The sequence below is a fragment of the Suillus plorans genome (genome assembly GCF_016647745.1).
Source record: "Suillus plorans strain S12 chromosome Unknown HD556scaffold_1, whole genome shotgun sequence".
NCBI classification, from domain to species: domain Eukaryota; kingdom Fungi; phylum Basidiomycota; class Agaricomycetes; order Boletales; family Suillaceae; genus Suillus; species Suillus plorans.
Genome location: NW_024537385.1, coordinates 1,850,831 through 1,979,557, shown reverse-complemented (window position 1 = coordinate 1,979,557; position 128,727 = coordinate 1,850,831). Strand labels below are relative to the sequence as shown.

The window sequence follows — 128,727 nt, the reverse complement described above, 5'->3', positions numbered from 1 at the left end:
TGTACTGGCTTCCGTAGTTTAGAGTTTACCCAATCTCGGGACGTTTCCTTTTTGACGGCTTTCTCCTGTTTGAAGAGTGGAGGAAGGGATCTTCTTCGTCGTCTCCTGTCGATGTTCTTTTCTATAGCCAACGATCTTTTTGTTGACGGAAGTGACACTGTTTTGGTTTCCCAATCGATCTGGGGTTTTAGTGCAGAGAGCCAAGGGAATCCCAGAAGGATTTTGTCTTGTTTGGCAAGTTTTGCTACATTGAATTTTCCGATCATAGTCCGCTGATCGATTTTGACCGTGAGTACGCAATAGCGGGAAATGAGTCCTCCTTGAGCGTCTGATCTGTCTGCAGTGATGACAGGGAAAGGTCGAGAGAGTTTATGAGTTTTTATTTTATGCCTTTTGCAAAAGGCATCGCTAATAAAGGTTCCGGATGCTCCGGAATCGATGATCATGGATGTTTCGACAGTTTGTACGCGTTTATCGGAAAAAATGGATGCAGGAATCCTTAATTCATTTCTGGTTCCGATAGAACATATTAGTCGTACATGAGTGGGATTTACTGACGTCGAGGCAGTGTCCCTTTCTAAAAATCCATCTCCATGAAGCAGCGTTCTACTTCGGTGAAGTCGCTGTCTTCTTCTTCCTCGATTTCTTTCGCTTTCTCTTTCATAGTTTTCCTTCTGATCGGTGTTTTCCTTTTCGGGGTTTCTTCTTCGTTCTTCTCCTTCTTTCTTCTAATAGGAGTTTTGGAGGAGGAGGCGTGACTTTCGACTTCGTCGTCGCTGCTGCTTTCTTCCTCTTTGTTTCTCCGGATCTGGTCCCTTTCTCTAGGGTGGAAGGAGGTATCGTTGGCGCGATGTCCTACTTGGTGACATTTGAAGCATCTCCCTTCTTTGAGATGTTTCTTCAACTCTGCGTCTGACAGACGGCTTATGCGATCAACTTCCATATCGTCGCTCCTTCTGGGAACATAATGCTTGTTCCCGAAGTTCTTCTTCTTCTGCTGGTTGGGTCTTTCCTTTCTTTTGATAGCTTTCAATCTTTGAAAAGCGTTATCGAGGTTGATGCAGGTGTTGACTACGGTGTCAAAGTCGTCGAGACTTTCACCGGTACGGTGCATGCTGTCTTGGAGCCTGTAATCTAGACCTTGTCTGAAGAACTCGATAAGGGGGGCTTGTTCGGTCATCCCCGCCCTGTGTGCGAGGAGTTTGTAGTTGGAGATGTAGGTATGGAGGTCTCCTCTCATTTCTAACCCTCGGATTTTCATCATGGCGGTTCCGGCGGGGTCCATGGGTTTAAAGGCTTCGTCGAAGTCCTTCTTGAAGGTGACCCAAGTTCCGTAACCGATCATTTGGCCAGAGGTGTCTTTCCTCTTAGGGTCTAGGGCTGCTTCCATGAAGTCTTCTGCCCATATCGCCGCGTTTCCCTTTGTCATATAAGACAATACTAGGATGATCTTCTTCTTGTCCTCGTTGTATACCTGATCGTTGATATCAAGGTACGCGTGACATTTCATCATGAATCTCTTAGATTCTTCTCGGTCTCCATCGAATTCAGGAGGGGAGCCGATCTTGAGTTCTATATCTTTGGCTTTGGTCGTCATGGTGTTCAAAGGAGGGATATTTGGTAAGGCTCCTAGGTTCAAAGCTCCGATCAAGGGAGTTAACGAAGTCGTGGTGTCGGTTTCGTTGCAGATGGCAATGGTTCAGTTGATGAGACTTTAATCTTTTGTTACGACTGGGATGAGTCGAGCTATCCTTGTCTGAGTAGACAATCGGTAAGATACCGGATAGACGTGAGTCTGCTCTCGAATGAGAGATCAAAGGTTCTGGCTAAGGCGAGTGTCGCTGACTCCCTTAGAATAGTGGTTCTTAGACAGTAAGGTTGGAGACCTTACTGAAGGACAATGTTCCAGGTAAAACCCAGTAGATTAAAGTAAAGAATACAACCGTAGGTAGCTAGGTTTATATACAAGTGTTCAAGCGGAGCTTGTAAATGTGTTATCAAGATAGAAGCGTGATAAGAGAAAGATAAGGCGGACAGCCCGCTTGGCGCAGATAGTGAAGATAAGAGATAAGCATGGTACGGACGGCCCGTTTCGTAATTGAGACAAAAGAAATGAGTATAGGGGTTAAATGTTACTGTAACAGGGACGGCTCGGCCGCTGATGCAACCCTTTGGAATGATGCGTGCTCTCATGGCCTGCATATGCCTCCACACAAGTACCTCCTCGCTGATGTGGTGTAGAAACAACAATACTGTGAGGAACAAATGATGCTCCAGACTGTATCTGTAAATGTTGTAAGGTCGTGCGTTGCCTAGTCTGCTATACCTGAGACGACAAGTGCATTCGACCCTAAAGGGGAAGCGAGTGCAGCAAGGATCTGGTAGTAGGCGCTGAAGGTGCTACTGATCGGCCAATGCGAAGCGCAGGAAAGCGAAGGTACGCGCGAGGCGCGGGAAGCGCACGCGCGTGAGCGGAAACAAGTGAGAGTAAGAGTGAGTTTGCTTAAGTGGTGATATGATGAATAACAAGAGATGTGAGTGCGAGGTGCCAAGGAATAGATTGCAACTATATTCTGCTAGGTAGTAGATGGGTAAGTGGGAGGTCCAGTAAAGTGAAAAAGTAAGTGGAAAGTTAGAAAAGTAAGTCCTCATAGTATGTAATGCTGGCGCTTAAGTATGGCGCCTAAGCGCTGTCATGCGGAGCCGAAGCACTACCGAGTGAGGTATGTAAAGATATATGTAAGTAAGGGTTCATGATAAAAATAGAGATGGAACGATATGTAAATAAGAGAAATAGAAATATACGCACTAGAGAGCTTGGTGGACAGTGGATGGATGCTTCCGGATGGCTGGCGCTATAGGGTGCTCAAGTGCGGGAAAGCGCGCTGTAGGACACAAGCTGGCGCTGGGCTCGTATCGAGCTATTTCACAGTACACGTCAAATACCCGTCACATGCTAATCACTTCCCGATGTTATCCGACGCTAACCCGACAACCCGACGTTTAGGCCGCATCGGACCCGATGATTTCCCGCGCACTTGTCCTATCCGTGTCCCGTCCTGTCTTGCTAGCCCCACTAGGTGTGTAGTTCATTATTTCGCACATTACTCACGTCGTAGCCAGCGCTATTACATGTTTTCCCATAGTCCGCAGCGCCTCATGTTTATTTACATGTACTTCGGATCCGAAATACTCCGCCGCTACTTTCGCCTACGGGTTCCGCATTTCTACGTACTTACATATATATTGGACTGACCTCGAGCATTATTCATTATCCAAGTAGAGGGGAGCAGTTCCCCGACGCTTAGTGGTCAAACCCGATATTTCGTAGTTCTTAGTTGATATTGCGAATATCATCGCTCTTTCATTATCCGTATCAGTCATTGTTATTATTGCGCACACCGCTCGCTCTTCCGACGCTCGCTATAGCGTTACTATTAGTTTCCGACACCCCGAACCCGAACCCGATAACCCGAAACCCCGAAAACATCGGACCCGACGCTTTTGCATCGGACATCGTAATTATACCTTTGGACATTGTTTCCCGCGCTCGGACTATTGACCCCACATTACTCACTTACCCCCAAGACTATTCCCAGATTGCAGACCCCTGGGTCGAACGCACTTGTCAGGCAAGTATAGCAAACTAGGCAGTGCAAAGACCACAACACAAATATATCAGTTTGGAGCCATCTTTGTATAGCCCCACTCAGTATTGTTGTTTCTACAGCGCGCGCATATACATCGTGAAGTGCGGGAAGTGTGCGCGCATGGCGTGCGTTGCGTGGGGAAGCTGCGCCTCATATAGGGATAGCTGCAGATAGCACACAGAATGGTGCTGCAAGTTCATGCAATGAACTCCCTAGTGAAAAGTGCCATATCACACCATGAGAGGCATGAGTCTCTACAGCGGGCTTTGGTACTTGTGATGCACTTCTAGTACCTTATTGGGGGGTGCGATATCACTTGAAAGAATGGCGCCAAGCGAACCTTGCGTAAGTTGATTTGTTTTACGTCTGTTTTGCTATTAAATAATTGTATAGGCCACAGGACTCGAAAGAACTATTTAATCTACGACACGCGGCACTACGCAACATCATCGAACATATATTTGGTGTCTTGAAGCGGCAATGGCGTGTTTTGACCATTGCGCCCGAATACAACATGGATATACAGGCCCGGATTCCAGCAGCGCTATGCGCTATTCACAATTTCATGCGAAGGTATAATCCCGAAAGTTTTGATCTCGCTCTTGACCATGAATATGATTTCGCAGAGGATGACGCTGTAGGATACGGGACATTTTCTGAAGGACCTGCAGATACTCATGAGCAGAGACGAGCGGATGCTCGTCGGGAGGCAATAGCACTAGCGATGTGGACTGACTATCTCAGGGAATGTGAACGAAGGGGACTCCCATTGCCATAGTTGTAGATATTGTACAAATTTTGTAACAAAATATGATCAGCGCGCTACACAATCATATGGTCCTGTGAATGAACTGCCGCCCATGGTGCACCACCACAAAGCACTCGTTTCTCTTCCAACCACTCGAGCCTCGTCACCTCATCCAATGAATAAAAAATAATTGCTTGGTTTTCATGTTCGGCTAAAAAGTTTGCAATGGCTAAGCGCTCTTTACTGATTAGGTCTGTGTACTTATTGAGTAAAGAAATAGCACTCCCAACGTGCGTGGAAGGCTGTGATTGCACTGGCAGCTGTGGTGGCGCTAACATGAGGTTCTTCTGCATCTCACGCATGACTTCAACAAGGCTTTTCATCATTTCAGTACCCTCCTGCTGCACCAACAACGTGGCAGATGGTGGACGACTGCGCTTCTGGGAACTCGCAATTGATGAAGGAGAAACCACGCTGAATTTGTGCTTTCCATGGCTAATACTTGTCCATACCGAGTCGGTAGAACCTTTGGTGGAGGGAGAGAGAAATGTAGAGGGAGCAGGTACTTCGAGGGAGTCAGGATCTACCAATGATGGTGGCCCTTGAAGGGCATTATCTATTGTGGTGGGGATCAAAGGTGACGTAGAGGTGGTAGAATCTTGAGGAGTTGCATTGCTCGTGGCAGTGGGTCGGAAGACATGCGACCCTTTGGCCTTGCTTGGTACCAATTGTTCCATGGTCTCGAAGTGATCGAAGCGCTTCGTCATGAAGGGCTTTGCATGAGGGTGTGTCTGAAAACAATGTCATAAAAGGGTGGCATGCAATCTATGATGATGCGTACCTTGGTAAAGCGTGCCCATACATCATCTTTTCAATCCATAATACCCGCCCCATGCTTGTTACTCCACGTAAAACCCGATGTGCATTTTATTTCGACAACAGTGTGATACGCTTTCTTGAGCTATCAAAACATGAGATGACATTGCTGACTGAAACATTCAATAGAAACATACCGCCGTGAATTTATTCTTGCACACCACACCGGTCTTCTCTCCACCCCTTTGATGTGGGTACTTGAGTTTGAGATCGACAGATGCTTGATTGAAAGTCGCCATCTTGAAGCCTCCATCACCTGATGAAGGCAGGGCGAGCAGAAGGAAGTCGAGGAAGGTACTCTCCTCCGCCTTTGACCAGACTGCGGGAGCCTTGTGTGTTGTTCCAGAGCCAGCAGCCAAGGCCACATCAATGGCGCCTCGAGATCGTAGGGAATGTGAAGAGCTGATACTAGATTTATCAGACATATCGGCAAGGTGATGGTGATGGTACAGATGTGGTCGGCTGATCCCACTCATGTGTGAGCATCATGTGCAGTTTTGAACTGTGAATTCTGAATCCAGACTCGCTGTCCAGACTACACCTTAGGGTCTGCAAATATCTAGACATCTATTGGTCACCATAGCTTCAACAGATCAACCATGCAAATGACTACGAGTCTTTAGAAAACAGCTTAGCCCCAGGAGACATAGCAGAAGACTAACTTACAGCACTATGACTTACACAGTACTGCTATCTGCTTGATAAGGTGCCATGTGACTTCCAAAGTGAACTCAAGGCCATTCATATAATAATACAACTTGCTTGATAAGGAAATGAACACTAGCCACTGTGCCAGAAGTACGACAGCTTGGGGAGTCAGGACTCACATGACCATCCTCATTGTGTCAAATTCTGTGATTGCACCATTGCCACTGCTGTGACAATATTTTACCTACCAAGACACTGTATTTGTCTTTCATCCCACTCTGTGGTTGACAAGTGCCAAATTCATATGTTCCTCCAATGGTTACGTGAACATTGCGGAACGGCAATGTTGGGTCATCCTGTGAGAGCTGGAGGCACCATAGCACTTGCTATTATGGGAATGGCACCAGATCTCATTCAGGTAGCAGGTCAGTGGTCTTTCGATGAATTCAAAAAGTACATGCACCAACATGCGTTCTTATTAAATGCTCTACTGCATGTCTCACTGATCTCGGCTCACAGGACTCATTTTCTCTGAACAACTCTCACCCTACTTTATTCGCATTGTTGAATTTTGCTTACCACCATGAGACCTCGGCATCAAATTGATTCCCTTGCTTCATGCGAGACTGATACTGACGACTCCTGTTTACCACCAGCATCCTAACTTCAACTACCTTCGTGTGATTGATGGTGATATCTTCCACATGGTCACCTTCATTTCAGGCTTCAGTGCTATCCTAGCAATGCACATGGGCCACTGAAACCATATACATGGATTTGAGTGGGATGACATATACATCACCCAAGGCTGAGTGATGTATATAGTGGAGGGGGTAAAACTACAGGCTATATGTAGACTATATGCAAAATCAAAAGCATTTCCTTGCAGCACTTTGACTTCATTAATGTCCTGAACTTTTTCAGGCTTCTTCAACTCTTCGAGAGGTGCAAAATTCAACGGCAATGATGTCGCCAGATGAGACCAACAAGAAGGTGATCTGCATCACGAGGCTCGGTCGAGAGCAGAGGTGCCCATGTGAAGGATGCTTCAAGACCCTGTGCAGGCTCAACAGCAATGTTAGCTTCTTCATGAGTGTACACATGAGCATGTCGATGACGAGTGCTGCAGCTTTTATGGCGCTGTGGTGTGGAAAGTTTGCACAAATTTTGCCCACTTGTGTCAACTGAGAGATTACACCATCACGTGGATTGTGTCAGACCACTAGATGTATAGTGTTATGTTGGATAACTCCCTCAGAAAATCAGCTGTCATCTGAATTGTTATGAAAGAGACGTCGGCACTCTCCGCATCATAGCCATCACTAATGCCCAACCCAAAGAACTTGAAGATGAGTGTTTTAAGGTCCGGTCCAGTCCGGTTTTTTGACCCTATTTGGAGGCAACTGGACCAGGACAAATATTTTCAGTCTTTTGTGGTCCTGCAACTGGTCCTAGACCGGTCCATAAGCGGACCGGTCTGCAACCAGTCCAGACCCAAAGACCACATCAATATGAACATTCTGAGCCTCTCATCTTGTCAAACGGGTAAGATTTGAGCAAGTTATGAGCATTACAGACAGGCTCGTATGACTTTTACGAGCAATTATTGAAATGCTCATAACTTTCCCAAATCTTGACCATTGTAGAAACAACAATTCTGAGTGGGGCTATACGAAGACGGCTCCAAACTGATATATTTGTGTTGTGGTCTTTGCACTGCCTAGTCTGCTATACTTGCCTGACAAGTGCGTTCGACCCAGGGGTCTGCGGTCTGGGAATAGTCTTGGGGGTAAGTGAGTAATGTGGGGTCAATAGTCCGAGCGCGGGAAACAATGTCCAAAGGTATAATTACGATGTCCGATGCAAAAGCGTCGGGTCCGATGTTTTCGGGGTTTCGGGTTATCGGGTTCAGGTTCGGGTCTTTCGGAAACTAATAGTAACGCTATAGCGAGCGTCGGAAGAGCGAGCGGTGTGCGCAATAATAACTATGACTGATACGGGCGGTGAAGGAACGATGATATTCGCAATGTCAACTAAGAACTACAAAATATTGGGTTTGACCACTAAGCGTCGGGGAACTGCTCCCCTCTACTTGGATAATGAATAATGCTCGAGGTCAGTCCAATATATATGTAAGTACGTAGAAATGCGGAACCCGTAGGCGAAAGTAGCGGCGGAGTATTTCGGATCCGAAGTACATGTAAATAAACATGAGGCGCTGCGGACTATGGGAAAACATGTAATAGCGCTGGCTACGACGTGAGTAATGTGCGAAATAATGAACTACACACCTAGTGGGGCTAGCAAGACAGGACGGGACACGGATAGGACAAGTGCGCGGGAAAACATCGGGTCCGATGCGGCCTAAACGTCGGGTTGGCGGGTTAGCGTCGGATAACATCGGGAAGTGATTAGCATGTGACGGGTATTTGACGTGTACTGTAAAATAGCTCGATACGAGCCCAGCGCCAGCTCGTGTCCTACAACGTGCATGTACTTTCCTGCGCTTGAGCGCCCTATAGCACCAGCCATCCAGACGCATCCACTGACTGTCCACCAAGCTCTCTAGTGCGTATGTTCCCATTTGCCCTTACTTGCATATCGTTCCACCTTTATTTTTATCATGGACCCTTACTTACATACATATATCTTTACATACCTTACTCGGTAGCAATTTGGCTCTGCATGACAGCGCTTAGGCGCCATATAAGCGCCAGCATTACATACTATTAGGGATATTTTCCACTTTCTGGACTTTTTCTGACTTACCACCCACCTACTACCTAGCAGAGCAGAGTGGAATTCTATTCTTTGGCACTTTGTCTCTGAGCTTGCACCTCACACCTCTTGTCTAGTGTCCTATCATCACTTACGTAAACTCACTCTTACTCTCACTCATTTCTGCATACACCCGCACACTTTCCCACACTTTGCACAGTATGCGCGCGCGTTCACGCGCCTTCTCACCTCGCACGCACCTGTGCTTTCTCATGCTTCGCATTGGCTGACCAGTAGTGCCTCGCAATGTTTTCCCTCAGCTGAACAGATGAATTGAATACAGACTGCAATACAACACTTTCAAGAAGCGAGAAGAGAGCAGGTCTCAAATACAGTGCACCTCAACCTTATACATAAGCGAATAGTGGCCAGATGGTTCTTTTGAATCTTTGCCTTGAATCTCAGCCTTGACAGATATGTATTCTTCCTCATCATTAGGATCAAACTTGAAAGTTTGATGTGTAATCTGCTCTTCTTCTTCTTCAACCAAGTCAAGACCTTTGAAGAAATCTGTCTGTGTTCATGATTGGCCCGAGGACTGTGTTGAGATGCACATTCAGTTTTGGTCAGCACTACGATCACACCGCTGGCATCACTTTCCTGACCCTCTTAAGCAGTGAGTGCTTTTGGACAGCATGAAGTTTTCTCAGAGGGCATCAACAAAGCCTCGTAGATCAAAGATAGAAAACACATTTGTACTGCATGGCAGCAGGATGAAAGCTATACAACCTCAAAGCATGATTTGAGGCATTTGTGCTCAGGATGCGGAGCCCAGAGATGTTCTTGGACACAGACAAGTGCATCCACAAACACCATATAAAGCAGATGTTTGGGAGCGCGAGCCACAATGTCAAAATACACATGGGTCAATGTCAAGGTATGTTCTAACAGGAAAAAGAAAAAGAAAGAAACCATATATCATTCATGAGGAAATATCAAGGTGTGATTTCATAAAATAAAATGTTATCACTGGTAGGTTTCAAACCTGCGCAGTCCAAGAGAAACAGATTTTGACTCTGATGATCACTTGATAATTTCATCTTTAGCAGGTTTTGAACCCATGCAGACAGATTTAGATTCTGTTGTATCAACTGCTTGGCTAAGACCAGTTAGATGTGCTCCAAATGAACCCATTCAGAAGTGAATCCTCAAGGTACATTTATCTGCATTTTGTCAGTTCCAACACTAATTTTCAACATCCTTCTTGAGTCCAATCATATGTGATCCTTCCATTGTCGGTTGTCACTCATGACCCAGTAGTTAATACCAAGACATCACAAACATCATGGGCCCACCATGGTGGTCTGCCATCAGCACTTTTTCATGACAATTGCTAGATAAACAGGTCTTGAAGTCAAGAGCTCCAGAAGAAGTCTGATGTCTTTTGCAATAAGAGTAGAATAAAAGAATCAATCATGGTGACCATACTATTGAAAGAACTGCCTTGAGAATTCACTTCTGAATGAATTTATTGGAAGTGCATCTCACTGGTCTTAGTCAAGCAGTTGATACAACAGAATCTAAATCTGTCTGTGTGGGTTCAAAACCTGCCTAAAGATGAAATGGTCAAGTGATCGCCAGAGTCAAAATCTGTTTCTCTTGGAATGTGCAGGTTTGAAACCTGCCAATGATAATTTTTTTTATTTTCTATGAAAACATATCTTGACATTGTCTCATGAATGGTTTTCTCAATAACTCAACTCGACTGATGTTAGCCATGTCATTGCTGCAATAGATTCAAAATCTGTTTCCATTGAAGTCTGCAGGTTTGAAACCTGTCGAGTGATACATTTTTTTCTATCAGAACATGTCTTGAATATCTGCTCATAGACAGCATCTCAAATATTGATCTTCATGAGTCTTAGTCGAGTTGTCACCAGAGTCAAAATCTGTTTCTCTCAAACTGTAACTGTGTAGCTTTGAAACCTACCAATGATAACATTTGTCTTTTTATTGTATGAAATCACACCTTCATATTTCCACACAAATGTATAGCAAGCAAATCTTGAAGGTTCACTTATAGACAATGTTTCAAAGACTTGTCTTTAATAGCTTTGGCCAAGTGATCACCAGAGTCAAATCTGTTTCTATTGCATCATGCAGATTTACAACCTGCTAATTGTGACATTTGTTTTCTATGAAAACACGCTCCAGCATTTGCTTATCTAAACTGAATTTAGCTCAGGTGTAGCCATCAGCAGTTCTCATGACAGAGTCAAAATCTGTTGCAACACACTCGCCCTCATCCAACAACTCAGCCTTGTCAACAAATCTGTCTTCATTATATTCCTCGTCCATCATCCCTGGATCCTCTTCCACCTCCATGCTGAGTTCTTCCACCTCCATGCTGAGTTCTTCCAGCTCCATCTCAGTACTATCTATCCACTTGGTTGGCTCCTTGTTTCTTCATATTGAACTCGTTGATCAACAATTTCACTACTAGGTTCATTATGTGAAGGAAGCACCAGGTGCGCCTCTCAGACATCCAGCACATGATTTTGGTCCTGAAGGCAGATGCTTTCTCAGATTCCTAAGACACTGATGAGACTTTGTTCATACCTCATTTCTGCGTGTTGTAAAGAGTTGATTCTGTGTGGCCACTTTGAGAGTGATCACTATAGAACTCAAGAGTGCAAGTATAATACATCCCAAAGAGACTTGCATTCTCCTCTTCCTTGGTACACTGTAGAGACTTGTGCCTCTCATTGTGTGATATGGCAGTTTTCACTAGGAAGTACATGGCATGAACTTGTAGCATCACTCTGTATGCTATCTGCAGCTATTCCTATATGAGGTGCAGCTTTCCCGTGCAATGCGCAATATGCGCGTGCACATTCCCGCACTTCATGATGTATATGCACGCGCACTTTCCCACGCTTGAGCACCCTATAGCGCCAGCCATCCAGAAGCATCCATCCCCACTGTCCACCAAGCTCTCTAGTGCGTATATTTCCATTTCTCTTATTTGCATATCATTCCACCTTTATTTTTATCATGGACCCTTACTTACATATATCTTTACATACCTTACTCGGTAGCGCTTTGGCTCTGCATGACAGCGCTTAGGCACCATATATAAGTGCCAGCAGTACATAATATTACTTACTGACTGAACCACAGCAATACCCATTTACTACCTAGCAGAGCATAGTTGAAATCTATTCCTTGGCACCTCGCATAAAACGTCTCTCAGCTTGCATCTCTTCCCTCTTGTCGAGTGTCTAATCATCACTTAAGCAAACTCACTCTTACTCTCTCTTGTTTCTGCATACATGCATGCGCATTCCCGCACCTCATGCGTACCTGCACTTTCCTGTGCTTCGCATCAGCCAACTAGTAACGCCTTCAGCGCCTACTACTAGATCTTTGCTACACTTGCTTCCCCTTTAGGGTCGAACGCACTTGTTGTCTCAAGTATAGCAGACTAGGCAATGCACGACCTTACAACATTTATAGATACAGTCAGGAGCCTCATTTGTGCCTCGCTGTATCGTTGAACCTTCAATGCACAACAACCTGCTGACTCAAAACCAACTCTGGACATGGAGACAATGGTGCTGTGATAGGCCTATTTTTGTCAACTGGCTCGTCTTCATCCATAGATCCTGCACTATTGGTGGGAGTATTACCAGGCAGTAGGGGTTTTTTTGGCCTTCTTCAGGTTCATGTTCCCACTATCTCCACTGCTGTTGTTTTTCTGCTTCTTCAACAAAGTTCTGACAGTCTGATCTGTAAGGTTGAGTCTGAGTTTGGCAGGGAATTGTGAATGAAATGGGGTAGATATGAGATGTGTTAGTAGGGAACACAAAGAGAGATACGACAAGGACTAGAGACAAGAACTTTTGGAGGAGCTTTTGATCATTCTTGGAGCAGGGATCTCACTGTAAGATTTGCTGTAGGTATGGGTGTACATGAGCAGTATATATACATTTTTGAATATTTGACTAGGCTGAAACAAGAATGAAGAGCATATGCCAAGGTGAAAATACTTTGGTGAAGCAAGGGTATTGTGAAGTTTGAGCACAGGGTGAGATGACAAAAGAGAGAGCAGCATGGCTTAGATATCCAGGGATAAGGGACCTGATAGTGGCTAAAAAGTGCGCACCACAAGGGACTACTTCAAAAGTAAACCTATAGGGAGAGGTATACAGTACGAGGGAAGTAATATAGTAGTAGTCCCATGTATAGTCAACTTATACTGTCTAGAATCTCACTTGGAGTAGGAAAGGATAGGAAAGGTAGTAAATATGTAAGGACATGTAATAAGGCTGCAACACATTTTACAAGCCTCGAGGTAAGGACATTCACATACCAATGGGGAGTTTGGATAGACTATGGATGGACAAGGGACCTTTCTAATGTGTTTCCAAGGTATCTGAAGTGCAGGAAAGCACGTCTGATGCAGCCAATGCATGGGAAAGTGCGGGTTCAGGTTCGCACAGAAGTTAATTGTTGGACAAATGATGAACAAGGATAGGGAAACTGAGAGTGCCCTATACTCCTTGATGCATATATAAACATAGGCTCATTCCTGCCCAGTGCGGTTCTGAGCATCACAGCAAGATGATGGTGGTTAATTGTCAAGAGAGAAAAACATACATGAACTATGTAAGTAATATTAAGCGCTAAAGTGAACTGAGAAGCGAATGTGTGCGCATAGCACAAGCAATACTGTCAGAATTCACAGAAATAGAATAGAAATATGCACTGATGAACTGAATGGACATGGAATGGATGGGCAAAGGATGAGCATGACTCTGTTATGACAGTCACATGGCTAAACACAACTTTGATAAGCTTGCAAGCAAACCAACCATGAGCAAATGTCAAGGTGTGTTTTCATAGAAAAAAAATGAATTTTATCATTGGCAGGTTTCAAACCTGCATAGTCTAAGAGAAACAGATTTTGACTCTGGCAATCACTTGACAATTTTATCTTTAGCAGGTTTTGAACCCGCACAGACAGATTTAGATTCTGTTGTATTAACTGCTTCGCTAAGACTAGTGGAATGTACTTCCAATGAAACCATTCAAACGTGAATCCTCAAGGCACAATCTCAGTCTTGATAAATACAGATTTGGATTATTCCTCATTCCCCAAGTCACTAGGATCAAACTTGAAAGTTTGATGTGTAATCTGCTCTTTTTCTTCAACAAGACCATGAGAAAGAATTAGATTGTTCCTATACTTATCCTTCTGAGTTTGCATTGAGACTTTGGTCATATATTTAACTCTGTGTCAAAAATACTTGCATTCATTCACCTCTAGTAAGTTTTTTTAGCAAAAAAGGATGCATGAAACCAACAGCAATGTGAATCAAGCTTGAGATCATCAGTGCTTGTTTGCTATACATTTGTGTGGAAATATGAAGGTGTGATTTCATACAATAAAAAGACAAATGTTATCATTGGTAGGTTTCAAAGCTACACAGTTACAGTTTGAGAGAAACAGATTTTGACTCTGGTGACAACTCGACTAAGACTCATGAAGATCAATATTTGAGATGCTGTCTATGAGCAGATATTCAAGACATGTTCTGATAGAAAAAAATGTATCACTCGACAGGTTTCAAACCTGCAGACTTCAATGGAAACAGATTTTGAATCTATTGCAGCAATGACATGGCTAACATCAGTCGAGTTGAGTTATTGAGAAAACCATTCATGAGACAATGTCAAGATATGTTTTCATAGAAAATAAAAAAAATTATCATTGGCAGGTTTCAAACCTGCACATTCCAAGAGAAACAGATTTTGACTCTGGCGATCACTTGACCATTTCATCTTTAGGCAGGTTTTGAACCCACACAGACAGATTTAGATTCTGTTGTATCAACTGCTTGACTAAGACCAGTGAGATGCACTTCCAATAAATTCATTCAGAAGTGAATTCTCAAGGCAGTTCTTTCAATAGTATGGTCACCATGATTGATTCTTTTATTCTACTCTTATTGCAAAAGACATCAGACTTCTTCTGGAGCTCTTGACTTCAAGACCTGTTTATCTAGCAATTGTCATGAAAAAGTGCTGATGGCAGACCACCATGGTGGGCCCATGATGTTTGTGATGTCTTGGTATTAACTACTGGGTCATGAGTGACAACCGACAATGGAAGGATCACATATGATTGGACTCAAGAAGGATGTTGAAAATTAGTGTTGGAACTGACAAAATGCAGATAAATGTACCTTGAGGATTCACTTCTGAATGGGTTCATTTGGAGCACATCTAACTGGTCTTAGCCAAGCAGTTGATACAACAGAATCTAAATCTGTCTGCATGGGTTCAAAACCTGCTAAAGATGAAATTATCAAGTGATCATCAGAGTCAAAATCTGTTTCTCTTGGACTGCGCAGGTTTGAAACCTACCAGTGATAACATTTTATTTTATGAAATCACACCTTGATATTTCCTCATGAATGATATATGGTTTCTTTCTTTTTCTTTTTCCTGTTAGAACATACCTTGACATTGACCCATGTGTATTTTGACATTGTGGCTCGCGCTCCCAAACATCTGCTTTATATGGTGTTTGTGGATGCACTTGTCTGTGTCCAAGAACATCTCTGGGCTCCGCATCCTGAGCACAAATGCCTCAAATCATGCTTTGAGGTTGTATAGCTTTCATCCTGCTGCCATGCAGTACAAATGTGTTTTCTATCTTTGATCTACGAGGCTTTGTTGATGCCCTCTGAGAAAACTTCATGCTGTCCAAAAGCACTCACTGCTTAAGAGGGTCAGGAAAGTGATGCCAGCGGTGTGATCGTAGTGCTGACCAAAACTGAATGTGCATCTCAACACAGTCCTCGGGCCAATCATGAACACAGACAGATTTCTTCAAAGGTCTTGACTTGGTTGAAGAAGAAGAAGAGCAGATTACACATCAAACTTTCAAGTTTGATCCTAATGATGAGGAAGAATACATATCTGTCAAGGCTGAGATTCAAGGCAAAGATTCAAAAGAACCATCTGGCCACTATTCGCTTATGTATAAGGTTGAGGTGCACTGTATTTGAGACCTGCTCTCTTCTCGCTTCTTGAAAGTGTTGTATTGCAGTCTGTATTCAATTCATCTGTTCAGCTGAGGGAAAACATTGCGAGTGACAGGGAACGGTACACCTGCCTTGCAGATTCACTTTTGAATGTTTCCTTTAAGCATGCATTCAAATGGTATTAGTCAAGCAGTTGCTACAACAGAATCCAAATCTGTTTCAAATCTGCATGTGTGGGCTCAAAACCCGCTAAAGATGAAATTCCCAGTGATTATCAGAGTCAAAATCTGTTTCTCTCGGACCATGCAGGTTTCAAACCTGCCAATGATAAAATTCATTTTTTTTCTATGAAAACACACCTTGACATATGCTCATGGTCTGTTTGCTTACAAGCTCATCAGAGTTGTGTTTAGCCAAGTGGTCGTCCTGACAGAATAAAAATCTGTTTCTATTGGAGTGCAACAGGTTTGAAACCTGTCGAATGTTGCAGCAAGCAAATAGGGACAGTTAGACATTTTGGAGTATTCATGAAAGTGATGTTATTCGTGTCAGTTTTGTCTTTTTCAATGCAACCCAGGTGTGACTGCTTTGTACTAGTTTTGCAGCAGAATGTAGCGAGAATGCTTCTGTTGCATCTATACATTGTGGTCTGTAGCTGGGAGTATCCTTCAGCATGACATATAAATAAAATGATGAAAATATACCAGCAGTATTGGATTGGACAACAGATGGACATGTAATGTAGGGCGTGCACAGAAATGCAGTGCTTGGTATGGGACAGGGTGTGATTTCATAAAATAAAAATGTCATCATTGGCAGGTTTCAAACCTGCGCAGTCCAAGAGAAACAGATTTTGACTCTGATGATCACTTGCAATTTCATCTTTGACAGGTTTTGAACCTGTTGCAGACAGATTTGGATTCTGTCATATCAACTGCTTGGCTAAGACCAGTTAGATGCACTCTCATTGAATCCATTCAGAAGTAAACCCTCAAGGTACAAATGATTTATCCTGCATTTTGTCAGTTCTAACATTAATTTCTAACATCACCCTTGAGCTCAACCATATGCGATCCTTCCATTGTCAGTTGTCACTCATGACCCAGTTGCTAATCCCAAGACATCACAAACATCATTGGCCCAGGAGAAGTCTGATGTCTTTTGCGATAAGAGTAGAATAAAAGAATCAATCGCGGTGACCATATTATTGAAAGAACTGACAAAATGCAGATAAATATGCCTTGAGGATTCACTTGTGCTTGGGTCCATTGGAGGTGCATCTAACTGTTCTTAGCCAAGCAGTTAATATGACAGAATCTAAATCTGTCTGCGTGGGTTCAAAACCCGCCAAAGATGAAATTATCAAGTGATTGCCAGAGTTAAAATCTGTTTCTCTTGGACCGTGCAGGTTTGAAACCTGCCAGTTGCAACATTTGTTTTCTATAAAAACACACCTTGAAATATGCTCATGGTCGGTTCGCTTGCAAGATGATCAAAGTTGTCTTTAGCCAAGTGGTTGTTGCAACAGAATCAAAATCTGTTTCTATTGGAATGCAACAGGTTTAAAACCTGTTGAATGTCACATTTTTTCTATGAGAACATGCCTTGAATGTTGGCTCATAGACGGTATCTCAGACATTGATCTTCATTGGTCTTAGTCAAGTTGTCGCCAGAGTTAAAATCTGTGTCTCTTGAACTTTGCAGATTTGAAACCTGCCGATGATGATATTTTTATTCTATGAAATTAAACCCTGATATTTCCTCGTGAATAGTTTTCTTCAAAACCCATCATAAATGCTCTTTTCCACATCATTGCCACAATAGATTCAAAATATGTTTCAATCAAAGCCTACATGTTTGCAATCAGTCAAATGATGCATTTCTCAGATTTTGAATCTGTTATGGCAATAACATGACTAAGACCATTTAAGATGAGTTTTTGAGAAAACTCTATGTCAAGGTGTGATTTCATAGGATAAAAATATTATCATTAGCAGGTTTCAAACCTGCATAGTTCAAAGAGAAACAGATTTTGACTCTGGCGACGACTCAGCTAAGACTGATGAAGATAAGTGTCTGAGATACTGTCTATCATTCAATATTCAAGGCATTTTTTTATAGAAAAAAAAGTGATGTTTCACTGGTTTCGAACCTGTTGCACTCCAATAGAAACAGATTTTGATTCTGTTATGACAACCACTTGGCTAAACACTAGTCTCAGCGGCTTTAAAGCAAACCAACCATGAGCATATGTCAAGGTGTGTTTTCATAGAAAATGGATTTTATCATTGGCAGGTTTGAAACCTGCATGGTCCAAGAGAAACAGATTTTAACTCTGGTGATCATGAACCCATTCAGAAGTGAGTCCTCAAGGCACATTTATCTGCATTTTGTCAGTTCTTTCAATAGCATGGTCACCGTTGATTCTTGTATACTGCTTTTATTGCACAAGACACAGACTTCTGCTGGGGCTCTTAACTTCAAGACCTGTTTACCTAACAATTTCCTTGAAAAAGTGCTGATGGCAGACCATCACGGTGGGCTCATGAGTGAAAACTGACAATACAAAGATCGCACAGTTAAATCCAAGGTGGATGTTAGAAATTGATGTCTGCGCCTAAGCAAATGTTGCAATTGGCAGGTTTGAGCAGGATAAAATAAATAAATGATGATCATGCTATTGACAGAACTGACAAAATGCAGATAAATGTGCCTTGAGGATTTGCTTCTGAATGTATTTATTGGGAGTGCATCTAACTGGTCTCAGCCAAGCGGTTAATACAGCAGAATCTAAATCTGTCTATGTGGGTTCAAAACCTGCTGAAGGTGAATTTGCCAAGTGATCACCAGAGTCAAAATCTGTTTCTCTTAGACTGCGCAGGTTTGAAACCTGCCAGTGATACAATCATTTTCTATGAAAGCACACCTTGTAATCTGCTCATGGTCGGTTTGCTTGCAAGCTGATCACAGTTGTGTTTAGCCAAGCAGCTGTTATCGCAGAATAAAAATCTGTTTCCATTGGAGTGCAACAAGTTTGAAACTTGTGGGATGTCACATTTTTTCTATAAGAACATGTCTTGAATATTTGCTCATACACAGCATCTCAGACATCAATTTTCATTGGTCTTGGTCAAGTTGTTGCCAGATTCAAAATCTGTTTCTCTTGAACTGCGCAGGTTTCAAACCTGCCATCAAGAACATTTTTGTTCTATGAAATCATAACTCAACATTCCCTCATAGATATATTTCTCACAAACTAATCTTCATTGGTCTTGGTTGTGTTACTCCCAAAATGGATTCAAAATCTGATTCTCCTGGATTGAGCAGATTCAAAACATCACTCTCTGATCCAAAGCATGATCCTAGCCTTTAACATTAGATGGATCTGCTTCCAGAGCAGGAAAAGGAAGGATCCATAGCACAAGAGGGAGGACCTGAGATCAGACTCACATTTCACTTCACTTCCCATGCTATGAGTCATAGTTAGTAGAGTCGCTTTTGCATGGTTGTACTGTGTGCAATTGATCCTTCTTGTTCATTTGGAATGATTGTTTGGCTTGAGGCTTGACCACTGCCATTTATTCTACTTTTATTGTAAAAGACATCTTGGGATTAACAACCGGGTCACGAGTGACAACTGACAATGGAAGGATCGCATATGGTTGAGCTCAAGGGTGATGTTAGAAATTAATGTTAGAACTGACAAAATGCAGGATAAATTATTTGTACCTTGAGGATTCACTTCTGAATGGATTCAATGAGAGTGCATCTAACTGGTCTTAGCCAAGCAGTTGATATGACAGAATCCAAATCTGTCTGCAACAGGTTCAAAACCTGTCAAAGATGAAATTGCAAGTGATCATCAGAGTCAAAATCTGTTTCTCTTGGACTGCGCAGGTTTGAAACCTGCCAATGATAACACTTTTATTTTATGAAATCACATCCTGTCCCATACCAAGCACTGCATTTCTGTGCACGCCCTACATTATATGTCCATCTGAGCAGTCACACCTGGGTTGCATTGAAAAAGATAAAACAGTTTGACATGAATGACATCACTTTGATGAATACTCCAAAATGTCTAACTGTCCCTATGTGCTTGCACTTGGGACTTGGATCTCTGAGAATCTATATCTATACACTGCAAAATATTTTGCAAGCAGGTTTTGAACCTGCATGGTTTAAAAGAAACAGATGATGTTGACTCTGTTGCAACATCTACTTGGCTAAGACCAGTGATATGAAGCTCTCAGGAAAGTACACATGGGTCGATGTCAAGGTGTGTTCTGATAGGGAAAAAAACAAACATATATCAATCATGAGGAAATGTCAAGGTGCGATTTCATGGAATAAAAATGTTATCATTGGCAGGTTTTAAACCCGCACATTCCAGTAGAAACAGATTTTGACTCTGGTGATCACTTGACAATTTGATCTTTGGTAGGTTTTGAACCCACGCAGACAGATTTAGATTCTGTCATATCGACTGCTTGGCTAAGACCAGTGAGATGCACTTCCAATAAACTCATTCAGACGTGAATCCTCAAGGCACGTTCATCTGCATTTTGTCAGTTCTTTCGATAGCATGGTCACTGTTGATTCTTTTATCCTTGATGCAAAGTTCAATATATGACCAAAGTCTTGATGCAAACTCGGAATGATGAGTACAAGAGCAATTTAATTCTCTCCAAAGGTCTTGACTTTGTTGAAGAAGAAGAGCAGATTACACATCAAACTTTCAAGTTTGATCCTAATGACCTGGGGAATGAGGAAGAATACACATCTGTCAAGGCTGAGATTCAAGGCAAAGATTTAAAAGAGCCATCTGGCCACTATTTGCTTATGTGTAAGGTTGAGGTGCACTGTATTTGAGACCTGCTCTTCTCTCGCTTTTTGAAAGTGTTGTATTGCAGTCTGTTTTCAATTCATCTGTTCAGCTGAGGGAATACATTGCGAGTGACTGAACCAGATGCTTAGTCAAGCCTGGTTAGGCGCGCGATGATGTGCAGAGTGCGGTTAAGTGGAAGTGCCACTATGCGTTAGCGCGCGCTAAGCAGATGTGAGGCGCGCATGCAGGTGGTTGGAGCACAGCGACTCTAGATGAGTTGAATGGGGACCTAATAGGGGCTAAAAAGTGTGTACCACAAGGGACTACTTCAAAGGTAAACCTATAGGGAGAGGTATACAGTATGAGGGAAGTAATGTAGTAGTAGTTCCAAGTATAGTCAACTCATACTGTCTAGTGCGCAGGAAAGTGCGTGTTCAGGTTTGCACAGAAGTTGATTGTTGGACAAATGATGAACAAGGATAGGGAAACTGATAGTGCTCTATACTCCTTGATGCATATATCAAAATAGGCTCATTCCTGCCCAGTGCGGTTCTGAGTGTCACAGCAAGATGATGGTGGTTAATTTGTCAAGAGAGAAAAACATACATGAACTATGTAAGTAATGTTAAGCGCTAAAGCGAACTGAGAAGCAAAGCGAGTGCGTGATAATATGTAATATAAGTGTCCATGACATAGCATCATGGATTGTGTGCACATGGCACCAGCAATACTGTCAGAATTCACAGAAATAGAATAGAAATATGCACTGATGAACTGAATGGACATGGAATGGATGGACAAAGGACGAGCATGACTCTTTTATGACAGTCACATGGCTAAACACAACTTTGATCAGCTTGCAAGCAAAGCGACCATGAGCAAATTTCAAGGTGTGTTTTCATAGAAAAAAAAATGAATTTTATCATTGGCAGGTTTCAAACCTGCGCAGTCTAAGAGAAACAGATTTTGACTCTGGTGATCACTTGACAATTTAATCTTTAGCAGGTTTTGAACCCACACGCACAGATTTAGATTCTGTTGTATTAACTGCTTGGCTAAGACTAGTTGAATGCACTTCCAATGAACTCATTCAAAAGTGAATCCTCAAGGCACAATCTCAGCCTTGATATATTTGTATTTTTCCTCATTCCTCAGGTCATTAGGATGAAACTTGCAAGTTTGATGTGTAATCTACTCTTCTTCTTCTTCTTCAACAGAGTCAAGACCTTTAGAAAGAATTAAATTGTTCTTATGCTTATCCTTCTGAGTTTGCATCGAGATTTTGGTCATATATTGAACTCTGTGTCAAAAATACTCGCATTCACCTAGCAAAAAAGGATGCATGACACCAACAGCAATGTCAATCAAGCTTGAGATCATCAGTGTTTGCTTGCTATACATTCGTGTGGAGATGTGAAGGTGTGATTTCATTATTCATACAATAAAAATAAAAATGTTATTGTCAAGGTGTGTTTTTATGGAAAATAAAATTCATCGTCGGCAGGTTTCAAACCTGCCCATTGCAAGAGAAACAGATTTTGACTCTGGTGATCACTTGACAATTTGATCTTTAGCAGGTTTTGAACCCACACAGACAGATTTAGATTCTGTTGTATCGACTGCTTGGCTAAGACCAGTGAGATTCACTTCCAATAAACTCATTCTTTACAACTGGGTCATGAGTGACAACCAACAATGGAAGGATCACATATGATTGGACTTGAGGAGGATGTTGGAAATTAATATCAGAACTGACAAAATGCAGATAAATGTACCTTGAGTATTCACTTCTGAATGGGCACATTTGGAGTGCATCTAACTGGTCTTAGCCAAGCAGTTGATACGACAGAATCCAAATCTGTCTGCATGGGTTCAAAACCTGCTAAAGATGAAATTGCAAGTGATTATCAGAGTCAAAATCTGTTTCTCTTGGACTGTGCAGGTTTGAAACCCGCCAATGATAAGATTCTTTTTTTTTTATGAAACCACACCTTGACATATGCTCATGGTCGGTGTAAAGAGTTGATTCTGTGTAGGCGCTACAAATGTTGTTGACTTAGAACTCAATGTGCAAGTGTGATGTTTGTCCCAAATAGACTGCCTATAGAATTATCTCTTGATATAAAATGCAAGGGATATCTTGTTAAGATCAAAGATGAAAGAAGGAAAAGTCACCCAAGGTGCATTCAAAGTTCCCAAGATGTGTCTGAAGTAACAAAGCACTTGTCTGATGCGAGCGAAGGTGGTCCAAAGTCAAGAAACAAAGGTCCAAGGTTGCATGAAGTGTCCAAAGAGCTTCCAATGAAACAGCAAGGTTTCCAAGAGAGAATACGGTGGGTGTGTCAAAGTATGTCAAAGTATAAGACTTGCAGAAGTACTGAAGTACAACTAAGCAAAGCCTATTGAAAGAACTAAGAAATAGCGAGATGCGAAATGGCAGTGGTCAAGCCAAACAATCGTTCCGAATGAACAAAAGATTGATCACGCAAAGTATGACTATCCGAAGTGACTCTACTAACTATGACTCGTAGCAAGGGAAGTGAAGTGAAGTGAAGTGCGAGTAGCTAGCGAGCCAGATTATATCCTACAGCGTGAAAGTCTGGAACCTGTGTAGGCAAAAGTAGTAGCTGTTAAGACCGTGCACAAAGGGTAGGACTGATTCCAAGGGGCTTGGCTTCAGCTCGTGCGCTGCGCCCCTTACCCGAGTATGTGCCCTTAACTTCAGAATGAAGTCCGGAGAAAGTCCAGTGAAGTCCGAAGGACTTCCGGAGAAGCGTGGGAAACTTTGGAAGGACTTTCCGGACGAGTGCGAGAAACTTCCGGATGAGTGCGGGAAAGTTCCGGAGGAACTTCCGGAAATTACGATGGAGTTTCGTCCTGACGGGGATATGTATAATGGCTACTCAGGACTCGTCCTGAGTAGAAGGAAACAGAGGAAAGGCTGCAAGGACAAAGTCCGAAGCAGAATAGGTCCGGAGGACCGCGGGAAAGTTCCGGAGGAACTTCCGGAAACTCGGAGGAATGGAGGATCGGATGAGTGGATGAGTGGATGAGTGGAGGATCGGAGGAGCGGAGGAGCGGAGGAGCGGAGGAGCGGAGCTCCGGCCTAGGGAATTCCTCCCTAGGCCTGAGATGGATGATTACTAAGTCGGAGGAATAGAACTGTTACGAGGACTTAGTGTGAAGACTAGTGCGAGGACTAATATGTGTATGATATTCAGACTGAGGAAATACAGGAGTATCTACTGGGGTTTATATACTAGAGGCAAGTCTGTGCAGATCAGTAAGCAGAGGGGTAAGGCTATGTACGAGCATGTGGAAATGTATTAGAAAATAAGACGGATCATAGGAAATGAACTCGGAGATGAAATGAGGTACGGAAAATGAGGAAGTCTAACTCAAGAAGGAACATACAAAGGGATAAGGCACGGAAGATAGACGCGGGTCGGATCCGGATGTCCGGAGATGAATGCGTGATAGGTCTGGGTCCGGAACGCAAGGAAGATAGACGTGGGTCGGATCCGGATGTTCGGAAGTCCGGAGACAGGTGATTACCATAAGGGGATGGGCGCTGATTTAAGGTTTGGGTTCGGACATGACAGATAGGTCGGATCCGGAGATCCGGAGATGTGGATATCAGATCTGGTGTCCGGATATCAGATGCAGGAGTACAGGGATCCGGACGGATAGAGGATTGGGTCTGGAGACATGGACAGGAGGTCCGGAGGTCCGGATGAGGCGTGGGAACGTCGTCAGATGTTGGTCCGGAATGCGGGATATGACAGTATCCCCCCTTTAAGGCCGAGCCCTCGAGGCTGAAGACTCAGGAAGTTCGGAACGGAGATTGCTGGTATATGGCAGAGGACAATGATGGATGGATTCCGGAGGATTGGTTCCTATGAGCTGAAAATCTCCGGAGGTTTCGGAAATGTTCCTGACACACACATGGTTCATTATGATGCCTAGTACTTCATCTGGAAACTGGACGTCATAGACGGTGGTGAAGAATGGTGATGTGATGTGAGGACAAATAGGTTTCCGGAGTGGAAGTCTGGAACACTTTGAGGATAATTCCGAAGGTGACTGGAAGTCCGGAAAATGCGTGGGAAAATCGGAGGAAGCTTTCAGAGCGGAGGAGGTTGTATCAGGACAGTGGAAATGCAGCGAGTGCAGGACAAGAGGGCAAGAGTGGATGCGATGCAGGCCTCTTTCTGATGTGACGGAGGAGTCCTGTGAGACATATCTTTCTCCATGAAGCAGAGCTTGTACTGAGGTACAGCTAAGGATAAGTGCATCATCGGAAATCCGGAAATTAGCCCCTATGACCGGAAAATGATCGGAGATGTAATCGCATGATGACTGATGAACTTCCGGAGTGCAGGAAGTGAGAAAGGAGTGCTATGAGGCATGATTTCCTTTGTACGGAGGTCTGAGGTTGAATGGATTTCGATCTGCAATGTGTGCTATCACTCGAGCCGGAAGTGCGTCAGAGGAATCTGCTGGATATGACTGTGAGCTTCCGGAAATTAGCCCCTAAGACCGGAAATGTTCCGGAGCTTTGGTTGCACACTGCGAGAGGTCATGGGCGGAGTTTCCAGGTGCACTGAAAGTTAATGCAAATAGCAGGATTTTGCACACGGTGTGAGGCTTTTTGATAAACACGCATGGTGGATGGAAATCCTGATGATGGGGCGGATGGATCCGAATGGTTCGGAGTAGGGCTATGGCGTGGGAACCAACAGGAGTCGGACGGAAGGATGATGATAGCAGAGGAATGGGTCGGAAACACGGAGATCAGAAACACAAAGGGTCAAAAACGCGGAGGGTCGGAAATGCAGAGGAAGGATGGGAGTGCAGAGAGGATGTCTTTCCGGAATATTCGATATCCATTGGTACAGCTGCTAGAGCAAAAGGATAGCTAGTGTATAGGCTCATAAAGGACGGAGCAAGCTGTTTGATGGGCCGGAGATTGCGTGGATTGACAACATCTGCAAAGACGCGATTTTCCGATGGAACTCCGGAAATGCTTTCCAGGAGGTTTCGGAAGGGATGCAACAGACCGGAAATCAATGGTCCGGAGGTCAACACTGGTCAGGTGGAGGTGGATACTGAAATGGGCCGGCTCCTTCTAGCTCGCAAGTCCTGCAACAGGCGACTGCGTTAACTAGGGATATATAGTCGGTTTTATCGGTGGAGGTGACACAGTGGACTTGGAAGTGGGTTTGTCAGATTAGGGTCGGATGTGGTCGGAAAACATGATAGGAGGTCCGGACGTAAGTGTTTGGCAATGCCAGGGTCTATGGTGAAATATCCGATGGGAGTCAGAACGGATATTGAGTCGGAAAAGCGGAGGAAGAGAACAGATCATCGGAGGAGATGTATGTGATATGACAGAGGTGTTTGCAAGTGGTTCGGAATTCCGGAGTTCCGGATGATAGGGGCTATGGCGTGGAAACCCATAGGAGGTGGATCGGAACATAGAGGAAGTGAGGTGGAAGTGCAGTCAAACACGATGGAACACTAGGCAGTGAAGTCAAATGCATCGGATGACTATCAATGGCCTAGAAAGATCATGGATGAATAGTTCCGGATGTTTTCGAATGATATGCAATGTAATGTGCGCTTTTCCCGCGGTTTTCCGGAGCTGATCCGGCCGGAAATACAACTGAATGGTCCGGATAGGTTATGGGTCGGATAGGAAAGCTGCACATGCATGAATGACTGTGCAAGACAGTGGAAATTGTTCTTTTATGGGACGGAGCAAGTAAATTCCGGATGGAATACAAGCTGAAGAGGGTGAAGTGAATACTCAAGCGGAGTCCCTATCCCCCCTTTTGGAAGATGTTTCCAAACATCAATGGAGGAAAAATGGGCACAGGGTTCCGGCAGGAGCTTCGGATTTTCGGAGGAAACTGGACGTGAGTCACAAGAGTGAACAGAATGGAACGGAAGATACAATGCAACGCAGGAACTGTAGTGCTAAAAACTCCGGAGGTATCACCAGTGCTTTTCTGGATCCGAAACAGATTCCAGAGAAGACACTATTGAATGGTGAGGGACTTTAAGACAGGAGCGGAAGCGGGTCCGAAGCAACTACAAGCTATTGCAAAGTATATCCATTCCAAATGGAGGCGGTCCAGAGACAAGGGGTGCATCGGAGGTAGGAGTAGGAGCCTTCATGAAGAAAGCCACCGGAAATCCGGAGTATTGAGCTCCGGAAATAGGGGTAAAGGTCGGACATTGGTATCCGGAGAAAAAAAGGACGGGAGGACAGATGGAAGGATTGCAGAGTGGAAAAGTGAGGACGGAGGATGGACAATTGTATAAAACATGTCCGGGCTATGGCATGGAATACCCATAGGAGTGTTTCGGATCCGGAGCAGGTGTAACTTGTCCTGGAGCGGAGGAGTGAACAGATCTTTCGGAAACATGGAGATTTGACAATGGAATGGACGGATGAGCTATAATGCGAAGAAATACTTTGGTACTGAAAAGTCCGGACGTCCGAAGATATCCAAAGATATCCGGAGCTTATCCGAAGCTATCTGAAGCTATCCGGAGCCATAACATGAAGGAATACTTTGATACTGAAAAGTCCGGACGTCCGAAGATATCCGAAGCTATCCGGAGCTTATCCGAAGCTATCCGAATCTTATCCGAAGCTATCTGGAGCTATCTTCAACAATTTCCTGGACCCGGAGGAAAATGGGCAGGAACTGGAGTGGACGTGGTATCAGTAACAGTAAAGAACAATCGCAAAGCATGTTTATTCTGATCCGGAAAAGTTCAGAGATGACAAGGAGCAAACCGGAGTTATAGATCGGAGGGGCGGAGACCTTCATCAAGAAAGCCAATAGAGATCCGGAGTTACAAAACTTCCGGAAAATAGGGGTAAAACGCGGAGGGGTTTGGAAAGTTGTTGATTTCGGACGGGAAGTCGGATGTAAGACTGACAGGCTTCTGGAGAGGAACAGATGGTTTTCCAGGACCTACTCCCGGAGAATGAATCGGAGGAGCTCCGGAGTTTTGGTTCGAAGGTCCGGAGGTGGATAATGAAGCCAGGAAATGGTCAGGAATTTGCATAGGATGTAACGGAAGCAAAATTCCTATCCTCCCTTTCGGGAGACATTCCCAATGTCGGAGGAGAATCAACAAAGAACTTCTGGACGATGGAAGGGAAAATAGGGGCTAGAGCGGAGGAAAGAGTACCATCCGGAAATGGAGGCAGGAACCCGAGCGGGCCATTGTCAGAGGAATCAAAACCCGAACACTTGGCAGGAAAACCATCATGAAAGACGGAGTTCCCCTACAAGGAGGGTAATGGATACCAATACAAGGTGAATGCTAAATGGGTGGCGGATATGAATGGTGGATAGGGGTCCGGACTTTGACCGGAGGAGGTGCCATCCAACATGGAGGCGGACTGGAAATCAACCAGTGGAGGGAAAACATGGCTAGTCCGAAGATAGGGGTTCCGCAAAAAAGCGGATTTGACGTCGGAGGTCTAAGGCATTTCCTGTAGTACCAATCGGAAAGGAGGTCTGCAAAATACCCTATTGATCAACGGATCATGGTGGGTGAGCAAGTATATTCTAGGTGGTACGAGGAGAATCCAAATGAGTTGAATGTTTGAGACATTCCGGAGTTGACTTTGCCAGTTCAGGAAATAGTTCGGAAATGGAAAACGTCGGAGTTACAGGGAACTGTGGGGCGTCGGAAAGATAGGATCGGATCAGGGAATTACAGGACATCAAGTCCGAAAACCTATTTGTTCTGCCACGGAGGTGGCAATCCTGTTTGGCTTCAGGACCGGAGTTTCATGATAATGAGGTGGAAACGACAGCAGAGCATGAAGGGTGGAAATTGAGCATTCCGGCGGAAGTGTTACAGATGTAGGGAACGGAGAAATGAGCTCCGGAAAATCCGGAGGTTTCATCGGAAATAGGAAACAGGGAAATGGAGGATTCAGAGGAGGAATACACAGTTTCCAAGGGACGGTGTCGGATCCGATTTCAGGTATGATCTAAGGATTCAGTATACTCGGTAAGGTGTGAGTCTGAATATACTGTTAAGACCGTGCACAAAGGGTAGGACTGATTCCAAGGGGCTTGGCTTCAGCTCGTGCGCTGCGCCCCTTACCCGAGTATGTGCCCTTAACTTCAGAATGAAGTCCGGAGAAAGTCCAGTGAAGTCCGAAGGACTTCCGGAGAAGCGTGGGAAACTTTGGAAGGACTTTCCGGACGAGTGCGAGAAACTTCCGGATGAGTGCGGGAAAGTTCCGGAGGAACTTCCGGAAATTACGATGGAGTTTCGTCCTGACGGGGATATGTATAATGGCTACTCAGGACTCGTCCTGAGTAGAAGGAAACAGAGGAAAGGCTGCAAGGACAAAGTCCGAAGCAGAATAGGTCCGGAGGACCGCGGGAAAGTTCCGGAGGAACTTCCGGAAACTCGGAGGAATGGAGGATCGGATGAGTGGATGAGTGGATGAGTGGAGGATCGGAGGAGCGGAGGAGCGGAGGAGCGGAGGAGCGGAGCTCCGGCCTAGGGAATTCCTCCCTAGGCCTGAGATGGATGATTACTAAGTCGGAGGAATAGAACTGTTACGAGGACTTAGTGTGAAGACTAGTGCGAGGACTAATATGTGTATGATATTCAGACTGAGGAAATACAGGAGTATCTACTGGGGTTTATATACTAGAGGCAAGTCTGTGCAGATCAGTAAGCAGAGGGGTAAGGCTATGTACGAGCATGTGGAAATGTATTAGAAAATAAGACGGATCATAGGAAATGAACTCGGAGATGAAATGAGGTACGGAAAATGAGGAAGTCTAACTCAAGAAGGAACATACAAAGGGATAAGGCACGGAAGATAGACGCGGGTCGGATCCGGATGTCCGGAGATGAATGCGTGATAGGTCTGGGTCCGGAACGCAAGGAAGATAGACGTGGGTCGGATCCGGATGTTCGGAAGTCCGGAGACAGGTGATTACCATAAGGGGATGGGCGCTGATTTAAGGTTTGGGTTCGGACATGACAGATAGGTCGGATCCGGAGATCCGGAGATGTGGATATCAGATCTGGTGTCCGGATATCAGATGCAGGAGTACAGGGATCCGGACGGATAGAGGATTGGGTCTGGAGACATGGACAGGAGGTCCGGAGGTCCGGATGAGGCGTGGGAACGTCGTCAGATGTTGGTCCGGAATGCGGGATATGACAGTAGCGAGATAAGCTATCCAAAATGTAATAAGACTCGAGGCAAGCCGCTGCAGAGATATGCATGTAATAGTGCATGAGGCGCGCAGCTATACATATTAATCAAGCTTTTCAATGGGCCGACGACATATGTGTTTAGCCAAGTGGTCATTTTATGAACTTCAATGTCTGAGATGCTGTCTATGAGCAAATGTTCAAGACATATTCTTGTAAGGCTGATGTTTGAGTTTGAAGGGGAAAGTGAACAAAGATGAGTTTTTGGATAAAAAAAATGAGCACAAATATTACGACAAGGATGAGCCATTTTGAGACTGATACGTTTGAGACTGTCTGGCATTCTTGGAGCGGGGTTCTGGGTATATGATTCGCTGCTAATACAAAAGTACATGAGCTGTATATCAGTGCGCAATGGCAAGGGTCTTTGGTTAGTTTCACTAAAACGATTAGGATGCAACAGATGCAGAAGGGAGTGGCATTAAGCCTATGATGTTTGTGATGCCTTGATATTAATGACTGGGCCCATGAGTGACAATTAACAGTGGAAGGATCATATGGATCAGCCTAAGTGGAATTTCATGGCTAGGCTAAAGATGGTGATGTACAAATGTAAGTATCAGGCCCAGACATCAAATTCTAACTCATCCAACTAGGCCTGATCCTTGCATTTGTACATCACCACCTTTGGCTCAGCCATGAGATTCCACCTCATCGCACTAGGCAAGTAAATCAATTTCTGACATCACACTTAGGCCCAACCATGTAATCATGCATGGTTCAGCAAGTACAACCCTATAACATGGAATATGAAGCTATGATCTTATTTCCAATAGACAGCATCTCAGACATTGAAGTTCAAAAAACGACCACTTGGCTAAACACAACTCTGATGAGCTTGTAAGCAAACCGACCATGAGCATATGTCAAGGTGTGGTTTCATAAAAAAAAAAGAATCTTATCATTGGCGGGTTTCAAACCTGCACAGTCCAAGAGAAACAGATTTTGACTCTGATAATCACTAGCAATTTCATCTTTAGCAGGTTTTGAACCCACACAGACAGATTTGAAACAGATTTGGATTCTGTTGTAGCAACTGTTTGACTAACACCAGTTAGATGCATGTTTAAAGAAAACATTCAAGAGTGAATCTGCAAGGCAAGTGTACCATTCCCTGTCACTCGCAATGTTTTCCCTCAGCTGAACAGATGAATTGAGTACAGAGTGCAATACAACATTTTCAAAAAGCGAGAGAAGAGCAACATGATGATGAAAGGTCTTGAATACAGTACACTTCAACCTTATACATAAGTGAATGGTGGCCAGATGGTTCTTTTGAATCTTTGCCTTGAATCCCAACCTTGACACATGTGTATTCTTCTTCATTCCCCAGGTCATTAGGATCAAACTTGAAAGTTTGATGTGTAATCTGCTCTTCTTCTTCAACAAAGTCAAGACCTTTGATGAAATCTGTCTGTGTTTATGATTGGCCCAAGGACTGTGTTCAGATGCATATTTAGTTTTGGTCAGCACTACAATCACACCGCTGACATCACTTTCCTGACTCTATACAACCCCAAAGCATGATTTGAGGCATTTGTGCTTAGGATGTGGAGCCATGTCACATGGAGCCCAGAGATGTTCTTGGACACAGAAAAGTGCATCCACAAACACCATATAAAGCAGATGTTTGAGAGTGCAAGCTACGGCATAAAAGTACACATGAGTCAATGTCAAGGTGTGTTCTAACAGAAAGAAGAAGAAAGACATACATCATTCATGAGGAAATGTCGAGGTGTGAATTCGTAAAATAACAATGTTAACACTGGCAGGTTTCAAACCTGCGCAGTCCAAGAGAAACAGATTTTGACTCTGATGATCACTTGTTAATTTCAGCTTTAGCAGGTTTTGAACCCACACAGACAGATTTGGATTCTGTTGTGTCAACTGTTGGCTAAGACCAGTTAGATGCACTCCTAATGAATCCATTCAGAAGTGAATCCTCAATGTGCATTTGTCTGCATTTTGTCAGTTCTAACGATAATTTCTAACATCTCCCTTGAGTCAAATAATATGTGAATCCTCCATGCTATTGAAAGAACTGCCTTTAGGATTCACTTGTGAACAGGTCTATTGGAAGTGCATCTCACTGGTCTTAGCCAAGCAGTTGATATGACAGAATCTAAATCTGTCTGCATGGGTTCAAAACCTACTAAGATGAAATTATCAAGTGATCACCAGAGTCAAAATCTGTTTCTCTTGGACTGCACGGGTTTGAAACCTGCCAATAATGACATTTATTTTCTATGCAAACACATCTTGATATTGTCTCATGAATGATTTTCTCAAAAACTCATCTCAACTGATGTTAGCCATGTCATTGCTAAAATAGATTCAAAATCTATTTCCATTGAAGTCTGCAGGTTTGAAACCTATTGAGTGACACATTTTTTGTATTAGAGCATGTCTCGGATATCTGCTCATAGACAGCATTTCAAATGTTGATCTTCATTGGTCTTAGTCAAGTTATCACCAGAGTCAAAATCTGTTTCTCTTGAACTGTGCAGGTTTGAAACCTACCAACAATAACATTTTCATTTTTATTCTATGAAATCACACCTTCGCACTTCCACATGAATCTTAAAATGAATTGGAAGGCCTCAATTTTCTGGCGGCATCATGACTTTCCTGGAAGAGAAACCAAAAAAATTCAAAGCAGGCGTATGGAACCACGTTCCACTGCTAGCCTTGCAGTGGCTTGTTTTATGATCCATGTCAACTGTCGAACATTGTCCGAGTCACTCTCTATCATATCCAACTCAATATGCATCAAACCTGAAAATATCAAACATCAGACATCAGGTTTCACATCGGCCAATCAGATATCACACACACTCATGCTACCTATGTCTCATCCCATCCTGCTAGTCCTGCTAGGTGCGCAGTTCATTATTTCTCACATTACTCACATCATACACGGTGTATTACATGTTTTCCCATAGTTCAGAGTCAAAAGATATACGGTGCTATGTGTCATATCCCGTATTCCGGACCTACATCCGACAATATTCCCACACCTCATCCGGACCTTCGGACGCCCTATCCATGTCTCCAGTCCTCTATCCATCTGGATCCCTGCACCTCTGCACATCCACATCCACATCCACATCCCTTTACCTCCATACCTCAGCTAGCCTGCATCAGTCATCCTTTGTCCCATCACCCTAATGTCATATCCCATATATCCACGTGTCTCATCCGGACGTCCAGTCCGATCTGGTCCGGTCCGATCCGATCCGATATATGATAAGCTTCCTAATTCAATTCCTGTGCATATAACGTTAACACAGCCTATTCCTCTATTCGGTATTCCTTGTCCTCAGTATCTCAGTTATACTTACTACCGGTATGCTTACTGATCCGTTAACCTATGCTTCATTTCCGACTCGCGCTTGATAACTTTGCTTATGCTTCATACATAGCCTCGGACGCTTGCTTACTGATCTTTCCGTTATTTCCTTAGTATATAAACTCTTGTATATGTCCTGTAGTTCCTCAGTCTGAATATCATATTAGTCCTCGCACCAGATCTCACTCTAAATCCTCATATCAGTTCTAGTCTATCAACTTAGTCAATATCCATCTCGGGCCTAGGGAGAAATTCCCTAGGCCAGAGCTCCGCTTATCCGCTCATCCGCTTATCCGCTTATCCGATCCTCCGAAGTTTCCGGACGTTCATCCGAAACTTTCCCGCGGTCCTCCGGACCTATTCTGCTTCGGACTTTGTCCTTGCAGCCTTTCCTCTGTTTGCTTCTACTTAGGACTTGTCCTAAGTAGCCATTACACGTATCCGTATCAGGACGAAACCTCATCGTAATTTCCGGAAGTTCATCCAGAACTTTCCCACACTCGTCCGGAAGTTACTTGCACTCGTCCGGAAAGTCCTTCCGAACTTTCCCGCACTTCGGACGTCCTTTGGATGTCCTTGGACTTTCTTTGGACATCATTCTGAAATTAAGGGCACATACTCGGGTAAGGGGCGCAGCGCACGAGCTGAAGCCAAGCCCCTCGGAATCAGTCCTACCCTTTGTGCACAGTCTTAACACTATGTAAGTAATTCTAAGTGTGTTCTAACATCTCCCTTGAGTCAAATAATATGTGAATCCTCCATGCTATTGAAAGAACTGCCTTTAGGATTCACTTGTGAACAGGTCTATTGGAAGTGCATCTCACTGGTCTTAGCCAAGCAGTCGATACAACAGAATCTAAATCTGCCTGCGTGGGTTCAAAACCCACTAAAGATGAATTTGCCGAGTGATCATTAAAGTCAAAATCTGTTTCTCTTGGACTGTGCAGGTTTGAAACCTGCCAGTGATAAAATTTATTTTCTGTGAAAACACACCTTGAAATTTGCTCATGGTTGATTTGCTTGCAAGCTGATCACAGTTGTGCTCGGCTAAGTGGCTGTCATAACAGAATCAAAATCTGTTTCCATCAGAGTGCAATAAGTTTGAAACTTATCGAATGTCGCATTTTTTCTCTAAGAATGTGTCTTGAATATTTGCCCATAGACAGCATCTCAGACATTGATCTTCATTGGTCTTGGTCAAGTTGTCACCAGATTTAAAATCTGTTTTTCTTCAACTGTGCAGGTTTAAAAGCTGCCAATACCAACATTTTTATTCTATGAAATCCAAAATGGTGGAATGTGATGAATCACAAGTTAATGCAAAAGACATATCATTATACAGATTACAAACCTGCTTAGTTCAAGAGAAATGTATTTTGACTCTGATAATCACTTGAATAAATACAATAAAGAATCTCAGCCTTAATAGATTTGTATTGTTCCAGATTCAAAAGAACCATCTGGCCACCATTCACTTATGTATAAGGTTGAAGTGTACTGTATTCAAGACCTTTCATCATCATGTTGCTCTTCTGTTAAGACCGTGCACAAAGGGTAGGACTGATTCCAAGGGGCTTGGCTTCAGCTCGTGCGCTGCGCCCCTTACCCGAGTATGTGCCCTTAACTTCAGAATGAAGTCCGGAGAAAGTCCAGTGAAGTCCGAAGGACCTCCGGAGAAGCGTGGGAAACTTCGGAAGGACTTTCCGGACGAGTGCGAGAAACTTCCGGATGAGTGCGGGAAAGTTCCGGAGGAACTTCCGGAAATTATGATGGAGTTTCGTCCTGACGGGGATATGTATAATGGCTACTCAGGACGAGTCCTGAGTAGAAGGAAACAGAGGAAAGGCTGCAAGGACAAAGTCCGAAGCAGAATAGGTCCGGAGGACCGCGGGAAAGTTCCGGAGGAACTTCCGGAAACTCGGAGGAATGGAGGATCGGATGAGTGGATGAGTGGATGAGTGGATGAGTGGAGGATCGGAGGAGCGGAGGATCGGAGGAGCGGAGGAGCGGAGGAGCGGAGGAGCGGAGCTCCGGCCTAGGGAATTCCTCCCTAGGCCTGAGATGGATGATTACTGAGTCGGAGGAATAGAACTGTTACGAGGACTCAGTGTGAAGACTAGTGCGAGGACTAATATGTGTATGATATTCAGACTGAGGAAATACAGGAGTATCTACTGGGGTTTATATACTAGAGGCAAGTCTGTGCAGATCAGTAAGCAGAGGGGTAAGGCTATGTACGAGCATGTGGAAATGTATTAGAAAATAAGACGGATCATAGGAAATGAACTCGGAGATGAAATGAGGTACGGAAAATGAGGAAGTCTAACTCAAGAAGGAACATACAAAGGGATAAGGCACGGAAGATAGACGCGGGTCGGATCCGGATGTCCGGAGATGAATGCGTGATAGGTCTGGGTCCGGAACGCAAGGAAGATAGACGTGGGTCGGATCCGGATGTTCGGAAGTCCGGAGACAGGTGATTACCATAAGGGGATGGGCGCTGATTTAAGGTTTGGGTTAGGACATGACAGATAGGTCGGATCCGGAGATCCGGAGATGTGGATATCAGATCTGGCATCCGGATATCAGATGCAGGAGTACAGGGATCTGGACGGATAGAGGATTGGGTCTGGAGACATGGACAGGAGGTCCGGAGGTCCGGATGAGGCGTGGGAACGTCGTCAGATGTTGGTCCGGAATGCGGGATATGACAGTATCCCCCCTTTAAGGCCGAGCCCTCGAGGCTGAAGACTCAGGATGTCTGGAACGGAGATTGCTGGTATATGGCAGAGGACAATGATGGATGGATTCCGGAGGATTGGTTCCTATGAGCTGAAAATCTCCGGAGGTTTCGGAAATGTTCCTGACACACACATGGTTCATTATGATGCCTAGTACTTCATCTGGAAACTGGACATCATAGACGGTGGTGAAGAATGGTGATGTGATGTGAGGACAAATAGGTTTCCGGAGTGGAAGTCTGGAACACTTTGAGGATAATTCCGAAGGTGACTGGAAGTCCGGAAAATGCGTGGGAAAATCGGAGGAAGCTTTCAGAGCGGAGGAGGTTGTATCAGGGCAGTGGAAATGCAGCGAGTGCAGGACAAGAGGGCAAGAGTGGATGCGATGCAGGCCTCTTTCTGATGTGACGGAGGAGTCCTGTGAGACATATCTTTCTCCATGAAGCAGAGCTTGTACTGAGGTACAGCTAAGGATAAGTGCATCATCAGAAATCCGGAAATTAGCCCCTATGACCGGAAATGTTCCAGAGCTTTGGTTGCACACAGCGAGAGGTCATGGGCGGAGTTTCCAGGTGCACTGAAAGTTAATGCAAATAGCAGGATTTTGCACCCGGTGCGAGGCTTTTTGATAAACACGCATGGTGGATGGAAATCCTGATGATGGGGCGGATGGATCCGAATGGTCCGGAGTAGGGCTATGGCGTGGGAATCAACAGGAGTCGGACGGAAGGATGATGATAGCGGAGGAATGGGTCGGAAACATGGAGATCAGAAACACAAAGGGTCAAAAACGCGGAGGGTCGGAAATGCAGAGGAAGGATGGGAGTACAGAGAGGATGTCTTTCCGGAATATTCGATATCCATTGGTACAGCTGCTAGAGCAAAAGGATAGCTAGTGTATAGGCTCATAAAGGACGGAGCAAGCTGTTTGATGGGCCGGAGATTGCGTGGATTGACAACATCTGCAAAGACACGATTTTCCGATGGAACTCCGGAAATGCTTTCCAGGAGGTTTCGGAAGGGATGCAACAGACTGGAAATCAATGGTCCGGAGGTCAACACTGGTCAGGTGGAGGTGGATATTGAAATGGACCGGCTCCTTCTAGCTCGCAAGTCCTGCAACAGGCGACTGCGTTAACTAGGGATATATAGTCGGTTTTATCGGTGGAGGTGACACAGTGGACTTGGAAGTGGGTTTGTCAGATTAGGGTCGGATGTGGTCGGAAAACATGATAGGAGGTCCGGACGTAAGTGTTTGGCAATGCCAGGGTCTATGGTGAAATATCCGATGGGAGTCAGAACGGATATTGAGTCGGAAAAGCGGATCATCGGACAAGACATATGCGATAGGACAGAGGTGTTTGCAAGTGGTTCGGAATTCCGGAGTTCCGGATGATAGGGGCTATGGCGTGGAAACCCATAGGAGGTGGATCGGAACATAGAGGAAGTGAGGTGGAAGTGCAGTCAAACACGATGGAACACTAGGCAGTGAAGTCAAATGCATCGGATGACTATCAATGGCCTAGAAAGATCATGGATGAATAGTTCCGGATGTTTTCGAATGATATGCAATGTAATGTGCGCTTTTCCCGCGGTTTTCCGGAGCTGATCCGGCCGGAAATACAACTGAATGGTCCGGATAGGTTATGGGTCGGATAGGAAAGCTGCACATGCATGAATGACTGTGCAGGACAGTGGAAATTGTTCTTTTATGGGACGGAGCAAGTAAATTCCGGATGGAATACAAGCTGAAGAGGGTGAAGTGAATACTCAAGCGGAGTCCCTATCCCCCCTTTTGGAAGATGTTTCCAAACATCAATGGAGGAAAAATGGGCACAGGGTTCCGGCAGGAGCTTCGGATTTTCGGAGGAAACTGGACGTGAGTCACAAGAGTGAACAGAATGGAACGGAAGATACAATGCAATGCAGGACTGTAGTGCTAAAAACTTCGGAGGTATCACCAGTGCTTTTCCGGATCCGAAACAGATTCCAGAGAAGACACTATTGAATGGTGAGGGATTTTAAGACAGGAGCGGAAGCGGGTCCGAAGCAACTCCAAGCTATTGCAAAGTATATCCATTCCAAATGGAGGCGGTCCAGAGACAAGGGGTGCATTGGAGGTAGGAGTAGGAGCTTCCATGAAGAAAGCCACCGGAAATCCGGAGTATTGAGCTCCGGAAATAGGGGTAAAGGTCGGACATTGGTATCCGGAGAAAAAAGGACGGGAGGACGGATGGAAGGATTGCAGAGTGGAAAAGTGAGGACGGAGGATGGACAATTGTATAAAACATGTCCGGGCTATGGCATGGAATACCCATAGGAGTGTTTCGGATCCGGAGCAGGTGTAACTTGTCCTGGAGTGGAGGAGTGAACAGATCTTTCGGAAACATGGAGATTTGACAACAGAATGGACGGATGAGCTATAATGTGAAGAAATACTTTGGTACTGAAAGGTCCGGATGTCCGAAGCTATCCGAAGCTATTCGAAGCTATCCGGAGCTATAACACGAAGGAATTCTTTGGTACTGAAGAAGTCTGGACGTCCAAAGCTATCCGAAGTTATCCGAAGCTATCCAGAGCTATAATGCAAAAGAATACTTTGGTACTGAAAAGTCTGGACATCCGAAGATATCCGAAGATATCCGGAGCTTATCCGAAGCTATCTGGAGCTATCTTCAACAATTTCCTGGACCCGGAGGAAAATGGGCAGGAACTGGAGTGGACGTGGTACCAGTAACAGTAAAGATCAATCGCAAAGCATGTTCATTCTGATCCGGAAAAGTTCAGAGATGACAAGGAGGAAACCAGAGGTATGGATCCGAGGGGTGGGGACCTTCACCAAGAAAGCCAATAGAAATCCGGAGTTACAAACTCCGGAAAATAGGGGTAAAACGCGGAGATGTTCGGAAAGTTGTTGATTCGGACGGGATGTTGGATGTAAAAACTGACAGGCTTCTGGAGAGGAACAGATGGTTTTCCAGGACCTACTTCCGGAGAATGAATCGGAGGAGCTCCGGAGTTTTGGTTCGAAGGTCCGGAGGTGGATAATGAAGCCAGGAAATGGTCAGGAATTTGCATAGGATGTAACGGAAGCAAAATTCCTATTTTCCCTTTCAGGAGACATTCCCAATGTCGGAGGAGAATCAACAAAGAATTTCCGGGCGGTGGAAGGGAAAATAGGGGCTAGAGCGGAGGAAAGAGTGCCATCCGGATTCGGAGGCAGGAACCTGAGCGGGCCTTTGTCAGAGGAATCAAAACCCGAACACTTGGCAGGAAAATCATCATGAAAGACGGAGTTCCTCTACAAGGAGGGTAGTGGAGACCAATACAAGGTGAATGCTAATCAGGTTGCGGATAGGAATGGTAGATAGGGGTCCGGACTTTGACCGGAGGAGGTGCCATCCAACATGGAGGCGGACTGGAAATCAACCAGTGGAAGGAAAACATGGCTAGTCCGAAGATAGGGGTTCCGCAAAAAAGCGGATTTGACGTCGGAGGTCTAAGGCATTTCCTGTAGTACCAATCGGAAAGGAGGTCTGCAAAATACCCTATTGATCAACGGATCATGGTGGGTGAGCAAGTATATTCTAGGTGGTACGAGGAGAATCCAAATGAGTTGAATGTTTGGGACATTCCGGAGTTGACTTTGCCAGTTCAGGAAATAGTTCGGAAACGGAAAACATCGGAGTTACAGGGAACTGTGGGGCGTCGGAAAGATAGGATTGGATCAGGGAATTACAGGACATCAAGTCCGAAAGCCTATTTGTTCTGCCACGGAGGTGACAATCCTGTTTGGTTTCAGGACCGGAGTGTCATGATACTGAAGTGGAAATGACAGCAGAGCATGAAGGGTGGAAATTGAGCATTCCGGCGGATGTTTACAGATGCAGGGAATGGAGAATGAGCTCCGGAAAATCCGGAGTTTGGGTCGGAAATAGGAGGCAGGGAATGGAAGGTTCGGAGGAGGAATACACAGTTTCCAATGGACGGAGTCGGATCCGATTTCAGGTATGATCTAAGGATTCAGTATACTCGGTAAGGTGTGAGTCTGAATATACTGTTAAGACCGTGCACAAAGGGTAGGACTGATTCCAAGGGGCTTGGCTTCAGCTCGTGCGCTGCGCCCCTTACCCGAGTATGTGCCCTTAACTTCAGAATGAAGTCCGGAGAAAGTCCAGTGAAGTCCGAAGGACCTCCGGAGAAGCGTGGGAAACTTCGGAAGGACTTTCCGGACGAGTGCGAGAAACTTCCGGATGAGTGCGGGAAAGTTCCGGAGGAACTTCCGGAAATTATGATGGAGTTTCGTCCTGACGGGGATATGTATAATGGCTACTCAGGACGAGTCCTGAGTAGAAGGAAACAGAGGAAAGGCTGCAAGGACAAAGTCCGAAGCAGAATAGGTCCGGAGGACCGCGGGAAAGTTCCGGAGGAACTTCCGGAAACTCGGAGGAATGGAGGATCGGATGAGTGGATGAGTGGATGAGTGGATGAGTGGAGGATCGGAGGAGCGGAGGATCGGAGGAGCGGAGGAGCGGAGGAGCGGAGGAGCGGAGGAGCGGAGCTCCGGCCTAGGGAATTCCTCCCTAGGCCTGAGATGGATGATTACTGAGTCGGAGGAATAGAACTGTTACGAGGACTCAGTGTGAAGACTAGTGCGAGGACTAATATGTGTATGATATTCAGACTGAGGAAATACAGGAGTATCTACTGGGGTTTATATACTAGAGGCAAGTCTGTGCAGATCAGTAAGCAGAGGGGTAAGGCTATGTACGAGCATGTGGAAATGTATTAGAAAATAAGACGGATCATAGGAAATGAACTCGGAGATGAAATGAGGTACGGAAAATGAGGAAGTCTAACTCAAGAAGGAACATACAAAGGGATAAGGCACGGAAGATAGACGCGGGTCGGATCCGGATGTCCGGAGATGAATGCGTGATAGGTCTGGGTCCGGAACGCAAGGAAGATAGACGTGGGTCGGATCCGGATGTTCGGAAGTCCGGAGACAGGTGATTACCATAAGGGGATGGGCGCTGATTTAAGGTTTGGGTTCGGACATGACAGATAGGTCGGATCCGGAGATCCGGAGATGTGGATATCAGATCTGGCATCCGGATATCAGATGCAGGAGTACAGGGATCTGGACGGATAGAGGATTGGGTCTGGAGACATGGACAGGAGGTCCGGAGGTCCGGATGAGGCGTGGGAACGTCGTCAGATGTTGGTCCGGAATGCGGGATATGACATCTTCTCTCGCTTTTTGAAAATGTTGTATTGCACTCTGTACTCAATTCATCTGTTCAGCTGAGGGAAAACATTGCGAGTGACAGGGAATGGTACACTTGCCTTGCAGATTCACTCTTGAATGTTTTCTTTAAACATGCATCTAACTGGTGTTAGTCAAACAGTTGCTACAACAGAATCCAAATCTGTTTCAAATCTGTCTGTGTGGGTTCAAAACCTGCTAAAGATGAAATTGCTAGTGATTATCAGAGTCAAAATCTGTTTCTCTTGGACTGTGCAGGTTTGAAACCCGCCAATGATAAGATTCTTTTTTTTTATGAAACCACACCTTGACATATGCTCATGGTCGGTTTGCTTACAAGCTCATCAGAGTTGTGTTTAGCCAAGTGGTCGTTTTTTGAACTTCAATGTCTGAGATGCTGTCTATTGGAAATAAGATCATAGCTTCATATTCCATGTTATAGGGTTGTACTTGCTGAACCATGCATGATTACATGGTTGGGCCTAAGTGTGATGTCAGAAATTGATTTACTTGCCTAGTGCGATGAGGTGGAATCTCATGGCTGAGCCAAAGGTGGTGATGTACAAATGCAAGGATCAGGCCTAGTTGGATGAGTTAGAATTTGATGTCTGGGCCTGATACTTACATTTGTACATCACCATCTTTAGCCTAGCCATGAAATTCCACTTAGGCTGATCCATATGATCCTTCCACTGTTAATTGTCACTCATGGGCCCAGTCATTAATATCAAGGCATCACAAACATCATAGGCTTAATGCCACTCCCTTCTGCATCTGTTGCATCCTAATCGTTTTAGTGAAACTAACCAAAGACCCTTGCCATTGCGCACTGATATACAGCTCATGTACTTTTGTATTAGCAGCGAATCATATACCCAGAACCCCGCTCCAAGAATGCCAGACAGTCTCAAACGTATCAGTCTCAAAATGGCTCATCCTTGTCGTAATATTTGTGCTCATTTTTTTTATCCAAAAACTCATCTTTGTTCACTTTCCCCTTCAAACTCAAACATCAGCCTTACAAGAATATGTCTTGAACATTTGCTCATAGACAGCATCTCAGACATTGAAGTTCATAAAATGACCACTTGGCTAAACACATATGTCGTCGGCCCATTGAAAAGCTTGATTAATATGTATAGCTGCGCGCCTCATGCACTATTACATGCATATCTCTGCAGCGGCTTGCCTCGAGTCTTATTACATTTTGGATAGCTTATCTCGCTACTACTTTTGCCTACACAGGTTCCAGACTTTCACGCTGTAGGATATAATCTGGCTCGCTAGCTACTCGCACTTCACTTCACTTCACTTCCCTTGCTACGAGTCATAGTTAGTAGAGTCACTTCGGATAGTCATACTTTGCATGATCAATCTTTTGTTCATTCGGAACGATTGTTTGGCTTGACCACTGCCATTTCGCATCTCGCTATTTCTTAGTTCTTTCAATAGGCTTTGCTTAGTTGTACTTCAGTACTTCTGCAAGTCTTATACTTTGACATACTTTGACACACCCACCGTATTCTCTCTTGGAAACCTTGCTGTTTCATTGGAAGCTCTTTGGACACTTCATGCAACCTTGGACCTTTGTTTCTTGACTTTGGACCACCTTCGCTCGCATCAGACAAGTGCTTTGTTACTTCAGACACATCTTGGGAACTTTGAATGCACCTTGGGTGACTTTTCCTTCTTTCATCTTTGATCTTAACAAGATATCCCTTGCATTTTATATCAAGAGATAATTCTATAGGCAGTCTATTTGGGACAAACATCACACTTGCACATTGAGTTCTAAGTCAACAACATTTGTAGCGCCTACACAGAATCAACTCTTTACACCGACCATGAGCATATGTCAAGGTGTGGTTTCATAAAAAAAAAAGAATCTTATCATTGGCGGGTTTCAAACCTGCACAGTCCAAGAGAAACAGATTTTGACTCTGATAATCACTTGCAATTTCATCTTTAGCAGGTTTTGAACCCATGCAGACAGATTTGGATTCTGTCGTATCAACTGCTTGGCTAAGACCAGTTAGATGCACTCCAAATGTGCCCATTCAGAAGTGAATACTCAAGGTACATTTATCTGCATTTTGTCAGTTCTGATATTAATTTCCAACATCCTCCTCAAGTCCAATCATATGTGATCCTTCCATTGTTGGTTGTCACTCATGACCCAGTTGTAAAGAATGAGTTTATTGGAAGTGAATCTCACTGGTCTTAGCCAAGCAGTCGATACAACAGAATCTAAATCTGTCTGTGTGGGTTCAAAACCTGCTAAAGATCAAATTGTCAAGTGATCACCAGAGTCAAAATCTGTTTCTCTTGCAATGGGCAGGTTTGAAACCTGCCGACGATGAATTTTATTTTCCATAAAAACACACCTTGACAATAACATTTTTATTTTTATTGTATGAATAATGAAATCACACCTTCACATCTCCACACGAATGTATAGCAAGCAAACACTGATGATCTCAAGCTTGATTGACATTGCTGTTGGTGTCATGCATCCTTTTTTGCTAGGTGAATGCGAGTATTTTTGACACAGAGTTCAATATATGACCAAAATCTCGATGCAAACTCAGAAGGATAAGCATAAGAACAATTTAATTCTTTCTAAAGGTCTTGACTCTGTTGAAGAAGAAGAAGAAGAGTAGATTACACATCAAACTTGCAAGTTTCATCCTAATGACCTGAGGAATGAGGAAAAATACAAATATATCAAGGCTGAGATTGTGCCTTGAGGATTCACTTTTGAATGAGTTCATTGGAAGTGCATTCAACTAGTCTTAGCCAAGCAGTTAATACAACAGAATCTAAATCTGTGCGTGTGGGTTCAAAACCTGCTAAAGATTAAATTGTCAAGTGATCACCAGAGTCAAAATCTGTTTCTCTTAGACTGCGCAGGTTTGAAACCTGCCAATGATAAAATTCATTTTTTTTTCTATGAAAACACACCTTGAAATTTGCTCATGGTCGCTTTGCTTGCAAGCTGATCAAAGTTGTGTTTAGCCATGTGACTGTCATAAAAGAGTCATGCTCGTCCTTTGTCCATCCATTCCATGTCCATTCAGTTCATCAGTGCATATTTCTATTCTATTTCTGTGAATTCTGACAGTATTGCTGGTGCCATGTGCACACAATCCATGATGCTATGTCATGGACACTTATATTACATATTATCACGCACTCGCTTTGCTTCTCAGTTCGCTTTAGCGCTTAACATTACTTACATAGTTCATGTATGTTTTTCTCTCTTGACAAATTAACCACCATCATCTTGCTGTGACACTCAGAACCGCACTGGGCAGGAATGAGCCTATTTTGATATATGCATCAAGGAGTATAGAGCACTATCAGTTTCCCTATCCTTGTTCATCATTTGTCCAACAATCAACTTCTGTGCAAACCTGAACACGCACTTTCCTGCGCACTAGACAGTATGAGTTGACTATACTTGGAACTACTACTACATTACTTCCCTCATACTGTATACCTCTCCCTATAGGTTTACCTTTGAAGTAGTCCCTTGTGGTACACACTTTTTAGCCCCTATTAGGTCCCCATTCAACTCATCTAGAGTCGCTGTGCTCCAACCACCTGCATGCGCGCCTCACATCTGCTTAGCGCGCGCTAACGCATAGTGGCACTTCCACTTAACCGCACTCTGCACATCATCGCGCGCCTAACCAGGCTTGACTAAGCATCTGGTTCAGTCACTCGCAATGTATTCCCTCAGCTGAACAGATGAATTGAAAACAGACTGCAATACAACACTTTCAAAAAGCGAGAGAAGAGCAGGTCTCAAATACAGTGCACCTCAACCTTACACATAAGCAAATAGTGGCCAGATGGCTCTTTTAAATCTTTGCCTTGAATCTCAGCCTTGACAGATGTGTATTCTTCCTCATTCCCCAGGTCATTAGGATCAAACTTGAAAGTTTGATGTGTAATCTGCTCTTCTTCTTCAACAAAGTCAAGACCTTTGGAGAGAATTAAATTGCTCTTGTACTCATCATTCCGAGTTTGCATCAAGACTTTGGTCATATATTGAACTTTGCATCAAGGATAAAAGAATCAACAGTGACCATGCTATCGAAAGAACTGACAAAATGCAGATGAACGTGCCTTGAGGATTCACGTCTGAATGAGTTTATTGGAAGTGCATCTCACTGGTCTTAGCCAAGCAGTCGATATGACAGAATCTAAATCTGTCTGCGTGGGTTCAAAACCTACCAAAGATCAAATTGTCAAGTGATCACCAGAGTCAAAATCTGTTTCTACTGGAATGTGCGGGTTTAAAACCTGCCAATGATAACATTTTTATTCCATGAAATCGCACCTTGACATTTCCTCATGATTGATATATGTTTGTTTTTTTCCCTATCAGAACACACCTTGACATCGACCCATGTGTACTTTCCTGAGAGCTTCATATCACTGGTCTTAGCCAAGTAGATGTTGCAACAGAGTCAACATCATCTGTTTCTTTTAAACCATGCAGGTTCAAAACCTGCTTGCAAAATATTTTGCAGTGTATAGATATAGATTCTCAGAGATCCAAGTCCCAAGTGCAAGCACATAGGGACAGTTAGACATTTTGGAGTATTCATCAAAGTGATGTCATTCATGTCAAACTGTTTTATCTTTTTCAATGCAACCCAGGTGTGACTGCTCAGATGGACATATAATGTAGGGCGTGCACAGAAATGCAGTGCTTGGTATGGGACAGGATGTGATTTCATAAAATAAAAGTGTTATCATTGGCAGGTTTCAAACCTGCGCAGTCCAAGAGAAACAGATTTTGACTCTGATGATCACTTGCAATTTCATCTTTGACAGGTTTTGAACCTGTTGCAGACAGATTTGGATTCTGTCATATCAACTGCTTGGCTAAGACCAGTTAGATGCACTCTCATTGAATCCATTCAGAAGTGAATCCTCAAGGTACAAATAATTTATCCTGCATTTTGTCAGTTCTAACATTAATTTCTAACATCACCCTTGAGCTCAACCATATGCGATCCTTCCATTGTCAGTTGTCACTCGTGACCCGGTTGTTAATCCCAAGATGTCTTTTACAATAAAAGTAGAATAAATGGCAGTGGTCAAGCCTCAAGCCAAACAATCATTCCAAATGAACAAGAAGGATCAATTGCACACAGTACAACCATGCAAAAGCGACTCTACTAACTATGACTCATAGCATGGGAAGTGAAGTGAAATGTGAGTCTGATCTCAGGTCCTCCCTCTTGTGCTATGGATCCTTCCTTTTCCTGCTCTGGAAGCAGATCCATCTAATGTTAAAGGCTAGGATCATGCTTTGGATCAGAGAGTGATGTTTTGAATCTGCTCAATCCAGGAGAATCAGATTTTGAATCCATTTTGGGAGTAACACAACCAAGACCAATGAAGATTAGTTTGTGAGAAATATATCTATGAGGGAATGTTGAGTTATGATTTCATAGAACAAAAATGTTCTTGATGGCAGGTTTGAAACCTGCGCAGTTCAAGAGAAACAGATTTTGAATCTGGCAACAACTTGACCAAGACCAATGAAAATTGATGTCTGAGATGCTGTGTATGAGCAAATATTCAAGACATGTTCTTATAGAAAAAATGTGACATCCCACAAGTTTCAAACTTGTTGCACTCCAATGGAAACAGATTTTTATTCTGCGATAACAGCTGCTTGGCTAAACACAACTGTGATCAGCTTGCAAGCAAACCGACCATGAGCAGATTACAAGGTGTGCTTTCATAGAAAATGATTGTATCACTGGCAGGTTTCAAACCTGCGCAGTCTAAGAGAAACAGATTTTGACTCTGGTGATCACTTGGCAAATTCACCTTCAGCAGGTTTTGAACCCACATAGACAGATTTAGATTCTGCTGTATTAACCGCTTGGCTGAGACCAGTTAGATGCACTCCCAATAAATACATTCAGAAGCAAATCCTCAAGGCACATTTATCTGCATTTTGTCAGTTCTGTCAATAGCATGATCATCATTTATTTATTTTATCCTGCTCAAACCTGCCAATTGCAACATTTGCTTAGGCGCAGACATCAATTTCTAACATCCACCTTGGATTTAACTGTGCGATCTTTGTATTGTCAGTTTTCACTCATGAGCCCACCGTGATGGTCTGCCATCAGCACTTTTTCAAGGAAATTGTTAGGTAAACAGGTCTTGAAGTTAAGAGCCCCAGCAGAAGTCTGTGTCTTGTGCAATAAAAGCAGTATACAAGAATCAACGGTGACCATGCTATTGAAAGAACTGACAAAATGCAGATAAATGTGCCTTGAGGACTCACTTCTGAATGGGTTCATGATCACCAGAGTTAAAATCTGTTTCTCTTGGACCATGCAGGTTTCAAACCTGCCAATGATAAAATCCATTTTCTATGAAAACACACCTTGACATATGCTCATGGTTGGTTTGCTTTAAAGCCGCTGAGACTAGTGTTTAGCCAAGTGGTTGTCATAACAGAATCAAAATCTGTTTCTATTGGAGTGCAACAGGTTCGAAACCAGTGAAACATCACTTTTTTTTCTATAAAAAAATGCCTTGAATATTGAATGATAGACAGTATCTCAGACACTTATCTTCATCAGTCTTAGCTGAGTCGTCGCCAGAGTCAAAATCTGTTTCTCTTTGAACTATGCAGGTTTGAAACCTGCTAATGATAATATTTTTATCCTATGAAATCACACCTTGACATAGAGTTTTCTCAAAAACTCATCTTAAATGGTCTTAGTCATGTTATTGCCATAACAGATTCAAAATCTGAGAAATGCATCATTTGACTGATTGCAAACATGTAGGCTTTGATTGAAACATATTTTGAATCTATTGTGGCAATGATGTGGAAAAGAGCATTTATGATGGGTTTTGAAGAAAACTATTCACGAGGAAATATCAGGGTTTAATTTCATAGAATAAAAATATCATCATCGGCAGGTTTCAAATCTGCAAAGTTCAAGAGACACAGATTTTAACTCTGGCGACAACTTGACTAAGACCAATGAAGATCAATGTCTGAGATACCGTCTATGAGCCAACATTCAAGGCATGTTCTCATAGAAAAAATGTGACATTCAACAGGTTTTAAACCTGTTGCATTCCAATAGAAACAGATTTTGATTCTGTTGCAACAACCACTTGGCTAAAGACAACTTTGATCATCTTGCAAGCGAACCGACCATGAGCATATTTCAAGGTGTGTTTTTATAGAAAACAAATGTTGCAACTGGCAGGTTTCAAACCTGCACGGTCCAAGAGAAACAGATTTTAACTCTGGCAATCACTTGATAATTTCATCTTTGGCGGGTTTTGAACCCACGCAGACAGATTTAGATTCTGTCATATTAACTGCTTGGCTAAGAACAGTTAGATGCACCTCCAATGGACCCAAGCACAAGTGAATCCTCAAGGCATATTTATCTGCATTTTGTCAGTTCTTTCAATAATATGGTCACCGCGATTGATTCTTTTATTCTACTCTTATCGCAAAAGACATCAGACTTCTCCTGGGCCAATGATGTTTGTGATGTCTTGGGATTAGCAACTGGGTCATGAGTGACAACTGACAATGGAAGGATCGCATATGGTTGAGCTCAAGGGTGATGTTAGAAATTAATGTTAGAACTGACAAAATGCAGGATAAATCATTTGTACCTTGAGGGTTTACTTCTGAATGGATTCAATGAGAGTGCATCTAACTGGTCTTAGCCAAGCAGTTGATATGACAGAATCCAAATCTGTCTGCAACAGGTTCAAAACCTGTCAAAGATGAAATTGCAAGTGATCATCAGAGTCAAAATCTGTTTCTCTTGGACTGCGCAGGTTTGAAACCTGCCAATGATGACATTTTTATTTTATGAAATCACACCCTGTCCCATACCAAGCACTGCATTTCTGTGCACGCCCTACATTACATGTCCATCTGTTGTCCAATCCAATACTGCTGGTATATTTTCATCATTTTATTTATATGTCATGCTGAAGGATACTCCCAGCTACAGACCACAATGTATAGATGCAACAGAAGCATTCTCGCTACATTCTGCTGCAAAACTAGTACAAAGCAGTCACACCTGGGTTGCATTGAAAAAGACAAAACTGACACGAATAACATCACTTTCATGAATACTCCAAAATGTCTAACTGTCCCTATTTGCTTGCTGCAACATTCGACAGGTTTCAAACCTGTTGCACTCCAATAGAAACAGATTTTTATTCTGTCAGGACGACCACTTGGCTAAACACAACTCTGATGAGCTTGTAAGCAAACAGACCATGAGCATATGTCAAGGTGTGTTTTCATAGAAAAAAATGAATTTTATCATTGGCAGGTTTGAAACCTGCATGGTCCGAGAGAAACAGATTTTGACTCTGATAATCACTGGGAATTTCATCTTTAGCGGGTTTTGAGCCCACACATGCAGATTTGAAACAGATTTGGATTCTGTTGTAGCAACTGCTTGACTAATACCATTTGAATGCATGCTTAAAGGAAACATTCAAAAGTGAATCTGCAAGGCAGGTGTACCGTTCCCTGTCACTCGCAATGTTTTCCCTCAGCTGAACAGATGAATTGAATACAGACTGCAATACAACACTTTCAAGAAGCGAGAAGAGAGCAGGTCTCAAATACAGTGCACCTCAACCTTATACATAAGCGAATAGTGGCCAGATGGTTCTTTTGAATCTTTGCCTTGAATCTCAGCCTTGACAGATATGTATTCTTCCTCATCATTAGGATCAAACTTGAAAGTTTGATGTGTAATCTGCTCTTCTTCTTCTTCAACCAAGTCAAGACCTTTGAAGAAATCTGTCTGTGTTCATGATTGGCCCGAGGACTGTGTTGAGATGCACATTCAGTTTTGGTCAGCACTACGATCACACCGCTGGCATCACTTTCCTGACCCTCTTAAGCAGTGAGTGCTTTTGGACAGCATGAAGTTTTCTCAGAGGGCATCAACAAAGCCTCGTAGATCAAAGATAGAAAACACATTTGTACTGCATGGCAGCAGGATGAAAGCTATACAACCTCAAAGCATGATTTGAGGCATTTGTGCTCAGGATGCGGAGCCCAGAGATGTTCTTGGACACAGACAAGTGCATCCACAAACACCATATAAAGCAGATGTTTGGGAGCGCGAGCCACAATGTCAAAATACACATGGGTCAATGTCAAGGTATGTTCTAACAGGAAAAAGAAAAAGAAAGAAACCATATATCATTCATGAGGAAATATCAAGGTGTGATTTCATAAAATAAAATGTTATCACTGGTAGGTTTCAAACCTGCGCAGTCCAAGAGAAACAGATTTTGACTCTGATGATCACTTGATAATTTCATCTTTAGCAGGTTTTGAACCCATGCAGACAGATTTAGATTCTGTTGTATCAACTGCTTGGCTAAGACCAGTTAGATGTGCTCCAAATGAACCCATTCAGAAGTGAATCCTCAAGGTACATTTATCTGCATTTTGTCAGTTCCAACACTAATTTTCAACATCCTTCTTGAGTCCAATCATATGTGATCCTTCCATTGTCGGTTGTCACTCATGACCCAGTAGTTAATACCAAGACATCACAAACATCATGGGCCCACCATGGTGGTCTGCCATCAGCACTTTTTCATGACAATTGCTAGATAAACAGGTCTTGAAGTCAAGAGCTCCAGAAGAAGTCTGATGTCTTTTGCAATAAGAGTAGAATAAAAGAATCAATCATGGTGACCATACTATTGAAAGAACTGCCTTGAGAATTCACTTCTGAATGAATTTATTGGAAGTGCATCTCACTGGTCTTAGTCAAGCAGTTGATACAACAGAATCTAAATCTGTCTGTGTGGGTTCAAAACCTGCCTAAAGATGAAATGGTCAAGTGATCGCCAGAGTCAAAATCTGTTTCTCTTGGAATGTGCAGGTTTGAAACCTGCCAATGATAATTTTTTTTATTTTCTATGAAAACATATCTTGACATTGTCTCATGAATGGTTTTCTCAATAACTCAACTCGACTGATGTTAGCCATGTCATTGCTGCAATAGATTCAAAATCTGTTTCCATTGAAGTCTGCAGGTTTGAAACCTGTCGAGTGATACATTTTTTTCTATCAGAACATGTCTTGAATATCTGCTCATAGACAGCATCTCAAATATTGATCTTCATTAGTCTTAGTCGAGTTGTCACCAGAGTCAAAATCTGTTTCTCTCAAACCATAACTGTGTAGGTTTGAAACCTACCAATGATAATATTTTTATTTGTATTGTATTGTATGAAATCACACCTTCACATTTCCACATGAATGTATAGCAAGCAAACACCAATGATCTCAAGCTTGATTAACATTGCTGTTGGTTTCATGCATCCTTTTTTGCTAAACAAAACTCACCAGAGGTGAATGTGAGTATTTTTTGACAGAGTTCAATATATGACCAAAGTCTCAATGCAAAATCAGAAGGATATGTATAAGAACAATCTAATTCTTTCTAAAGGCCTTGACTTGGTTGAAGAAGAAGAAGAAGAGCAGATTACACATCAAACTTTCAAGTTTGATCCTAGTGACCTAGGGAATGAGGAAAAATACAAATCTATCAAGGCTAAAATTATACCTTGAGGATTCACATTTGAATGGATTCATCGGAAGTGCATTCAACTAGTCTTAGCTAAGCAGTCAATATGACAGAATCTAAATCTGTCTGTGTGGGTTCAAAACCTGCTAAAGATGAAATTATTAAGTGATCACCAGAGTCAAAATCTGTTTCTCTTGGACTGTGCAGGTTTGAAATCTGCTGATGATATTATTTTATTCTATGAATTCATACCCTGACATTTCTTCATGAATCATTTTCTCCAAAAAATGTCTTAGCCATGTTATTGCCGCAATAGATTCAAAATCTGATCCTAGACTAAGCAGGTTTGAAACCTATATAATTACATTTTTTTGTCATTGAAATATACCTTGAACATTTGCTCATGGATGATTGTCTCAAACACTCATCATAACCAATCTTAACCAAGTGGTTGTTACAATGGAGTTAAAGACTGTTTCTTTTGGACTGTGCATGCTTGAAATATGCTGAGTGATACATGTTTTTGACCTGCTCAGTCCTGGAGAATCAGATTTTGACTTTGATAACCCCTGAACTAGAAATAAGGAAGATCAAAGTCTGAGAAACCATCCATGAGCATGTTGCAACATGAAAAAGAAATGTGTCATTTTATTGAGCTCAGGGGGGATGTTAGAACTGACAAAATGCAGATAAATGTACCTTGAGGATTCACTTCTGAATGGATTCATTGGTCATTTTTAATCAAAGATTGGTCTTTTTATGTAACACTGTCTGATTCAGTTGGATCAAACACAATAGCAATAACTCTCAGATTTTTTGAATAACTTCAAATTCTCATCTTTTTATCAGGGGGTAAAATAACTGAGCTAGACCTGCTGAAACTTGAATTTGGCTAATTTAGACATAATTATGGAGCATTAGTGCTAATTAGTTCTAATTTCTTCTAATTCACTTAGGAGGTTTTTCCTGATGATCGGGATGTGTCTCTTGGCACTTTAGTTCCCTGCCTTCTATCTTATCTGTTATATCACTACAAAACTATCCATTTCCTTCTGGAGCTTCGCCAGAATTATCTGGTCTAGCTCAAGGTGTTGCTGACATTAGATCAAATGCACTTGCAACCACAAAATCACCCTTGGAGTGGTACTAGGCTTTGACTTTGGAAAAACGGGGTTTTCACCACCATGCGACATCTAGTCTAGTCTAACACAATATCGTGTCTACAGACTCTACACAATGGCTTAACTGCTATAATAATCACAATCATATGCATGAGAGACCGAAAGGCGAGAGCTACCATGCGCTGACACCTTGATCTTGACCACCATCGTTTGATGATAGTATCTTCACCACGATTGTCGCGGAGAATTATTTCAATGCAAAGCAGAGTCCGAGGATCCGGACGAGCTAGTTGAATCTTCCTGGATTGGAGGTCCTCTATAGTAAAACTGACCGTCTGAATCACATTAATCCCATGAAGTTCCCGAACAACAAGCAAACAACGTACTGATCATATACCACGCTGCACTGATCACCCCGAACCCCCCAAACACTACCGAAGCATAATCTACCCGCACACATTCAGTGCCTCAACCCATCCATGTGAGCAAAAACCACTCACTCATCGACCACCTCGTTACTGGGATGACAGCAGGCATCGAGAATAGCACGGTGACAAACATGATCCACAGCACTGCGACTGCATTGATGATAGTACCGAAGCCACCAAGGTTGAATGGGGCATCATGCATGTCTCGCCGGGCGTCCATCAGCGAGATGGCAATGGGCATCGCGTAAGATGCTCCATGACACATGACAGCGACTCCTGCAAAAGCGTTGAATGCAGCTGAGGAACCGAGGTAGACGAGTCCAAGGAGAACTTGGATCGCAGTGGAGAGTGCATACGCGTTCACAGGGACATCTCCAAGGGAAGGGTCGATTTTGGAGAACCGCCGATGAAATGGAATGGCTTTGTCACGTGCGAACGCCCAAGTTGCACGAGAACCGGCACACGACGTGGACATTGAACAAAACATACCGATACCGAATACTTTGGAAGGTGGTATGAGAAAGCTAGGCTAATCAGTAGCGGAGACCAATTGTAACGTACTGATGAACCACTGGATACCCCGCCAAATCAGAGATGCAGCGCGCCGCACGAAAGGCCACGATGGAAACTCACCAGCCCGAAACCACCAGCCCTGGAGCCCATGATCAAAGTAAACATGACACCAATCGGTTGACCGGAAGAAACTAGATGGCATATCACATGAGAAGCACGAGTTACCTCGGCATGAAACTAACCTTGAAGCAATGTGTTGACATCTGGGAGTGTGAAAAGGATTGGCAGAAGGAATAATACGCCAGTCAATGAGCCAATGGGTACCGACCAGGTGATGGCCTTCGGGAGTATTTCAGAAGGGTTATAAACCTCTTCGGCCATATTTGTGACTGATTTTTGAATATCAGCCGAGTGAATATGGGCAACACCGCTGTTAGAGACGTACTCATTCCTATACTGGAGAATGTGTATGCTGAGACATGATTCAGCTCCTGATCCCACTGTGATAGATAACGTCAACATCTTACCAGGCTGTTTTGGTATATTGTGGTAATATTGAGTACGAGTTGTGATAAGTAATGGCAATCGTACCGGCAATGTACCGATGAAGAACGACCACCCAGGCGTCCATCCTGAAAACGAGGGATCGAAGTTCCCGAGCGCGAAAGAGGCTGGATGGCGGCCTACTGCAGCCTTGGCTAACAAGCATGTCGAGATAACTTCAAACATCCAAATTTAGGAGGATAACAGACAAAGGACAGTCATGGTAAACGTACCGATGATGCCTAAACCCGTCCAGCAAGCACAAATAATCTGGCAGGCTATGGGTATCTTGGCAACAATAAACAGGTAAGGACCTACATCGATGGTTGGTAGGAGCCTGTTAAAGAATATGCAGAATATGCCAGCAATAGCAGTCACGCCGAGGAAAATCATGTCTACATCGGGGAATTAAGGGGTCAGCAAGCGCAAATATTGCTACACAGATGGATCCTTACATGTTTGCAATGCTGTCGCGTCCCATTCAGAATAATATATTCCAGCTCCGGCAACAACAAGTTGAGCAGTTGCTGGGAAAATGCGTTACTGATATAGGTAATCGGAAGTGACAAAGCATAGGGACAAATACCGAATTTGACACTCAAATCAACCGTCCAACCACCAACGACTGTCAACCAGCCATTGATCCAGGAGGAAAGGAGTCGCGTGCGGGGGGACGCAAGTCGATAACACCAGTAGTATGTCCCTGCTGATGTGGGATATTTAGAGCATATCTCCGCCAGTGAAAGAGCAAGGGTTTGGGTCAGGACTGAAACCAGGATCCAACTACAATATGTCAAATTGTGTTCTAGATAAGGTGGAAAGTGTATATTTACCCCCATATCATTACTGCTGGACCACCTCCAATGAGCGACGTCGCTATAGGTGATGTAAGACCGAATGCTACCAGAGAGTAAGTCGTGGCGTTGAGCAAAATCGCTGCTCAGACATACGGACTGCCATGATTGCTAACCAAATCATTGAGTCAACAGTTCAATGGGCAGTTTCGCTCAAGCCGATAGACTGACCTAACGTCACTTGTTTGGAAGCATTCAATTTTTGTGACGCAGTGAAAGGAACGCTCTACTCACTGAACAATATTTGTACTAGTCCTCGAGACTAGCAACGACCGCGAACATCACATATTTATCGAACAGGAACAAGCACAAGCACAAACCCGTGTCATCTCCTGCTTGTAGCCTAGCTTCTCCAGACTATCCCGGGCGACAGCGTCCACATTGACTTGATCTTTGAAGTTCATCTTGAGGGCACAATGGGAGAAAGAGGCAGTAGACCCATATGCGAAGGAGAAATTTATGTACCAGGTGCTAACAAAAATGCGACGTGGCACCTGGGCTTTTGGACGGGGAACTGTTTATCATATTCATGCACTCCACGGGTGCCTCCGCCGTGGGACGCTCATTGAGAAGTGGTACAACCTATTCAATAGAAATACGTCAATATCGTAGCAAGTGCAACAGAAGACAATTCTTGTTCCCACACCTTGCAAATGGTGGAAGTGTATGGGTTATTTGGGTTTATCATACCGCAGTCAAGCAAACGTGCGCAGAGAAAAAAACGAACGATAGTGAGGAGGCAATGGTAAGACGCCTATTGGGGATCTGCAAACATATAGCCACATAGGAAACTCGAGCCTCGTTCGTGGTTATCGAAAGCAGGTAGTATACTGAACTGCGCCAGCGCCCGACATTCGAAACTGAGCGGTGTTAACCGTACCCGTGCTCCAGAGATGTAACGGTGTCTCTTGGATCCGAGACCTGAAGGTCTCGTTCTACGGAGTACGATACATATTTTTTTGCCATGATTGACGGACTTGCCCGTCATTTGGCCACTGCAGATATATATCACAAGGGTGCGAAATGACAGTGGGCTCAATGTATCGGAAAGTCATTGGCTACATCAACGTGTGTCAGCCAACAAAAGTTAAACCCCACAATCCAACGTGCTGAACTCACCCCCATTTGAAGACCAAACCCTGATTATAGCCGAACTACATTATTATTCTCTTGAGCCTGACTCATATTGCCGAAATGCGCCACGAAGAATATTGCCTTTAGGATCTGCTAGAGTTATCAGTGCAACGTCACAAGACCACGATGGCGTACCGTAATGGGCGTACATGCGGCTCTGAGTGTTTCTAACCCCATTAATTGTATCTTCAGAGCATTCAGGTCCCAGGATTCGAAAAAGCCGCGAGACGGTGACAGTGAGAGTAGTAGGAAGATGCGGGAAGGTAGCCTTGCAGTAATCGTAATATATACAGTCGAAAATTTGAAGTGGATTTGTTACATTGTAGTCTAATTCAAAGCCGGGTTCGCCGAATTCGGACTTGGTGATGCCATCGTGATGGTACTCAAGTACGTACTCACATGCACATTTAGCGTCCAAATATCTATTGATCGACAATATATTAGTTACCGTAGCTTCAACAGATCAACTATGCAAATGACGTTCCGAGTCTTTAGGAAACAGCTCAGCGCCAGGAGACATAGCAGAAGACTAACTTACAGCACGATGACTTATTTGGTACTGCTATCTGCTTGATAAGGTGCCACGTACGCGTAAGTTCTGACAAAGCGAGCTCGAGGCCATAGCATGATGTCAATAATAAGACTTGCTTGATAAGGAAAACAGTCACGATTCAAATATTCAACGTCCATTACAGGTACTCCGAGTCCAGCTCAACCAAAGCGCAGAACTTCATGTCTGCACAGCACTACGGACGATGCCCTCACCATCACTGCAGTCTGCTAACTCCATCTCCTACACCCTGCCTGACCAGAAGAGCGACAACTTGGGGACTCACACGACCATCCTCATCGTGTCAAATTCGGTGATTGCATTTGATCCATTGCCACTACTGCCAGCCTGCAATGGTATTTCACCTGCCGAGACACCGCATTTGTCTTCCGTCCCGCTCTGTGGTTGATGAGTGCCAAATTCATACGTTACTCTGACGGTTACGTCACTGAACATCGCGGCACGGCAATGTCCGAGTCAGGTCATTCTGTGAGAGCTGGAGGCGCCATAGCACTCGCTATTACGGGAATGACACCATGACACCAGATCTTATTCAGGTAGCAGGTCAGTGGTCTTTCGATGAAGTCAAAAAGTACATGCACTAACATGCGTTCTTACTAAACGCTCTGCTATCCTAGCAATGCACACGGGCCACTGAAACCATATATATGGATTCGAGCGGGACGACATATACATCACCCAAGGCTGAGGGATGTATATAGTGGAAGGGGTAAAACTATAGGCTATCTGTGAACTATGCAAAATCAAAAGCATTTTCTTCCAGCAATTTGACTTCATTAATGTCCCGAGCTTTTTCAGGCTTCTTCGACTCCTCGAGAGCTACAAAATTCAGCAGCAATGTCATCAGGCGAGATTCTCTCTGGACCAGCAAAAGATGATCTGCATCACGAGGCTCAGTCGAGAGCGGAGGTGCCCATGCGAAAGATGCTTCAAGATCCTGTGCAGTCTCGACAGCGATGTTAACTTCTTCACGAGTGTACACGTGAGCATGTCGACGGCGAGCGCTGTGGTGTGGAAGGTTTGCAAGAATTTTGCCCACTTGTCTCAACTGAGAGATTACACCGTCGCGTGGATTGTGTCAGACCACTACTAGATGTATAATGTCATGTTGGATAACATCTGAAATTTCCACTGCTACGCAAGTCGAGTTGACGTATTGCAAGACAGGTCCCTTGATTTAGTTGTAGCACCTTGTAGGGTTGGAGGAAAATAAAACTGGTCTTTGGGACTGTGCGGTGCGTCGGCGTCGTGTTATGTATGTTTGCAACCTGACTTTAACATGTTCCACGCCGAGCGGACCCAGCACAGCAAGCAAGTCTGCACAGTGGCTTTATTACGAGAGAGCTGTGATTGACGGTGATAGGGAAACACTATAGAAGTACTAGGTGGAGCAATTAGATCGTTGCGGATTCGTTAGTATCCCAGTGTTTCAAATGTCTCAACTGAGAGATTACACCGTCGCGCGGCCGTACGCTACGCAAATAAACATGTTAAGGTTCGCAAGCTGAGTTCAATATGTTCCAGAGCGGACTCAGCAACAATTCTGGATTCCGGTGGCTCCATGATGATGAGAGATCTGCGATAGGGAAACACTACAAAGGCGAGTGAAACAATCAGATCGTTGCAGATTCATTAGTAACTTGTCATCCAAGGATATTATCCCCCGAAAGCAAGTGGAAAGGGACTCGAATACATACCTGCAGGGAAGCGTTATCTATGTCATTTATGTACTATTTGGGAGTAACAAAGGAGTGCTTACCGACATATGCCTATCAGCAAGATGTCAGGGCATAAAAAGTCGGTGTGCGAAGTTTGTTTCTTCCATTAAGTATGTTCTGTATCCCTGCTTGGCTCCACCGATCCGAACATCAACGTTCAACCCCATCATGTACATTCGCTCGTTTGTCGCCGATCAGAATTCAGAATCCAGAAAGGCATTTTGCAAATGGGATTTAAGGAGCAAATGGAACACCGTGATTCAAATATTCACCTGTCACGCGCATGGTCATGAAAGAGTCGATCTGTGAAGCTAGGCGAACCGTACGTACATGGCTGTATCGGAATTTGGCCGGGTATGGATTTGCGAGCGCCAGTGCAGTATGTAGTATGCTGTGTACTAGTAGCAGTGGTTGTACAATATGAGCTATTTTGGACGTCAACGGAGGAAGGGTGGAAGAGAACGCTGAAAGCAGATGTGTACATTGCAGTGTACAAAATGGAATCGCTGTTCAGAACGTTCAGTGGGCGTCTGGAGGTCCATGTGCGGTAGCTGCTAACGTTTTTGTTTCAGACGAGTAAGTTAAGTTCAATTGCCAAGGCCGTGCACGTGGTATCCACATGTCGCCACACTGCAGGGCGAGGTCGGGTTCGATGACAACATTGTGTGTAGCTCATCATCTTGTCACTTGATGAAACTTGTGAAAGTGATCAGGCGCTGTGGCGTTTTACGTATATCATCCATTTTGGGTAGGCTGATAGGAAAATGATCCATTCCTCGCTTTGACTGCCTTCACAGGCCATCTGATATTTCGTCCACCCAACTATCCTGACACCATCCAAAAGTCTGTCGAGTCGGACTGTGCGAGGTATGCCCTACGTTGAACGATAACGTGAATTCCGGGAACTGATGTACTATCTCGTTGATTCTAGCCTTTAGTTTCAACAGCCCGGCAATCATCGTGAACGTAAATCCAGCGGCCTATCACGATGCTAGCACCAACCACTCGGAAGCTAGATTCAGTGGCTACAACGTAATGTGACTCAACCTTCCCTAGCGTGTTTACCACTGCCCCTTCCGAAGACGACATTTTGTCAAGTTTGAGGCGCAGTGTTGAACACCCGGCCCGCATTCCATGGGCTTCTTCTTTGACGAATCTCGGAAGCATGAGAAGCCTAGCTATTCGCACCGCACGCGTGTAGCTGTCCTTTGCGGATTTCTTTAATTTCAAACGCCAGCATGGTAACCCTAGCTATGTGGGTGCGCGTTTGTGCGAGCACACGCATATAAGAGGGGCGTGAGTAGTTGATCAAACCCACAGCTTTCAGTGACGATTCCACGATGACTCTCATGAAACTTCTCTTCCTTGTGCCATCTGTCCTTGTATTCAATAATGCGTATATTTCTCCGAACCCAGCACCCAATGACGATGAAACAATTAGCGGCGGTCCACTCTACGAGCGTATATGCCCGGCCATTTTCCCGATATTACAACGGGTATGTCAATTTTCAATGTCTAGACACATTAACGAATATCATATAACAGTTGTCGGGCTTGATACCCTGTGTTGCAGAGATAGCCGTCATACTCGCGGCTTATTTTCCATCGCCTGTCTCATCTGGAATCCTCTCTATTCTAGTTCACAGCGGACAGCTTCCGGATATGGTACCAAACACGTACTTCATACTCGGAACAATCCTCGTCCTCTTGGGTTGCATGGGACGCCTATGGTGTTTTCATGTCATGGGACGCCATTTCACTCACCAGCTCAGCTTGCGCAAGGACCACTCCCTCGTCACCGCCGGTCCATACAACATCGTGCGCCACCCTAGCTATGTAGCCAGCTGGATCGCCTCATTCGGGATCTCACTCATCTATGCGAGCCCCGGATCGTTCATGCGATCATCAGGGTGGCTCTCCACTTACATCGGGCGTACCATATTTGGAATATGGGCACTCCAACTCATACTGACCGGCGTGCTAAGCTGCGCACGGGCTATCAGCGAAGATGCGATGCTTCGCAAGCGTTTTGGGGCGGAATGGGTCCGGTGGTCTCAGAGGGTGCGCTACAGACTCATTCCGGGTGTATTCTAGTGATCTTTTTTATATCTTTGTTATGATTCAGACTCTAGCCTTGACGCGATGTCATATTTGTAGTTTTTTGATGTTTCAGCTTTCCGACCAGTACGATAATGATGTGTATTTCATGACCTTTTATTCATACTTTTATAAATCTCGATTGTGTGGAAAGGACTGGTATGTGCAACTGGATCACACGATGAAAACCAATGCTTTTACTAACAAGCGCCATGTAAAGCAAGTCAGTGCACCTGCCTGGCGCTCAGGCACGTGTTACGGGTGTTTGACTACATACTTACGGATCCCACTCTTGCTTTTCAGACTCGTGGACTCTATTACTAAACGTTTTGAACGGTATGAGACATTCTTATGTTATAATCGCTGCTAACCAGAATGCAACATTGTCGCGCACACGCATCTAGGGTCAACCGGTCATATGCGGTAGTTCAGATCCAGAAGCCAGGCTGCGATATATGACGCACCAGCCGATCGTATCTTGATTGCCTTTTCCGAACACGTGTAGTTCCTGGCCGGCATACTCCTTGGTAAGTACGTAGACGCCGCGATCGCCGGCGTTAACTTTGGTTGAACGACCTATGGCGTTGATGTTATGGCCATGCGCCAAAGCTTGCTATTTGATAGAACCGGAATGACTGCTCTTGTTTCTGTTGGGAGACGGTGGTCATCATCGATGCACGGGGAACATATCGGATTCTACTAGAGGCGTTGATCGGTCTACTTATTGTGATTCGGCAAATGTTGTCTGATGGTAGATTGCCGCAAAGTCTCAGATCTCATGCACGCGCGCGATCACTCAGTGCATCGATCGACAATGTCAGCGCCGGCGGAGCGGCAAGACGATGAACTTTGGATTCTTGGCGAGTGAGAGCTTCTGATGTCCATCTTCGTTCCATTCAATAGTATTTTTTTTTGCTTGCACTCAGTACACGATCACACTCGGTTCGTCTACTCTCTGACAACTTGACATTATCAATTTTCTTCGCTTGTCGTTCAAACAGCGAATAGACTGGCGAAACGAACTGTTATTGAGTACGGTTTCCAAAGGTCAATCATTTACACCTCACATAACCATCAAACATGAGAAGACTCGTCAGAGCGATAAGCGGATCTATGATCAAAGGCGTCACTATGTCCATAAAGAAATACAACATTTGTTTTGTATGGTAAGACCTCAAACTACCGGTATTCACATTCCCTTTAGTTGACCCCGTCCTTCTTGGCAGCATATACAAGCAAGTCACACACACGCTTCGAGTAGCCCCACTCGTTGTCGTACCATGAGATCAACTTCACGAACTGCGAGTTGAGCATGATACCAGCACTGGCATCGAAGATGCTCGATGCGGGGTGACCGAGGAAGTCCGTCGAGACGACGCTGTCGTCGGTGTAGGCGAGCACGCCATTCAGAGGGCCGTCAGCGGCGGCCTTCACTGCCTTCTTGATGTCATCATAGGTGACAGGCTTCTTGAGGCGCACGACGAGGTCGACGACAGATACATCCAAAGTCGGGACACGGAATGCAAGACCACTACAAGAAGGTGCTTAGCATGTTGATGTTATGGGTAAACTTCGATATCACATACGTGAGCTTGCCGTTCAGGGAAGGAATGACCTTGCCGACTGCCTTGGCAGCACCCGTGGAGGACGGGATAATGTTGTTGTTGACAGCACGGCCACCGCGCCAGTCCTTGTTGGAAGGACCGTCGACAGTCTTCTGAGTGGCTGTCGTCGCGTGGATGGTTGACATGAGACCCTCCTCGATGCCGAAGTTGTCGTCGATCACCTTGGCGAGGGGTGCAAGACAGTTGGTTGTGCAAGATGCGTTAGAGATCACGGTGTACTTGGAGTCGTAAGCGTCGAGGTTGACACCGCAGACAAACATAGGTGCGTCAGCTGAAGGGGCGGAGATGATGACCTTCTTTGCGCCACCCTTCAAGTGAGCAGAGGCCCTGGGAGTAATCTCATCAAAAGCACTCGATCCCTAATCAGGAATCCTTACTTGTCGATAGTGGTGAAGACACCCTGGTCACGTAGTTCCAATCAGCTTTCAACTCGAGGGCAGCATTGATTGAGAAACTCACAGTGGACTCGACGACGTAATCAGCGCCGACCGAACCCCACTTGATGTTGCTCGGATCCCGCTCACCGAAAACGTGGATAGGCTTGTTGTTGATGTAGAGCTTTCCGTCCGCGGTGTGGACGTCGCCCTTGAAGCGACCGTGGACGGTGTCGTACTTGAACATGTAAACCTACATTTCCCACCGATTAGATCGAACTCGGTACATGTCGATAGCTCATCTACTGACCATGTAGTCCAATTCAATGAAAGGACTATAAATGTATATCAGATATAATTTTGGAAAATAGGAGGTGAACCCACTCATTGATGGCGACGACCTCGATGTCCTGGTTTTCGAGGGCATTACGCATGACGATGCGGCCAATACGACCTAAACGTGAGATATCGTGTCAGATGCATTCGCTTGTACAGAATCAAGAGCATATACTCACCGAAACTATACAGCAACAAAAGAGACAAGCATCCGATTAACGATGAGCGCCTCGACCGATAATGAAAACATACCCATTGATGCCGACTCTGACCTGCGTGCGATGTCATTAGCGACCGACCGTGTGCTTGTTGGATGAAGATGTACTCACCATGTTGGTTGAGAGAATATTGTAGTGATGGGGTGAAGTGGAGAAATGCGGATATGGGAGGTGAGATGAACCTTTTATACTAGAATCAATATTTGGGTGGGTCGATCTAATCAGTACTGATGCGATAACGTCAACTGGCGGCGAACCCCCGAAGACCACTCCGTTTCTTGCGATTGCTAATCACTGTTCGCACAGCAAGTACTAGTGTAGGTATGTTAGTAAGTATCTCCGTCCTTCTCTCAGCACCGTTGCCAGCCAAGGACAGCAAAATTAAGCAACGTGCTCTGGTTTGGACAAAATGAGTGGGGCTCTCAAATCGATTATAGGTCAGTGACCACCCAAATTGTTTATCGGACATCGTTCGGCTCGGATTTGTGAACTAGCAGTATCGTACCATCAGCATCGCACCATCAGCATCTGTCCAGCCTTTTTCTTCAAGAGGTCTAGTTCGTTCTCGCTCTCGTTCTCGCTTTCCTAATAATTTCTCGATGCTTCTAGGCAGTTTTTGATTCAAGGCACATGCGCAGTATCCGGTGTGTTCATCCGATCTCCCTGGTGAGGTTCTGGGCGCAGACAAACGCTATCACGATCACCTCCGAGCTGCCTGATCAATCAGGCGTCACTCACCTATCGAGTAATACTCGCCCATAACGCTCCCTGGTCTACGTCATACTCGGCTCATCAAAGTATTGCCGTCATCATCACTGATGTAGTCCACAGGCAGTGTCAAACGTGCACGAGAACCTGACTCGCTCTGTCACTCGTGGTGTCAGTTTGGCGGAGTCTGCCTGTAACATATACGTTTCTCACAACATCTCCATCACTACAGGTCATATAGGCTCCCCCTCACACTAGTATGTTTGGAATTAGAATCCATTTTCGTTAACTCGGGTGGATCACACACGGGCGAATGGACTTAGTAATACTCTAAGTCTACAGCTGTACAGACTAGAATAATGCACCACTGGAAACTGCAACAGGTGGAATCAATAAACCAGGTGTTTGTGCCTGGAGTGTATGGGACCAGACAGTCGGACGTGACATGACGGCACGGAAGCGCAGTCATTCCTGATGCATTTACACACCAGCTAACCAAATATAGGGTGAAATGTCGATGCTTCAAGGGTAGATGAGTCGTACTCGCTGCATGTTAGCTAGGGTCATACCGAATCAAGAAGTGTCATTGTGAATAGTATGTCCTGCATCTGACATTCCTCACATTCGCCGATTGAAGATCAAGGGCTACGCGGCGCGGTGGACACAGGTTATAATTGCATCGTAGCTGGGCATCACACCATCATGGAATACGTCCACCTGCAATTTAAATTAAGCAGTCAGTTTTCCCCTGTCATACCAGCATCCCACACCGTCCAGCGGTTTTCCTGTAAAGTAATTTCCTGGCCATGCTGCCAAGGGGATCCTTTCCAATTATCAACCCCCGAGAGCGCAGATTCTAACAATGGGAGGAGAGCGTCTGCGTCTTGCTTGAATAGAACTTCGGGCGACGATGAAGTCGAGATGCGCATGCGCACCGCTTGAAATTCGGTGTCATTCGGAGAGTGGTTCTGGCGCATTGCAAGCGCATGATCTCCCAGGATAGCGATAAACCCGGTCGAATCACTTGGTTCGCGTGAGGAAGTGAGGAATGCGAATGATGTGCGTGGTGGAACTGGTTGGTCACTATCGCGCAGAAATCATGAAACTGATCAACTATCCAGGGTGATGGTTATGAGCTTACATCCAGCGTTCTTCATACTGCTCCTGTTCTCCCGTCTCGGGGTTTATCCCAATTCCAGTTTCCACTTCTTCTCCATCACATGAAGTCATGGTGCCTTCATCAGGGGAGCCATCTCGTCCCTGGGAATCAATATAATGATTCCATCGGAAACGCAGAGGAGTAGAGGAGAGTGTGACACGGATGCCAGCAAAGCCCCATTTAATGGTGCTCTCTGGCAGTAAAGGCTTCGAGAGACGTAAGTCGAGGTATAGTTGCGTGGAATCTTTGGAGTGCGTGGACCGGGAGGAAAGCACGAGAACATCAGAGTCTTCGAATGGTTGTCCACCATTCCTAGATATATTCTTTCTGATTGTTATCGAGGGGGTGCCATATAATAAAGGCTCGGGCTGCTCCAGCACACAGTCGTTCATCGTTGTGAGTAGTCAGAGACAGTAAAATTGGAAGCGACCGTCCGGACCGTTCGATCTGGGACCTGGACTCCTTACCGTCCGAACCTAATTTAGCAATCCGGATTCCGGAACGCCTGCCAGGCTCCTGATCATATACATACCGCAGCCGGAGAGGTCAAGGCGGTCTGCTATAACCGAGTACAAACTACTAGTTACCAACAGTTCGTGCATTCCCTCTATATCTGCACATGGAACATATTTTGCTTGTGTTTTGACTTACTATCATATCATGATGCAATTTTGTTATGTAATCGTTCTGGGCCGTACCTGGACCGTCCGAGCCTAATTTAGCAACCCGGCACTTCCAGGCACCTCCGCAGCTGGACTCCGAGCCGGTCTGTACAATGCAATTTTGTTAAATGTCACGCTAGGTCATATGACGAACCCGATTTACGACCAGTACGAGTGAGATTTATCTTACAATTTCAAGTACTCATGCGTTCACTGATGCTTATTGGATGACCTAGGCTACGGTATCATACTCATACGTGTTAATGTGCGATCATACAACCATTTCGTACGGTTCAAACTCCTGAAACTACCTCGAGAAACCTTTCGAGCAACCTGCATTCAGAGGCAAGACACCTCAGCTCCACTCCGAACCGGAACATTATGTTGCATCGCCCAACATTAAGGTCTTACTGAATACAAGTATATCAGTGGGATGGCTGCCAAATATGACAGTGAAACATACGCAGGCGATGATCTAAAGTGATTTGAATAACAGCCTTTATTAACTCCTTCTTCGCCCGAGAGCCCGAAGATTCTTTCTCCTTCTTCTTGGAGAGTTCAACGGATTCTTTCTCCTCCTTCGCCCGAGAGCACGAAGATTCTTTCTCCTTCTTCGCCCGATAGCACGAAGCTTCTTTCTCCTCTTTCTTAGAGCGTTCGAAAGCTTCTTTCTCCTCCTTCTTAGAGCGTTCGAAAGCTTCTTTCTCCTCCTTAGAGCGTTCAAAAGCTGCTTTTGCCTTCCTCTTCAAGGGTTCAAACGGTAACTTTGCCGTCCAAGCAGGCAAATTTCCTTGAGATGGATAGACAGCAGTCCTCACAGCTTCTTCATATGCGCGGGAAGCAGTAGCCACAGCGTCTTCACATGCGCGGGAAGCGGTAGCCACGGCGTCTTCATATGCACGGGAAGCGGCAGCCACGGCGTCTTCATATGTGCGGGAAGCAGCAGCCATGGCGTCTTCATATGCGCGGGGAGCAGTAGCCACAGTTTCTTGATACGCCTGGACGGCAGTGCTCACAGCTGCCTTTACAGCAGCTGCATGCGGAGATGCGATGTACTGCTCGAGAACGACATAAAAAGAGGGATCATACGTTTGCTCGTCTTGAAGATGGCGCCGCCTGTCGTAAACGTAGAAAGAGTGTTCGAAGATAATCACAACAGCTAAATGATCAATAATAAGCAGATTCATCGCAGCGTGACCTTAAAATTCACCAGATCCGAGCTGAACAATGTTCTCCAAGGGTGTTGAACCAGAGGCCTGGCACATTCACAACATGAGAAATGTGTGTACAATCTGTGACCAATTGCACATACCACGGAGAGCAACCTAGACTGTATCTCAAGACAGCGATTCTCATCAAGCACGTCCTATTGATGCATCAGCAATGTCGCTCGCGAGCAAGGCTCTAGACTCACTCTCTATTTTGAAGGATTTGCGATTTTAGTGGTGAGTAAATCTCGAACTCGACGGAGGATCAGCACACTGACTGTCTGTCAGTAAATGGGCAATGCCGTCGGTGAGCAAAGCTAGAACTCGAACTCGAATGAGGTCGGAGAGACTCACTCGCTGTCAACAGATCAGTGATGTCGTCGGTGAGCAACATTCGAGCTCAATGGCAGATGAACACACTCACGCGCTGTCAGCAGGGATTAGCAATTTGATTGGTCAGTGATGCTCGAATTCGCCTGCGGATCATTACGCTTACGCTCTGTAAATGGGCGAACGATGTTTTCAGTCAGTATGGCTCAAGTGCAATGGTGGATCGACCGACTCACGATCTGTGGATGGAGGGGAAATGTGTTCAGTCAGTGAGGGCGACATAGAAGAAACACACCCACATCCTAACAATGAATTCATGATCACATCGGTGAGGAGGGCAGGACATCGACAGAGCATGATGACACTCACAAGCTGTCAACGGATGGACGATGTCTTCGATCAGCATGGCTCGAGGTCGAAGCAGGATCGACAGACTCACATCCTGCGAACGGCGGGAAACGACTTGGATCAGCATGGCTCGAGGTCGAAGCAGGATCGACAGACTCACATCCTGCGAACGGCGGGAAACGACTTGGATCAGCATGGCTCGAGGTCGAAGCAGGATCGACAGACTCACAAGCTGCGAACGGCGGGAAACGACTTGGATCAGCATGGCTCGAGGTCGAAGCAGGATCGACAGACTCACACCCTGCGAACGGCGGGAAACGACTTGGATCAGCATGGCTCGAGGTCGAAGCAGGATCGACAGACTCACAAGCTGCGAACGGCGGGAAACGACTTGGATCAGCATGGGTCGAGGTCGAAGCAGGATCGACAGACTCACACCCTGCGAACGGCGGGAAACGACTTGGATCAGCATGGCTCGAGGTCGAAGCAGGATCGACAGACTCACATACTGCGAACGGCGGGAAACGACTTGGATCAGCATGGCTCGAGGTCGAAGCAGGATCGACAGACTCACACCCTGCGAACGGCGGGAAACGACTTGGATCAGCATGGCTCGAGGTCGAAGCAGGATCGACAGACTCACAAGCTGCGAACGGCGGGAAACGACTTGGATCAGCATGGCTCGAGGTCGAAGCAGGATCGACAGGCTCACTTCCTGCGAACGGCGGGAAACGACTTGGATCAGCATGGCTCGAGGTCGAAGCAGGATCGACAGACTCACATCCTGCGAACGGCGGGAAACGACTTGGATCAGCATGGCTCGAGGTCGAAGCAGGATCGACAGACTCACAAGCTGCGAACGGCGGGAAACGACTTGGATCAGCATGGGTCGAGGTCGAAGCAGGATCGACAGGCTCACTTCCTGCGAACGGCGGGAAACGACTTGGATCAGCATGGCTCGAGGTCGAAGCAGGATCGACAGGCTCACTTCCTGCGAACGGCGGGAAACGACTTGGATCAGCATGGCTCGAGGTCGAAGCAGGATCGACAGACTCACAGACTGCGAACGGCGGGAAACGACTTGGATCAGCATGGCTCGAGGTCGAAGCAGGATCGACAGACTCACAGGCTGCGAACGGCGGGAAACGACTTGGATCAGCATGGCTTGAGCTTGAAGCAGGACCAAAAGACGTACTATCTGCAAGTAGATGCTCAATGTAAATGATAGCAAACTTTGAAGTTCCTGATTGGCTTACCGAAATATGTGGAAACCATTTGCCCAATATCCCTATCATTACCTGGTGACCCTGAGATGTTGTTGTCTTTGCATATCTTTGGAGTGTTCTGAACAATATTAGTCCCTAATGCTTGCACCAAGCAAACCAGAACATGGGCAGTTACCTCTGAATTGCATATTTCATGCAGAGCTCCAGATTGGTCTGCTGGGTTGAGACGAACAATTGCTCCAGTACTTCATTATCCAGAGTTTCAGCCGTCCGTTCGATCAGTGGACTACAATCTGCACCATCCTTGTTCATGTCTAATGGATCAACGGTCATCTTGTATCGCAACTCGACCATCAACCGACTTACCAGGAAGGCATACGTGACATTTGGGAGGCGGTGGGAGGTCTTTGAGACGCTTCAGTTGGGGCCCATTAGCAAATGACTCTTCGGCGTGTTTTGGGGCCCGTGTTGCAGCGTCTTCTGGCGGTATTTTACTTTTTTTCAGCTGTTTGAATGCGATGTCGTAGAGTGCATCAAACTTTGTGAACAATATGATCACTGGAACTGAGGATTGTGATTCTGCGCATCAGTCGAACATCAGCGACGCTTGGATGCGAAAGCTTACTGCTTCCCGTGTCGCACTGAGAGAAAAATTTACGTTCAGCTGCGGTGAACGACCTGCATGCCTCGTCCATTGGGATACAGTACCTATGTTGAAACCTTGAGTTAGTGCATGTCGTGAATGATGCATGATGAGCTGCAATTACCAGATGACATGGAGCTGGTTTTTTATTCGGGTTTCCTTGGAGCGGTGAGTGATAAATGCCTTGACCGTGTTGAATTCTGATTCCCCGCCTGCCTCGAAACCGCGTGAGTCATGGAAGACAAATCCCGGGTTACTTTTAAACATCATTTGGTTATTGATGTCGTGCTCTCCACGCTGAGAGTACGTCAGTCCATGTCCTGAAGTAAGAGCACACCTTGATACCTCTCTAGATGCCTGTAGAACTGCAGGATCGATCTGATGTCATGGATCAGTACCATCCTCTTACTAGCAATGTGATGCCCACCTTTTTCCCGGAGCTGTTGTATATTTCAGGGTTGTCGCTTGTGTTGCAGACTCTCTGGAGGATGGTAGTTTTCCCTGCGTTCGCTCTTCCTATGACGAGGATTCGAAAGCTACCGATTTTCTCTCTTATCTTTGAAGGATCCATGGGGGAAGGTACTAGTAAATGTGACGGAGAAGTACTAGTGTTGGTGTAGCCTTATAATTATTGCGATGTGTGAACCCGGTAAATGCCCAACCCGAGCCTATCTAGAATGTTCAGTGGGCAATGGGCGATATTCAATGTAGATATAGCTGTCACGGTGTACCATGAGGCAGATGCACACCCGTAAGTTCCGTATGAGTCTATTGTCAAATCAACTACACCACTTGAAACTTCAGACTAAGTAAGTATCTATTCGTAAGATAGCTATCTCGTACGTACGTACACTAGCTAGGCTAAGAAACACACGACAGGCATCGGAGTCGTACTATATATTATGACACGTGCCCTCCCCAAAGTTTGTGTTACTATTACAGCAGAGGTCAAGACCTCCAGCACCGCTCGGTAAGGTATTTTCTGCTCGTGTATAAGGTTAGGTACCTTACCATCACAGCTATTGAAGCTCGTCCAACTGCAACGATGTCATGATCTAGTAGCAGCACATTGTCCTGTTCAGTTTTTGTTGCCGTTGTTCCTACTAGTACTACTGGGCACAAGGTCTTATCATTACGTACGTTGCACATTGTTTAATAGCGCGGTGGTGGGTCCGATTAACTATATAATAATTAACCCCAGCTCTTATCGCAAGCTATAGTACCAGAACGTTCTTGTGACCCACTATAGGTCCGCGTCAAAAGTACTAGTAGCTCAGAGCAGAACTCTTCTCTAGATCAAACCAGCATGGCTACTAATGCTCCTCACCCCCCAATGGCTCTCTACATCCACGGTACTCAATTCTTGTCGCCAAATACTATCACCGCTGAATGTGTCCAATAGGTATCACCATCGATTTCAGCAAGTCGAAAACGAACATAGCATCTGCTGAAGTACGGATTGGCGAATCATATTCGCCAATTGAACACAGAGCAGCAAAGAGTTTGCGACACGCGTATTCTCCACCCATGTAAGTACTCGACCCCAATACATGTTCTCACCTGAGTTACTTCTGTGTGTTTTTGCCTTAGTGTGCTTTCTCGCGGATATTCGTTTGCCTTGCGTATGCATTACAAGAAACATTTCAGAACCAAGCACGAAGACATTGCCTTCGACCCAGATGACATGTTCCGTGCGTACAATCCAAGTCAACGAGGTGAAACAAGAATCATTGCATTCTCGCCTTGATCGCTCACGGATTCAACCTCACATGCACAGAATACAGCAAGGTTTATAACAACATCACGATCGTTGTCAAACTTTCCAGTGATGCAACAACCGAAGTAAGGATTCACGTCCGGCATCGAGCCCGTCTAAATCGTAGATTACATAGCAGGCTGAGCAGTCTGGCTCCCCCGATCAAAGCCTTCCGTCTACTACTTTGGAAATGTTTACGCGCTGTCCTCGGTGAGCCATGATGATCATAAAGTGCCGTTCTTGAGGTTAATGCTCCCAAGGTTCCGAATCCTAGTGATAGGAAAGGTATCTGGCTTTCTCTGATCTCAGGCCAGCCTTGACGACGTGCTTTACCAGTCTGGCGTCGGCAAGTCGTCTCTGATCAGCCAGGCATTTGGAGTAGAAAAAAAGGTGGACTGAACACGACCCTTCAACGAGCACAGTTACTCATATTGTCAATAGATCATTGCAGACGATGAGCCAGGCGAGGCCAACATCGACAAGGAACTCATCTCAACTCGGAACGAAAGGTTTGTTCTTCACGATAGCAAAGGTTTTGAAGCAGGGGACGAAGGCAATTTCAAAATTGCCCGAGATTTCATTGTCCATCGGAGGACGATGTCTCCGGAACATCAGTTGCATGCCGTTTGGTAGGGATTCATCTCGACCATTCCGTTATGGTGGACTGACCAAATACACGGAAGGCTTTGCTTTGAGATACCTCGTGCAGGCGGACGTTTTCTAGAGACGGGAACTGAGGATTTCCTGAAATCGAAAAGTAGTGGAGAGTTAGGAAACGGTAAGTGAATCAATAACTATCTCTCTGCTGCGTTGGAGCTCATGCTTTGTCACAGTTCCCGTTATCATCGTGCTTACCAAATACGATCTGCTCGTCGATCGCATAGAGCGAACTCTAGGTAGAAGCCTTTTGAGCGACAAAGACCGCAAGGAATTTGTTAAGACGAAAGCAGAAGCCGAGCTGCAGGATACCTGCATAGGACCTCTAGAGCGATTTGCAGGGCCTGATATTCCCCACGCTATGATCTCTAGTGTGTATCAATACTTCGACAAGTTTATGCGTGCCTCTGACGCATATTATTACAGCCGAAGAAGACTATGAAGAGACGCTCGCCCACCTGATCCAAATAACTGAACAGTGTGTCGGTCAGCACTCTGCGTCGGAGGCCTCAGCGACAGCCTCCGTCGCTCAGCACTCCGCGTCTGAGGCCGCAGTGATGAGCTCTATCGCTCAGCGAGTGGATCCTGGACTCAAAATAAAGGCATCAATCGAGTGAGTCTTGCTTGCTTCATTCTTGTCTCGTGATTTACGCAGCATCAGAGTTGGCAAGAAAAGTTTGTCCCAGTTTCGCGTTCATGATTACTGAACACATTGTAAATCTTAATGTCTTGCAGAATACTGGAAAGCGCTCAAGTCATGCCCAACGTTCAAGAAGCGCAGGATGTGGGAATGTCTACATGTGCTTCATACTGACATCGTCAATGTGTGGAACTTCCATGACCCTTATCATGTAATGGGCATATTATTTGCCGTTGTCGCATCCACCCTAACGCGATTTGCACATAGCACTTGGACAGTCAAGACTTCAGGGATATGATGCTCAAGATAGTCGATAAGATGGAAGTTGGACCGACAGGTTATTCCACCAACATCAAGTAGGCTGGTCTTTTACGTGACAGACGAAATCTGATCTCTTTGAATGTTTACAGGACTCCAATATCCATGGTGAGCGCTATATCTGTGGTGGCCGCTATTGCGGGCATCGTGTCCGCCCTGGCGGGACCTGCGGCTCCCATCGTAGTACCGATAGCAGTAGGTGCCGTACTCGCCACATGGGTTTATGAAATATACCAAATATCGTACGCAACACTATTTCTTCATGTACCAAAGGATATTAACATTTCTTTGTCAGCCACCCGGTGCTTCGGCGCTTCATGGCCTACATCATTCACCTTACGCTTGTGTTGCAGACACTTTTTATCGTGTCAGAAGGCCAGGAACTCACTCGTAGAGCCATCAAGCTCGCGGTTACTTCCTACCTCGCCTCCCCAACGAGCAAAGAAGTTCCTGCTTGGATTCAAGATTATGATGAGCAATTGAACATCCTGGAACGTGCGGATTGTGAAATCTTGGATAAGATCATTGATGTGATGCAAAGGTACAAGATCGATGCGGCACAAATATCTAAACTTCGGGCAGATGTTCCTCCTGTGGATTTGTCGTCGGACGAACCATGGTAAATCGAGAAGTCGTAGCACTTGGTTGTTTCTTTCCTGGATGGTTTTGCGCGTGGGCGGTGTCTGAGTGCTGACGCGATTGCAGACGGTGCTCGCTTGTACTAGTATGTAACTGGATTTATGACCGATCACGACACTGTAGCCTATGATATATGATACATGTTCTATTATTAGGATGTACACGGTCACTAATAACTATTGTCACCTTGCGATCATCGAAATATCGAGCGTGTACTTGATATTCGTCCAATACTTTGTTGTATTTTCGCGACCTATTCTATGCCAAAGACCATCCTTCTCCTCGGTCTGCTCGATTTTAGCTTTGCTCATGTCCGATCAGTAACATGGGGATGTCATTCACGCAACTTACAGTGTACACCAGGCGATAGCCCTTGCACCGTCTCCTGCGCCGTCTTTTGAGCCCGCCGAGACAAAAACGTGTTTTCTAGGTGGGTTTGTCGTTCTGTATCAGCTGTCCAAGCTCATGCAACTCAGGCGGCGCGAACGCAGCAGAACACCAAGCATTTTGACAATCGGAGACTCTGAAAAATTGGCCTCTTCCTTTGTATTCAAGTTGCTTAAAAGTCTTACATCCCCGATGTCCGAGCTTGACAGGAGAGTCCTTGTCATGTAAGCGCCATCGGATGTCATGCACTCTCAGTCGGTGGGCCTTCATTTTTGAATCTAACTATACACTTTCTGATGTCAGCCTATTTTAGTTCAGTTGGAAGCCACCCCGGAGTCAGAGGCAGCGTTTTTCCCTCGTTACACGGACGAGTCGATGTATGAAGACTTGCTGGAAATATCACTTGCTCAACAACTTGTAGAGGTCGCGAAGCGCTCTGAGGAAGATATAGATACAAGCCATAGTCGAAGTGAGAGAACGGATTCACGTTCGGGTATGTACGTCTCTTAAACTTCAAAAAGATGGAGTCAAGCACCTTACAGACATTATAGGTGCGCGATGGAGACTGGACAGCGCTGAAAGTGAATAGAATCTCTGAAGGTCATCATCTCCCTATTCTCTGTCTGTCCCTCTCCTTCACCTCCTTCGATATCTTCAACGCCGGACATGCTATTAGGAGGACTGGCTGCGAATTCACAAGCTTGGGACCTTTTCGCGCACATGCGCTACGTTGCGCACCCAACCCCAGATGCTCATCTTTACGCATTGGTGATCCGCACTTGTGCTTCGACTTTCTTATCTCCCGAACCCAAGCGTGCCCTAGACCTGTGGACTGAGATGCTCGACGCGGGAATTGTGCTGACCGAAGGGTATACGATGCAGTGATCCGTGCTTGTGCGAAGGCTGGAGGAGAATGGTCTCTGAGGTCATCAGCTTTGCGCGGCAGATGTGCGACCGCTTTGGAGGCGACTGGTTACGAGTGTACCTACATATATATACCCGTTAGTTTTTTCTCCAATGTGTCGTATATAGACGTCCCTTTTTTCGGATATTCCTACATTCACCAGTTGCACTCGGCTGCGGAACGATGTTCCCGTACTCCACCATTGAAGTTATGGCCAGCCAAACCTAGTACGGTAAAGGGTCTTGTGCAAGGGGGAATTCATGGCGTGACCGTGGGTAGCAGGGCCGGTGTCTGTTGTGCTACTAATTAAGTCATACGGTGCGATTCGCTAGCAGCGCCGCAAGTGGTGGGTTAAACTCAACGTCAAATCAGGCACTTTGTAGCATTTTCGCAGCTTTGCGTCCGACCGAATTCCTCTTGCCGAGTTCAGGATAGTCTCATCCTCACAGGCTACTTACATACATTAGGCAAATGGCACAGGCACAGGAAAAACTGGGGAAGGTGAGATACGCTCCTTGTTTGGCTTCGATGTCAGGTCGCCGCTGTTAGGTCTAAGGTGAGCTTCTTCCAAGCCCTTGGTTCTTGTTGTGAGAACTGAAAAGTACGTGTTACGCCGGACAATTTGAACCCTCAACCAGAAATTGCCCTTCCACGTACACTTGCTATGACTTTGCGCGGCCAAGAGGAGACAGTTCTTAGAGGACTCGTCTGAAACTGGGAATCTAGCGTTTTGTGAGGGTCAATTCTGGGTTCACGTTGTCTTATTGCTAATCTACTTCGTTCTTAGGCATCGTCGATGACATCGGTGGGAGAGAACTCTGTGTTCCTTGCATAAGGTGGGAATCATCAGCACTGTTAGCGATGCGAACGGTCATTTTATCGGAAAACAGAACATTTCATCGAACATATGTCGCGCCTGAGAGGAAGTTGACGGGTATATTACGACTCTAGGCACCGTTCAACCTACTCCGTCTGTCTTGCTCGAGGACGAGCAGAATCACAACACATCGTGGCTTAGTTTGCATCGATGAACCGATGACATAGGCAGTGCACTCGATATCGTTTAGCGGGCAAGAAGTGCAAAGGGAAGGTACGATACAAATGCCATATCCAGCTGGTGGATTGCCCTTGCACTCTGAAGCTTCGACCCTATGAGAACTCAAGAGTCTGAGGGAGGGGAGGTAAGTCTACATCCCCCATGAGTCCACTTGTACCCCTCATCTGCGTACAGGTCCCCGCCTTGGTCCTACAGCTCGGCATAACTTTGGACTTGCAGGTTCCGTGGAATATCATGACTTGCATCACGCTTATATTCGTCTGCTGGACTTGCATCCAGCATGCTAAGACTAACATTCTTTTTATTGATTACTTCATCGGCATGGCAATTGCTGGCATTGCTATGGATGCCATACACATGACACTGCTGGTCCGACCCCTTCACACCTTCCGTCATCAGAAGCAAACACGGTCGGCGCACGAACTCCCTTGGTCCAAAAGGTTCATCTGGGCTGCGCAATTGTGTGGTTCACCCAGAGGAGTGGGCTGGAATCATCAAGTAAGTTTACCCTAGAGTACCAGTCGTTCGCAAGCCCTGATCATTCTCATCTGCAGGTGAAAAACCTGCTTGGGCACTCCGCAAAATCAAGACAGGAATTTGTCCTTTCGCGTCTAATGAGTGCAGCTAGGCACTTCTTGTGGTTCGACTTTGCACAATTCTACATAAGGCACAATCCAGCATATAAGTCCGCTGCGGCGTTCGCATCTCAAAATTTCACCCGTCGCATTCTGGCCTGTGGTGGATATTTAGTGTTCTATTATTGCTTGGGTGTTATCATCCATTCATTGATGGCGGCTCTTGCTGTAAGCTGCACGTCGTCTAACCCAAGCTCTTGGCCCAATTTCTTTGGGAAATGGGAGGACGCATATACTATCAGACGATTCCGGGGGTAAGTCATTCGTCTGGCACATGCTCTGTGCTCAATATATTGTTCGTTGGCCAGTTGAACTTGGCATCAATGTTTTCGACGCGTGAGTATTGATTCACTGGAAATTACAGATCAAGTATACTTACCGTCAATCGGATCAGTTCCTGGTTCCCTTTGGCCAGAAGATGGCATCACTTCTTGGCTTCAAACCCGGAACAAACGGATCGTCCTACACTCAATTGTACACTGCCTTTTTCGTCTCTGGCATTACTCATATAGGAGGCGACGCAGTGCTCAACTCCTCTCGCCTTGGCATTTCGAGCCCTTTCTTCCTATATCAGGCATTCGCCATCACGTTTGAGGATATGATCATAGCTGCTGCTCGGCGTGCGGGAGTGACAGAGACGAAGTGGACGCGTAAGATGGGATATGTGTGGGTCATTTGTTGGTTTATTGTTACTGCGACACCATGGGTCACTGCTGTGGGCATTGCTGGGGTAGAAGGTGGTGGGGCAGTGCTCCCCTCCAATTTTTTTCTACCTTCGTTATGCGACGTTCTCATCAGATATGTGGGCATTTGGTTGAGTTCTTGTAAGCTTAGGCATATCCGCTCTCTTTTAGTGCGCGTCGCATGAATGCTAATAGTTACGCCTCTAATTCGAATACCCTGATGTACTGTTCTGATATATGCCCACATCCATGAGATCACAACTTACTGTCACAAGGAGCACATTCCAGTAAGGGAGATAGCTCATCGTCGAGATTATGATTCAAGGCGTGTTTCGACAACTTCCTTAGCAGAAAGGTTCAAATAGCTGAGCCGATTATATTCACAAGACGTAACGATGACATGTTATAGATTTGCAGTACTGGAATCTTGCAATTCGAAAGGGCACCACGACCCCTAGAAGAAACAGACTTGCACGATGGTAACAGTAGCAGTTACTAATAAGCCTAATAAAGCAATTAAACCACCAGCATTACCTGCCCCGCGCTATTATAATCCAATGTCAACAACCATGAAATCTTCGTTTGTCTGAGTAGAGTAACTTGCCTTTTCTGGCACACCCGTGGAGTACCCAATGGTGTAAGCGATGCGAGCGAGCACCCAGAAGAAACTCGTAGTGGCAGCGAAGTGAGGATACTTCAGTCCAGTTATGAGAGTGCTGCAGATACGTGTCCACTGAGTGGGTCCTTAAGTCAGAGTGCAGATCGACTCACGAAATAAGAATCAACGGGATATTCTCGAGAGTGTTCTGATGGCAACCTAAATCCGGAGGATCAAGTCAATATAATGTACTGGGCTGGCGTCGAATGTGAAGGACATACGCTGGACACAGTTGTACCGAAGAGCAGCTGGATTTTCTTTTAGTTGAGCGTTCTCCGCATACACTAGACCAAGTTGAGTAAGAAAGCGAGAGAAGGTTAAGGGAAGGCTGACGTTGAGGATAAGGAATGCCCGCTGCCTTCCTGGCAGAGCCGATACGTACGATTTGCCATACGATGACCCAGGCAGCTGACAGCAACGAGGCAGCCACGTATTGGTAACTGAGCAAACCATCAGCGCATGGCAGATTCGAATGTACATGCTTGGGCTTACCCGTCTGGTAGAACTAGAGTCATGGTGTTCCGTGTGAGAGGGTCGAATGAGTTAGGAGAGCGTTGATTGAGATTGAAGATGGTGTGCTGGCGTCGAATTAACAAGTATGTCGAGTTTAAAAGGTTTTGTCAAGCTGTGTTGACTGCTGTCAGGCTTCTTGTCGCTGTGACGGTTTCAGACTGCGGCAGTGCCACCAGTGCTACTGATCGTGCATGGTCTCGAGCGACAGCGTGGTTACCCGGGCAAACGTTGAATTACTCATTCCCCGGTCAACGTTAGCAATGATTCAGCTTGGTCACTGCAGCTCGAAAGATTTCTAATCCCGGCGGAGGCAAACTTACATAATACAACTTGAGCAAAGTCGTCAGCTCACTCTTCCTGTTGTTGGACCAACTGCACTCGGCGACAGTCTTCGATAGACGCAGCAGACACGGCGTACGCAATAGTAGCTCTACACTGTACTACATGTGTAGCTTCATACTGTTTAGCTGAGCTGCGACTCACGCGACGTTTCGACGCGACCGCTTTACCTTGTGTACGTCATAACTCGATCACTTTCAGATATTGAAAAAAACCTTAATTCAAGTTTACTTGGTACTGGTTACTATTATGTAGACTTAAACGCTATCACGATCACCTCCGCGCTGCCGCTTCAAGCTTCAAGCGTCACTCACCGATCGAGTAATTAATACTCTCCCTTGACATCCCCTGGTCTAGGTCATACTCAGTTCATTAAAATAATTTTGCTGTCATTATCACTAATGCAGTCCACAGGCAGTGTCTAACGTGCACGCGAATCTGACTCACTTTGTCGCTCGATCGGGAGTCTGCCTGTAACATATACGTTTCTCACAACATCTCCATCACTACAGGTCGTATAGGCTCCCCCTCACGCTAGTATGTTTGGAATTAGAACCCATTTTCGTTAACTCGGGTGGATCACACACGGGCGAATGGACTTAGTAACACTCTAGTCTACAGCTGTACAGACTAGAATAATGCACCACTGGAAACTGCAACAGGTGGAATCAATAGACCGGGTGTTTGTGCCTGGAGTGTATGGGACCAGACAGTCGGACGTGACAGTGCCACCTCATGACGGCACGGAAGCGTAGTCATTCCTGATGCATTTACACACCAGCTAACCAAATATAGGGTGAAATGTCGATGCTTCAAGGGTAGATGAGTCGTACTCCCTGCGTGTTAGCTAGGGTCATACCGAATCAAGAAGTGTCATTATGAACAGTATGTCGTGCATCTGACGTTCCCTGCTCCTCACATTCGCCGATTGAAGATTAAGGGCCACGCAGCGCGGTGGACACAGGTTATAAATGCATCGCAGCTGGGCATCATGCCATCATGGAATACGTTCACCTGCAATTTAAATTAAGCAGTCAGTTTCCCCCGTCATACCAGCATCCCACACCGTCCAGCGGCTTTCCTGTAAAGTAATTTCCTGGCCACGCTGCCAAGGGGATCCTTTCCAATTATCAACCCCTGAGAGCGCAGATTCTAACAATGGGAGGAGAGCGTCTGCGTTCTGCTTGAACAGAACTTCGGACGACGATGAAGTCGAGATGCGCATGCGCACCGCTTGAAATTCGGTGTCATTCGGAGAGTGGTTCTGACGCATTGCAAGGGCGTGATCTCCCAGGATAGCGATAAATCCGGTCGATTCACTTTTTGATCGCGTGAGGAAGTGAGGAATGCGAACGATGTGCCTGGTGGAACCGGTTGGTCACTATCGCGCAGAAATTATGAAACTGATCAACTATACAGGGTGATGGTCATGAGCTCAGATCCAGCGTTCTTCATACTGCTCCTGTTCTCCCGTCTCGGGGTTTACCCCAATTCCAGTTTCTACTTCTTCTCCATCACACGAAGTCATGGTGCCTTCATCAGGAGAGCCATCTCGTCCCTGGGAATCAATATAATGATTCCATCGGAAACGCAGAAGAGTAGAAGAGTGTAACACGGAGTCCAGCAAAGCCCCATTTAATGGTGCTCTCTGGTAGTAAAGGCTTTGAAAGACGTAAGTCGAGGTACAGCTGCGTGGAATCTTTGGAGTGCGTGTCAGTTGTGGACCGGGAGGAAAGCACGAGAACATCAGAGTCTTCGAATGGTTGTCCACCATTCCTAGAGATATTCTTTCTGATTGTTATCGAGGGGGTGCCATATAATAGAGGCTCGGGCTGCTCCAGCGCACAGTCGTTCATCATTGTGACTCGTGAGCAATCAGAGACAGTAAAATTGGAAACGACCGTCCGGACTGTTCGTCCTTACCGCCTAATTTAGCAATCCGGATTCCTGAGCCTGCCAGGCTCCTGCTCATACCGCAGCTGGAGAGGCCAAGGCGGTCTGCTATAACCGAGTACAAACTATTAGTTACCACCAGTTCGTGCATTCCCTCTATATCTGCACATGGAACATATTTTGCTTGTGTTTTGACTTACTAGTATCATATCATGATGCAATTTTGTTAAATGTCACTCTACTAGGTCTAAGGTCACGTGACGAACCCTGTTTGCAAGGACTCATGCGTTCACTGATGGAAATAGGCTGCGGTATCATGCTCACACGTGTTAAAAAGTATACACCATACTCACCATACCAGGGAAAGCCATATTGTGTGATCATACAACCATTTTGTACAGTTCAAACTCCTGAAACTACCTTGAGAAACCTTTCGAGCAACCTGCATTCACAGACAAGACACCTCAGTTCCACTCCGAACCGAAACGTTAGGTTGCATCACCCAACATTAAGATCTCGCTGAAGACAAGTATGTCAGTGAGATGGTTGCCAAAATATGACAGTGAAACATACGCAGGCGATGATTTAAAGTGACCTGAACAAGAGCCTCTATTAACTCCTCTTTCGCCCGAGAGCCTGAAGATTCTTTCTCCTTCTCCTTGGAGAGTTCAACGGATTCTTTCTCCTCCTTCGCCCGATAGCACGAAGATTCTTTCTCCTCCTTCGCCCGATAGCACGAAAATTCTTTCTCCTCCTTCTTAGAGCGCTCAAAGGCTTCTCTCTCCTCCTTCTTAGAGCGTTCGAAAGCTTCTTTCTCCTTCTCCTTATAGCGTTCGAAAGTTGCTTTTGCCTTCCTCTTCAAGGGTTCAAATGGTAACTTTGCCATCCAAGCAGGCAGATTTTCTTGATATGTATGGACAGGAGTCCTCAGAGCTTCTTCATATGCGCGGGAAGCAGTAGCCACAGCGTCTTCATATGCGCGGGAAGCGGTAGCTACGGCGTCTTCATATGTGCGGGAAGCAGCAGCCATGGCGTCTTCATAAGCGCGGGGAGCAGTGGCCACAGTTACTTGATACGCCTGGACGGCAGCGCTCACAGCTTCCTTTACAGCAGCTGCATGCGGAGACGCGACGTACTGCTCCAGAACGACATAGAAAGACGGGTCACAAGTTTCCTTGGCTTGAAGATAGCGCCGTCTGTCAAAAACGTAGAAGGAGCGTTCGAAGATAATGACAGCAGCTAAACGATCAATAATAAGCAGATTCATCGCAACGTAGTCTCAAAATTCACCAGAACCAAGCTGAACAATGTTCTCCAAGGGTGATGAACCAGAGGCCTGGCACATTCGCAGCATGAGAAATGAGTGTACAATCTGTGACTAATTGGACATACCACAGAGAGCAAGCTGGAGTGTATCTTAACACAGTGATCGTCATGAAGCTCGTCCTATTGATGTATCAGCTATGTCATTCACAAGCAAGGCTCCAGGCTCACTCTCTATTGATGCGAACGGCGGGAAACGACTTGGATCAGCATGGTTCGAGCTCGAAGCAGGATCGACACACTCACACCCTGCGAACGGCGGGAAACGACTTGGATCAGCATGGCTCGAGCTCGAAGGAGGATCGACACACTCACATCCTGCGAACGTCAGGAAACGACTTGAATCAGCATGGCTCGAGGTCAAAGCAGGATCGACACACTCACAACCTGCGAACGGCAAGAAACGACTTGGATCAGCATGGCTCGAGGTCGAAGCAGCATGGACACACTCACAACCTGCAAACGGCGGGAAGCGACTTGGATCAGCATAGCTCGAGCTCAAAGGAGGATCGACACACTCACATACTGCGAACGGCAAGAAACGACTTGGATCAGCATGGCTCGAGGTCGAAGCAGGATCGACACACTCACAACCTGCGAACGGGGGGAAACGGCATGGATCAGCATGGCTCGAGGTCGAAGCAGGATCGATACACTCACTTCCTGCGAACGGCGGGAAACGACTTGGATCAGCATGGCTCGAGGTCGAAGCAGGATCGACACACTCACGTGCTGCGAACGGCGGGAAACGACTTGGGTCAGCATGGCTCGAGCTCAAAGGAGGATCGACACACTCACTTTCTGCGAACGGCGGGAAATGACTTGAATCAGCATGGCTCGAGGTCGAAGCAGCATGGACACACTCACAAGCTGCGAACGACGGGAAACGACTTGGATCAGCATGGCTCGAGGTCGAAGCAGGATCGACACACTCACAACCTGCGAACGGCGGGAAGCGACTTGGATCAGCATGGCTCGAGGTCGAAGCAGGATCGACACACTCACTTCCTGCGAACGGCGGGAAATGGCCTGGATCAGCATGACTCGAGCTCGAGGCAGGATCGACACACTCACACGCTGCGAACGGCGGGAAACGACTTGAATCAGCATGGCTCGAGGTCGAAGCAGGATCGATACACTCACGTGCTGCGAACGGCGGAAAACGACTTGGATCAGCATGGCTCGAGGTCGAAGCAGCATGGACACACTCACAACCTGCAAACGGCGGGAAGCGACTTGGATCAGCATAGCTCGAGCTCAAAGGAGGATCGACACACTCACACACTGCGAACGGCGCGAAACGACTTGGATCAGCATAGCTCGAGGTCGAAGCAGGATCGACACACTCACGTGCTGCGAACGGCGGAAAACGACGTGGATCAGCATGGCTCGAGGTCGAAGCAGGATCGACACACTCACGTGCTGCGAACGGCAAGAAACGACTTGGATCAGCATGGCTCGAGGTCGAAGCAGGATCGACACACTCACAGGCTGCAAACAGCGGAAAACGACTTGGATCAGTATGGCTCGAGCTCAAAGGAGGATTGACACACTCACAACCTGCGAACGGCGGGAAATGGCCTGGATCAGCATGACTCGAGCTCGAGGCAGGATCGACACACTCACACGCTGCGAACGGCGGGAAACGACTTGAATCAGCATGGCTCGAGGTCGAAGCAGGATCGATACACTCACACGCTGCAAACGGCGGAAAACGACTTGGATCAGCATGGCTCAAGGTCGAAGCAGGATCAACACACTCACTTGCTGCGAACGGCGGAAAACGAATTGGATCAGCATGACTAGAGGTCGAAGCAGGATCGACACACTCACAACCTGCGAACGGCAAGAAACGACTTGGGTGAGCATGGCTCGAGGTCGAAGCAGGATCGACACACTCACATGCTGCGAACGGCGGAAAACGATTTGGATCAGCATGGCTCGAGGTCGAAGCAGGATCGACACACTCACAACCTGCGAACGGCGGGAAACGGCTTGGATCAGCATGGCTCGAGGTCGAAGCAGTATAGACACACTCACTTTCTGCGAACGGCGGGAAGCGACTTGGATCAGCATAGTTCGAGCTCGAAGCAGGATCGACACACTCACACGCTGCCAACGGCGTGAACCGAATTGGATCAGCATGGCTCGAGCTCGAAGTAGGATCGACACACTCACAACCTGCGAACGGCAGAAAACGACTTGGGTGAGCATGGCTCGAGGTCGAAGCAGGATCGACACACTCACAGACTGCGAACAGCGGGAAATGGCCTGGATCAGCATGGCTCGAGGTCGAAGCAGGATCGACACACTCACACGCTGTGAACGGCGGGAAATGGCCTGGATCAGTATGGCTCGAGGTCAAAGCAGGATCGACACACTCACATCCTGCGAACGGCGGGAAACGACTTGGATCAGCATGGCTCGAGGTCGAAGCAGGATCGACACACTCACTTCCTGCGAACGGCGGGAAACGACTTGGATCAGCCTGGCTCGAGGTCGAAGCAGGATCAACACACTCACACGCTGCGAACGTCGGGAAGCGACTTGAATCAGCATGGCTCGAATTCGAAGCAGGATCGACACGCTCACAGACTGCGAAAGGTGGGAAACGGCTTGGATCAGCATGGCTCGAGCTCGAAGCAGCATGGACACACTCACTTTCTGCGCACGGCGGGAAGCGACTTGGATCAGCATGGCTCAAGGTCGAAGCAGCATGGACACACTCACAAGCTGCGAACGACGGGAAACGACTTGGATCAGCATGGCTCGAGGTCGAAGCAGGATCGACACACTCACTTCCTGCGAACGGCGTGAACCGAATTGGATCAGCATGGCCCGAGGTCGAAGCAGGATCCACAGACTCACAAACTGCGAACGGCGGGAAACGACTTGGATCAGTATGGCTCGAGGTCGAAGCAAGATCGACACACTCACAACCTGCGAACGGTGGGAAACGACTTGCATCAGCATGGCTCGAGGTCGAGGCAGGATCGATACACTCACTTCCTGCGAACGGCGGGAAACGACTTGGATCAGCATGGCTCGAGGTCGAAGCAGGATCGACACACTCACGTGCTGCGAACGGCGGGAAACGACTTGGGTCAGCATGGCTCGAGCTCGAAGCAGGATCGACACACTCACTTTCTGCGAACGGCGGGAAATGACTTGAATCAGCATGGCTCGAGGTCGAAGCAGGATCGACACACTTACTTTCTGTGAACGGCGGGAAACGATTTGGATCAGCATGGCTCGAGGTCGAAGCAGGATCGACACACTCACCCACTGCCAACGGCGGGAAACGACTTGGATCAGCATGGCTTGAGCTCGAAACAAGATTCAAAGACCTACCACCTGCAAGTAAATGCTCGATGTAAATGATAGCAACCTTTGAACTTTCTGATCAGCTTACAATAATATGTGGAAACCAGGCGCCTAATGTGCCTATTATGTCCTGGTGAAGTTTAGATGTCATTATCTTTGCATCGTCAATATTGCCTGAGAGTGTTCTGAACAATATTAGTCCCTCATGCTTGCTGCAGGTAAATAAGAACATGGGTAGTTACCTCTTAATTGCATATTCCACGCAGAGCTCCAAATTGGTCTGCTGTGTTGACACGAACAATTGCTCCAGCACTTCATTATCCAGAGTTTCAGCCGTTCGTTTGATCAGTGGGCTACAATCTGCACCATCCTTGTTCATGTCTAATGGATCAACGGTCATCTTGTATCACAGCTCGACCATCAACCGACTTACCAGGAAGGCATACATGACATTTAGGAGGCCGTGGGAGGTCGTTGAGAAACCTCAGTTGTGGCCCATTAGCAAATGACTCTTCGGCGTGTTTTGGGGCCTGTGTTGTAGCGTCTTGTCGAGGTGTTCCATTCTTTTTCAGCTGTTTGAATGCGACGTCGTAGAGGGCATCAAACTTTGTGAACAATATGATAACTGGAACTGAGGATTGTGATGCTGCGCATCAGTCAAACATCAACGACGCTCGGATGCAAAAGCTTACTGCTTCCTGTATCGCACTCAGAGAAAAATTTATTTTCACCTGCGGTGAACGACCTGCTGGCCTCGTCCATTGGGATACAGTACCTATGTTGAAACCTTGAGTTAGCGCATGTCGCGAATGATGAGCTGCAATTACCAGATGACATGGAGCTGATTTTTTATTTTGGTTTCTTTGGAACGGCGAGTGATAAATGCCTTGACCATGTTGTATTCTGATTCGCCGCCTGCCTCGAAACCGCGCGAGTCGTGGAATACAAATCCCGGGTTACTTTGAAACACCATTTCGTTCTCGATGTCGTGTTCTCCACGCTGAGAGTACTACGTCAGTTCATGTCCTGAAGTAGCAGCATACCTTGATACCTCTCTAGATGCCTGTAGGACTGCAGGATCGATCTGATGTCGATGGATCAGTACCATCCTCCTACTAGCATTGTGATGCCCACCTTTTCCCCTGCGATGTTGTATATTTCTGGGCTGTCCCATGTGTTGCAGACTCTTTGGAGGATGGTAGTTTTTCCTGCGTTCGCTCTTCCTATGACGAGGATTCGAAAGCGACCGATTTTCTTTCTTATCTCTGAAGGATCCATGGGGGAAGGTACTAGTAAATGTGAGGGAGAAGTACTATTGTTGGTGTAGCCTCATAATCCTTGCGATATGTGAAGCCGGCAAATGCCCAACCCGAAACCAGCCTATCTAGCAATGGGCCCCGCGATATTAATGTTGATATAGCTGTGTACCATGAGGCAGTTGCATGTGGACAGCTTGGTCTGACATCAGCGTAAGGTCCGTAAGGCCAAAAATGTAAGAAACACACGACAGCATTGGAGTCGTGCTATATATGATACGTGCTCTAGTGTTCAATGTTGTACTTCCAAAGTACTTCGGCTCCCCAGAGTTCCTGAAAACGTGTGTTACCTAACTTAGTACAGCAGAGGTCAAGCTCGGTATTACAGGTATTTTCTGCTCGTGTATAAGGTTGGTTACCTTACCATTACACCTATCGCTGCCCACCACGAGTCATGACCAGTCTGCAGTTCTCCCGGCATCGGACCCTCACGCTGACTGCGACCCCCGCGCCAAAGCGTGACTTCTGCCCTCTCGCCCAGTTGCTCCAGGAAAACAATGGAGTGCTTATTTAATTAACCTTATTCTACTTTAGTAAATAGCATAGGATGCATGATAAGGGTGGTACCAGCGCAGGCTCGTGTTTTAGAATACGATAACTTGAAAAGATATAATCAGACGGCACATTTGGTTTATGTAGACTAATCATCGGCGTTGACGAGCGCCAGAAAGTTGTCCTGTTCAGTTTTTGCTGCCGCTGTTCCTATTACCTGACGAGGTCTTGTCATCACGTACGTTGCACATTGTCACGGTTTTGAGAGGCGGCGGTGGGTCTGATGAACTATAATTAACCCCAGCTCTTATCGCAAGCTATAGTACCAGGTTCTTGTGACCCCCGTTCGTAGCTCAGCGCTCAGAGCAGAACTCTTCCCTAGATCAAATCAGCATGGCTAACGCTCTTCACACCTCAATGGCTCTCTACATCCATGGTACTCAATTCTTGTTGTCAAGTACTACCATCAACCCCACTGAATATGTCCAATAGGTATCACCGTCGATTTCAGCAAGTCGAAAACGAACATAGAATCTGCTGAAGTACGGATTGGCGAATCACATTCGCCAATTGAACACAAAGCAGGAAAGAGTTTGCGACACACGTATTCTCCACCCATGTAAGTACTCGGCCCCAACTCATGTTCTCACCTGACTTTGCTTCCGTGTTGCGTTAGGGTGTTTGCTCATGGGGAATCTTTTTCCTTACATATGCGGCACAAGAAACATTTGTTGAGAACCAAGCATCATGAAGACATCACTTTCGATCCAGACGACATGTTCCGTGCGTATAATGCAAGTCAACAAGGTAAAACAAGAATTATTGCATTCTCACCTCGATCGCTCGCGAATTCAACTTCACATGCACAGAATACAACAAGGTTCATAACAACATCACGATCGTCATCAAATTTTCCAGTAATGATACAACAACCGAAGTAAGGATCCGCGTCTGGCATCAAGCCCGTCTAAATCGTAGATTACACAGCAGGATGAGCAGTCTCTCTCCCCCGATCAAAGCCTTGAGCCTACCACTTCCAAAATATTCAAGAAATATCCTCGGTAAGTCAGGATGATCATAAACTGCCGTTCTTGAGGTTGATACTCCCAAGGTTCCGAATTCTAGTGATAGGAAAGGTATCTGGCTTTCTCCGATCTCAGGCCAGTCTTGACGACGTGCTTTTAATAGTCTGGCGTCGGCAAATCATCGCTGATCAGCCATGCATTCGGAGTGGAAAAAGAGGTGGGTCAAACATGACCCTTCAACGAGCACAGCAACTCATACTGTCAATAGATCATTGCAGACGATAAGCCAGGCGAGGCCAACATCGACAGGGAGCTCATCTCAACTCGGAACGAAAGGTTTGTTCTTCACGATAGCAAAGGTTTTGAACCAGGAGACGAATACAACCTCGAAATAGTCCGAGATTTCATTGACCGTCGGAGGAAAATGTCGCCGGAACATCAGTTGCATGCCGTTTGGTAGGGATTCTATCTCGAACATTCCGTTATGGTGGACTGACCAAACACATGGAAGGCTTTGCTTTGAGATACCTCGTGCAGGCGGACGTTTGCTAGAGACTGGAACGGAGAAATTCCTGAAATCGAAAAATAGTGAAACGCTGCGAAATGGTAAGTGGATTGATAACCATCTCTCTGCTACATTGGAGCTCACGCTTTGTCAAAGTTCCCGTTATCGTCGTTCTTACTAAGTACGATATGCTCATCGAACGCATGGAGCGAACTCTAGGTGGAAGCTCTTTGAGCGACGAAGCGCACAAGGAACTCGCTAAGAAGAACGCAGAAGTCGAGCTGCAGGATACCTGCATTGGACCTCTAGAACGATTTGCAGGGCCTGATATTCCCCACGCTATGATCTCTAGTGTGTATCAATACTTCGACAAGTTTATGCATGCCTCTGACGCATAATATTACAGCCGAAGAAGACTATGAAGAGACGCTCACTCACCTGATCCAAGTAACTGAAAAGTGTGTCGGTCAGCACTCTGCGTCCGAGGCCTCGGCGACGACCTCCACCGCTCAGCACTCTGCGTCTGAGGCCGCGGTGATGACCTCTATCGCTCAGCGAGTGCATCCTGGACTCAAAATAAAGGCATCAATCGAGTGCGTCTTCCTTGTTTCATTCTTATCTCGTGATTATTTACGCAGCATCAGAGTTGGCAGGAAAAGTCTGTCCCAGTTTCGCGTTCATGATTACCGAGCACGATCTAAATCTTAATGTCTTGCAGGATACTGGAAAGCGCTTGCGTCGTGCCCAACGTTCAAGAACCGCAAGATGTGGGATTGTCTACATGTGCTTCACACTGACATCGTCAATGTGTGGAACTTCCATGACCCTCATCATGTAATGGCCAGGTTATTTACCGTTTTCGCATCCACCCTAACGCGATTTGCGCATAGTACTTGCACAGTCAAGAGTTCAGGACGATGATGATGAACATGGTCGATAAGATAGAAGTTGGACCGACAGCTAATCCCAACAAAAACATGTAAGCTGGTCGTTTACGTGACAAATGGATTTTTATCTCATTGAATGCTTACAGGGCTTTTGGGTTATCCATGGTGGGCGTTATTGCGGGCATCGTGTCGGCCCTGGCGGGACCTGCGGCTCCTATCGTAGTACCAATCGCAGCAGGTGCTGTACTCGCTGTATGGGCTTATGATGTATACAAGTTATCGTACGCATCACTATTTTTTTTTCCTGTACGAAAAGATATTAACACTTCTTTGTCAGCCACCCGGTGCTTCAGCGCTTCATGGCCTACATTATTCACTTGACGCTTGTGTTGCAGACACTTTTTATCGTGTCAGAAAGCCAGGAACTCACTCGTAGAGCCATCAAGCTCGCGGTTACGTCCTATCTCGCCTCCCCAACAAGTGAAGAAGTTCCTACTTGGATTCAAGATTATGATAAGCAATTGACCGTCCTGGAACGCGCGGATCGCGACATCTTGAATAAGATCACTGAAGTGATGCAAATGTACGAGATCAATACGGCACAAATATCTGAACTTCGGGCAAAAGTTCCTGCTGTGGATTTGTTGTTGGACGAACCATGGTAAATCGAGAAGTCGTAGCACTTGGTTGTTTCTTTTCTGGATGGTTTTGCGCGTGGGCGGTGTCTGAGTACTGACGCGATTGCAGACATTGCTCGCTTGTGCTATGTAACTGGATTTATGACCGATCACCACACTGTAGCCTATGATACACTGTACATTCTATTAATGTACTTACTGCTGGATTTGGCTAATATATTTGAAATGTAACAGTCACCTGACCTTTAGACTTTTTCGCGGTTCTGCTGCCATACGATGAGAACAGTCATTGTCATTTTCCACTGCATAAGCTGCCCTTGCAATCATCGAAATATCGAGCGCGTACTTGATATTCGTTCAATACTCTGTTGTATTTTTGCGACCTATTCTATGCCAAAGACTGTCCTCCAAAGACTGTCCTTCACCTCGGTCTGCTCGATTTTAGCTTTGCTCATGTCTGATCAACATGGGGATGTCATTCATGGAACTTACACCAGATGATAGCCCTTGCACCGTCTCCTGCACCGGCTTTTGAGCCTGCTGAGACAAAAACTTTGTTGTTCTGTATCAGTTGTCCAAGCTCATGCAATCCAGGCGGTGCGGACGCCGCAGAACACCAAGCACTTTGGCAATCCGAGACTCTGGAAAATTGCCCTGTGTTCAAGTTGCCTAAGAGTTTTACATCCACAATGTCCGAGCCTGACAGGAGAGTCATTGTCGTGCAAGCGTCATCGGATGTCATGCACTCTCAGTCGGTGGGCTTTCACTTTTGAATCTAACCATACACTTTCTAATGTCAGCCTATTTTTGTTCAGTTGAAAGCTACCCCGGAGTCAGAGCCAGCATTTTCCCCTCGTTACACAGACGAGCAGCTATTGTCAATGTATGAAGACTTGCTGGAAATACCACTTGCCCAACAACCTGTAGAGGTCGCGACCCGCGAAGCGCTCTGAAGAAGATAGAGATACACGAGCCATGATTGAAGTGAGAGAACGGGTCTGTGTTCATGTGCGTCTTCTAAACTTCAAAAAGATGGAGTCAAGCACCTTACAGATCTCATAGATGTGCGATGGAGACTTGGGCAGCGCTGAAAGTGCAATAGAGTCTCTGAAGGTTGTCATCATCATTCTTAGATGTTCACGAATAGCTCAGCTTTCCGGTGTTACACCGCCTGAAGACATTGTTGATATCGTGCTCGGATATCACCCATTGCATGGCAACATAGAAGGATTTGTTAAACGGTTCGTATTCGGTGCATGCACTTGCAACTGTTGATTGACTATATCTATGCATAGGCAAACCTTCTGAGACTCAACGAGATCTGCATATCAAGTCACACCTGCGTGACCCGGCTGTCTTTTCGTTGCGCGCATTTCCCACTCGTGCTATCGGCCTTCTACATAAGTATGAGGCTTCTGGGCTCCATGCCCCCATGAAGTCCTATTCATGCATTATATCCTCCCTATTCTCTGTCCGTCCCTCTCCTTCACCTCTTTCGATATCCTCAATGCCGGACGTGCCATTAGGAAGACTGGCTGCGAATTCACAAGCTTGGGACCTTTTCCCGCACATGCGCTACGTTGCGCACCCGACCCCAGATGCTATCTTTGCGCATTGGTGATCCGCGCATGCTTCGACTTTCTTATCCCCCGAACCCGAGCGTGCCCTAGACCTGTGGACTGAGATGCTCGACTCGGGAATTGTGCCGACCGAAGGGGTATATGATGCAGTGATCTGTGCTTGTGCGAAGGCTGGAGGGAGAATGCGTCTCTGAGGCCATCAGCTTTGCGCGGCAGATACGCGACCGCTTTGGAGGCGACTGGTCACGAGTGTACCTACATATACACACCCGTTGGTTTTTTCTCAAATGTGTCGTATATAGACGTCCCTTTTTTCGGATATTCCTACATTCACCAGTTGCACTCGGCTGTGGCACGATGTTTCCGTACTCCACCATTGAAGTTATGGCCAGCCAAACCTAGTAGCCGGTAAAGGGTATTGTGCAAGGGGGAAATCATGGCGTGACCGTGGGTAGCAGGGCCGGTGTCTTGTCGGATCAAGAAGTCACACACACGTTATTCCGGGATGATCGATCATTGCTAGCAGCGCGCTGCAAGTGGTGGGTCAAACTCAGGCACTTTGTGGCATTTTCGCAGCTTTGCGTCCGACCGAATTCCTCTGAAATTCCGAGTTCAGGATAGTCTCATCCTCACAGGCTAATTACATACATTAGGCAAATGGCACAGGCACAGGAAAAACTGGGGAAGGTGAGATACGTTCCTTGTTTGGCTTCGATGTCAAGTCGCCGTTGTTATGTGAGCTTCTTCCAAGCCCTTGGTTCTTGTTGTAAGAACTGAAAAGTACGTGTTACACTGGGCAATCTGAACCAGAAATTACCCTTCCATGTACACTTGCTATGGCTTTGTGCGGCCAAGAGGAGACAGTTCTAAGGGGACTCGTCTGAAACTGGGAATCTAGCGTTTTCGTGAAGGTCAGTTTGGGGTTCGCGTTGTCTTATTACTAATGGGTGCATGCATTCCTACTTCATCCTAAAGCATCGTCAATAACATCGGTGGGAGAGACCTATATTCCTCGATGATAAAGTCAGAATCATTGACACTGTTAAATGACACATGCGATGCACACGCTTATTTTCACCGGAGAACAGAACATTTCGTTGAACATATGTCGCACTCTCAGGGAAAGTTGACGGGTGTATTGCGACTCTAAGCACCATTCAACCTACTGCGTCTGCCTTGCTCGAGGATGAGCAGAACCACAACACATTGGGGCTCACTTTACATCGATGAGCTGACGACATAGGCAGCGCGCTCAATATCGCTTGACAGGCAGGAAGTACAAAGGAAGGTACGGTACAAATGCCATATCCAGCTGGTGGATTGCCCTTGCACTCCGAAGTCTCGAACCTATAAGAACTCAAGAGTCTGAGGGAGGGGAGGTAAGTCGATATCCTCCATGAGTCCACTTGTAACCCTCATCTGCGTACAGGTCCCCGCCTTGGTCCTACAGCTCGGCATAACTTTGGACTTGCGGGTTCCTTGGAATATTGTGACTTGCAGCACGGTTATCTTCGTCTGCTGGACTTGCATCCAGCATGCTAAGACTAATATTCTTTTTATTGATTACTTCATCGGCATGGCAATTGCTAGCATTGCTATGGATGCAATACACATGACATTGCTGGTCCGACCCCTTCACACCTTTCGTCATCGGAAGCAAACACGGTCGGCGCACGAACTCTCTTGGTCCAAAAGGTTCATCTGGGCTGCGCAATTGTGTGGTTCACCCAGAGGAGTGGGCTGGAATCATCAAGTAAGTTTACCCTGGAGCACCAGTCGTTCGCAAGCCCTGATCATTCTCATCTGCAGGTGAAAAATCTGCCTGAGCACTCCGCAAAATCAAGACAAGAATTTGTCCTTTCGCGTCTAATGAGTGCAGCTAGGCACTTCGTGTGGTTCGACTTTGCACAATTCTACATAAGGCACAATCCGGCATACAAGTCCGCTACAGCATTCGCATCTCAGAATTTCACCCGTCGCATTCTGGCCTGTGGTGGATATTTAGTGTTCTATTATTGCTTGGGTGTTATCATCCATTCATTGATGGCGGCTCTTGCTGTAAGCTGCACGTCGTCTGAGCCGAGCTCGTGGCCCAATTTCTTTGGGAAATGGGAGGACGCATATACCATCAGACGATTCTGGGGGTAAGTCATTCGTCTGGCACATGCTCTGTACTTAATGCATTGTTCGTTGGCCAGTCGAACTTGGCATCAATGTTTTCGACGCGTGAGTATTGTTTCACTGGAAATTACAGATTAAGTGTACTTACCGTCAATCGGATCAGTTCCTGGTTCCCTTTGGCCAGAAGATAGCATCACTTCTTGGTTTCAAACCCGGAACAAATGGATCGTCCTACACTCAACTGTACACTGCCTTTTTCATCTCTGGCATTACTCATATAGGAGGCGACGCAGTGCTCAACTCCTCTCGCCTTGGCATTTCGAGCCCTTTCTTCCTATATCAGGCATTCGCCATCACGTTTGAGGATATGATCATAGCTGCTGCTCGGCGTGCGGGAGTGACAGAGACGAAGTGGACGCGTAAGATGGGATATGTGTGGGTAATTTGTTGGTTCATTGTTACTGCGACGCCATGGGTCACTGCTGTGGGCATTGCTGGGGTAGAAGATGGTGGGGCAGTGCTCCCCTCCAAAAATTTTCCACCTTCGTTATGCGACGTTCTCGTCAGATATGTGGGCATTTAGTTGAGTTCTTGTATGCTTAGGCTTGCCCACTCTCTTTTGGTGCGCGTCGCGTGAATGCTGATAGTTACGCCTCTAACTCGAGTACCCTGATTTACTGTTGTGATATATGCCCACATAAACATGTTTTTTGCCCTATCTCTCTAATCATGCCTCACCGATATGGAGTGCACTAATAACCCAGTATGTCGGATAACTCGAAATTGACTTGAAAGAACTTTGAAAAAACAAGTCGAATTCAATAAGAGAACAGCTTACTGTCACAAGGAGCACATTCCAGCAAGGAAGATAGCTCATCATCGAGATTATGATTCAAGACGTATTTCGACAACTTCCTCAGAAGAAAGGTTCAAATAGTCGAGCCGATTATATTCACGAGAAGACGTAACGATGACATGTTATAGATTTGCAGTACTGGAATAGTGCTTGATCTTGCATTTCCAAGGGGCACCACGACCACTAGAAGAAACAGACTTGCACGATGGTAACAGTGGCAGTGGCTAATAAGCTGAATAAAGCAATAAAACCACCTCTGCTACCTGCGCTGCGCTATTATAATTCAATGTCAACAAACATGAAATCTTCGTTTGCCTGAGTAGAGTAACTTGCCTTTTCTGGCACACCCGTGGAGTACCCAATGGTGTAAGCGATACGCGTGAGCACCCAGAAGAAACTCGTGGCGGCGGCAAAGTGAGGATACTTGAGTCCGGTTATGAGAGTGCTGCAAATACGTGTCCACTGAGTTGGTCCTTAGGTCAGAGTGCAGATCGGCTCACGAAATAAGAATCAACGGGATAGTCTCGAGAGTGTTCTGATGGCAACCTAAATCCGGAGGATCAAATCAATATGTACTGGGCCGCGTCGAACGTGAAGGACATACGCTGGACACAGTTGTACCGAAGAGCAGCTGGATTTTCTTTTAGTTGAGCGTTCTCCGCATACACTAGACCAAGTTGAGTAAGAGACAGGGAGAAGGTTAAGGGAAGGCTGACGTTGAGGATAAGGGATGCCCGCTGCCTTCCTGGCAGAGCCGATACGTACGATTTGCCATACGATGACCCAGGCAGCCGACAGCAACGAGGCAGCTATGTATTGGTAACTGAGCAAACCATTAGCGCATGGCAGATTCGAATGTACATGCTTGGACTTACCCGTCTGGTAGAACTAGAGTCATGGTGTTCCGTGTGAGAGGGTCGAATGAGTTAGGAGAGCGTTGATTGAGATTGAAGATGGTGTGCTGGAGTCGAATTGACAAGTATGCCGAGTTTAAAAGGTTTTGTCAAGCTGTGTTGACTGCCGTCAGGCTTCCTGTCGCTGTGGCGGTTTCAGACTGCAGCAGTGCCACCAGTGCTGGTGATCGTCCCATCGTCTCGAGTAACAGCGTGGTTACCCGGGTAAGCGTTGAATTACTCATTCCCCGGTCAACGTTAACATGAACAATCAGCTTGGTCACTGCAGAAATTAATTTCCCGGCGGAGACAGACTTACATAATACAAGAAAGACGGCGACAAAGCCTCTTGCAAGCAGGCATTGAGCTCGGTCTTTCTGTCGGATCAACTGCCACTGGCCAGTGCACTCAGCCAGTCTCCGATAGACGCAGCAGACACTGTGTACGCAGTAGTATCTGTGCACCGTACTACATGTGTAGCTTCATACTGTTTAGCTGAGCTGCGACTCACACGACGTTTCGGCGCGCCCGCTTCTACTGCGACATCGTCGGTGGGCCTAGCTATGTAGTTAGTACTTTTTCCGGCGCTACCGAGATAGTTAGTCGGGTGGCACATGCCACACTCTTTTAATATACACTGAATTGCCACACCACCACCTACTACCTGGTGCTCTCCCCTGGTCAGAGAATAAGTATGGTCTTTAAGGGCTCCAGTCGGGCTTCAAGCTTTGGATAACAAGGCCGCCGCATCATTGGCGCATCAGCTGTCAAAATCAAATTTCACCTTATCGGATGACCCAAACTACGGTATCATACTACGTGTGCATTGTGGATCCCACACCGCCTTGAGCTCCAAGGCCCTCATTAAGGCTCATTCATTCATTCAACACTTTGTTGGCTTCCACATCCGCGCTCCAACTTGATGTCCGGCACAACTGACGATGATGACCACCGCCTGGAAGCCCTTGGGTACAAGCCTTCTTTTCGGCGCGAGTTTTCGAATCTCGCCACAATTAGCTTTGCATTCAGTATCATGGTGTGTTTTGTTCATTCTATGGCAATTCTTATCTCATTTCAAATTTAAATTACAGGGATTGTGTTCGAGTGTCGCGACGACTCTCAACACACCACTGTTACTTGGAGGTCCTGCTTCCGTACGTCATAACTCGATCACTTCCAAACGTTGAAACAACCTTAATTCTAGGTTACTTGGTGCTGGTTACTTGGGTCATGTATGTGCTTCACGCTTGGGTCCAGCATCGCCGAGATAGTCTCTGCATTTCCTACATGCGGAGGGCTATATACAGCGTCAGCTCAACTCTGTCCAAAGTCCCATCGCGCTATCGTAGGCTGGATCGTTGGTTGGTTAAACATCCTTGGTCAGGTCGCGGGAGTGTCATCAACGGAGTTCGGTCTCGCAAACATGATATGGGCTGCAGTATCAATATCTTCTCCAACATTCCAGCTGACACAAGGCAAGACGGTTGGATTGTTCGCTGGCCTTCTTATTGTCCATGGACTCTTGAATTCGTTGGCGACTCGGTACCTGGCCTTCGCTACCAGAGGCTTCGTCTTCGTGAACCTCGGTGCAACTATCGTTATCATCATTGTTCTGCTAGCGACCACGCCTCGTTCAGAGATGCATCCAGCAACCTACGTGTTTGGAAGTCAAGGAATTATCAATCAAACCGGGGGTTGGAATAATGGCATCGCTTTTTTGCTCGGTCTATTGAGTGTACAATGGACGGTACGTGACAAGGCGATCACTCGTAACGTTTGACTTACCTCAAAATACAATCAGATGACGGTAAGATTACACAGTTTCCAAAAGTCGTTGTAGACTTGAATGATATAACAGGATTATGATGCGACCGCTCATATTTCGTACGTATTCTTCATGAACATTTAGTGCCCAGTTCATGTATCTTCAATCTCAGCGAAGAAGTTCGTCGTGCTGCGTACGCAGGTACGTTATATCATTGCAGAGCGTCTAATATGCAGTCCTCATATCTTGCTTTCCAGCGCCTGCTGCAATATTCATTGCTGGTAAGCTTTGATCTTTAGATAATTCCTAATAGTATCAATGAAAATCTAGTCATCGGAACCGGGATATTGGGATGGCTATTGAATATCGTTCTCATGCTGTGTTCAGGTCCAATGTATGTTGTTCTACACACCATCTATCCCCGCCACTTCTCATGAATACAACCAGAGAAAGTCTGCCAGGAATATCTGGATCTGCATTCTTGCAGGTATGACACGAGTCATGCACTTGTAAGCAAATGAGCTCACTACGCAACAGATCATGGTTCTGCGCATGGGCACACCTGCAGCACTATTCCTTTGGGTAGTTGTTTTCTTTATTTGATACGTACTTGATCAGGCTGATGGTGTGATAAGAGCTTCGTATGCCTCACAGCGTTTTTCGTTGCACAAACGGCACTCCATGCATGCTCTCGTACTGTCTATGCTTTCAGCCGTGATCATGGCAAGTAATATTGTTTAGCAAATATTCCATGTTCTGACCAGGTCCGCAGGTCTCCCCGACAACGGATACTTTGGTCATATAGCGTCTTCTACTAGAACACCCTTGCGTGCTATCTGGTTTACAACTGTCTTGTCCATCCTTCCAGGTTTCCTCGATCTAGCCTCCCCGATTGCCGCGAATGCCATCTTTGCGCTCACTGCTATTGCACTTGATATGAGTTACATTATTCCGATATTCTTGTGAGAGAAGGTTTTGTCGTTCTTATCGCTTGATTGACCAAGGGCAAACTTTTAGGCGTCGCATCTACGCAAATCACCCAGATGTGAATTTCCGCCCAGGACCATTTTACATGGGACCAGGTCTCCTCGGTTTGGCAGCAAATGTTACTTGCATAAGCTGGACGCTTTTTGTCTGCGTCATTTTCTCGCTGCCCACTGTGTTCCCTGTCACTCAGTTCAATATGAATTACGCGTCCGTGATCGCTGTCGGAGTTGTTTTTCTTAGTGGGTCAGTACGAATTAGTTCTGTTCAAGTTTAAAGTAACTAAATGTCGCATGTCGTCTGGCTAGGGTGTGGTATGTTCTCAGGTGAGTTGTTAATTCTGCGGTGTATGTTCAGCAATCTCAAAATCACGACCATCCAGCGCGCATCAACACTATCATGGACCTTCGTCCAACCTTGATGCAGAAACCAAAGCTCGGCTCGGTTTGGAGGAAGTTCAACCCGAATCGTCATCCATCAGTGAGAAAGAGAAAGATCATGCGTTCGTGTCTTTGGACTCTGCGTAGTGTCGTCGCTCTCTCTATTAATGTGTTTGGAAGAACAATGCTCACGATTTGGGTACTTCTGCACCGCTTTATCGCCGCAGTCATCAGATATGGCATGATACCGCACGCCAGTGCTTGTATTTCGACTTGTTACACTGCTACCACCCGGAACTACTTATATTTGAATATGGATTAAAATATGTACTACCATTCCCCCCGCGTGGACTGGTCGCCACTTGGCGTGAACAGGCGTTCCTGGAAAGCGCCGTAGTGAGCGCAACCATCAGGGAAATCGGTGATTCCTAATTTGACACAATATCACCGAATTCTCGCGGATTGTCAAGGATTCGATACGTTCCATTGATATGACTGATTTTTTTAGTCCCCCTCCCAATTGTAGACAATTCATCCTAATTATTACCAATACCAAAGCGTGAATCAGACAATAGATCCAATTCAAACATCGCGCAAACAATCAAATTCAGGTGAATCCTAGTCAATTTTACTACTAGCGCTCGTCACCTACTACGTACTCCTCCGACTCTGGCATTGCATCGATGTCAAGGAACATCAACGCCTCGTCCGTCTCGAGATCGCACACCACGTTGGCCTTGGAGCCACTGCAATACACGATCAGTCAAATAACGAGAAAATCAATCGAACGAGCACATACTAAACAGTTTTATAGACAGAATTCATCAGTACGTGGTACTTGCGCTCACTAGTGTCAAAGATACCGTTCAGGATACCTACGAGTGTTTTGTAGATCCCGCTATATAATTCACAATTAAAATCACGGTCGTATTTTTCGGATGAATATTGCATGATGACACTGCGCACCTAGACAGCAATAAGTAACTCGCTCAGGGAGTCCTAAATTGAACTCACCGCTGTTCCTGCGAGAGCAACCATAGCAACTGGAAGCTCCCTCTCGTCCGGACGATCCTCGACAGTCGACACCAATTTCTCGTGAAATTTAACTCCGACGCTCGCGTCGTCAACAAAAAAGGCCTCCGCTATGGTGTCCAGGATGGCAGGTGCCTGGAACGGCTTGCTTCGAATCGGTTCGTCCTACACACATCAGTTGATAGTATGGTTGAGCTTAAAGCTTGATCAAGCGTCGGTCTTCCAAGTTCCCCGTTACGCCATATGTAATAGTGCAGCGCTCCATATGCCATTGGGCCCGACTGTACGTGGCAAATTGCACCGCCGCCACCTTTCGTCACGGTGCTTCCGAACAACACCATAGTCTTCAAATTGCCTGAAGTGATCTTGCTTCAATGAAGTCACTGCAGTTTAATGACGGGGCAAGTATGCCGTGCAAGTTGGTGCGTTCATGGATACACCTAATGTGATATGATTCTATGTGAACTGATATCTTGAACCAGGAAGGACTGGCCTTAAAAAGGCTAGTACGAGCGTCTTCTTGGCTGTCGACTGCGCTTGAAGCAGAGTACAGGCATATCGACACAACAGACCGATAACCACGAAGCTCCCGCGAGTCGCTTTATTATCTCGCGCTCGTGGTGAACTGAGATCAACGGCGGTCTCGTCTCATCAATTTGGCAGTTTCCAATCACACCACGCACGTTAGACAAAAGCCTGAAATGTGTTGGACTCGATGATCCGGTGGGTCAAACTCTCGGTTTTCCCCCTGGATAGCTGTGTCGCTCGATACAGCATCTCGTTCGCTGGCCTCAAATTGCGCTTAAACGAAAGTAAGTTATCATGCGTTCAATTAATTTACCGGCGCTGATGGTTCTCTGTAGATAATCACTCCATCTCTTCTTGAACGTGGATGGCTTGATGAAACGTGTGACTTTGATGATACCTAGGAGGTGGAAAACGTTCTTGCCAGCGGTAATGTCAAATTGATTGGCGCCAGCCAGACTTTTGGGCGCCGGCAACTTCTCGATACAGATGCGGGGCTGAATTTTGTCCTGAATGGGAATGACTGACCCCAGGTTGGAATAGTATTTGAAGATGGCCAAGTTACGCCTGCTGTTATGCAGATCGAGCGAGCGCTGCGTATTTACGATATGGGAAAGAACTGCGGTCGGGCACCGGTCACCATCAAGGTGACCCACGACGCAGATTACATCCATATCTAGCTCAGAATGAGGTTTTGCGGTGATGCAAGGATAAGGGTATCGCGGTTGTCGCCTGCACTGCCATTGGTGGGTGGAAATTTCATATTGTTTTGTTACCATCAGTGACGACATGACTATTGATCACAATGTGCAGGTTATGCCGTTGTGCGCCAAGATCCGGCCATCGTGGCGCTGGAAAAAAAGTATAACGTTACTCTAACACAGGTTGTCCTATAATGGTACATCAAACGCGGGACAAGCCTTGTTGCGAAACGCGAGAAGGCCAGTAGGCAAGAAGAGTGTTTGAAGGTAAGTTTAGAGACGAGTGTTCCCAGCTTCCCTCTCTAATAGCGCATTAATAGGTGATTGAACTACACGAAGAGGATGCAAGACGGATTGATGCGTTGGACAAGAATAGAATTCGGTCATGTATGCAGCCTGATAAGCAGGGAAAGGTGCTTGTGTGGAGTTTCGATCGCTTGAGATGGCGGCGAGAAGAAAGAGTGCTTCAGATAGAAGCAAATATTTTAAGGTGGATATGGAATTACGCCGGAATGACTGGGGTTTCATCCGAGGTGATGGATTTATTTTTTTCCTGCTGTAAGTGTCATTCTTGTCATCTGTCGAGTAGGCCCCGCGGACAATCCCAAAGGCTGGTCTTGTGATAGTTGGGCGGCGTGCCGGGCGGGCGGATCGGTGTAGTACTATCACTGCGGAACGCCTTGAGCATCTCATGACTTTTCGAATATTTGTGAAGCCCAGCTGTCAGCGCTAGCGTGGAGGTTTGTTAACTTGCCGCCTCGACGTGTTTAAATGGCTAACGAGTACGTTGACCTTGAACACAGGGGCGGTTCCCATTGTGGGCAAGCCTAGTTTTTGTCGAAGGGAGTTTTATATGCGAGCACTTGGCATGACAATAAGGGTCTTAGAATGTTCATTAGCGGAGATCCTGTTGAACAGGCTAAAACGACTTCTTGTGTCCTCACCGCCTTGCAAGCGGGTTACAGACACATTGGCACAGTACCTAGGGAAATAGTACGGAACAGAGAAATTTGTTGAAGAGGCTTCTGGGATTCCCCGCCGTGATGAACTCTTCATTACCACGAAACTTCCGTAAGTCTGTCTCCTCCGATGCCCTTCGCCGTGTCTGGACTGTTCTAGCCTCTAACACACCAAACGTGTACAATGGTTCATCAATCAAAGCTTGAAGAACGCAGGGCTGGATTATTTTGACCTTGTATGTGAACTTTGGCTCATTGCCAAGACAATCGTGCCTTCTGATGATGGTACCGCTGTAGTACCTGGTACTTTGGCCTCACAGCGTGGCATAGTATGGTAAGAAATGCCGTATTCATTTACCGAGTGATGCGCATACGCGTGCAGAAACCGAGTCTAGGCCTGAAAACCCTGACTCGCATGGTCAGGTTAGACTGGATGAAACAGGCAACTTCAACGATACCTGGGCCGAAATGAAGAAGGTCCTCGCCAATGGGAAGGTTAAAGCGATCGGACTGAGCAATTTCTCCGTAAGACGTACATATCTTTGTATGGGTGGAGGCCGTCTTCTAAACGAGGTCCGCAGACGGAAGCATTATTCAAGACTGCCAAAATAATGCCGGCCATGCTTCAAGTCGACTGAGCATTGCGTAAATATGACCGGTCAGGAGAAGGAACTTTACCTTGGCATCAGGATGCACTCTTATCTAGTGCAGAATGAGTGTTAGTTTATTGCAAAGAGAAGAGTATTACTGTAACAGCATATGCTCCGTTAGGTCGGTTGGAGTAGCCCCAACCTTACTTTGGTATGTGAGTTATGCGACCGCGGGTACATGACGGTGGGTGTGAGATAGCCAGCCACAACGAGGCCACCCCTGCGCAACTTATCCTTTCATGGCACGTGGGTAGAAGCGCCGTAGAAGTTGTTGCGAAGAGCACGGATGCTGCAGGACAGAAGCAGAACTGCCAGGCAAGTCTGACAGAAAATTATCATGTAATACGTTGACGCGACATTAATTTTTCTATCCAGATGTGCATACCATCAACGGGCTCGGAAGAAATCAGCCTATTTGCAATAAACCTGATGAGTTCGGAAACGTGTCGGGGAGGTCTACAGAAAGGCTTGGATGAAATGAGTTCAGAAAGTAGCAAACTTACAGTGCATTTTAGCCCACACTACTCCTGCAATAGATATCAATTTGCATACTTGAGTATACAGTACAACAAGGAAAATCTAAGCGCCATTATTACGGGTAACAGGCGGTGTACGAATATCGGAAGTCGTAATGTCGTTATGCACCTCCAAGTAAACGTCTCACTGTATAGTCACACAGTGACTCGTTGTCAAAATCCTCCCAAACAACTATCGTCCGATCCGTCAAGAGTGGATGATGAAAAGCCTCCATATAGCACATAGGGCCTGTGATTGGGTTTGTCGCGTGGTTTATTGTCCACGGTATATGCTCCATATTTGCTTCCTCGCTCCCGTTCCCATGGACGTTCCTTCTGTCTCTGACGGCGGACTTTATTCGCGTCGCTAGGAGGAGGATAAGGAAGGAATGGGGGAGTCGAGTGAACGTTAGGGCTGTGATTAGGATAATCGTATTGATTGTATGATGGTGTCATTATATAACCATTGGAATCCCCTAGAGTACGGGGGGGCCACGGTATTGACGGAGCAGGTTTTAAAGAAGCATTTAATGAATCCGAGGAAGAACCATCGCTCTCGTCCGACCCCGAAGAGAGATCAGGAATCAGAGAAGGTTGTGTTGGGGAGCTGCACCAAGGAGTGGATTGCGACCCATCATCAATGCCGCCCAGTTTTGAGGGCGAAACTTGAGATTGATGATTGAATACGGCACGAGGATGGAGATGAATGCCGTGTTGTGAACGTTTTGAAGTAGATGACGAGCTAACTGGACGGTCCTCGTCCAGGGTATAAGTACGTCCAGGGCACCCGCGCTCAGGTAGAGCACATGTGTTGGGTGCCACAACAATGGGAGAGCGGTCATAGGTAGAAGGGGGGTATGCCGAATAGGTCCGAGTCAAGGCCGGGGATGGGGGAAAGTGAACAGCATGAAGCCGTCCTGGAGAACTAATGGCACGACCATAGCTCGGAGTTGTTTGTTGGTGCTTTAGAATAGGACGAGGGTGTGATGCCGATGTCGATGATGAGGGGGTATGCATGTCGTTATAAAAGAGACAAAGAGTACAAAGTCAAGGACAAGCTTGAGCTCGACAAAGGTCGCCAAGAGGGTGTTAGCAGGAAAACAGCATGGTGGAAGATGGACTTTTAAAAGGGCTAAAAGGGCTAGTCGATGGAGTGTGTGCTATGTATTTGGTGTGGATTTGGTCAAGCTTTGTTTTTTTCTTTCTTTGTGTGTGGCTGTTAATTAAATTATGTAATTTGATCCGGGTAACGTGGTTATTTCGCCCAACTCCGCGATATAATAATATAATGCTTCCACTATCTTTATCACAACTTTGACACGACATTTGAAGGTTCAAATCTTGCTAACATGGTGTCTCTGTCTGTCGTCATATCCTCCTATTATGCCCTGAACCTAAGTTGATAGTGGCTGATATTATTCAGGGTCCCCGCTGTGCCCACCGGCTATCGTGCTGCTGTCCGAGTGGAATCAGCCCTCAAACGTGTATCAGAACACAGGTCGCCAAGTACTTGCTAGAACACTGGTCGCCAAGTGCCTGCTTTTCGGCTATGTTATTAGCCTAACTTTCGGATATGAGTTCATTCATGTATGGTATTCTGCACTTCTGCTAACGTCTCGAGCCACCATCGAAGATCTCACACAGAATCGCATCCGAATACCCTATCATCTTCGCTGTGTCCCGAATATTGTCCTACGTCTACTTAATACATGGGTTGCTCTCAGCAAGATTCGGTAAGGAGACTGGTCTCCCGACAGTAACCAACAACTACCAACAATATTCACCTTCAGTCTGACAGATGGCTTCTAATTCCCCGCCTTGTTCAAGCCGCGACTTCGTTCTCGGTTCCTTGGCCAATCGCCGCTTTTGCCCCTCCCGTCCTCCTCTTCGAAGCTATTGTGGGCGTTCTCGTACCTCGCTTGGTGTCTCCGTAACAGAGACAAATACATTCTCATCTGCGCAAGTCCAAGAAGGCTCACAAAGGACATGACGTGTGACTTTATGACTGGCTCTTCAGCACATAAAAGAAGTCAAGTTGAAACACTCTGTACTTGACCCACACGTGACCCACCCATATCCCATGACGGCGCTAAGTCACTCGAATATGGCATTGGAGCTCAGTCTCGGAGTCTGACAGTCCTATTCATGAGGTACGTGCTTCTGTATTTAAACATCTCAAACAAGCTAGCATGGTGAATAACTGTCAGCTTAGAGGGTGATTCTCTCGTGATCATTGATCATCCCTGATCAACATGCCTAACATGCCTAATATGCGCCTTTTTTGCCTGTGGAGAACAATCACGAAATACATGTCACCTGGAACTTCCGATCACTGGGGCCAATTATGCGGAGCCTTAACCTTGTCGTCCCGGTGGTCCCTTATATTCATCTCGGTCGCAAGTCAAATGCTTGCACGGTGCTTGCTTGCCATGACTTCTGACATTTCTAAAGAACACAACGGCTCCGCGAATGCACATTTAAGCATAAATATCACAAAAGTAATCATTAGGACAAGCCCCAAGTTGCCGGCATCGAACCCCCAACTCATGCGATGTGCGACTAAGACATGGTCGGTGAAGCATGGTTCACACACACATTTAGCAGTTCATTCTGTTTTAGGCGAGAACAGGTCTTCCAGCTTCTTGAAGATGCCCATGGGGTTGACGCATGACCGGTTTGACCTCCCACGTCACGACTCGCACTATTTTCTAATAATAAGATCAGATCAGTAAGGGTGAGTACCAGTCGGTACCTGGCTACGTGCATCGAGGCAGTATTTTGGTTCACTGATGGACCTCACATGAAGAAGTCCACGTTTTACTCGTTGCGCCACTGTTCTGCCCCAAAGATAAGATCGTGATATAGCCGCTGTCCAGATGGATGCAGTTGATTATGTGCTGTTGTGACCCCTTTCGGGCCAAGGTGCCTCGGCGGATGCCCTATCACAATCAGTCTGACATCCAAAAATGTAGTCATCATATCGTGAACTCAAGAGCAGCGCCTCCAGTTAGATCACAGGATACAGGAACTTTGATCCGAGTTTGTCGAAAATGCGCATCAGGAACACCGAGACGGGTAGTACTGAAATTCCGGCCTAACCAATTTCACACATACCAATATAACTGCGGTGTGCGGCTGAAACACGTTTTAACAGGAACTAGCGCCATTGCGAATCGAAGGCCTTCAACAACGAAGGAAACAATAGTCCATTGTTACCGAAAGGATGCTGCCGCATTAATGCGTATCGCTTATTTACGACGTATGTACCATTAAGAACATTCCGTTGGTATCAGTGAGGAGAGGAGCCGATTCTCCAGTTCCCTGAGAACGTCACCGTTAAGGAGAGGACATATCTTTATCCACATGAGATCTGATGCAGAGTCGCAGAATATTGCCAACGTTCACACCTTGTGGTCGACAAAGTGGGCATGAGCTAAATTGACGTGAGAGAGGATGCAGAGCATTTGTGACCACTTTATTCTTGTGGTCGTTGCTGATGGTAAACAGACAAAGCCATAATTAACTTGAAGGAGGAACGACCACCTTCTTTCTGCACGGTCTGGCTACCCAGAGAACCAGGCTGCTTACATTGGCTGGTGATATTACGATCAAGCTTCTGTTGTAAAGTTGTATGTACTGGGCACATCCCGGTATTCGAACAAAGGTATTGAGCAAACAAATCATTTCGGGGTTGGCTAATTCGTGCAGGAGAGGATGGCATGAGAAAAGGAGCAGGAAGTCGGAGAAGTCAAGAGCTAATAAAAATCTTGACGTTTCATTCAAATTTAGCTCTTGCTGCGCTTGAAGCTTGAGGTGAGGATGTGTCACCGTTCAGGGTTCCGCTAATAATAAAGTACCTGGATGGAAGGGTGGACAACCTTGTGAAGCGCTCGGAAAGTGCCACCATTCTATTCAGTACTTACTATTCAGGGGTTCATTCACAATGCCACTTTGCATTCGGAGCCAGGTAGACCGATGACGTTACCCACGCAGACACTGCAGGGCTCAAGTATCTCGTGAATGCTCGTGACATGATTGTGATTCGGATCTAGCAAGGCTTATCGCATTTGACGAACCTTGGACTGGCCTATGGCCGGCGACAGGTGTCCACAAAAGATGAGTACCTGTTATGATGACTACGTATTCGCAGCTGAAAAGCAAATCTTATTAGTGGTGACAGTGTAGGCAAGTGGAGCTGATTTCCTAGCAGAGAATTGGATGGCAAGGGACATGATTGATAAATGGAACCCTGCCAGCCGAAAATGGAGGGAAGATGAGGGTAACCGCGATAGAAATTCCATCGGAAAGGTGATGAAACTAGATCATGCGGAATGCTTAGTATCCAGATGCTACGGAACCGTCCTGGCCAACGCACCTACTCTAGAGATATTTCGATGAGGTTGGCAATCTTTGGACGTGTCACTGGATGCGGCCGCCGGTCCATATCACTCAAGGACCTGTCAAGTAATGGATTAAGGCTACTGGCTGGTAGAACTTGTCCATGACTGCGTGGGGATGGAAATCGATAATATGTAGGGATAAAAACTCGGGGGTGACGCTAATGCGGCTGCCGAGCAGGACCAGAGGGACATGAATCAGTGCACTGGTAGACGGGCAATACAACAAAGTCGTGGTTTCCCGCGGAAAACCTGTTAGATGGGAGAAGAGCGCGGGAGTGTGAGTCAACGTCGATGCTCGCCGAGTGCGTGGTTAAACTGATTCAATTTGCAAATTTTCAAGTTACGTCTGCAATTTGGCCAAAAGTTTACGACGACGCGGTGATCTTTGTTAGTAAGTAGGAACGAAATCGGCAGCAAGTGCGTACGTACTTTCAACGTGGCATGCCAGAATCAATGCATTGCGGACTTCCTCTTGATTTGCCATGACTCCTACTAGTAGTAGTCGCCCAGTTATTTCCCATGCAAAGTAGCAAACTCGGTAATAAAACGCACCTCACTTAAACCTGGATACTTGAGTACTGAGTTTTGATCGAATGCTTTTCTCTGCATGTAATGACTAATCTCGACCTAGTACTATTTAACGATTTTGTTTTCCAGGAATTTTACTTTGAAACCATTAATGGCTTAAGCTTGGCCTTATGTGATCCCCAGATTTTCTGAAGCAAAGTTCTATGATTGATGACGCAACTAATGCATATCATATCATATCATATCACCCTACCTTGGTATGTCCTCCTTTCAAGTTAAACTGGATTGTTGACTTGCCAAGAAATTTCATGCCAACAGACAGCCCGACCTTCTGGCACAGAGGCGGCCCGGGAAAGCGACAATAATGCCATTGGCTTCTCGCGAATTGACTGCAGAGATTCAGAACACCGCTCTAACATAATTTCGTTTTACAAGCGTCGACTAATGTCACTGAGTTCTGGGGTTCATCAGCGCATGACTAATTGCCATCATTACACTCATCATTTCCCCACTTTGCGGATCGATTGCCTCTCACATGCTGTCTTCAGTCACGACTCGCTAGTGATCAGCCAACTTGCTCGTAGAAACAGAATCCTCGAACTTTGATATAACCCGGAGCCTGCGATTCTCTCAGATCAAGTACTAGCCATCCAAGTCAGCAAATGCGCAGACACCCGCCCACACCTGGTCAACACCTGAACGTCCTGCCAACAACCTGATAATCCTAGTTTGAGTCTATCATACCCGTAAGCTTACCTTACGCTGACAGAGTCATTGTTGGCAGTACTCCGCCAGCCTGGATGTTCTGAAATCAAGTCATTTAGGCCACCTTGCACTTTTCCTGATGCGAGTAGCGCATTTGCTCACACTCCAAGTTATAGGACAAAAGCGCCATTTAACGTCACTCTGATTTTGGGTGATTAATCACGCTACATGTCCTTTGCGCATGGCGTTCATCTCAGCTGGTGTTCTGTACATGCGTGGAATTGGACCATCGGAATTCCTATGAATCAAGTTCAATTAACTACTTTTAACTTCTCTGGCTGCATCCTGAATTTGAAGTTCAGCCGCACCAGTACACTGAAAGACGATATTTGATTATGCAACGCAAAAAAACGTCGAGGCGACAAGTGGCAGGACATCTTCTAGGAAAATTGAGTCTGGCACTGCAATATATGGGATACCTACTTGGTACCTGCACACAGGCTCAGCGTATCAATCAGACTAGCAAATCTACATTCTCAGAAGCTCCTCGAGGCTTCTCATCTTCCCAAATGCCCTCCGTCCCAGTGGTTTCGTGCGCAGTTTCTGCGCTCGACTGGGGTTTCGTTGCCTCATTCATATTTTTCTTCGTAAGAGCATTTCGATAGGTGCTTCTTGAGGCGAGCAGCCCGAGAGCGCCCATCACGATTGCGTGTGCTCCAGCATAGAATGCATAGTACTTAATTTCGGGCTCTCTATGAGCGAGGTGCAGGAAAACAATCCCCATGCTACAGCGAGTTCGCAAAGTCAGAAGCTACACGCGAGAATATTCACAATTCTCCACGGAAGGTACTCACCAAAGCATTGCCGCGGCGCGGAGGCTACATGCATCAAATTTTAGCTCGCTAAGAGGTGGCTTATTGAGTAGTGGACGTACAGGTGAATAGTGATGTTCCGGCCCGGCTTAGGCTCGGCTTCGAAGGGCTTAGGCTCACAAAAATTCAGAGCCTAGGCCGTGAGCCCAAGCCAGCCCAAAGCCGGGGCTTGGGCCCAACCAGGCCGCGGCTTTTGGAAGCCAATAGATGCTCATTAGTGTAGGCTAGTAGTAACAAGCAACAGCGTGAATACAACGTATCTAAACGTCCATCTCAACATCCGACATGTCCTCGGCATCATCACCCAAAAGCATCATGTCCCAAGCTTCTTCTCCATCCACAACATCACCAGTCTCTGCGTCCGCTTCCGCTTCTTCGTCATTGTCGTCCAGGTAATCCAACTCAACGAGAGATGATGGTTGAGGCTCCCGGAACAGAAGATCGTGTCGTAGCGCACATTTCACAGACGGCGCTGATGGTATGGGAGAGGTGGGTGGAGATTGCGTGATTTCGGTAGTGGATGAAGTGGAGGTATGTTCAGCAGCACATTTAGCAGCCTCCGCAGCGTGGAACTCGTTAATTGCCTTGGTTTGGGATGGCAGTGCTGCCTGCTCGGCATGCTGAAGAAGGGTGGCTGTAGGTTTCGTTTTGCGCACGGGACGTGCAACACGGTGCTCGGCATCTGTGTTTGTCATGGGTGGGTAGCAGGTAGGGATGTTAGAGGGACACGTACCAACATAAATCGATTGAAAGATAGTACTGGGTGCGCAATCACGCAGACACTTGTGAAGGCGAAGCACAAAAGGCTTTAAATTTACTAAAAATATCGATTTGCGCAACTGAAACCTGGTAGAGTGAGTTATGTCAAACTCGCAAAGCACAGGACATAGTGCTGGCAGCTCACCGTGGCTTTTCCGTAGCAACAGACAAGAGATAAGGCCTTGAAGGAGGGTGAATTGCTGGATATGTTGGACAGTGCAGGACCATCTGAGTTGAAGCTGATAAAGTGATGGAAGTCAGAAGCTTAGAAAGACAAAAATAGAGTCGGGAAACGTACCTCCGGTGAGTGCCACTGAACATGCCAAAGCCACGGCTTAGGCCGCCGGCTCAGGCTTTTCGAAACTCAAGCCCAGGCCCAAGCCTTCCTCAGGCCGTGACTTAGGCCTGGGCTGGGCCCGGCTTATTTGGGCCCGGCTTGGGCCGGCCCAGGGCCTCAAGCCGAGCCGTGCACATCACTACAGGTGAAGTATCGTGGCGACAATTGGATTCAAGTTTGCGACTTGCATCTTGGGCGTGAAGTGTAGTAAGTGGGGAATACATATTTTTGTTTTATGTCAGACGAGACGAGGCACTGCCGTTACTAGAACAGTATCTTGTTCACGAATCCTGTGTTGTACCTGAAGGTCCTGAACATGTGACATCGTGAGTCCGCAGCCTTGATGGCCAGAATAGCATTCACATCTGCATTAACTTGAAGTCAGTCAGGCTGCTGTCCAACGCCTCGACGGCCTGGAGTGTATATAAGTATACCACTCAGTCACGATCCTAGCATCATTTTTCACCTTCACCAGTGCAATCGAACAGTATCATGTCAAACTTACCCGGGCCTCCATCATCGACTGAGAAGTTGACTGTCAAGAAAGTATAACGAGCCACCGGTGTCGGTAGTCATCAGTAGTGATACTCAAAATAGGATTTGAAAACTCGCTTAACACGCTTTGAACTCTCGGCTAAAAGCATTTCAGAGAGTTCGGCTGTTGAAGGTCAGACCGGCATGGTAAGTGGAGCTTGAAATCTTCATGCCTCCTGCTCGTCGTTCTGCACGACTCAGAGTGAACTTTCTCGTTCGTTCGCCCATAATGGACGACGACGACATAACATCTGATGGACCGCCTCGCTCAAAAACACCTAGGGAATCAACTGGACCCCGGTTCACTGTTCAGTGGTACAATGATCATGGACTTACTGATGTGCTAGTGAATTATCTGAGTACTCACCCTGCCGATTGCAGGATTTTGTTTTATTCAGATGGAAAAAAATCCATGGCTGCTACTGGTGCTGATAGCCCCTTGGGCTCAGACAAGGGGCAAATTTACGGTGGTCTCGCCAAGATCATCTTTACAGATCACCCCAAGTACAGTGCCGCATATTCATCTAATCCCAAAAAATTCCGCGATGCTGTTGGCAGTCGCATCACCACGCACGTCCTTTTGTTTTTTGTTCTACTAATAAAAATTCTAAATTTTATGCAGTCTCAGGAACAAATACAAGAAGGTCAAAGCATCATTTGGCAGCACGGGCGCTGGGGTGATGCCAACTGAAGGGAGTCAGGCAAAGAACCTGTTGGGTGAGTCCTCAGTCTCGATTACTTGGTTATTGGCTGATCAATTGCTGTAGACGCAGCACTTTTGGAGCTGCCATGGTACAAGGATCTTGATACCATCTGGCACTCCAATCCTTCGATGGCTGCGACCACACACTTGTCAAAACCAGGCGTTGATCACGCCGGTGCCCTGTATTCCCTTGTTCAGTCGAATAGCGGGGCCGGTTCCTTTACATACTTCGGCGCCACTCAGCAGCCATTGCATCCCCCCAATGTTCAGCCATTGCATCCCCCCAACATTCAGCCATTGCATCCCCCGAACTTATCATATCCTGCGCCCCTGCACTACGCCCCCCCTGTACCTCCTAACGCGAATATACTTGCTGGCAGCCAGTATCCACCAGTGGTGCTGCAATAACCCCCTCCTGCTTTATCCTATCCCCCTCCTGAAGTCCATCTTCCTGGCCTTCCGTTAGATGACGATGATGCTGAAAATACTTTTTCATTTGATAGGCGCCTGGGGGATCCTGCCGAGGACGACGACATGATACTCGATGACGCTTCCCCAGTTGCAGGGAAGAAGCGTCAGCTCCCCTCAATGCCATCTCCTCCTCCCAATGTTCCAGAACCGTTCGAGGTACCAGCAAAAACTCCGGCATCGGCATACAACAGCCGTTCAGCGTTTAGGGCACAGAAGCCCTCAAGCCATGGGAGCCGACGCAGACTGCCGTCAGAGATGTCATGCAGCGCATCGACACCATCATCGACGACGCGCAACACTACCTCGTCGTCGGACTTCCACATGTCCCCGACACCTGAGACCTCCCTTCCAAATAGCGCCGGCAGCTCGAAGAAGAAGAAGGTGAAGTCGGACGTGTCACAGCAGGTGGGACAGGTGAGAGACGAGATTGAGAGCATGCACTCGGACACGATGTCGCGCCATGACAGCAAACACCTTCACTTCCTCGCAAAGCTCGAGGTTAAAAGCGAGCATAGTCGCGACACTAAAAAGTATGAGTGGCTTCGTTCCAACCGCGAGCATGAAGCCTCCCAAGCCACTGTCACCCATCAGCACATGCAAGAGGTGAAAACCACCGAGATTCGCCTTTGTGAGACGGACATTCGTGTCCACCAAGCACATTCAGAAGTACTCGACAAGGAAGCGGAGACTCTGCGACTCAAGATTCAATTCCACCAAATGATGCAGGCCAGCAAGGTGGCATTAGATGGAGGAGTTGGGTGAGTTGTCTCGTTGTCTTTGTCATCATCATCTCGTTGTCTCTGTTCGTTGCTCGCTGTCTCTGTTCATTGCTCGTTGTCTCTGTTCGTTGCTCGCTGTCTCTGTTCGTTGCTCGTTGTCTCTATTTGTTGCTCATCGTCTCCATTTGTTGTTGCTTGTTGTCTCTTACTTGTTGATGTTGTCACTATGCTTACATTTGTGTTGTTGTTACTATGCCCTTTGTTGTTACTGTCATTGTTATGTTTGTTTTCTTTTGCTGTACAGGTGTATTGGTAGTAGTACATATATAATCAAGCACTATTGTTGTCATCCTTCCCTATGGTGTGCATTTGAGTGAGGACTGTCAAAGAGTGCATCCATCAACCTTGCTCTAGCAGCTTGTCCTGGAGTGCCCTCATAAGTTCTGTCCCCAACAACTTCTTCACCATCTGGATACTCAACCTCTTGGTCAATGCAATCTTCCCCCTCTTCACGAGCCCACTTTAGAGAGCTCTCATATGTCCCATCTCTCTTGCGATGCTCGATTTCAAAGCGAATAATCATGTTGTGCAGGATGATACAACACTTGATCCACTACATAGTGAACTCAAGGTCTTTCTCAGCCTGAATTCTGAACCGGAGCTCTCGAAGGGACTGGAACCATCCCTTCAAAATAGCAAATGTGTGTTCAACACGAACACGGATCTACAAAAATTCAATTTACTGAAATATAAACCTCAAAAAAAAAATACCTTAGAGAGATGATAATTAAAGGACTTGTGGTCCTTAGTCAACCGACCATTGCGAGGCTTCTTAAAAGGAGCAATACACCATGGCTCCAATGGGTATGCACTGTCTGCCCAAACCCAATGACCATCAGGGAGAAGGTCAGCATGCTCTTCATAAAGATGAGTAGATCGAAAAGCAAATGCATCATGGACACTCCCAGGATGACCAAGAGAATAATCAACAATGAGAAGATTATGCGGTAAAATGACTGCCTAGAATTAAATTAATTGTTGCACATGAAGATTAAAAAAAAAAATACCTGACAGCCAAGGGAATATTTGGATTTCCTATCATAAAATGTCTCACTGAAGTAACCAGGTTTGGTGAAAAGATTCATAGTTGAGCCATCAATTGCTAGAAAGCCACCCTTCCACTCTGGGCAGGTATGCGACTCGGCAAATTTGTGAGCCAGGTCAGCATCCTCAGAATTATCCGCTGGGAAGCAGATAAATTGATTGTGAGCATCAAGCACTGCAATCATCACATGATTAGTGCAATTAACCACAGACCCAACACTCACACCTGCCCATTGAGCGACATCTTCAAGAGTAATAGCATTTCCATAGTGGCCAGCTCGATTCAAAAAAATGGCAAGTTGAATGGAGACAGGGAGCTGAGGATTGTTGGACTGATTTTGGAAGATGGGATGATCAGAGATAAAATCGAGGATGTCATCGAAGATCTCAGGGTTAACGCGAAGTTTCTGCCGAAACAAGTGAGGGTGGTGTTCTTCGTGATGAACCAACATGTGAAGCTGAGGTGCTCGTGGGGGAGGCTCATCGGGCTTATGGAGTACACAAGCCCTCTTAACCTCATCACGAAGAGCATTAATGGTGTCACGGAGGCGGTCATAAGGCACAGCAATGTCATCAGAGGATATAGAATCATCACTGGAAGAATCTGAAGCCTCTGTCATAGGGGAGAGGGGGGAGGGGGGGGAAGGCGAGCTAAAAGATAGATTGATTGAATTATCATCATCCAAAGTAGTGGAAAGGGAGTCCTCGGAGTCAGAATCGCTCTCAAAGTCAGACCAATCGTCCAGGATATCCTGGTACTGTAGCTTGGCCAGGGAAAGTTCGGCCTGGTCTACAATAGCCAGGAGTTCTTTACGGATGGATGGTTGAGGCATGGTCACAATCGGGGAGTCGAGGAAATCAAAACTCCTATCCATTTGTGTATATGTGACGTAGTTTGTGGTGGAGTTTGAAATTTTGGAAAGTTCCGAAGTTTCATCTCGCAGTGAGCATGCTGATGCCATCGTCGACCTCACCATCCAGCCTCAATGCTCACACACAGCACTGAGCAGGACATCAAATTTTCAGGTGTCATCAACCCAAGGTAAGTATTTTTTTTGCCTCCTGTAAGTTCCAGCTAACATATTCACCCTTATCTTACAGGAATTCTATTCTAGTGCCGGTCCCACACATGACCAACAGCGGCTCAATTTTACCGCCAAGCCGCTGGTTCCTCACTACCCCCTACACCTTCTACACTCCCCTTCTTGAGGGATCGACTCTGCACTCATTCCAATCCAGCCGGCTCAAGGCATGCTTAGGTTTATGCGACCCCTTATGCCTGATGCAGTCTTTCAACTGCCCCAACCTGTACTATGCCGCAGTACAGCCTAAACCGTCCACGAAAAAGAAGGTGGTTCAAGCCATTGCTGGTTTTATCAAGTCACAGCATGCTACCCATACTGGCATTGTGCACAGCTTCTCGAAGTCGGAGTGTGAGGAACTTGCTGAGCAACTGCGAAACAACTATGGCTTATCTGCCAAACATTACCGCACCGGTATGGGCCCACAAGAGCGCAGCACCACTCAAGATCCATTATCCACTCAACTTGAGGCTTGAGGCGCGGCATGCGGCAGCATCCTGGAAAGCAGCTCGAAGGTAGCCGTACTCTCCACAACTATAACATCGTCTTTCACTTTACCTTGTGTCTCTGCAGATTCATGCAGATCTTTTTCATGTGTCCTCCTCCCCTCAGCACTTATTTAGTCCCTCCGGCATTCACTACCTACAGCTGATTTCATTCTCATGCGGACTCCCTTTTTTATGAATGTTAACATTCAAAATACAATGTATATCTACTATGGGTTGCTTTTTTTTACTTGATGTACGACTTCCCCCTATGAACATACACTTTGAAAAATCACAAGTGTTTGAATCTCCGACTTCGTGCCGACGTGCGCTGAGCATGTTTTGAGCGAGTTGAAACCAACTTTAACCGAGAGTTCAAAGCATGTTAAGCGTGTTAAGCGAGTTTTCAAATCCTATTTTGAGTATCACTAGTAAATTCACACATTTCTTGACCTGCAACTTGCCGCCGGATAATTCCCAAAAAGGAGCGGAAAAGCCATTCATAAGAACGGTGACATCAACTTGCCATGAACTTGCCACAAGACGATTATAAGTCGAAAAAGCAGGTGCCTCCTCTTGACTTCAACTTTTTCCAAACTTATTTTAGCTTTTTTGGCAATTATTTTGTTACTTATTGCTACATTGCGAGCCGTGCTAGTAGCACAATTCAGAGATACTTATTATACTTATTTCACACTTGTTAAGATCATAAACACAAAACAATGAATTTCAGAGGGAGTAAATGATATAATGAGTACTAGCAAGCAAGCGGGATAGAGTAAGTAGTGAGTGAGTGAGAGTAAGTAGTGAGCAGGAGAATAACACAAGGGTCCTAGTGGATGGAAGTTGTCAGAGAATGTGAGAAGCTACAGGAAGGTGCGGCGAAGGTACAAGAGTGGGCTGCAGGAGATGTTATTAGTATAAAAAAGACAAGAAAAACAAAGACTTACTCACATAGTACCTACAGGCAGGACATCATGGCACCATCAATGTCCACCAAGAAGTTCGAAAGACGAGATCATGCACTGGCTGAGAGCAGGATATGGCTGTGGTACCATCAGAATCAGGTAAGCAGATCAAAAGATGAGATCATGCATGGTCTAAGAGTGGGATACGGCTGCAACACCATCAGCGTGGGGTAAGCAGGTAAAAGGCCATGTAAAAAAACAAAGTAGGTTAGCGTGGTGAAGCAGCATAAAAAATACACCCACCTCTCCGGCTTACCAGAGAAAGATGCCGCAATTCCAAGACAAGTGTTGTGTTGAAGAAGATGGAGGGGCAGAGCAGTGGAAGAAAGCATTGTCGTGTCCAAGGACGACAGGTGTTTTTTGAACCGTGGGAATAACACCCACACCCATATATCTAGTACAGGAATACATGGGTCACAGGCTACCTGCCGCGGATTACATACCAAGTTGAACTACTTATTTTACTTGCTATACTTATTTTTGTTTTGAATACTTGACCTAACTTTTCTGATCTTATGCTACTTTCAGCACTTGTGTGTCATATGCTTCCTTTTTTGACTTGTGAAAACAAACAGCCAAGTGAATAAGTGTCAATAAGTTAAAAATAAGTTTCAATTTTTGAAAAAAGGTCTGCCAAGAAATGTGTGAATTTACTGATGTATTGTTCTCCTGTAAGCAATCAGATCATAGAAAGGATCTGTGATATGAAACTGACCACTACTCCTTGACAGTTCTAATATCATCAATGGTTTATGGTAAATCATCAATTTCTTCTTGACTACAATGATCTAGAATTTGCGAGTCAGCATTGTAATCATTTTTATGTATCTTGGCTCAACCATTCCAGCACTGAAACCATATGCCGGTTATGTTTTTATCTACACACTCGGGGCAAAGACCATGTTTCCCGCTGAAGGTGAGGAATCTTGACTATGGGTGAGACCACTAAAAACCAAAGGGGGGCTCTACAGCAAGACCTGGATACAAGAATATGACTTGACCCAAAGGACAACTACTGAGAGAAGTTCCTCACTAATAAAAATGGAGGGAAACTCTGTCAACTAGATGGGTGCTAAAAGGCATGAGAAGATAACACACGCAAAGGTGCGCAAGAGGTGCGCATGAGCGAGAGGTGTGAGGGTAGCGCGTGCGTTTGCGGAGGTGTGCTTCAAGCGATAAAGGAAAGAGTCTTCAAAGGGATAGCAGAAGCGCAGGTGATAATTGATAAGGAAGTATAATCAGATTTCTAGTACTGAGGTGGAATATACACTTTTCAGTATACTGAGATAAGGGGAAAGTAAAAAAATCGTCCTAAGAACCCACCCTTCTTTTAAGAAGGGGAATTGCACCCGAGAATAACGCTATGTGGTGCATCCAAGCGCGGTACCGAACTGAGTAACTATATCAATACTAAATATATTCTAAAGCCTAAGATAGGTGTTGTTACGCTTTAACAATGAACCCCCTTTACTACTAGCCATAGGTTTACAAGGTAGATTGCTAAGGTCAAGTTAGAGAACATACATGGTATCTACAGGTATATAAGCATGATGTTGAAGCGGAGCTCCAATATAGAATAGGAGCCTGAATGGTAATCGTCCAATGGGAATAATCGTAGTAAGAGTCGTATGATAATGTGGTGTGGGAATTAGGTAGAATGTTCTGTGATGTTCTGTGAATAAGTGAAAAGGTGATAAGTGACGAAGTGAAGATGTGAAGTGGTGAAGTGGTGAAGGGTAAGCCTAAGAACCGTAACAGGTGTTCTGTATGTAAGCATGCACATCGGACCAAGGATACGTCAATTCAATGAGATTGATAAAAATAATGCACCAGTAAATCAGCGAGGACATAGGACGGATGGGTGGACAGGAGCGCGAAGACCTGGGGTGAGGTGCACGGATGCGTGCGTGAGGTGCGAGTGCACGTAAGATGCGTGTGAGCACAAGTAAGGCACGCGCTAGTGCGCATCTAACTGATCCTATGGATGAGAGCCGGAACATATAGGGGATTATGTGGGTAAGGGTCCGCATATTCAGCATAGAGACGCGCAAGTCTCTACAATGTCTTGTTTCTTTTTCATTGCATCCATACTGTTGGATTTTCTGGTATTGTTACTGACCTCACAGAAGTGCTTTTATCTGAACATAGCTTGGGGAAAGTGTAAACAGCCACCCACGAACAACCATGTTATCAGTCATTGGTATTTGTCTGAATAACTGACTGTGGAGATATTTGATTTTGTAGGTGTTTATCTATAGATAATCTATCTAAGAAGACAATGCACCACTGGTGCTATCTACTTTACCTGCTCAATCTTCAAGTCCACCTTCATTCCTTTGACATTGAGTCTTCACAACCCTCTATCAGTGCTCATTGGATGCCATCACACCAATACAAAATTTGGTTTGCTTCCACTTTCTACAAGACAGTCACTTCACTCAGTCAGAAGCCCTTGTTTGCTCGCTACTGGATTTTAGGGTTTGGTTTGTGTTTGAACATAAAAACATACTGAACCTGACCACTTGGTAAGTACCATACTTTTTCATACTACCTCATTAACAATAAGTCACTGACAGGTGGCGAGGCGACCAGCCTCGTCACACAACTTAGACATTTCACGACATCATTGCCCAAATGTGAACCAGCACTAGTGCCATATACTGACAAAGCCCAGTATATTACATTCACACTAGTCCCTGACGACACATGACTGATACTACAGTACACTAGGAATATAAGACGAAGGCCACGACATGGGTGAGTATAATCATACTTGTTCTTTGACTTCTATGCACTAGGGTCTTTTTGGCTTCATTCCCCTTCAATGATGCAAGCCAGCGATAGTGCCAACATTACCGACCAAGAGCAGGACCCAAGTGCAGCCCTAGGGGAGAAAATGGGAGGGAGGTGTGAGAGGTGGTGTAGCAGGCAGGGTGAGGACCAGTGGATACCCTACTATATCATCTCATATCAACAATTCACAGCGATACCCATTAATAACTCATTCAGTACTATTAGATCTGTATCGATACCATTTTCTGTGCCAAATAGAACAATTTTTGACCGCATATATTCAACTAAACAGAATGAAAACCTATCAATACACCAAAAATTTCTCTTGACCTCTATCTTTTGCATCTCGAAAAGTGCCATTTTTTCGAAAAATCTCAAAACACAACAATATAATCTATAGGTTCTATTTTCTTCGATCTATATCGACATGTATCTGCCTCTTTCTTGTCGATTTTCACTGGGTCTCACCATCCCAATCATACTCAAATTTATTATCTTTAACATATCAAGGCCAAAAAATGTCAGCTTCTGCAACTCTTTCTGTAGATCCAGACTCCGACGTTCCAGAAGACATGTCTGAATGCTCAGAAGTATATAATATAGTGAGTACTAATGAGAGTGATTTTAACACTTGCACACTTGCCTTGAATTTATCTATAGCACAGACACCATAATTCACATGACTGGAAATTCAGCACCTACATTGCATCAATGCCAGAGACTTCAGAGAAAGCAATATACTTGCTTGAGATGGCATGAGCCGATGTAGAAACAACAATACTGAGAGGAACAAACAATGCTCCTGACTGTATCTGTAAATGTTGTGAGGTCGCGCATTGCCTAGTCTGCTATACTTGAGACAACAAGTGCGTTCGACCCTAAAGGGGAAGCGAGTGCAGCAAGGATCTGGTAGTAGGCGCTGAAGGCGCTACTGGTCGGCCAATGCGAAGCACGGGAAAGCGCGCAGGTACGCGCGAGGCGCGGGAAAGCGAAGGTGCGCGTGAGGTGCGGGAAGCGCGCGCGCGCGTGAGTGGAAACAAGTGAGAGTAAGTGTGAGTTTGCTTAAGTGGTGATATGATGAATAACAAGAGATGTGAGTGCGAGGTGCCAAGGAATAGATTGCAACTATATTCTGCTAGGTAGTAAGTGGGTAAGTGGGAGGTAGAGTCTAAAGTTCGAAAGTTTCTAATAGTATGTAATGCTGGCGCTTATATACGGCGCCTAAGCGCTGTCACGCGGAGCCGAAGCGCTACCGAGTAAGGTATATAAAGCTATATGTAAGTAAGGGTCCATGATATAAATAAAGGTGGGATGATATGTAAATAAGGGAAATGGAAATACACGCACTAGAGAACTTGGTGGACAGTGGATGGATGCTTCTGGAAGGCTGGCGCTATAGGTCGATCAAGCGCGGGAAAGGTGCGCACATGGCGCGCGTTGCACGGGAAAGCTGTGCCTCATATAGGGATAGCTGCAGATAGCACACAGAGTGATGCTACAAGTTCGTGCTATGTACTCCCTAGTGAATATTGCCATATCATGCCATGAGAGGCATGAGTCTCTACACCGATCTTGAAGTTCAATGTCTCGAGATGGACCTTGCTAAGTGAGTTCTTCATCAATTTTCAATGCAAAAACACCACCTACTTCTCCAAGCAAAGAAGGTGAAGATAAAATTTGGAGATGCAGAAGCTAATATAGGGTGTACACATGCTCACTTGTTGAGATGTGGATTTATCTGCTCAGAGTAGGCAATAGCATGGGTATGGGTAACCCATGTGGGTCACAGGTATGGGTACTGGCGGGGATGGGTATGGGTATATTAGTGATCATAGGTTTCTACCTGTAAATAATTTGTCCATACATATTTGCCTCTGTACATTTTATATGTTAGCTACTAGTATGTCAATTGAAAGAATATCAAGCTGTTAAACACATTCTCCGAGTGTCTTTTATATTATATGAATGAATAGTGCTGGTACTCCCTCCTAAGCTTAATGAAGACGAGCAAAATATTAATTTATTTGTGAATTTACATTACACTCTGTCGTCACTCTGAGATCTGAGCACTGAGCAGTGAGAATCTGTGTGCTGTGTGAGACTGTGCCGCACTGTTAGCCCTGTGTGCTCTGTGCACTATACCACTGTGGGGCTGTGCCAGTTGTGTTGCTATGGGAATATTGTACCCAAAACTGGTAGTTTGCTGATGTAGCATGGTCACTGTTGGTTTTTTTATCCTACTCTTATTGCAAAAGATACAGACTTCCTGCTGGGGCTCTTGACTTCAAGACTCATTTATCTAATGATTTCCCTGAAAAAGTGCTGATGGAAGACCACCATGGTGGGTTCATGAGTGAAAACTGACAATGAAAGGATCACACAGTGTATTCTTGACCCAGAGTTCAATATATGACCAAAATCTCAATGCAAATCTGGAAGGATAAGTACAATAACAATATAATTCTTTCCAAAGGTCTTGACTTGGTTGAGGAAGAAAAAGAGCAGATTACACATTAAACTTTCAAGTTTGATCCTAATAACATGGGGAATTAGGAAAAATACAAGGCTGAGATTCTTTATTGTGCTTATTCAAGTGATTGTCAGAGTCAAAATATATTTCTCTTGAACTAAGCAGGTTCACAATCTGTATAATGATGTGTCTTTTGCATTAACTCATGATTCATCACATTCCACCATTTTGGATTTCATAGAATAAAAATGTTGTTATTGGCAGGTTTTAAATCTGGTGACAACTTGACCAAGACCAATGAAGATCAATGTCTGAGATGCTGTCTATGAGCAAATATTCAAGACACGTTGTAGCACTCAAGCTTGTGCTAGGCTCATATTCAGTTATTTCATGATCCATGTCAAATGCCCATCACATGATAATCACTTCCTGCTCAACCCAATGCTTTGACTAGTGGACCTGATGTTTTGGCCGCTGAAGGTACAACAATTCAGATGGTGAGTCTGAACAATGTTGGGTCTTGCAGAACCTAGCTGCTATTCGACCCTAAAGGGTTTCTGGACCAGGCTCAAGGCTCAGAGGAGAGGAAATATCATGAAAAACTGCTGAAGACTCAGACTCATACTGATAACTGGTGAAAAGATGATTCCCTTATGTAAGCTACAAAAGTGCCAACATAAGGTAAGGTAAAAACAGTCTCTACAAGCCCAGCCAGAAATGAATCCCTACACCGCATCGGACCTGATATTTTCCCATACACTTGTCCTCTCCGTGTCCTATCCTGTCTTGCTAGCCTCACTAGGTGCGTAGTTGATTATTTTACACATTACTCACATCACAGCAAGCGGTATTACATGTTTTCCCATAGTCCACAGCACCTCATGTTAGTTTACATGTACTTTGGACCTGAAATATTCCGCCACTACTTTTGCCTACAGGTTCCGCATTTCTATGTACTTACATATATATTGGACTGACCTCAAGCATCATTCATTATCCAAGTAGTAGGGAGCTGTTTCCCGACACTTAGTGGTCAAACCCAATATTTCATAGTTCTTAGTTGACATTGCGAATATTACTGCTCTTTCTACCTGAAATACCCGTCATTATTGATATCTATGCATACCGCTCGCTTTCCCGACATTTGCTATCACTATTCTCCGTAGTCCGCTGAACCTGAACCTGAAACCCACTAATCCGCTAACCTGAAAACATTGGACCCAACACTTTGGCATCGGACTTGTTCAGACATTGTTTAACCTGCCAATGATAACATTTTTATTTTATGAACATGCACCTTGACAGTCTGAAACCCATTGAATGCTGCATTTTGTTATTAGAACATGCCTTGAACATTGAATCATAGATAGTCTCTTGGACACTGATCTTCATCAGTCTTAGTTGAGTTGTAATAAGACAAGAGGTGCTGCAGACTATGGGAAAACATGTAATAACACCATTTACAATATGAGTAATGTGAGAAATAATGAACTGTGCACCTAGCAGGACTAGCAGGATGGGATGAGACATAGGTAGCATGAGTGTGTTTGATATCTGATTGGCTGATGTGAAACCTAATGTCTGATGTTTGATATTTTCAGGTTTGATGCATATCGAGTTGGATATGATAGAGAGTGACTCGGACAATGTTCGACAGTTGACATGGATCATAAAACAAGCCGCTGCAAGGCTAGCAGTGGAACGTGGTTCCATATGCCAGCTTTGAATTTTTTTTGGTTTCTCTTCCAGGAAAGTCATGATGCCGCCAGAAAATTGAGGCCTTCCAATTCATTTTAAGATTCATGTGGAAGTGCGAAGGTGTGATTTCATAGAATAAAAATAAAGATGTTATTGCTGGTAGGTTTCAAACCTACATAGTTACAGTTTGAGAGAAACAGATTTTGACTCTGGTGACAACCTGACTAAGACTAATGAAGATCAACATTTGAAATGCTGTCTATGAGCAGATATCCGAGACATATTCTAATACAAAAAATGTGTCACTCAATAGGTTTCAAACCTGCAGACTTCAATGGAAATAGATTTTGAATCTATTTTAGCAATGACATGGCTACCATCAGTTGAGATGAGCTTTTGAGACAATCATTCATGAGACAATATCATGATGTGTTTTCATAGAAAATAAATTTCATGATTGGCAGGTTTCAAACCTGTTACAAACTCAGATAGAGTCTTCTGTAACAGCTCCAATAAAGGAGATCAAGAGTACGGTATCAGGTAATGACGACCAGAGGTAGAACTCTGGCGAAGTGATCGAGTAAAGGCTAGTCTCTTCGCAAAGAGCTAGATCAGAAGGCACCCTCAGGTCCTAGTCAGGTATCAGGGAGAACTGAGTAGATTCAAATTAAGGAAATGTACAAGAGGTAACTAGGGTTTATATATGTAAGAAGTGGTGCACAGACCAGTCCATGAGGCGTTGTGGAAGTACAGGAAAAGGAAGTCAGAGATAAGAGAAGTCCTCATGGTCGACATGAGGCACGCTAGAAGAGAGACGGGGATCAAGAAGTATGGTACATGCGTAGTCCTGCTGTTAAGACCGTGCACAAAGGGTAGGACTGATTCCAAGGGGCTTGGCTTCAGCTCGTGCGCTGCACCCCTTACCCGAGTATGTGCCCTTAACTTCAGAATGAAGTCCGGAGAAAGTCCAGTGAAGTCTGAAGGACTTCCAGAGAAGCGTGGGAAACTTCGGAAGGACTTTCCGGACGAGTGCGAGAAACTTCCGGATGAGTGCGGGAAAATTCCGGAGGAACTTCCGGAAATTACGATGGAGTTTCGTCCTGACGGGGATATGTGTAATGGCTACTCAGGACAAGTCCTGAGTAGAAGGAAACAGAGGAAAGGCTGCAAGGACAAAGTCCGAAGCAGAATAGGTCCGGAGGACTGCGGGAAAGTTCCAGAGGAACTTCCGGAAACTTGGAGGAATGGAGGGATCGGATGAGTGGATGAGCAGAGGAGCGGAGGATCAGAGGATCAGAGCTCCGGCCTAGGGAATTCCTCCCTAGGCCTGAGATAGATAATGACTAAGTCGGAGGACTAGAACTGTTACGAGGACTTAGGGTGAAGGCTAGTGTGAGGACTAATATGTGTAATATTCAGACTGAGGAAGTACAAAGATTCTACAGAGTTTATATACTACAGAGGACTTAACGGAGAGTCAGTCAGCACAGTCTGAAGCTATGTGAGGCTGTGGACGGAGGATGTAGAAAAGTCAAACACTAGTCTATCGGAAAATAGTAAATGAAGACGGAGATGAAGACATAGGAAAATAAAGCCAGAAATGAAACGAGGTACGGAAAATGAGGAAGTCTAACTCAAGAAGGAACATACAAAGGGATAAGGCACAGAAGATAGATGCGGGTCGGATCCGGATGTCCGGAGATGAATGCGTGATAGGTCCGGTGAAGGTGAGGAATCTTGACTGTGGGTGAAAACACTAAAAGAAAGGGGGCTCTACAGCAAGACCTGGATACGAGAATACAACTCGACCCAAAGGACAGCTACTGAGAGAAGTTCCTCGTGAATAAGGTGGAGGGAAACTATGTCAACTAGACGGGCGCTGGTAGACACGAGAAGGTAACGCGCGCGAAGGCGCACGTAGGCGATGCGAAGGCGCGCGAGATGCGCGCGTGAGCGAGAGATGCGGAGGGTACGCGCGTAAGCGGGCGCGCGCTTGAACGATGAAGGAGAGGAGTCCTTAAGAGAGTAGCAAGGGCACAGGTGTCAACAGTGGAGGAGTATAATCAGATTTCTAGTATTGGAGGGAGAACTCTACACTTTGCAGTATATCAAGATAAGGGGAAAGTAAGTACCAGAACCCAAGGAACCCTCCCTTTATTTAAGAAGGAAGATTACACTATGCGGCGCACTTCCGAGCGCGCTCCCGAACCGAGTAACCATATCAACTTCTAAATATATTCTAAGTTTAAATAGACTCTCTGTATGTAAGCGCGGAGGTCGGACCGAAGGTTCGTTAATTCAATGAGAGAGATAAAAATAACGCACCAGTAAATCAGCAAGGACAAAGGACAGAGGGACGGACGGTAGGAGCGCGAAGGCCTATGGAGCGTGCGCGCGAAGGGCGCGTGTGCGTGTGCGATGTGCGAGTGAGGCGCGTACGTAGGGCGCGCGCGCGAGAGCGCGAATGACTGGTCCTTAGGATGTGAGCTGATACAGGTAGGGAATTAAATGGGTAAGAAGGCCGCATATCCGGCATTGAGAGGCGCGAGTCTCTACACCGGGTCCGGAATGCGGGATATGACACCTGCGAGTGATGATGAGAAAATGATGGGGTTACTGTAACATTACCCCCCTGTCAACGTTTGAAGTCTCCAACTTCATTCAACATTCTGGTAAAGCTCCAGGTTGAGGTCGGCGTCCTTGGCGAACTGGTTCTCATATTTGTCTGCTTCGTTATCTCTTTCATTCTCCCATTGCCGAAGTTGATAGTGGAAAGTGTGAGTGCCAGGTTTGGCGGAAATGATGTGTGTGCCTTTAAGTTCAGGGCAATTGGCAGAGAGGTGGCGTGGCTCATGCTTGTTGCAGATACAGCAGAAGTACTTGGGGCATTTAATCTGGCGATGCCCTTTTTCATTGCAGTAGCGACAGGTGATGGTGGAGTAGTCGACACCATTGCGGTCGCGGAATGTTTCTTCGGAGGGGGCGTGGATAGAAGCAGAGACGTATGCTTTGTCTTCATCAAAAGGAGGGGGAGTAGGATTAATGGGACGGGATAAGCCGGTGCCAAAGAGGAGAGTCTCTCTCTTTTTCTTGCATTCACGGTGGGGGTTCCCTAGGGAGCGGACAGCGAGTTGGGAAGGAGCAGGGGCAGGGATGGGGGTATCATCATCAGAGGAATAGGGGGAAACGGGGACGGTCTGAGTCATGGGTTTGGGGGAGAGTGAAAGGGAGTAATAGGAGGAGCGTAAATAATCGTCTGCTTTAGGGAAGTGGGAAAGAGACATAGCGGTCTTGATTCCTTTATCCATCAAGCGTCTAAGAGTGAGGTACTTGACCTTCACTTGCTGGGAAACGACGAGTCTGGCTTTGTCGTCATACATCATGGAGTTGGTATAGGCGATGGTAAGATCAGCGGCGCGGAAAGTGGTGATCTGCACAAGTGCGTCGAGATCTTCAGAGAAAAATGATTCAAGTGGAAGAATACAGTCTCGGGATAGAAGGGTGGCTTCAACAAGGGCTTGTCTCTCACAGAGAGCAAGGTCAGATCGATGAGTTTCAAGGGAAGAGGAAGAAGAGGACGATTTCAGAGGCATGTTGATTTGTTTTGTGGTCAGATAAGGAGTCTAGTGAGTCTGAGGCAGTCTTTATAGGTTTTCAGGATTTCTTGGGCATTGGCGAGTTCCTTTTCAGAGAGCCATGAGTTTTTGGAACTGGGGTATCCTTTCCATGACACGAGGAAGTGGTGTTTTCCTTTTACGTTTCCCTTGTGAGTGAGAACGGCTTCGATTTCGTATTCCTTATGTCCATCAATGAGGTCAGGAGGAGGTTCGGGGTAATTGGGTCCGTGGATCTCCATCTCCTGATAGGAGGATAGTTCAGAGGCGTGGAAGACAGGGTGTGATTTCCAGGAAGGAGGGAGCCGGTGAAGGTGAGGAATCTTGACTGTGGGTGAAAACACTAAAGGTAAGGGGGCTCTACAGCAAGACCTGGATACGAGAATACAACTCGACCCAAAGGACAGCTACTGAGAGAAGTTCCTCGCTAATAAGGTGGAGGGAAACTCTGTCAACTAGACGGGCGCTGGTAGGCGCGAGAAGGTAACGCGCACGAAGGCGCGCGTGAAGCGCGCGTGAGCGATGCGAGGGCGCGCGAGATGTGAGAGGCGCGCGCGTATGCGGGAGCGCACTTATGAGTGATAAGGGATATGGTTTCAAGTATAATAGAGGCGCGAGCTGTAGCAGATGGAGAAGTATAATCAGATTTCTAGTACTAAGGTGCACTATACAACTTGCAGTATACTGTGATAAATGGGGGGAAAAGTAGTACCCGAAGTAAAAGAACTTCCCTCTATTTAAGAAGGGAGATAGTGCTATGCGGCGCTTCCGAGCGCGGTACCGAACCGAGTAACCATATCAACTCTAAATATAATCTAAAGTCTAAGATAGACTTTCTGTATGTAAGCGCGGGGATCGGACCGAGTGCACATCAATTCAATGAAAGAGATAAGAATAACGCACCAGCAAATCAGTGAGAACATAGGACGGACGGACGGACGGGTAGGCGCGAGAAGACCTAAGGGGAGGCGCACGGACGCGCGCGGAAGCGCGTGAGTGCGTATGAGGCGCGCGAACGAGGCGCGAACGTATGGCGCGTGCACGGGAGTGCGTATGACTGATCCTTCGGATAAGAGCTGGAATATGTAAGGAATATGTGGTTCGTGGGGCCATATGTCCGGCATTGAGAGGCGCGAATCTCTACACCGGATCTTGAATGTGATGGGGGAGAGGACTTCTTCTACTTCGAAGGGTCCGTATCGCTTAGGGGCGAGCTTCTTGGAAGGGAGATGTGTGATGAGGTGCGCAGCAGACAGCCAAACCTTGTCTTTAGGTTTCCAGGGCTCAAACTTCTTTCCGTACGTTCGATCAGTCATGCGTTGCATTGCAAGGTTGTGGCAGGATAGGGCTTCTTCTCGGATTTTCTGGAGGTGTTTGACTC

The 128,727-nt window shown here is 45.9% G+C and overlaps 29 protein-coding genes across 29 annotated transcripts; 14 read left to right on the top strand and 15 right to left on the bottom strand.

The window, feature by feature from the left end:
* Positions 1-20,321: 20,321 nt before the first annotated feature.
* Positions 20,322-20,656, top strand: HD556DRAFT_1436092 (uncharacterized protein; the record flags this gene model as incomplete). Its single annotated transcript, XM_041305513.1, has 2 exons — positions 20,322-20,549; positions 20,606-20,656. The coding sequence occupies 2 exons, from the start codon at positions 20,322-20,324 to the stop codon at positions 20,654-20,656; spliced, it is 279 nt and encodes a 92-aa protein (XP_041168018.1).
* A 24,208-nt stretch (positions 20,657-44,864) lies between these two features.
* Positions 44,865-45,199, bottom strand: HD556DRAFT_1436089 (uncharacterized protein; the record flags this gene model as incomplete). Its single annotated transcript, XM_041305512.1, has 2 exons — positions 44,865-44,915; positions 44,972-45,199. 2 exons carry the CDS (start codon positions 45,197-45,199, stop codon positions 44,865-44,867), a joined length of 279 nt encoding a protein of 92 aa, XP_041168017.1.
* A 7,912-nt stretch (positions 45,200-53,111) lies between these two features.
* On the bottom strand, positions 53,112-55,601 carry HD556DRAFT_1223296 (amino acid transporter; the record flags this gene model as incomplete). The annotated part of the gene is made up of 14 exons (XM_041296878.1): positions 53,112-53,194; positions 53,246-53,305; positions 53,360-53,788; positions 53,849-53,858; positions 53,921-53,991; positions 54,043-54,189; positions 54,246-54,291; positions 54,392-54,519; positions 54,577-54,613; positions 54,662-54,738; positions 54,799-54,870; positions 54,930-55,126; positions 55,177-55,279; positions 55,502-55,601. The coding sequence occupies 14 exons, from the start codon at positions 55,599-55,601 to the stop codon at positions 53,112-53,114; spliced, it is 1,560 nt and encodes a 519-aa protein (XP_041168016.1).
* A 1,821-nt stretch (positions 55,602-57,422) lies between these two features.
* Positions 57,423-57,917, bottom strand: HD556DRAFT_1319598 (uncharacterized protein). Its single transcript, XM_041301288.1, has one exon. The coding sequence runs from the start codon at positions 57,677-57,679 to the stop codon at positions 57,467-57,469; it is 213 nt and encodes a 70-aa protein (XP_041168015.1). The 5' UTR covers positions 57,680-57,917; the 3' UTR covers positions 57,423-57,466.
* A 1,672-nt stretch (positions 57,918-59,589) lies between these two features.
* On the top strand, positions 59,590-60,769 carry HD556DRAFT_44345 (uncharacterized protein). Its single transcript, XM_041310617.1, has 2 exons — positions 59,590-60,116; positions 60,166-60,769. Exons 1-2 carry the CDS (start codon positions 59,961-59,963, stop codon positions 60,712-60,714), a joined length of 705 nt encoding a protein of 234 aa, XP_041168014.1. The 5' UTR covers positions 59,590-59,960; the 3' UTR covers positions 60,715-60,769.
* A 960-nt stretch (positions 60,770-61,729) lies between these two features.
* On the bottom strand, positions 61,730-63,471 carry HD556DRAFT_44125 (glyceraldehyde-3-phosphate dehydrogenase). The gene is made up of 9 exons (XM_041310605.1): positions 63,382-63,471; positions 63,305-63,324; positions 63,232-63,236; positions 63,101-63,170; positions 63,027-63,051; positions 62,802-62,969; positions 62,720-62,742; positions 62,304-62,669; positions 61,730-62,248 (listed from the first exon to the last, which is right to left on the bottom strand). The coding sequence occupies exons 1-9, from the start codon at positions 63,382-63,384 to the stop codon at positions 61,918-61,920; spliced, it is 1,011 nt and encodes a 336-aa protein (XP_041168013.1). The 5' UTR covers positions 63,385-63,471; the 3' UTR covers positions 61,730-61,917.
* Positions 63,472-64,234: 763 nt separating this feature from the next.
* On the bottom strand, positions 64,235-65,746 carry HD556DRAFT_44225 (uncharacterized protein). Its single transcript, XM_041310610.1, has 3 exons — positions 65,120-65,746; positions 64,548-65,061; positions 64,235-64,498 (listed from the first exon to the last, which is right to left on the bottom strand). The coding sequence occupies exons 1-2, from the start codon at positions 65,527-65,529 to the stop codon at positions 64,716-64,718; spliced, it is 756 nt and encodes a 251-aa protein (XP_041168012.1). The 5' UTR covers positions 65,530-65,746; the 3' UTR covers positions 64,235-64,498; positions 64,548-64,715.
* Positions 65,747-66,114: 368 nt separating this feature from the next.
* Positions 66,115-67,237, bottom strand: HD556DRAFT_43280 (uncharacterized protein). The gene is made up of 4 exons (XM_041310584.1): positions 67,214-67,237; positions 67,112-67,165; positions 66,263-67,055; positions 66,115-66,209 (listed from the first exon to the last, which is right to left on the bottom strand). Exons 3-4 carry the CDS (start codon positions 66,984-66,986, stop codon positions 66,199-66,201), a joined length of 735 nt encoding a protein of 244 aa, XP_041168011.1. The 5' UTR covers positions 66,987-67,055; positions 67,112-67,165; positions 67,214-67,237; the 3' UTR covers positions 66,115-66,198.
* On the top strand, positions 67,183-68,906 carry HD556DRAFT_1522659 (uncharacterized protein; the record flags this gene model as incomplete). The annotated part of the gene is made up of 6 exons (XM_041309201.1): positions 67,183-67,241; positions 67,296-67,314; positions 67,375-67,390; positions 67,445-67,462; positions 67,538-67,665; positions 67,710-68,906. 6 exons carry the CDS (start codon positions 67,183-67,185, stop codon positions 68,904-68,906), a joined length of 1,437 nt encoding a protein of 478 aa, XP_041168010.1.
* Positions 68,907-69,082: 176 nt separating this feature from the next.
* On the bottom strand, positions 69,083-70,315 carry HD556DRAFT_1454124 (GTP-binding protein; the record flags this gene model as incomplete). The annotated part of the gene is made up of 6 exons (XM_041308096.1): positions 69,982-70,315; positions 69,900-69,932; positions 69,679-69,851; positions 69,537-69,619; positions 69,278-69,475; positions 69,083-69,225 (listed from the first exon to the last, which is right to left on the bottom strand). Exons 1-6 carry the CDS (start codon positions 70,123-70,125, stop codon positions 69,083-69,085), a joined length of 774 nt encoding a protein of 257 aa, XP_041168009.1. The 5' UTR covers positions 70,126-70,315.
* A 545-nt stretch (positions 70,316-70,860) lies between these two features.
* Positions 70,861-73,548, top strand: HD556DRAFT_1436082 (uncharacterized protein; the record flags this gene model as incomplete). The annotated part of the gene is made up of 16 exons (XM_041305511.1): positions 70,861-70,906; positions 70,957-71,083; positions 71,145-71,269; positions 71,332-71,396; positions 71,450-71,520; positions 71,571-71,595; positions 71,647-71,700; positions 71,752-71,939; positions 71,994-72,088; positions 72,144-72,338; positions 72,394-72,580; positions 72,629-72,642; positions 72,703-72,818; positions 72,875-72,963; positions 73,018-73,167; positions 73,221-73,548. The coding sequence occupies 16 exons, from the start codon at positions 70,861-70,863 to the stop codon at positions 73,546-73,548; spliced, it is 1,875 nt and encodes a 624-aa protein (XP_041168008.1).
* Positions 73,549-74,131: 583 nt separating this feature from the next.
* HD556DRAFT_1319543 (uncharacterized protein) lies at positions 74,132-75,147 on the top strand. The gene is made up of 3 exons (XM_041301287.1): positions 74,132-74,209; positions 74,265-74,930; positions 74,984-75,147. The coding sequence occupies exon 2, from the start codon at positions 74,618-74,620 to the stop codon at positions 74,834-74,836; it is 219 nt and encodes a 72-aa protein (XP_041168007.1). The 5' UTR covers positions 74,132-74,209; positions 74,265-74,617; the 3' UTR covers positions 74,837-74,930; positions 74,984-75,147.
* An 859-nt stretch (positions 75,148-76,006) lies between these two features.
* On the top strand, positions 76,007-77,415 carry HD556DRAFT_1436080 (uncharacterized protein; the record flags this gene model as incomplete). Its single annotated transcript, XM_041305510.1, has 4 exons — positions 76,007-76,036; positions 76,087-76,410; positions 76,467-76,715; positions 76,912-77,415. 4 exons carry the CDS (start codon positions 76,007-76,009, stop codon positions 77,413-77,415), a joined length of 1,107 nt encoding a protein of 368 aa, XP_041168006.1.
* A 148-nt stretch (positions 77,416-77,563) lies between these two features.
* Positions 77,564-78,709, bottom strand: HD556DRAFT_43137 (uncharacterized protein). The gene is made up of 6 exons (XM_041310579.1): positions 78,381-78,709; positions 78,222-78,328; positions 78,110-78,172; positions 78,002-78,047; positions 77,835-77,946; positions 77,564-77,774 (listed from the first exon to the last, which is right to left on the bottom strand). The coding sequence occupies exons 1-6, from the start codon at positions 78,401-78,403 to the stop codon at positions 77,685-77,687; spliced, it is 441 nt and encodes a 146-aa protein (XP_041168005.1). The 5' UTR covers positions 78,404-78,709; the 3' UTR covers positions 77,564-77,684.
* A 1,028-nt stretch (positions 78,710-79,737) lies between these two features.
* On the bottom strand, positions 79,738-80,599 carry HD556DRAFT_1436078 (uncharacterized protein; the record flags this gene model as incomplete). The annotated part of the gene is made up of 4 exons (XM_041305509.1): positions 79,738-79,754; positions 79,794-80,101; positions 80,198-80,298; positions 80,354-80,599. The coding sequence occupies 4 exons, from the start codon at positions 80,597-80,599 to the stop codon at positions 79,738-79,740; spliced, it is 672 nt and encodes a 223-aa protein (XP_041168004.1).
* Positions 80,600-81,734: 1,135 nt separating this feature from the next.
* HD556DRAFT_1319524 (uncharacterized protein) lies at positions 81,735-82,258 on the bottom strand (the record flags this gene model as incomplete). The annotated part of the gene is made up of 4 exons (XM_041301286.1): positions 82,203-82,258; positions 82,026-82,079; positions 81,924-81,969; positions 81,735-81,872 (listed from the first exon to the last, which is right to left on the bottom strand). Exons 2-4 carry the CDS (start codon positions 82,067-82,069, stop codon positions 81,738-81,740), a joined length of 225 nt encoding a protein of 74 aa, XP_041168003.1. The 5' UTR covers positions 82,070-82,079; positions 82,203-82,258.
* On the top strand, positions 82,097-85,123 carry HD556DRAFT_1436076 (uncharacterized protein; the record flags this gene model as incomplete). Its single annotated transcript, XM_041305508.1, has 6 exons — positions 82,097-82,384; positions 82,448-82,713; positions 83,807-83,817; positions 83,892-83,980; positions 84,035-84,162; positions 84,217-85,123. 6 exons carry the CDS (start codon positions 82,097-82,099, stop codon positions 85,121-85,123), a joined length of 1,689 nt encoding a protein of 562 aa, XP_041168002.1.
* A 395-nt stretch (positions 85,124-85,518) lies between these two features.
* HD556DRAFT_1436075 (GTP-binding protein) lies at positions 85,519-86,558 on the bottom strand (the record flags this gene model as incomplete). Its single annotated transcript, XM_041305507.1, has 6 exons — positions 85,519-85,661; positions 85,714-85,926; positions 85,973-86,055; positions 86,108-86,280; positions 86,332-86,364; positions 86,415-86,558. The coding sequence occupies 6 exons, from the start codon at positions 86,556-86,558 to the stop codon at positions 85,519-85,521; spliced, it is 789 nt and encodes a 262-aa protein (XP_041168001.1).
* A 923-nt stretch (positions 86,559-87,481) lies between these two features.
* On the top strand, positions 87,482-90,398 carry HD556DRAFT_1454086 (uncharacterized protein; the record flags this gene model as incomplete). The annotated part of the gene is made up of 16 exons (XM_041308095.1): positions 87,482-87,524; positions 87,581-87,707; positions 87,765-87,895; positions 87,958-88,025; positions 88,079-88,149; positions 88,200-88,224; positions 88,277-88,330; positions 88,382-88,569; positions 88,625-88,719; positions 88,775-88,969; positions 89,025-89,211; positions 89,263-89,276; positions 89,337-89,452; positions 89,509-89,597; positions 89,652-89,786; positions 89,843-90,398. 16 exons carry the CDS (start codon positions 87,482-87,484, stop codon positions 90,168-90,170), a joined length of 1,866 nt encoding a protein of 621 aa, XP_041168000.1. The 3' UTR covers positions 90,171-90,398.
* Positions 90,399-91,205: 807 nt separating this feature from the next.
* Positions 91,206-91,764, top strand: HD556DRAFT_1223429 (uncharacterized protein; the record flags this gene model as incomplete). Its single annotated transcript, XM_041296886.1, has 3 exons — positions 91,206-91,395; positions 91,439-91,618; positions 91,670-91,764. The coding sequence occupies 3 exons, from the start codon at positions 91,206-91,208 to the stop codon at positions 91,762-91,764; spliced, it is 465 nt and encodes a 154-aa protein (XP_041167999.1).
* A 1,301-nt stretch (positions 91,765-93,065) lies between these two features.
* Positions 93,066-94,560, top strand: HD556DRAFT_42145 (membrane bound O-acyl transferase family-domain-containing protein). The gene is made up of 5 exons (XM_041310552.1): positions 93,066-93,102; positions 93,153-93,476; positions 93,533-93,867; positions 93,922-93,949; positions 94,008-94,560. The coding sequence occupies exons 2-5, from the start codon at positions 93,300-93,302 to the stop codon at positions 94,425-94,427; spliced, it is 960 nt and encodes a 319-aa protein (XP_041167998.1). The 5' UTR covers positions 93,066-93,102; positions 93,153-93,299; the 3' UTR covers positions 94,428-94,560.
* A 416-nt stretch (positions 94,561-94,976) lies between these two features.
* HD556DRAFT_1302658 (uncharacterized protein) lies at positions 94,977-95,598 on the bottom strand (the record flags this gene model as incomplete). The annotated part of the gene is made up of 5 exons (XM_041299524.1): positions 94,977-95,145; positions 95,201-95,246; positions 95,305-95,367; positions 95,417-95,523; positions 95,576-95,598. The coding sequence occupies 5 exons, from the start codon at positions 95,596-95,598 to the stop codon at positions 94,977-94,979; spliced, it is 408 nt and encodes a 135-aa protein (XP_041167997.1).
* A 917-nt stretch (positions 95,599-96,515) lies between these two features.
* Positions 96,516-98,869, top strand: HD556DRAFT_1436070 (APC amino acid permease; the record flags this gene model as incomplete). Its single annotated transcript, XM_041305506.1, has 15 exons — positions 96,516-96,629; positions 96,685-96,747; positions 96,798-97,340; positions 97,395-97,400; positions 97,452-97,477; positions 97,531-97,559; positions 97,616-97,639; positions 97,689-97,752; positions 97,806-97,845; positions 97,896-97,940; positions 97,994-98,072; positions 98,131-98,320; positions 98,376-98,588; positions 98,651-98,668; positions 98,725-98,869. The coding sequence occupies 15 exons, from the start codon at positions 96,516-96,518 to the stop codon at positions 98,867-98,869; spliced, it is 1,599 nt and encodes a 532-aa protein (XP_041167996.1).
* A 487-nt stretch (positions 98,870-99,356) lies between these two features.
* Positions 99,357-100,095, bottom strand: HD556DRAFT_1302656 (uncharacterized protein; the record flags this gene model as incomplete). The annotated part of the gene is made up of 4 exons (XM_041299523.1): positions 99,357-99,468; positions 99,522-99,688; positions 99,737-99,898; positions 99,928-100,095. The coding sequence occupies 4 exons, from the start codon at positions 100,093-100,095 to the stop codon at positions 99,357-99,359; spliced, it is 609 nt and encodes a 202-aa protein (XP_041167995.1).
* A 374-nt stretch (positions 100,096-100,469) lies between these two features.
* HD556DRAFT_1302655 (uncharacterized protein) lies at positions 100,470-102,662 on the top strand (the record flags this gene model as incomplete). Its single annotated transcript, XM_041299522.1, has 12 exons — positions 100,470-100,566; positions 100,823-100,926; positions 100,989-101,025; positions 101,093-101,141; positions 101,199-101,247; positions 101,301-101,513; positions 101,570-101,634; positions 101,696-101,720; positions 101,975-102,051; positions 102,142-102,273; positions 102,335-102,512; positions 102,570-102,662. 12 exons carry the CDS (start codon positions 100,470-100,472, stop codon positions 102,660-102,662), a joined length of 1,119 nt encoding a protein of 372 aa, XP_041167994.1.
* A 616-nt stretch (positions 102,663-103,278) lies between these two features.
* Positions 103,279-104,121, bottom strand: HD556DRAFT_1223358 (uncharacterized protein; the record flags this gene model as incomplete). The annotated part of the gene is made up of 1 exon (XM_041296881.1): positions 103,279-104,121. One exon carries the CDS (start codon positions 104,119-104,121, stop codon positions 103,279-103,281), a length of 843 nt encoding a protein of 280 aa, XP_041167993.1.
* Positions 104,122-108,830: 4,709 nt separating this feature from the next.
* Positions 108,831-109,620, top strand: HD556DRAFT_41534 (uncharacterized protein). The gene is made up of 2 exons (XM_041310538.1): positions 108,831-109,046; positions 109,100-109,620. Exons 1-2 carry the CDS (start codon positions 108,966-108,968, stop codon positions 109,400-109,402), a joined length of 384 nt encoding a protein of 127 aa, XP_041167992.1. The 5' UTR covers positions 108,831-108,965; the 3' UTR covers positions 109,403-109,620.
* A 67-nt stretch (positions 109,621-109,687) lies between these two features.
* Positions 109,688-110,847, bottom strand: HD556DRAFT_1522646 (uncharacterized protein). Its single transcript, XM_041309200.1, has 3 exons — positions 110,514-110,847; positions 110,343-110,455; positions 109,688-110,291 (listed from the first exon to the last, which is right to left on the bottom strand). The coding sequence occupies exons 1-3, from the start codon at positions 110,687-110,689 to the stop codon at positions 109,870-109,872; spliced, it is 711 nt and encodes a 236-aa protein (XP_041167991.1). The 5' UTR covers positions 110,690-110,847; the 3' UTR covers positions 109,688-109,869.
* A 561-nt stretch (positions 110,848-111,408) lies between these two features.
* On the top strand, positions 111,409-113,175 carry HD556DRAFT_1436066 (uncharacterized protein; the record flags this gene model as incomplete). The annotated part of the gene is made up of 4 exons (XM_041305505.1): positions 111,409-111,821; positions 111,862-111,956; positions 112,007-112,325; positions 112,446-113,175. The coding sequence occupies 4 exons, from the start codon at positions 111,409-111,411 to the stop codon at positions 113,173-113,175; spliced, it is 1,557 nt and encodes a 518-aa protein (XP_041167990.1).
* Positions 113,176-128,727: the final 15,552 nt, after the last annotated feature.

Bases quoted from the DNA above. Each gene is read 5' to 3' on its own strand.
- HD556DRAFT_1319598 (XM_041301288.1), bottom strand. From the start codon at position 57,679: ATGAAGTCAAATTGCTGGAAGAAAATGCTTTTGATTTTGCATAGTTCA.
- HD556DRAFT_44345 (XM_041310617.1), top strand. From the start codon at position 59,961: ATGACTCTCATGAAACTTCTCTTCCTTGTGCCATCTGTCCTTGTATTC. The intron at 60,117-60,165 runs GTATGTCAATTT...ATCATATAACAG, and splicing joins TTTTCCCGATATTACAACGG to TTGTCGGGCTTGATACCCTG.
- HD556DRAFT_44125 (XM_041310605.1), bottom strand. The intron at 63,052-63,100 runs GTGGGTTCACCT...ATACATTTATAG, and splicing joins GAGGTCGTCGCCATCAATGA to TCCTTTCATTGAATTGGACT. The intron at 62,743-62,801 runs GTGAGTTTCTCA...CTACGTGACCAG, and splicing joins ATTACGTCGTCGAGTCCACT to GGTGTCTTCACCACTATCGA.
- HD556DRAFT_44225 (XM_041310610.1), bottom strand. From the start codon at position 65,529: ATGAACGACTGTGTGCTGGAGCAGCCCGAGCCTTTATTATATGGCACC. The intron at 65,062-65,119 runs GTAAGCTCATAA...TCTGCGCGATAG, and splicing joins CAGTATGAAGAACGCTGGAT to TGACCAACCAGTTCCACCAC.
- HD556DRAFT_43280 (XM_041310584.1), bottom strand. From the start codon at position 66,986: ATGAATCTGCTTATTATTGATCATTTAGCTGTTGTGATTATCTTCGAA.
- HD556DRAFT_1319543 (XM_041301287.1), top strand. From the start codon at position 74,618: ATGCTATTAGGAGGACTGGCTGCGAATTCACAAGCTTGGGACCTTTTC.
- HD556DRAFT_43137 (XM_041310579.1), bottom strand. From the start codon at position 78,403: ATGACTCTAGTTCTACCAGACGG. The intron at 78,048-78,109 runs GTATGTCCTTCA...CTCCGGATTTAG, and splicing joins TCGGTACAACTGTGTCCAGC to GTTGCCATCAGAACACTCTC. The intron at 77,775-77,834 runs GCAAGTTACTCT...GGATTATAATAG, and splicing joins CCACGGGTGTGCCAGAAAAG to CGCGGGGCAGGTAATGCTGG.
- HD556DRAFT_42145 (XM_041310552.1), top strand. From the start codon at position 93,300: ATGGCAATTGCTAGCATTGCTATGGATGCAATACACATGACATTGCTG. The intron at 93,477-93,532 runs GTAAGTTTACCC...TCTCATCTGCAG, and splicing joins GAGTGGGCTGGAATCATCAA to GTGAAAAATCTGCCTGAGCA. The intron at 93,950-94,007 runs GTGAGTATTGTT...CAATCGGATCAG, and splicing joins GGCATCAATGTTTTCGACGC to TTCCTGGTTCCCTTTGGCCA.
- HD556DRAFT_41534 (XM_041310538.1), top strand. From the start codon at position 108,966: ATGTCCTTTGCGCATGGCGTTCATCTCAGCTGGTGTTCTGTACATGCG. The intron at 109,047-109,099 runs GTTCAATTAACT...TTTGAAGTTCAG, and splicing joins TCGGAATTCCTATGAATCAA to CCGCACCAGTACACTGAAAG.
- HD556DRAFT_1522646 (XM_041309200.1), bottom strand. From the start codon at position 110,689: ATGTTCAGTGGCACTCACCGGAGGTACGTTTCCCGACTCTATTTTTGT. The intron at 110,456-110,513 runs GTGAGCTGCCAG...TCACTCTACCAG, and splicing joins GTTGCTACGGAAAAGCCACG to GTTTCAGTTGCGCAAATCGA. The intron at 110,292-110,342 runs GTACGTGTCCCT...TGACAAACACAG, and splicing joins CTTTCAATCGATTTATGTTG to ATGCCGAGCACCGTGTTGCA.